This window comes from Leucopleurus acutus (assembly GCF_964270905.1).
Source record: "Leucopleurus acutus genome assembly, chromosome: 8".
Classification (NCBI taxonomy): domain Eukaryota; kingdom Metazoa; phylum Chordata; class Mammalia; order Artiodactyla; family Delphinidae; genus Leucopleurus; species Leucopleurus acutus.
In genome coordinates, this window is record NC_139151.1 from 45,160,648 (window position 1) to 45,304,826 (window position 144,179).

A 144,179-nucleotide genomic window follows, 5' to 3' on the forward strand; every position below is an offset into this window, starting at 1 on the left:
GGTTTACGGGAAATATAGGCACATGGGAACAAAGTAAAAAGCACCTAATAGGAGTGTGCGACTTTCTCTAAGAGAGCTAGCCTGGCTCATAAAAAAAAAAAAAAAAAAAAATCAATGTCCTGGAAGGAAAGAAAAGACAAAAGGGCTGAGTTAGATTAAAATAGGCCAAAGAGACAACATGTATCTTGAATGAATCCTGGTTTGAAACATAGCATTTTGAGGACAACTGGGTACATTCAAGTATGGCGTGGATATGGAGAGGATATTAGTAAATCTGGAGTGTAAACGATCATCTCAGGTGTGATAATGACACCATGATTCTGTAGGTGAAAATCCTTATCTTAGGAAATGGCTGCTGAAGTGTTAGTGAGGAAAGTGTAGAAAGTATGAACAGAAATTCAAGAGTCAGCATAAAATACAGCCAGATGAGGCAAACACGGCAGATGCTGAGTTGCTGTACAGGGGATCTGGACGTCATTCATTAGGCTATTATTTCAACTTTTCTGTAGTCTGAAACAGGGTGGAGGGGGTAGAGGAATCTCTCTAGCTGCCCTGGGGAGCACCGTCGGTGGAAGGCAGGAGAGGCCACTGGGAGCCCAGTGAGCAGGCCGCTGCATCATCTAGGCAAGGACCTGTCACCAGCGTGGCCTCTGACTGGCCTCCATCCCCACCCCGACTCCCTACCTCTCCCCAGGCTCAGGAGCAGCCTACTGCGTCAGGCCTATGTGGGGCAGGGCAGAGAGGACAGCCAAGAGAGCAGAATGGCCTCTCTCTTGCTGGATTTCTGGCTCACACCTCCCCTTGGGTAAAGGTCAGAAATCTGGAGTTTGGTCTCAGATCAGACCCAGGGGCAGATTTCTCTCCAGTGGCAGAGGAGTTGCCCTACCCACCCCCCCCACAACCAAGTCTTAGGAAAGGGATTCTTCTCCACACTGAAGGGCATGGTATCTTACTATAATGGAAACCAGAGCAGGTCTCGTCCCTATTAAGAAGCTTTGCCGGCTCCCCACTGCTCCTTTTCCGGGCTTGCAAGCTGTGTGCCAGGTACTGCTGAATCAAGGATTTCCTGTTGATTACCTCCCTGAACCTTTTAGCAATCCTGTGACGAACCCCAGTTGATTCATGGTTTGCCAAGCCCCGTGGAGATCTCCATCTAGAATCCAGGCCCTGGCTGAGCTCTCCACTTTCAAGGCTTCCACTTCCCCTCTTCCAAGATTCCTGGCCCTTTCATTCATTGGTGATGCAGAACCCTCTGTGGTCCTGGGAAGATGAGCTCTCTCAATTCTTGGGCTTTGAATATGCTGGTCCCTTTTCCCGAAGTCACTTTCTCTTTCCTATCTCTGTGGTCAACTCCTACCTACTCTTCAAAACTCAGCCCAACACCCAGGTCCTATGCACTTACAGGTCTCAGTTTGCTTTCACTGGCAGTCCATGTTTTGGCCCCCAGTTTTCAGCTGAGTAACACCTAGCTAGCTTGAGATGGTAATTCTGTTTCCCTTGGTGGGGCAAGTATATTTTCAACCTTAGGAAGGTAGGTAACCATAATTACAGTATAGATTGTGGCAACACATTTTGTGATATTGTTTTGTATATGGTCTAGAAATGTATTGTTCAAGAGGGCAGCCACTAGCCTTATGTGGCTGTTTAAATGTAAATTAATTAAATAAAATAAAAATTCCATTTCTCAGTCATACTAGCCACATTTCAAATGTTCCACAAGCACATGTGACTAGTGGCTACCCTTTTAGACACCATGGATATTAAACATTACTATAATGGTAGAAAGTTCTCTTGGATGGCACTGTTTTAGGGTTCTCCAGCAGGTCAGATGAATCCTCATCTCACAGACAAGCTAAAGGAGTGTTTCTCAAAGTCAGGTCCAAAGGGACAAAGTGGGGAAAAAATATTCACCACTCATTACAAAGGATTAAGCTCCCTAATATATAAAGAGCTTTCAAAAATAAATAAGAAAAAGACCAACTACCCAATAGAAAAATAGACAAAGGATATGAACAGACAGTATAGAAACTGATATGGCCTTTGAACATATGAAAAGACACTCAAACTCACCCACAGAAAGAAAAGCCAAAACTACCCTGAGGTGCCATTTCCCACTGATCAGATTGGTAAAAAAATCCAACATTTGAAAACAAGGCTGTGAGAACGCTCTTAGACATGGCCTAATAGAGCCATTGCTCAAAATTACAAATGCATATTCCCTGTGACCCAGAAATCCTACATCTAAGAATTCATCTTACAGATTTACTTGCACATATGTCAAATGAAATAAGCACAAGGTATTGGGTTGGGCAAAAAGCTCATTTGGTTTTTCCATATGATGGCTCTAGTAGTGCTTAGTTGTCTTTAATGTCATTTGAAACAATTTTGTTAGAGTGTATTGTGACAGCTGTCACATCAGCATGGATTTTTAAAAATACTTATCAAAATTGGTGAATTTTTGTGTGGCCATTTTAATATTGAAGATGGAAGGAAAAAAGCAACATTTTTGGCATATCATGCTTTATTATTTCAAGAAAGGTAAAAACTCAACTGAAACACAAAAAAAGATTTTTGCAGCATATGGAGAACGTGCTGTGACTGACAGAACATGTCAAAAGTGGTTTGCAAAGTTTCATGCTGGAGATTTCTTGCTGGACGACCCTCCACGCAAGGTCGGGTAGACAAGTTGAAGTTGATAGCAATCAAATCGAGACATTAATTGAAAACAATCAAAGTTATACCAGGCGGGAGATAGCCGACAAACTCAAAATATCCAAATCAAGAGTTGAAAATCATTTGCACCAGCTTGGTTATGTTAATCACTTTGATGTTTGGGTTCCACATAAGTTAAGCGAAAAAAAACCTTCTCGACTGTATTTCCACACGCTATTCTCTACTGAAATGTAATGAAAACATTCTGTTTTTAGAACAAGCTGTGAGAACGGAAGAGATCATGGGGCAAGCGAAATGAACCACCACCAACCACACCAAAGGCCAGTCTTCATCCAAAGAAGGTGGTTATGTATATGGTGGGATTGGAAGGGAGTCCTCTATTATGAGCTCCTTCTGGAAAACCAAACGATTAATTCCAACAAGTACTGCTCCCAATTAGACCAACTGAAAGCAGCACTTGAAGAAAAGCATCTGGAACGAGTCAACAGAAAACGCATAATCTTTCATCAGGATACCGCAAGACCACATGTTTCTTTGATGATCAGGCAAAAACTGTTACAGCTTGGCTGGGAAGTTCTGATTCATCCGCCATATTCACCAGACATAACAACACCTTCGGATTTCTATTTATTTCGGTCTTTATAAAATTCTCTTAATGTAAAAAATTTCAATTCCTTGGAAGACTGTAAAAGGCACCTGGAATAGTTCTTTGCTCAAAAAGATAAATTTTGGGAAGATGGAATTATGAAGTTGCCTGAAAAATGGCAGAAGGTAGTGGAACAAAATAGTGAATATGTTGTTCAGTAAAATAATTGGTGAAAATGAAAAATGTGTCTTTAAGTTTTACTTAAAAACCAAAGGTACTTTTTGGCCAACCCAATACTTCACTGTGGCATTGTTTGGAAACAACCCCAGTCATCATTAATAAAGAACTGCTAAACAAACTTAGGGGCATACATGTGCAGCTATTAAAAAAAAAATGTAGCAGCAATTCTCTATATATGGAAGCAGAAAGATTCCTCTAGATAACTTAAGTGAAAAAAGCAAGCTCAGAACAGTTTGCATACAATGGCACCTTTTGTGTAAAAAGATAAAAACAAGGAGAGTAGAACCCAAAAGGATCTGAATGGATCTGTCCATGTGTGAAGAAGCTCTTCCCAGACACAGAAGAACAGCAGTTAACTCGGGGGTGAGAGCGTATGAGGCAGAAATGAGAGCAAAGCTTTCCCCAGACACTGCCTCTTACAATTTGTTTTGACCTAAGTGATTCTACATCATCTCTTCTAATTATTAAATAATCTTTTAAAAACTGATTCTCTGGGCAACCTGTCTCAAAATCAATGAAGATGCTCATTAAAAATGCAGCCCCCTGACCCTCCGCAGATCTCCAGACAGGCAGAGGCCCAGCCCCTGTACTGTCAACAAGCTCCGCCCAGGATTCCCACGAACCCGCCTGTCTGAGGACGCAGAACCGGGTCAGTGGACTGAGAAGCCCTGCTCTTCCCAGCTCGCGGAAGGGCTGAGACGGTAAACTCCTCATCTGTCCATCTGCGCCCCTTCTCACCCTGGGCTTGGAAGCTCTCAAAGGGCGGCCTCGAGGAGGCCCAGACTCACCTCCCTCTGGCGAGTCCACGTGGATGGTCCTCTTGATGACTGTGGTCCACTGCAGGCAGCGTATGACAAAAGGGTTGGGCACCGTCTCCTGGTCTTCATCAGGGACTTTCTGCGACAAAGACGTTGTTGAGAGGGGGCAGGGCCTGGTCGGGGGCTCCGGCGCTCCTTCCATCCAGCGAGGAGCCATCACGCCAGGTCTTTATGGATTCACTGCGCTCGTGGAAACAACCTTCTTTCACGACTGACACCTAGTCCACGGTGGCAGTGGGACATGTTGTCACCTAGCTTGGGGCAGCTCAGGGCCGCCGGACCTGCAGAAGGCTTGGTGGAGAGAGCACAGTCTGTCGCCCGAGGCTGCCCAGAATACCCGGCTGGGATCTACTCCCGCCGGCACCGCTGCCGCCACCCTGCGCTCGCTCCAGCTCTTCGTGTTTCCAGACGCACTGCCCCCTCCTGTCCAGGCCCCGGGCTCCAGCACCTTCTTAACACCATAACGTAGAAATAAATAGACTGTCCTATTCTCATTGTGGATGAAGAAAGAGAATTTTCTCAGGAAAATTACAGAGACTTGCCCAAGATCACAGGCTAATTTAAAGCAGAATTTTGCTTGAGAATTTAAGGCAGGATTCTTCTGAGAAGCAGAATCCAAGATTGCTAGTTTCTGACGCTGTGAGGCTTTCCCGTGCACTAAGCAACCTGCAGTCTTCCCGTACTTCAGTTAGGGCGGGGCTGCAGACTCCGCTGGAGCAGCCAACCCAGATGTATCCACAGCGAAGAACAGGACAGAGGGTTTGCGCATGCGCCACCCCAGGCTCCAGAGTAGGTTTCTGGTTGGCGGGATTTCAAACATCTTACCTACCGTTGATGTATACCCTTTCATTTATTCATCCGTTCATCCATTCATCATCATCATCCTCGCTACTAATATTGAACATCTATGTTGTGCTGGGATATGAAGTTATAAAGTCAACCAAGAGTTTCTGCTTTTAAGGATCTCAGAGTACAAAGGAAGAGATATATAAACAAATATTTGTATTATAAAATGGGGGATCTACTGGGATTCTGAAAGTACTGGGCCTTAAAGATGGACACCGTGCAGAGTTTGTATTGCCCCCCACCCCAACCCTCCCTGCCCCCAGCCAGCGATGCCAGACACGGAGACAACAGTCTTTTGCAGGGAGAAAAAGTCTTCATTGCAGGGCGGCCACGCAAGGAGACAGGAAGCAGAACTCTGAAATCTGTCTCCCAGATGGCAAGGTGAGGTGGATATTTAAAGATTGGGCTCTGGGGCCGTGAAGAAAAAGGGAGGGTGCTGTGCTTACAAAGGCCAAGGAAGTGCCAAGTTCCTATGCACAGGCCCAAGCAGGCTTCCTGCCTCTGCATGTGCAGATGCCAGGGCGTTGGTATGAAGCAAGAGGTGGCAGTTTGGGCTGTGATATTGTTACTGATCAGGGTTCTTGGCCTCCTTAATCGATAGAAATTGATCAGACGCCAGACAAGAAATTCAGGCAAGACTTTATTGGGGCCCCTGAGGCAGCAGGGGGGAGGGAGAGCAAACAACAGGTTCCCGCACTTGCTTGCCTGCTTGTGGTGGGGGGAGGGGAGGGCCGAGAGCTGGTTCCTCATATGGGGTTAGGGTAGGGGTGTGTTCAGGGGTCGGGCTGGAGGGGTGGCGTAGGTGTTTTGCCCACCTCTTAGGTGGTGTTTTGTGCTTCGGGCACTCTCAGTACCCTGCTTTTGCTCCCTGCTCTTCAGAAGTGGCTGTTGGTGTTTTTTGGTCTTTTTGTATCTTGTTGTCCATAATTTGGCCCAGCTGCACATGCTCAAAGGCTATAATTATTATTGTCTCACATGCTTGGTGAGACAAAGCTTAGTAATACTAGGAACTAAAACATTCTCATAATTAGAACTTGCTCATCAAGTTTAGTCCCTTATAGTTTCTTCGTATTTTGTTGCTTGAGGAGACGCTTGTCCAGGTGCAAGCACAGCTGCAAAGTGTCCCACGTCCCAGGCCCTAGGTCCCAGCCTGTCTCAATATCAAAGGGTCACCAATCGGACAAGCAGGTTTATTCTGCCCAAAGTTTGATCAGCCATCTTGGCTTCAGCTGGTTTCAGCCAGTCTTGTGTTAGACGCAGAGGGGATTTCAACGAGTTGTTTCTTTATCTGCTGTTCTGTAAGACAAGCTCAAGAATTTGTGTTCGTTACCAATTTTTTTCTTTTAACCCTATGGGGCAGGCTCTCACTTGTGGGGAGGGTGAGTGTGATGTAGGGAAGGCTTTAAGGGGGAGAGGTCACCTGAAGAATATGTAATTTGGGATGAGGAAGAAGAAAGGATTTTTCAGAGGGGAGGCATGTAGGAAGGCACAGAGTTACTGAACATGCTGGTGTATTTGGAAAAATGTATGTGCATCCAAATGACTGGAATATAAAGTGTGAGGAAAGAAGTGTAGATGTCGAATTATATCTAGGATAAACAACAAGGTCCTACTGTATAGCACAGGGAACAATATTCAATATATTGTGATAAACCATAATGGAAAAGAATATGAAAAAGTGTCTGTATGTGTATAACTGAGTCATTTTGCTGTACAGAGGTTGACACAGCATTGTAAATCAAATATAATTCAATTAAAAAAAAAAAAAGAAGTGTAGAAGTCGAGGTGGAGAAGGGTAGGGGAGAGATAGTTCACTGCCAGAACAGATCTCATAGCAAGAGGGAACCCAGGAGGAGGAGAGCTGATTTTAGAAAGTAGGAAATATGGCAATATTTCTGTGTGTGTGTGTGTGTGTGTGTGTGTGTGTGTGTGTGTGTGTGTGTGTGTGATGTTAGAGCACTAGATTCTGAGAACGGAAATAGAGGGAAGAAAAAAGGGTCTCAGACTTATCTGGAGTAGAAAGATAAGTTGCTGGGTTTTTCAAGATTCTTAGATCCTTTTACACTAACTGCTCTCCTGTCTCTTTAATGCTCTTCCTTTAAAGAAAGTTTTAAAGCAATGTCACACCATAGGGAAAACAAAACAAGGGAAAGAAGTATACATGTCACTGCCACTGATCAGTACACGTCACTGATGATCTTGTTCTATGATTACTTTTCAGGTAACAAGTTTGTGTATTTTTTTTCCTGTCTTGTTTTTATATCTGTTGCTAGAAAATTCAAAGCGAGAGAAAAGAATCCTCAATAATCTACCACTATGAGAGCAACTAATCACTTGCTTCCAAAAAAAAAAAAAGGGGGGGGGAAGAGGTAGGGTACAGAGGACCTAGAAGAAATCAGTGGGATCAACCGCTCACCCTTCTGTTTGTCCACTCTCTGTCTCATTGTGGGTCTTCTCAAGGTCCTTTAGAGTGGATATAACTCATAATGGGTGTGATATTACTATTAATTTTTAGGCAATGATTTTACCATATGGAACTCCCTTTTTTACTTGACGTTCTTAAAGGAGAAGCTAACTGGTCAGATTTCAGTGAATCCTTTAAATAAGCAGGGGGTGCACTGCAGCAGTGCTGCCTCTCCAGGGTTCACCTTCCACCTTGTCATCACAGGTAGGGGGGCCTGCTCTTCACCGGCTTAGGTCCCCATGTAGGGACATCAGAAACCCAGGCTTTATTCTTATAAGCTTCATTACTTCTAAAACCTACTTATCAAAACAAGGCTATAATTATTATTGTCTCACATGCTTGGTGAGACAAAGCTTAGTAATACTAGGAACTAAAACATTCTTATAATTAGAACTTGCTGGTCAGAATGAGTTTATTATGTTTACCTTCTTATTCTAGTATATGCCATGCATCAAAAACTTGACATTAGGGCTTCCCTGGTGGCGCAGTGGTTGAGAGTCCGCCTGCCGATGCAGGGGACACGGGTTCGTGCCCCAGTTCCGAGAAGATCCCACATGCCGCGGAGCGGCTGGGCCCGTGAGCCATGGCCGCTGAGCCTGCGCGTCCGGAGCCTGTTCTCCGCAACGGGAGAGGCCACAACAGTGAGAGGCCCGCGTACCGCAAAAAAAAAAACCCCAAAAAACAAAAAAGAAACTTGACTTCGTTCTCTTTTCTTTATCTCTGAAATGGAAATATATACAGGAAATTTTCAAAAGGAATTAGTATAGATTTATATCATACTTTAAAGAAGTTATTATACAATAAGCATTTTTCATGCTTTTATCTATAAAGATATAGGGGATATATATATATATATTTATTTATATATATATCCCTTCATAATTTACTCTATTTACTATTGTTTTCCACTATATGTACTTTATTTGGCTTTTAACTTTTCACTATTATAAATAAACCTTTATATGCAAGTAGCTTTTTCCATAGTTAATTTTCTTAGCTTTGAGTCCAAGGAAACAAATAATGAACCTAAGTATGTAGTAGTTAGGAGCACAGGTTTTGGAGCCAAACAGACCAAATGCCAAATTCCAACTCTGACATTTACCTGTGACACAATTTATTTTTATTGTTGTCTTGGCATTTTCTTCTGAAATATTGGGGTAATGCTACTTAACTCACAAATTTGGTTGTGATAAGCAAAATAATGCTTCTCTATAGCAGTTGAAACAGTGCCTGGAATAAGTGCTTTGTTATTGTCTGCATTTTAATTAGTGTCTACTAGATTACAAAAATGTTTCTCAAATGTTTTTAGTAATATGGAATGACACTAACAAAGTGTGAGAGCACCAACCTGCTTTGCATATTTTTCTCTCTGTAAATGTTATAGGAAGTTTCTAATTTACTTTTTACTTTCAATTTACAAATCTAAGAAGTGAAGATACCAGAGCCTAATTAATCCTTACATTTGGAGGTATGAAGCATCTCTAATTAGAGTAACCATTACACATTATGTGTAAATATTTAACTGACACAAAAGCTCTCTGTCGGAAGACCTGGTCTCTTCCGTTATAGAGATAAAAAGATATTCTCACTTTCGTTTTTCTTTAATTGTAAACATATCAGAGAGGAATGAAGCAGCATAGAAATAGCAACCTTTTTTTTTAACGCTGCTGTATATATGCCAGAATTTTTGCTAGACATTTGAATCATATTTTTCCTAATGCCATAATGATCCCTATTGTATTATTTACATTTCTCAGATCACTGTATGTAATTGTGATTTATTTGCCACGTTCCCTTCTAGGACAAAGGCATGATAGAATGAGAACAACTGTGGAAAAAGGGATAGGACTGAAGGGGCAGAGAAGCTACCAGTGATAACCTGTGATGATCAGTTCTGTCCTGTAATCATCTTATCCCAAAGCCCCATAACTTCTTGTTCTGATTGTGCCCATTAAGCAAAGCAGCCATTTTCCCCCATGGAAACAGTGGGCAGGAAACTTGCCTCTGAGACCACACAGTCTGTCATTGGAAAAGCTACAGGCCGTCCTTTCCACTCACTCTGCCCAAACCCCTTCCCAGAGTTGAGGCAGAACAGTGACATAAGGTCCCTTAGATTATCCAGTAGGAAGAAGCCTAGATACCTTTGTTCTAATGCACACTGTTGCAGGCACTGACTATGAAGCTCACTTCCTTTGGCTAAAAGTATGTGACTCCGGAGCACAAGCTAATTAGTGTTATGCCAATATTGCTTTTCTTTGCCACTGAGGAGATTGATTAGGTATGTATCCTGTTTTTATTTAAGCTGTACAGCTTTTCCATTCATAACTCTAGGGGAAAACCATTGCTGTAGCAAATGCAAAGACCCAGGGCAATGCAGACTCTGGGTGCTGATTTGGGGTTTCTACTGCTGTTACCAGCCAGAGCCAGAACCGAGCTCAAGGTCAGCTGCTCATCGCTCAAAAGTCAATGTTTGAGAGACAAGGGTTGGTGGAAAAAGAAAGATGCTTTCTTCAGGAAGCCGACAACCTGGGATGATGGCAGACTGTTGTCGCCCAAAGCATCTCCCTCTTGTTGGTTAGAGGGAAAGGGTTGTATAGGGAAAAGCCAGGAAGTTTCAGGGGTGTGCAGGCAGGGGCCATGTGCAGAACAGCACAGTCAGCTCCGACAGTCATTTTGAAGCTGGTTATGTGGTGGTCTGGTCAGCGTCATCTTGATTGTTTAAAGCACAGTTAGTCTTCAACTCCAGGGTCTCCTTGTTCCCATTTCCTTGAGGCCAGTTCCTGGAATTGTGCAAGCCATAGATTCAGTACTGCTCAAGATGCAGCAGCTTACATTATGGCTATAGTCTGGTCATCTGGCCAGCTTTTTCCCTCTGGTGGTGGTTATAGTATCTGCAAAACAACTCAGGAATGTGTATTGGACACTGTTATCTATGTCCTTCAGGGAGGAACTACAGATTCTGTGACTCTACTGTCCTAACCATTAATTGCTTGAGCCTTTTGTGACTCGGGATGCCTGGGAGGCTGCAGCTTTTCTACAAACAAGAGGCAGGGAACACAGAAGGGCTTTCGTAACTGGGCGGACCTCACAGGGTTCTGCTCGCTTTCACTAATGTGAATGTGTGACCTAGGTTGGTTCTTTCCCTGATTGGCTCCCAGATTCCTCCTCTGTGAAAATGAAGGGGTTGGTTCCTTGCTTTCCTTGGTCCATTCCAGTATAAGCATCCTATGGACTAAAGTGTTTAGTAATGGGCAGGAGATGACCATAGATTTTATGGGGCTCCACCTAGTGGCTTTGCCCCATATTGCAGCTCTAAGTTCTACCCGGTTTTCTTAGGCTTTCAGTGAAGTGCCTCAGATAGTTCTGCTTTGCCCATCACACAGTATGTTCGTAATTAGTAGAACAGGGGAGAATGGAGCAGAGTGGTAAGAAGGGGAGAAGGAAAAATACTTATTTTGACTCTCACATTTAGTAAAACCTCAAATTTAGATCAAATTTAGACTTTGCTATTATCTGTAATTGAGATAATATAGACAGCTATTGAGTCTGTGAATGCATATGTTTAAGCATTAATTAATTAAATGTAAACATTAAAATGTGATTCAATTTTTGAAGCCATGTATCAGTATCATCATTTAAAATAATTAGAACTGCAGCCTCAAATAATGGAAGAAGTTTAAACTCTTCTTACTTCCGAGAAATTTCATATGTGGAGAACACAGTCACTGCATGCCAAGCAAAGTTCTGCTGTGGTAGATTCCTTGAGAGAAAAGTTCTTAGGGGAGGTAAGAAATGCATGTAAAAATAATTAGTCCTATAAAATAATGAAGATGTTTTCACTGAGCACCTCCTCTGTCATTATGTTGAACACGGGGCCTAGAAAGATGCAGGAGACATGGTTCCTAATATCCTCAAGAGATTGATAGTTCATTAGGAGAGGCGGATGTTTATAAACATATTCACAATATTATGTATACGTATATAAGCTATAATAGAGAGTTTTTTTGTTTTTTTTTAGTAACTACAGTGGTAATACAACAGAGACATCTATTTTGTTGGGAGAGTTAAGGAATGCTTCATGGAATCCAAGGCGCAGAATATTGTAGAAGAATAGAATAGAAAAAATCCTTCACAGAATAGAAGCTGCTGCTTAAAGGATAATTCAGTATTTTCAAATAGGATGGGAGGAGCTCTTCAGAGAAATTGAAGAGCATATAATGGTGCATGTTAAGTGGAAAATGATTCACAGCACTGATGTCAAATGTGTAAGTGTTTAGAGACTGAGGAAAGTAAATTTATCTTTTTCCTGTTCTATTTGCTTGGACAGAAGCCCTGCCCCTACATGCATTTTTTTTTTTTTTTTTCTGAAAGGACTGAAATCAGCATAGTCATGACTACAATGTATGTTTGAAATGAGTGTTGACATGTTTGTAAAGAACATAGGCTTCTGAGGCTACAGACCTTGCTTTGAGTCCTAGCTCTGTGCCTTCTAGCTAATTAAACACGGGCAGCTGTTTAGCTCTTTGAGATTTCTTTACTCCTTCGAAAACGTGAGAAATAATAATAATCACTACATAGAATTGTTATGAAGATTAAATGTGAACACAAATAATATCAGGAACGAAAGTGAGGCATTATTATCAGAGATGAGAGAAATTAAAATGACAGAATAATGAAAGACATTTGCTAACAAATAGTGAAATTTTGATAAAATGAGTAAGTTATTTTATTTATTTTTTAAAAAGTTTTATTTATTTATTTATTATTTATTTGGTTGCCCCAGGTCTTAGTTTGTGGCAGGCTGGCTCCTTAGTCACAGCTTGCCAGCTCCTTAGCTGTGGCACACGAACTCTTAGTTGCAGCATGCACATGGGATCTAGTTCCCTGACCAGGGCTGAAACCCGGGCCCCCTGCACTGGAAGCTTGGATTCTTAACTGCTGTGCCACCAGGGAAGTCCCAAGAGTAAGTTACTTTAAAATGCAATTTATTGTAACATACACAGATGTATTATAAAAATTGAATAGTCCTATATCTAGTAAAGAAATGTGTCTCAAAATAAAAACCATCCCACAAAGGAAACTCCAGGCACAGATAAGTTTAGTGGTAAATTATTCCAAACATTTAAGCAAAAAAATAACACCAACCTCTGCTAAATTTTATTAGAGAATAGAAAAAAAGGGAACACTTCCAATTTTACTAGGCCAGTATAATCTTGATAACAAAACCTGATACGGACATTATAAGAAAGAAATATTACAAGTTAATATCTCTCATAAACATAGATGCAAAAATCCTAAATTGTATTAGCTGATAACTGAATCAAGTGAGATTAAGGTGGGTTTATTTCAGATTGTTTCAATATTCAAAAATCAATATAATTCACTATATTTAGAAAATAAAGGAGAAAATTATATGATAATCTCAATAGTTGCAGACAAAAGCATGGATACCTCTCAACATCCATTCATGTTATAAACTTGTAGCATACTAGAAATAGAAAGAAACTTCTTTAATATGTTAAAGAACATCTACCAAACCTTCACTGTATACTTCACAATTAATGGTAAAATCTTTGAAGTTTGCACCATGAGATCAGGAACAAGATTAAGATGCCTACTATCACCTTTTTTAACAATATACTGGAGATCCAGTTAGAACAAATGGTGTGACTATTGGAAAGGAAGAAATAACTGTCATTATTTGTGGATAGCACGATTATAGATGTGGAAAATCCGAAAGGATCTCCAGATAATCTATAAGAATTAGCAAGTGAATTTAGTAAATTCAGCATACAAATATCAATTTGCATTTTATATACCAGCAAAAGTGATTAGAAAAAAAATTTTTAACTACATAGCTAATGAATGATGTACGAAGTCTCCCTCTACACAGAACACTATGAAACATTATTGAGAGATTTTAAACATACTCGGCTGGATCCAGATGAAAACAAAAACATTCAAAATTGCCCATAAAATGTTAACACTAATTGCACACAAGCCACCATTAGGAGACAACCTATTAATTGCTCATCATAGGATGGTTTTAAAAAAAGTTCTGTGAAAACTGTCATTGATTTCAAAGCTTTGTTCATGTCTGGCAGGAAAGGTTGTGGTATGTCTTATGAGTGTCTGGAACATCAGAGGAGCTAAAGAAGGTAATGTTACTAGTGATCTTCAAACTGCAGCTGAGTGAGGGTGAAGAAAATGGAGTGGGCTGGTGGAATAAATTAATTTTTATGCATGTAAAGCTACCATGAGGATCCAGAGGCAAGCAGCAAGTCACCTGACTTAGTTTTTCAGCTGCAACCAAGGCATTGTAAATATTAACAATAATTTCTGTCTTTTGATTCAAGATTAATGTGTACCCCAATCTAGCTTTTTTTGTAAAAGTCATTTATAGTCTGTCCTCTAACTGGTGACACTAAGGCCACATGGTGAGAAATATTAGGACAATGGTATTCAAAGCATGGATAAATTTTTTGTACCTACCGTTAGGCTTGTAGATTTATTGAGCACATACTATGTTCAAGTGCTTTAGAAGAGTTTTACACATATAATAGCTGTTACATATTTTGGTACCTTTCTTAAAGATAAGGGAATGAGACTAAGGGAATGAGACTCAAAGAGGATATGCAACTTGTTCAAGGCACCCAGATAGTTAAGAGTCAAAAGTCAGTTTTGAACTCAAACTTACCTGACCCTAAAAACATGAGCTCTTTTCTTTATACCATGATGCCTACAAACTTGATGTGTGATAAATTGTTTAGCCCAGTATCTGATACATCATTAGTATTCAATAAGTTCTATTATTATTATTATTGTTATTAAAATATGACTAAGTCTCATAAGGAGCCCCTCTTTTTTTTTTTTTTAATGAGTTAGAACCTGAATCTCTATCCAATCAATGATTGCTTCTTCTTGGCGGCACACATTATGAAAAACTATAGGAATGATAATGCAAAACATGGTAGAGATAGATCTCTCTAAGCTTTTCTCTCAAGAAGTGACAGTTATGATAGTAAGTGAAGGAAGCTAGGATTTAACAAAATCTGTACGGTGGGCTATTTTCCCTCTACTATATTCCCTTGGTAACAAACCCTTAAAAGTCTGTGACACTCTTCAAAGAGTAAAAAGGTTTGGTCCAGAGCTCTGAGGACTGGTCTATCCCTGTGGTGTATTAGTCAGCGGATAAAACCTTAATTTATTTCATAGATAGCAATCCTGAAAGCACCATAAATAAACTGCTAGTACATAAATTAGTTCTTCAATCTAATGGGTTAGATTCTTGTGGCCAATGGCTTTGCAATAAAGGAATCTCTTTCTGCCTTTTGAGTAGGTGACAGATTAGAAAAATCCAAGATAAAATTCCCCGTACATATACTAGTGTGAACTTCAGAATTACGTCTGAGTAGGTATATTTCAAACAGTAGGATGATTATGGGAAGTTACAACTACTTGTCTTAAAATTTTTATATAAGCTAGACTGCTTAATATGGTTAAATAAAAAATCAAAAGGAAGAGGGACCATCTACGTTCTTTGATATTTAGTTAATGCAACATATCAAAATTATACATTAGCTTTGTGCAAACAAGAACAATAAAATCTTGAAATTTAACTCTTTATAATTACTCAAATTTTCAGACAATGTTTCCTCCTCCTCACTTCTCAGTTCTACCTGTACGGACCTTAAATATCTGCATGGCTCAGTGCTGCACCCTTAGCCCACTTGAAGATTTTTTTCCCATAAGGCCTGTTATGTGGTCACTTGTACGCATAGTTTCTGTATAAATATCTTTCTTCCTCACTGAGATACACAGGCTTTAAAGACAGTGATTGTTTTTAAATTTAGTTTTGTAATCCCGAGAGCCTACCAGAGGGCCTTCCATCTAGTAGGTGCTTGACAAATGTTTGGTTGTTGAATAAATAGCAGAAAGATTACTTTGAAAAAAATGCAATAGAAATTAGAAACTGAAAAGAGAAGGTAGGCTTAAACTCTCCATGGGAAAGGACTATTTTTCTTTTTGCTATTCTGAAAAAAAAAAAAGTCCAATAGAAACGCAAGAAGCTGTTTAAAGTGTTTGCATGATAACAAGTAGGAAAGAATAACAACATTTTTAATTCACTAGTTATTTTCAAGGAGAGAGAAAGGTAACTTTTTATTTAAAAATACAATTAAAAAATATTACCCACATGTGAACCCACATTGTGGATTGCCTGTGACAAATACTTCATCTTCAGCAATCTTTTTATTCATGACACTAGGTATTCCAGGTAAGAGACAATTCCTACCAGAGCCCATTTCTCTCTAGGAAGTGCAAACTCTTTTTTTATTTGAAGGTAACAGTTACTATTTCTCTGATCATTCCTTCCTGGATTCATTTCATGCCCCACAACATAACAGCCACTAGTGTTGCCACTTTACATCTCTTCATCCACTGTTACGAACTCAATTAGCACATTATATAGGTGCCTGTTGTTTCAATGCTCACCTTTATCCCAAGCTCCAGTCATACATCTGTAAATTCATCAGGCAGTGCCATTTGAATGCCCCATGACAATCCCAAAATCGGATTCAGATTAAATAGGCTCTATTTTTTATTTTTTAAATTTTATTGAAGTATAGTTCATTTACAGGGTTGTGTTAATTTCTGCTGTACAGCAAAGTGACTCAGTTATACATGTATATAATATATTCTTTTCCATTATGGTTAGTCACAGGCTATTGAATATAGTTCCCTGTGCTATGCAGTAGGACCTTGTTGTTTATTAAACTGACTTTAAATACCAAGTATTTGCTAGGCACTGTCTAGACATGCTTATCTCTGTCATCTAACTGCAAAATAAAAAAGATCTTAAATTTAAATACATAGTCTTCTTTCACCCCATACAATGTTGCACTATTATAAGAGCTACTGTATATTGAGCCACCTAGTGTGCTCTATGTACTGTACACGTTACCCTTTATACCAGAGATCTTTTGAATTAAAAAATAAATAAAGGTAGGTGGTATTATTTTCATTAAAAAATATTTAGACTCAGAAAGTTTCATATGCCCAAGACTTCATATAGCAGAGAAAGGATTCAAGCAACAATTATTATGATTTCAAAGGTAAAACTCTTTCCACTACCTCACCACCTCCAACATTCACTGTCTTATTCTTAAAGCATAGTATAGTGGTTAAGAGCATTTACTAGGGTCACCTACTTGAGTCTGAATTCTGGATGTTAAACTTGCTATGCTTATGACTTGAAGTCAAGTTACTTTACTTTCCTCCGCCTCAATTTTCTCATCTATAAAATGGAACTAATAAAAGTCCATACCTCACTGAATTATAAGAATTAAATGAAATATAAACAACCTAGTACAGTAACTGGCACATGGTAAGCTCTCAATATATTTTCCCTGGGAATCATCTAAAAGTCAGTTATGCTATCTTATTAATCCTTTATTCAAAATTCTCCTGTATCCCTTTTCATCTTTTTTCCCCTTAATGTCCATGGTCCAAATATAGGAAGCTATCATGTTGAATGACTCGTCCATTTTCTATCCTAGCAACACACTCATCCTGTATCTGCAACCATTCTGGGGCTGCACTTCCCTCCAGAATACCCGCTCTGTTCTTCTTTGTCTAATCAGATCCTACGCACCTCTCCAGGCCAAGCTCAAATTGGTGCTTAACCAAATTCTTCTCTGGTTAATCCAACCAGAAGTCTTAATTTCTTCTTCCCACTGAGAAACCAGGAGTTAACCTTGTTTTAGGATTGAGGCAGGGGATAGATGGGCCCCTGGGGCAAATGAGTTCCTTCCTTGTGGACCGATACTCCGAGATGGGAATAACAGGATAATTGAGAGAGGAGGCTGGGCCCTGCCCAGATAGAAGATAAGACACCACATATTTCTCACTCTCGAAGTCAGGAGGCCTCCCCGACTACACATGTGCACAAAGGCTCCTTGGATGTCAAAAGGGGAGTGATGCTAACTGATGCCAACTGATGCTCACTACCCATAGGCCTCTTTGGTAGAATCCATCTTGGCTAAGAGATGCGCACGCACACATGGGAAAATCCCGAGATATACCAAATATGGACTTTGAACCAGGCAAATTAAAATGATTGGCCAAAGGAAACCAGGAAATGCCCCGTATAAGTGATTTAAACTGTCACGAGGGCGTGACTCTCTGAGCCACCCCGTGTGTCTATCCACACATAATGTACTCTTTTTTCCCTAATAAATACTTTACTTGTTTCACTACTTTCCGTCTTTGTGGGAATTCTCTTTCTGCAAAGCCATAGGGCCAGGGCCTTGTCACTGACCACTGGTCTAGTGGCTAGGATTCAGTGTGCTCACCGTCGCGACACGACCTCAATCACTGGCCAGAAACTGAAACCCTGCTTCAAGCCGCTACAGGCCAAGGCCACCAGAGATCAGGATTGGATAGGGTTTAGAATTCTCAGGTGGTCTTAACCATTCCCGTGGACCTCAGATTGATAAGTACTACTCCTCTCTCCACACAACAGCCTTATGACATAGTTAAAACCCCATCCACTAAAGGACCGATTTCTGTGAGTCGCATCTGGCTTTAGGGAGAGAGCCTCTTGGATACTTGGTTCTCTACAGAAATCATTCTCTACTTACTGTTACCATTCACTTATTAATCACAATCAGTTGTGAATACGATGCATATAATTGCTGATATTATCAAAATTTTGTGGCAAGAGAATTAGGCTGTGTATTCATCAGGGTAATTCATTCTAGCTGCTGAGGAAAACAAACTCAAATCAGTGGATTAAAAAAAAAAATAAAGTTTATTTTTTGCTCATATTACAGTCTGCCTAGGGTCAGGTGATTTGCTGGAGACCTTGGGGTAGTGCTGGCTTCCAAGCAGTGACTCAGGGACATTGATTTCCCATCACACAGCATGATTTCCCTCATGTATAGTCTCCCTCATTTCTAGGCATAGGTCAGGAGAAAATTAGACTGGGAATCACTGGAGTGGTTTATAGCTAGGGTTACATAATAGTATACCTCCATTCACATTTTACTGGCGAGATCCCAGTCCCATGACCCCAACCCAACTACAACAGAAGCTGAGACTTACTTTTCTTGTGTTCCCTGGAAGAGGAAATGGAATCGATCAACATCCGGCTTGTCTGTGACAAGTCAACAGTCTCCCCTTGACTGATAGCAATTCGTACAACTCCTCTGAAGCTGTTTCTTACCTGCTCCACCTGAAAACCAGATCATGTCTTAAGACTATTCCAGTCACTCCCAGATAATCAAGTATCACTTTAGTTCCCAGAACAATCTCAGTCTAGTAATTGAAATGTCCAGTCTGAAAAAATAAAACTATGAAATGCATTTGAAACGAAAGTTTTCCTCTTTCCATCCTGCATCTCCATCATGGTGAGAAGCCAGTTATGGGATAGGAAGCATGATGGGCTTCTTTTCACTAGCTGCGATTCTCGAGACTAGGATAGGCATAGGGAAAGAACAAAGAGATCACATTCAGAAAATATCAGGCTTTAATTGTAAGGTTGTAATCTGGAGCTAGTGCTCTCTGGGCATAGTAGATATTCAGTGATTTTTTCCCCCCTCATGAAGCACATTTGTGAGTTCTTTGGAGATTTCCCAATCAGGGACATTTGATTTCCACACCCTGGATGTCTGCAATGTCTTCACCTTGGTTGTCTACTAATGATCCCTACCCTTTTCTTTATGAATCTAATAAACACTTTCATAATGAAGCTGACTCTTGGACCGTTTATGCTTCAGACTGGCTCCCTACTATGCAATCTTTGTTGGATCCTTGACAAATATACATCTCTCCCTGACATCAGTGGAAACTAAGCTGTTTCCCAATGTAGATACTGCTTTTCATTCTGGCACTAGGACAATAGTCACAGCCTATTCATTTTAGATTTCTCAAATGGTGACTTCTTGAAACCTTTCTCAGTGTGTCTGAAGTAAGGAGAAGCACACCTTTTCCTTTATCAAAGAGCAAGTGGTGAGGAAAAAAATATTATAACATTCTCAACTACTTTCCTTCAGTATTTCTCTCAATATTGAACCTCAACTCAGGAGGTGGCTTTCTAGTCACATTGTTTGAGAAAATCTGCATAGGTAGTTTGAATCCCTTTGAAATTTTGGGGGAGTGAGTATTGTCATATATTGCTTTGTTTCTCTGTCCTCAACCAATAGTGAGAAAATTACCAATTTAACATACTATTAGCTTAATAATAAGTAAAATTTACAAGGAATCATTTGCTTTTAAAAAATAAATCAGAATGGATTGACGAAATGACATGTCTCATTCATTTACATTCTGATTGAGAAAGAAAGAGGAACAATTATTAGAACAGTGCACTGGGCATCATATTAAGATTTTTTCCCCCAGCACTATTTATTAATAAACCTTATGTTTCCCTTAGTTTTTTTTAATTGATTTATAATTAACATACAATATTATATTAGTTCCCAGTGTATAGCATAGTGGTTCAACATTTTTATATGTTATGAAATGATCACCGCAATAAGACCAGTTACCATCTGTCACCATACAAAATTCTTCCAATATTATTGACTGTATTCCCTATGTGTACATTACATCCCCATGACTACTTATTTTATAGCTATAAGTTTGTACCTCTTAATCCCCTTCACCTATTTCTTCCAACTCCCCAACTCCCTCCCCTATGGCAATCACCAGTTTGTTCTCTAGGAGTCTGTTCCTATTTTGTTTTATGTGTTTGTATTTTTTTAATTCCACATATAAGTGAAATCATACTCTATTAGTTTTTCTCTGTCTGATTTAGTTCACTTAGGTACAATACCCTCCAGGTCCATCCATGTTATTGCAAATGGCAATATTTCATTCTTTTTAATGTCTGAGTAATATTCTGTTGTGTGTGTGTGCGTGTATATATATATATATATATATATATATATATATATATATATATATATATACCACATCTTCATTGCCCATTCCTCTATGGATAAACAATTTAGGTTGCTTCCATATCTTGGCTATTGTAAATAGTGCTGCAATGAATAGGGGTATATACATCTTTTTAGAATAGTGTTTCGTTTTCTTCAGATAAATACCCAGAAGTAGAATTGCTGGATCATATGGTAGTTCTATTTTTAGTTTATTTGAGGAAACTCCATACTGTTTTCCATAGTGGCTGCACCTATTTACATTCCTACCAACAGTGTATGAGGGTTCTCTTTTCTCCAAATCATCATCAACACTTGTTATTTCTTGTCTTTTTGATAATAGCCATTCTGATAGGTATGAGATGATATCTCATTGTGATTTTGATTTACGTGTCCCTGATGATTAGTGACGGTAAGCGCTTTTTCATGTGCCTATTGGCTATCTGTACGTCTTCTTTGGAAAATGTCTTTTCAGGTCCTCTAACCGTTTTTAGTTGGGTTGTTTGTTTGTTTGATGTTAAGGTGGTCAGGGGACTGAACGCTTAACCTGTGGAATCTGATGCTATCTCCTGGTAGATAGAGTCAGAATTGAGTTGAATTGTAGGACACCCAGCTGGTGTCAGAGAACTGTTGATGATGTGGGAAACCCTCCCCAAACCCTGGGAATTGGGAGCAGGATCACTGCAGCCTTTGAGGTCCCTCAAGTTTCCAATTTGTTTTACACCAGCCCTGCGTGATTGCTGAAAGCTTTGTGATTTCTCTTTCCCCAGAAAAGGCCATAGGCTTGGGCCAAACCCAGTCCTCAGCCTGCTGTTCGAATGGGCAAATGTCCTTAGTGGGGAAAATGGCTGGAGATCATCAGCTCACTTACCCAGGGCAATCCCTTCTCTGAAATTTTAACCTGGTTCCTGTTGTTCCCACAGAATCTTGCTACCATTCTGAAGTTAAACTTCCTGTCTTCTGAATAATTTCCTGAGATATATATATATATATATATATAGATAGATAGATAGATATATCTATATATATATATATATATACACACACACACGTATATGGCACATATATGTATATATACATATTTTACAATTTTTGTCATACTGTTTTACAATTTATTTATGTCTATTTCTCTTAGTGATTATTCATGGGGATATATTATATCATTTCATTTTCACAACACCTAGCATAGTGACTGCTCTCAATACATAATTAATAAATTTTGTTGAATTGAAATATGTTTGGTTTATGGACTAATCTGCCACTTCCTTCATCCTGACTAATTTTGGAATGTATTTTCTTAAGTTAACACATATTTTTAAAATAAGATAGAATACAAGACAGTGATGAATCAGATATGAAAACTTCCTTAAGACACTTAAAGTCTAGGGTAGAACAAAAGGCATAATGACACCTCTGAAGTGTCTCCATTCACAGAAGGTTTTTTATTAATTGTCTGAGGGGTGAGGAGTTTCTGGGTGGTACATTTCCATTTCATAACTCTCTTCTACCTCTTTCTCCTGGATTCCATTTCTTCTGGAAGGTAGAGTAGGAAGATTGGAAGAATGGAATCCTTGATATCCTTGAGCTACTCAATCAAGTGTCACTGTATCACCAGAGTTTTCAGTGATGTTAGCTAACGTTCTTTTTATTGCTGAAGAGTTTTAGTTGTATTTTCTACTACTTGCCGTGCCAAATATTGTAAATAATACAGACGCCAGTTGAATTTTCCATTAACATCATCTAACAAACACCCCCTGATGACTTCCTGTTATCTATTTGTGTAAAGCACAGTCAGAATGTTTAATGCTTGGGTTTCCAATAAAGTATCTGATGTATCAGGCTTGCATCCTGGGAGATTCAGTTTGGTCCAAGGGATGCGGCTTCAAAATACATAAGACAGGAGTTTGGGGGCAGGCTAATTCCAGGTTTGAGAATTAATCTTGTAGTAGAAATGTGGTATAGGATGTTCCACTAGGGTCTCAGAATCTATAACCACATCTTTGAACTTCCCTAGAGCAGAAGAAAATCTACAGATTAGTCTCTGGTGCAAACTTGACTTCAGTTTTTTGTCTGTTTGCTTTTTCCAGCTGAGAGATCAGCTGAGTCCTAATCACACTTCTTGGTGATACCCAATCTGAACTCATGTCTTAAACTAATTTCAAACAACCTTACTTTCCAAGGCCAAAATAGAGCTAAGCATAGTTTCACTTTCTGGTGTCTGCCTCCCTTTGTTTCCTTTATAAGAAGAGAAGCTCATTTTCCCATTTCCTTTTTCTGCTTTTGGGAATCATTCATTCATTCGACAAATGTTTGCTGAATGTCTACTGTGTATCAGACTCAGCAACGTAGAGAAAAGCCAGATTGAGCAACTTCCATAAATCAGGAAGCAGAAAAGCTCATAGAGCATTCGGGCAATATCTAGAATGGTACAGTGATATTAAGGGAAAAACAATATAGGCTTTGAAGTCAGATACTATTGAGTTTAATCTCCAATTTAATTACTTACAAACTGTGTTAATTATGAAATTAAGCTATCCTTTTCTGTGCTTCAATTTCTTCATTGTAAAAATGTGGATAATACCGTTATTTCAAGGTTAGATTAACAGCTAAATGGTACAGATTTAGTGAAAATGCTTGGCACAGAGTAGGAGTACAATGAACCCTCTCTTTTTTCCTCTTTTTTTTCTTTCTTCTCTCTCACCTTCCCTCTATTTTCTTTTACCTTCTCTTCCTAATTTTCTGTTTTCCTTCCTTCTTTTCCAACACCCTAATTTCCTAACTACCTTTTGCAGGAAAACATGCTAGTGGCAAAATTTCCACTCTTCAAGATTAAACTGAAATCCCAACAGATACCCCTCAGCACAAATACTCTGGATTATATGCCCTTTAAATATCTAATCAAGACTATAAATAAAAATATCCCTTATGAAATCTGTACTTCCTTTCCTTCCTAGACTACTGCATGGATAGTTTTTTCTTCTGACTCTAAAAGTAACACATCACTGGCCAAATGGGATGATGTCTATTGCTACTTCCCAGACATATCATGGGAGGGTTACTGTAGAGAGCAAACAGACATCCAAAATAATAATCACAAAGGGCTAAAAACTAAAAAAAATGGCAATGCAAAACATTTTATTGGAAGACAGAAAAGCATGAGGATTTAGCAAAGTTTCTAAAGCTGTTTATTTATCTAACTGACCATACTTGATAAAAAAATTACTATTTGGATCTATTTCATTTTAACAAATAATTATAGTAGGTGAATAATGAAAATAAATAGGTTTGATTCTATTTGCTGTATCTTCATCTTGAAATACAGTATTCATTTTAGTGCTCTAGAAATTGAGTATATCATATATTATCATTATTACATGCAGCATTTTATAAAGGATATCTTTGTGTAATTTATTTGTTGAATATCACCCCAAATTCAATCTTTAACTAAAAAAAACTTTTAGTCTTTATTAAAATGTGTGAAATGCTTTGATGCATTCAAGATAAAGAGTGCTAAGTACTAAGTATAATTAGATGTAGAAAATTTGCATGTGCTAAAAATTATGTTCAAACACCACATTGATTTTTTGTAAAATTCACATTTTGGATGAACTCCGAAAATATATGAAAGATAATTTATATAGCTCAAGAAGACTATTTTTATTACTCCCTATTTAATTTTGAAAAAAAAAGCAGAGGTTTTATTATCTTTTGAAAACAAAATGATATTTCCTTAACATGTCATTTCCTGTGATACATCACTTCCTACGTAATATGTTAAAAATAAGAAAAAACCTCATTAAGACTGTAGTGATGTTATATTTAACAAGCTCTATTTTGGTTGAAAAGTGATAATTTGCTAAGCTTCATCTTAGATACACTTTTAAGGGACAGTGATCTGATTGTTTGGAAAAAATGTATTTCATAAAGTTTGAAATGAAGGAAATCACCATTATGTAAACAAGTAGAATTAAGAAATCAAGGTATATATATAGTATTGTTATAACTGTATTTATATATCTACATATTACATATACATTCCAAAAATAGAAATTAATAATAAAATAACATGCAATATAATGTTGGCAGTGATTGTGTTAGATGATGAAATTATGGCTGATTTATTTTTTCTACTTTCTATATTTGCCAAACTTCCTAAAAAATGCACCAATATGAATGTATAATAGAAAAAGAAAAATAGCTACTATTTGTCTCAGAGAGTGGTGAATGAAAATTCAACATTTAATATATGTATTAGCAGAAGCATTTATGATTTGCTAGTTACTCTCCAAAAATAAATTTTCTTTTTGGTAATTATATTTTGTTCCTTCAAAAAGTGGACAGTAGTATGTTACAGATTTGTGAAGAGAAGTTCAGAAAATTATTACTATTAAGCAATAATAGTTCATATTTTTTGAGCACCTACTACTTTAATGCATTAAAGTAGTACTCAGAACAACCATATAAACTAGCACTATTTTTATCTCCATTTTACAGGGTAAGAAACTGAGGCACAGAGAAGTTAAGTGTCTTGCCTATGGTCACACAGCTAATAAATGACAGCAGCAGAATGAACCCAGGTGGTTTGGCTCCCGGGTCAAACTGAACCAGTATCCTCTGCCTGCACGTACCAAATGTCTGCTCTGTGCTCTGAAGTTTTGATTTTGCATCATTGCTTAATGGAAAGGATGAATACTTCAGATCTAGACGGTTCTGGGTTTAAATCCCAGTTCAAGTATTTACACATACTATATTTTTGGAAAAGGGATCTAGCCTCTCAAGCTGGGTTTCTTCATAAATAAATGGCAATAATGGTACTAGTCAGCCATAAAAAAGAATGGGCTTGAATTACATACTGGATACAGACATGAAAAAATCTCCAAGACACATTGTTAAGTGACTTCCCCACGATTATACAGGTAGCGAGTGGTAGAGCCACAGTTCAAACTTAGGTCTGCTTGAGGCAAAAGCAGCATGTGTTTTAGACTTACAGAGGGGCTGGGAATCAATTCTAGCTGGCAGAGCTCAGTGATGCTTTCTTAGAGGAAGTTGAATTCTTTTTGTCCTTTAGGTTTACAGTATGAGCTATAGAGTTCTCTTAGCCCTATAGCGTAACCCTTATATTTAGTTTTACAGTAGAGTATTGGTATGCAGTCTTATAGCAGAGTTCTTTTCCTCTTATAGTATGGGCAATAGGAGTACCAAGAAGTTATAACTTACTTTTGTATAGGGATCTCTTCAATTTCCTAAACGGTTGCTTAGTCATTTATCTGATTTGATTTTTACAGCCAGGGAGGGTGATAATATTCATCACATTGTACTGCTAAAGAATCTGAGGCTCAGAGAGATCCAATGATAGCTCAAGGTCACACTTCAAGTGAGTTATAGAGCTGAGACTAGACCCAGTAATTTGTCTTTTTCAGTGGAATTTGAAGAAACATGAATGCAAAGTTGAGTTACCACTGGCCTCCCAACTTAGTATGCCCCAGGGATCTGTTATGTATGTTTCTTCTTTCAGCCAAAATGACCGTTACTTTCCTTGCTGGGACCCATAAATATAACCTTTTTAATAATGCTTGTCAGCCCAGTGTTCCAAATCTTGTTTTTCCTAGTTCTGCTCACTTGTCTGTATAATAAATGCCAGGCAGCACTAGCTAATTAGCAAACAGCAGACAATGCACATTGATACATAACTCTTATTCTTCCCAGGCCCCTATTTACTGCCAGTGACTTGTGACCTCACTGTGAACCCAGATGCCATAAAGCTACCACTGTGATTGGGGTTAGAATACATGTAATCTTCTTAGCCTTAGTTGAAACTGTGAAAATCCCTCTCATCTTCAATTATTATTTATTTGGCCAGTTACTCTAGAGGGCAAGGGGCTGTCTAATCCCCCAGGCTGAGCCTTAGGAGTCGGTTTTAGTAGGAAAGAATGCCAGCCTTGCATACCAGGAGCTTGGAAGACTGGGCCGTGGAGCAGAGAGGCCACGACTCCCATGGGGCAGGAGATGGGGAAGCTTCAGGGCCTTGCTTGTCTGATGGATATTTTCCAAGGGAGCTTCTTTAAAAATGACTCAAGAAGGGCTCCTAGCAATATAAAATTTTCCTAAATGGAAGAGAATTAACAAAATGTAAAACCTTTTATTAAAATAACAAATAATAAACTGAGGTGCTAAGAGTGACCAAGGAGGCACTGGTTCAGGGGATTCAGCTGATTGAAATACTGCCTTCCCAAAAGATCTCAAGCCGGCAAAGCCAAGGTGTGCTCGTTGAAGATGCACAGACTCTATCCCAGAACAGCTGAGAATGTTGGAAGATGTGTTTAGCAAGACCATATGCCCAGATTGAATTACCTCAGAGGAACTCAGCTTTAATGAGTCAGTGGTAAAGGCTTGGCTGAAGTACTGTTTCATCAAATGGAGGAAGCCGCAGCTTCCTCGCAGCTCGACCTCACAGCCGCAGGGGCCTGGAGTTTTAGATGTATATGGCCCTGATCTTCCTGAGACTTCTGGAGGTCCTCGTGCCATTTTATTTTTGGAGCTTATCATGGAATTATCAGCTTCAAGAAATCTAACAGGCAAGTCTGGGGGGGCCTCTGATCTTCCTTGTGTCTCTGTTCCCTATAGCATAAGCCAATTTGTGCAACAGTATGCCTTACCTGGAGAAGATAATCCCAGCTGTCTAGATAAGCATCTCGTCTCCGAGGCTCACTGGCTGAAGGAGCCTGCCACCAGTCCATATGACTTCTGACTCAGGAAAACTGCTGCTGACAAAGATCTGGAATTCAGACGCTGATCAACAGAAGGATATTTCCAAACAACTCTACTGGTTAGACTTAATCTAAACAGACCAAAGCTAAGAGTTTTTTGTTGTTGTTGTTGTTTTTGGTAAGAACAACAAAAACAAACTCCCACCTTTCCTCATTGTCGCATTTTCTATATTTCCTTTGAGTTCTTCCTAACCCAACTTTCTGAAATAAAGATGGTCATTTGATGTGGAGTGGGGGGCGCAAGGGATTACTGGGGAGCAGCAGAAACAAGTCACTTTTTCCTGCCTCCCAGCTTTCCCCAAGTTAAGTTTACCTCAACGAAAGGGTCTTCCAACAATAATACAATTTAAGAATTCCTGCTCCCCACAGGCCATCTATTACCTGTTTCACAAAACACCTAGGTTATTGCTGAGGCCTGGGCATGTTAGGGCTTGCACGTCTATATGCAACCTACAATTCTAGTGCTGTTTAAACACTTCCAATGTGGTGCACTGATGGGTGGGAAGTGCTGGGTAGTAAATTTTCCAATAATTCTCAGGAAGCTGCCATGAGATTGTTACGAGAAATCAACTTAATTGATCAAGCTGTATATTTATGTTTTAGGAAGCTGTCACATTTCTTAAACAAGTAGATAAATAGATCTAAACATCTCCTGGAAATCGACTAATAAAATACTCTCAATGGAGACTTGGAAAAGCAAGCTGAGGAAATCTTCCAGAAAGCAGAATAATGAGCCAAAAAGAACAAAACAGTAATTGTAAAAAGTCTTAATAATAGTAACAATGCTTCTGGAAAATCACGTGCATGAGTATCTAGGTGTCAGAAATTACTTAGTGACTTAAACAAAGTATATTATGTAAAATTTCAAAATGCCAGAAGTAAATAAAAATAAATAGTAAATCCTAAAATATTTCCAAAATAATTATACATTAAGTTTCACCAATTTTTAAGTCAGTATATGTATATTGTAGAGAATTTAGAAAAGCATAAAGAACAAAAATCACCAATAAGTCTATCATTCATATTTCGTTAAGTTTCCTTCCAGCTATATGTATACTCATGCACATATGTTAGCAAAATAGGGATGAATATATATATATGTATATATGTATATATACATATTTGTTTCATATGTAATTTTACACTTTATTTTTTCCAAAATAATGTTATATTCTAAACATTACATGGCTCTAAATATTCTTTATAAACATGACGTTTAATGGCTGTAAATATTAAATTTTATGGATATGACATTGTCTTTTAACCAATTTTCTATTCATGGGTACTCAGATTGCTGCTAAAAATAGTGCCGCTTTAAATAGCTAGTGCATAAACCTTTGAAAGACTGTCTGATTATTTCTTTAGGATGGATTCTTACAAGCAGAGTAACTGTTTAAATGGCATTAACTATGCGTTGGATAATTATGCCTATATTTAGGACTCAATGCATATGGCCAGGTTATCTTGGAGAAGGTCTAAACAATTTAGAGAAGATATTCAAAGAGGGTTGCAGGGTTGTGAGGTGAAGTGACCAGGTTGACTTGGGAGTTAGTAGCAGAATCACAAATGGAACACAGTCCTTAAAACTTCCAGTCCAGCAGACTTTGGACGCCCCCCACCCCCTTCCCATTGCTTTCTGTAGAAGCTGGTAGCAATGCTCAAGCTCCTTGTAGAAAAAGACAGGCAGCATATAGCACCCAGGACTCAGACTGTTTGGCAGTAATATAAGACATGGTTTCACATCGTTCGTATTTTCCATTCTCATTAAAACATTTACTGACAGTCTGTGCCAGTCAGGTTGTAAATGAAAGTGGGGTCCGGCTGCTCGCCGCTCAAAAGCCAATGAAGAGGACAGGTTGGTTGACTCCTGAGGAGGACCTTCAAGATGGTGGAGGAGTAAGACATGGAGATCACCTTCCTCCCCACAAATACATTAGAAATACATCTACATGTGGAAAAACTCCTACAGACACCTACTGAATGCTGGCAGAAGACCTCAGACCTCCCAAAAGGCAAGAAACTCCCCCACGTACATGGGTAGGGCAAAAGAAAAATGAAGAAACAGAGACAAAAGAATAATGATGGGAACTGCACCTCTGGGAGGGAGCTGTGAAGGAGGAAAAGTTTCCACACACTAAGAAGCCCCTTCACTGGCGGAGACGGGGTGTGTGTGTGTAGGGAAGCTTCAAGCCACGGAGGAGAGTGCAGCAACAGGGGTGCAGAGGGCAAAGCAGAGAGGTGCCCACACAGAGGATCAGTGCCGACCAGCACTCACCAGCCCGAGAGGCTTGTCTGCTCACCCGCCGGGGCACGTGGGGCTGGGAGCTGAGGCTGGGGCTTTGGAGGTCAGATCCCAGGGAAAGGACTGGGGTTGGCTGTGTGAACACAGCCTGAAGGGGGTTAGTGCGCCACAGCTAGCTGGGAGGGAGTCCAGGAAAAACTCTGGAACTGCCTAAGAGGCAAGAGACAAGTGTTTCGCAGTGCATGAGGAGAGGAGATTCAGAACACCGCCTAAATGAGCTTCAGAGATGGGGCGCGAGTCATGGCTATCAGTGCGGACACCAGAAACGGGCATGAAATGCTAAGGATGGTCCTGCAGCCACCAAGAGTCCTGTGTGCAAGCACTGGTCACTATCCACACCTGCTGTCTCAGGAGCCTGTGCAGTCCGCCACTGCCAGAGTCCCGTGATCCAGGGACGACTTCCCCAGGAGAACACACGGTGCGCCTCAGGCTGTTGCAATGTCACGCCAGCCTCTGCTGCCACAGGCTTACCCTGCATTCCATACCCCTCCCTCCCCCCAGCCTGAGTGAGCCAGAGCCCCTTAATCAGCTGCTCTTTTAACCCCCTTCTGTCCGGGCTAAGAACAGACACCATAGGGCGACCTACATGCAGAGGTGGGGCCAAATCCAAAGCTGAACCCCGGGAGCTGTGCGAACAAAGAAGAGAGAAAGGGAAATTTCTCCGTGCAGCCTAAGGAGCAACTGATTAAATCTCCACAATCACCTAGAGGTACCCTGCATCAGTGGAATATGTGAATACACAACGGATCATCCCCAAATTGAGGCTGTGGACTTTCAGAGCAACTGTAGACTTGGGGTTTGCTGAATGCGACAGACTGGTTTCTGATTTTTATGTTTATCTTAGTATAGTTTTTAGCACTTGTTATCATAGGTGGATTTGTTTATTGGTTTGGTTGCTCTCTTCTTTTTTTTTAAATTACTTTAGTTTTTATTTTAATAACTTTTATTTTATTCTTTTTTTTTCCTCCCTTTTCTTCTGAGCCGTGTGGCTGACAGGCTCTTGCTGCTCTGTCCGGGTGTCGGGCCTGAGCTTCTGAGGTGGGAGGGCTGAGTTAAGGACATTGCACCACCAGAGACCTCCCGGCTACACGTAATATCAATTGATGAGAGCTCTTCCAGAGATCTCCATCTCAATGGTAAGACTGAGCTCCACTTAACGACCAGCAAGCTCCAGTGCTGGACAGCCTATGCCAAACAACTAGCAGGACAGGAACACAACCCCACCCATTAGCAGAGAGGCTGCCTAAAATCATAATACGTTCACAGACATGCCAAAACACACCACCAGACGCGGTCCTGCCCACCAAAATGACAAGATCCAGCCTCATCCACCAGAACACAGGCACTAGTCCACTCCTCCAGGAGGCCTACACAACCCACTGAACCAACCTTACCCACTTGGGGCAGACACCAAACACAAAGGGAACTATGAACCTGCAGCCCAAGGAAAGGAGACTGCAAACAGAAAGTTAAGCAAAATGAGAAGATAGAGAAATACACAGCAGATGAAGGAGCAAAGTAAAAAACCCACCAGATGAAACAAATGAAGTGGAAATAAGCAGTTTACCTGATAAATAATTCAGAGTAATGATAGTAAAGATCATCCAAAATCTTGGAAATAGAATAAATACAAGAAATGTTTAACAAAGACCTAGAAGAACTAAAGAGCAAATAAACAGTGATGAACGACACAATAAATGAAATTTAAAATTCTCTAGAAGGAATCAATAGCAGAATAACTGAGGCAGAAGAAAAGATAAGTGACCTCAAAGATAAAATAGTGGAAATAACTACTGCAGAGCAGGATAAAGAGAAAAGAATGAAAACAATTGAGAACAGTCTCAGAGACCTCTGGGACAACATTAAATGCACCAATATTTGACTTATAGGGGTCCCAGAAGAAGAAGAGAGAAAGAAAGGGACTGAGAAAATATTTAAAGACATTACAGTTGAAAACTTCCCTTATATGGGAAAGGAAATAGTTAATCAAGTCCAAGAAGTGCAGAGAGTCCCATACAGGATAAATCCAAGGAGAAATACACCAAGACACATATTAATCAAACTATCAAAAAGTAAATACAAAGAAAAAATATTAAAAGCAGCAAGGGAAAAGCAACAAATAGCATACAAGGGAATCCCCATAAGGTTAAGAGCTGATCTTTCAGCAGAAACTCTACAAGCCAGAAGGGAGTGGCAGGACATATTTAAAGTGATGAAAGGGAAAAACCTACAACCAAGATTACTCTACCCAGCAAGGATCTCATTCAGATTTGATGGAGAAATTAAAACCTTTACAGATAAGCAAAAGCTAAGAGAATTCAGCAGAACCAAACCAGCTTTACAACAAATGCTAAAGGAACTTACTAAGACAGGAAACACAAAAGAAGGAAAAGACCTACAATAACAAACCCAAAACAATTAAGAAAATGGTAATAGGAACATACATATCGATAATTACCTTAACTGTAAATGGATTAAATGCTCCAACCAAAAGACATAGACTGGTTGAATGGATACAAAAATAGCACCCATACATATGCTGTCTACAAGAGACCCACTTCAGACCTAGAGACACATGCAGAGTGAAAGTGAGGGGATGGAGAAAGATATTCCATGCAAATGGAAATCAAAAGAAAGCTGGAGTAGCAATTCTCATATCAGACCAAATGGACTTTAAAAGAAAGACCATTACAAGAGACAAAGAGGGACACTACATAATGATCAAGGGATCAATCCAAGAACAAGATATAACAATTGTAAATATTTATGCGCCCAACATAGGAGCACCCCAATACATAAGGCAAATACTAACAGCCATAAAAGGGGAAATTGACAGTAACACAATAATAGTAGGGTGCTACTATTAACACCCCAATTTCACCAATGGACAGGTCATCCAAAATGAAAATAAATAAGGAAACACAAGCTTTAAATGACACATTAGACCAGATGGACTTAATTGACATTTATAGGACACTCCATCCAAAGACAACAGAATACACTTTCTTCTCAAGTGGTCATGGAACATTCTCCAGGATAGATCATATCGTGGATCACAAATCAACCCTTGGTAAATTTAAGAAAATTGAAATCATATCAAGTATCTTTTCCGAGCACAATGCTATGAGACTAGATATCAATTACAGGAAAAATCTGTTAAAAATTAAAAACACATGGAGGCTAAACAATACACTACTAAATAACCAAGAGATCACTGAAGAAATCAGAGGTAATCAAAAAAATACCTAGAAACAAATGAAAACACGATAACCCAAAACCTATGGGATGCAGCAAAAGCAGTTCTAAGAGGGAAGATTACAGCAATACAATCCTACCTCAAGAAACAAGAAACATCTCAAATAAACAACCTAACCTTACACCTAAAGCAATTAGAGAAAGAAGAACAAAAGAACCCCAAGGTAGCAGAAATCATAAAAATCAGTTCATAAATAAATGAAAAAGAAATGAAGGACACAATATCAAAGATTAATAAAACTGAAAGTGGTTCTTTGAGAAGATAAACAAAATTGATAAACCATTTGCTAGAATAATCATGAGAAAAATGGAAAGGATTCAAATCAACAGAATTAGAAATGAAAAAGGAGAAGTAACAACTGACACTGCAGAAATACAAAGGCTCATGAGAGATTACTACAAGCAACTCTATGCCAATAGAATGGACAACCTGGAGGAAATGGACACATTTCTTAGAAAAGCACAACCTTCTGAGACTGAACCAGGAAGAAATAGAAAATATAAACAGACCAATCACAAGCACTGAATTTGAGACTGTGATTAAAAATCTTCCAACAAACAAAAGCCCAGGACCAGATGGCTTCACAGATGAATTCTATTAAACATTTAGAGAAGAGCTAACACCTATCCTCCTCAAACTCTTCCAAAATATAGCAGAGGGAGGAACACTCCCCAACTCATTCTATGAGGCCACCATCACCCTGATACCAAAACCAGACAAAGATGTCACAAAGAAAGAAAACTACAGGCCAATATCACTGATGAACATAGATGCAAAAATCCTCAACCAAATACTAGCAAACAGAATCCAACAGCACATTAAAAGGATCATACACCATGATCAAGTGGGGTTTATACCAGGAATGCAAGGATTCTTCAATACACGCAAATCAATCAATGTGATACACCATATTAACAAATTGAAGGAGAAAAACCATATGATCATCTCAATAGATGCAGAGAACGCTTTTGACAAAATTCAACACCCATTTATGATAAAAACCCTCCAGAAAGTAGGCATAGAGGGAACTTACCTCAACATAATAAAGGCCATATATGACAAACACACAGCCAACATTGTTCTCAATGGTGAAAAACTGAAACCATTTCCTCTAAGATCAGGAACAAGACAAGGTTGCCCACTCTCACCACTCTTATTCAACATAGTTTTGGAAGTTTTAGCTACAGCATTCAGAGAAGAAAAAGAAATAAAAGGAATCCAAATCGGAAAAGAAGAAGTAAAACAGTCACTGTTTGCAGATGACATGATACTATACATGGAGAATCCTAAAGATGCTACCAGAAAACTACTAGCACTAATCAATGAATTTGGTAAAGTAGCAGGATACAAAATTAAAGCATAGAAATCTCTTGCATTCCTGTACACTAATGATGAAAAATCTGAAAGAGAAATTAAGGAAACATTCCCATTTACCATTTCAACAAAAAGAATAAAATACCTAGTAATAAACCTACCTAATGAGAAAAAAGACCTCTATGCACAAAACTATAAGACACTGATGAATGAAATTAAAGATGATACGAACAGATGGAGAGATATACCATGTTCTTGGATTGGAAGAACCAACATTTTGAAAATGACTCTACTACCCAAAGCAATCTACAGATTCAATGCAATCCCTATCAAACTACCAATGGCATCTTTCACAGAACTAGAACAAAAAATTTGACAATTTGTATGGAAACACAAACTACCCTGAATTGCCAAAGCAATCAGGGAAAGAAAAATGGAGCTGGAGGAATCAGGCTCCCTGACTTCACACTATACTACAAAGCTACAGTAATCAAGACAGTATGGTACTGGCACAAAAAGAGAAATATAGATCAATGGAACAGGATAGAAAGCCCAACAATAAACCTATGCACATATGGTCACCTTATTTTTGATAAAGGAGGCAAGAATGTTCAATGGCAAAAAGACAGTCTCTTCAATAAGTGGTGCTGGGAAAACTGGACAGCTACGTGTAAAAGAATGAAATTAGAACACTCCCTAACACCATACACAAAAATAAACTCAAAATGGATTAGAGACCTAAATATAAGGCCAGACACTATAAAACTCTTAGAGGAAAACATAGGCAGAACACTCTATGACATAAGTCACAGCAAGATCCTTTTTGACCCACCTCCTAGAGAAATGGATATATAAAAAAGTAAAGAAAGAAAGCAATGGGACCTAATGAAACTTAAAGCTTTTGCACAGCAAAGGAAACCATAATGGGATGAAAATGCAACCCTCAGAATGGGAGAAAATATTTGCAAATGAAGCAACTGACACAGGATTAATCTCCAAAATTTATAAGCAGGTCATGCAGCTCAATATCAAAAAACAAACAGCCCAATCCAAAAACGGTCAGAAGACCTAAGTAAACATTTCTCCAAAGAAGATATATACAGATTGCCAACAAACACATGAATGGATGCTTAATATCACTAACCATTTGAACAATGCAAATTAAAACTACAGTGAGGTATCACCTGACATTGGTCATCATTAAAAAATATACAAACAATAAATGCTGGAGAGGGTGTGGAGAAAAGGAAACCGTCTTGCACTGTTGGTGGGAATGTAAATTGATACAGCCACTATGGAGAACACTGTGGAGTTTCCTTAAAAAACTAAAAATAGAACTACCATACAACCCAGCAATCCCACTACTGGGCATATACCCTGAGAAAACCATAATTCAAAAAGAGTTATGTACCACAATGTTCATTGCAGCACTATTTACAATAGTCAGGACATGGAAGCAACCTAAGTGTCCATTGACAGATGAATGGATAAAGATGTGGCACATACATACAACGGATTATTACTCAGCCATTAAAAGAAACGAAACTGAGTTTTTTGTAGTGAGGTCTATGGACCTAGAGTCTGTCATACGGAGTGAAGTAAGTCAGAAAGAGAAAAACAGATACCGTATGCTAACACATATATATGGACCCCCCCCCCCCAAAAAAATGGTACTGAAGAACCTAGGGGCAGGACAGGAGTAAAGACACAGATGTCGAGAATGGACTTGAGGACATGGGGAGGGGGAAGGGTAAGCTGGGACGAAGTGAGAGAGTGGCATGGACATATATACACTACCAAACGTAAAATAGACAGCTAGTGGGAAGCAGCCGCACAGCACAGGGAGATCAGCTCGGTGCTTTGTGACCACCTAGTTTGCTTTATTTTGGATGCCAGCAACGGTCGGAGAGGATGGACGCCTGTCCAAAGGCCAATTCCACCCCACCCCCTTGACAATCAGGGGGCAAGAGCTTTTATAGACAGAGGGAGGAGGCTACATGCAGAAACAACACAGTCAGCTCAGACGGTCTTCTTGAAACTGGTCGTCAGTGGTCTGACCAGCGTCATCTTGATTGTTTTAGGTACAGTTAATATTCAGTTCCAGGGTCGGTATGTTTCCATTTTTCTGAGGGCAGTTCTCGGAATTGTGGCAGCTTATGTCATGGCTACAGCCTGGTCATCATGTAATTAACTTCTTCCACTTGGTGGGGGTTTCCGTGTCTGTAAGACAGCTCACAGGATATGGCTCAGAATATTACCTATAGCACTTAAGGAGGAACTAAAGGTCCTTGACTTTGCTTAATGACTGAACTATTTTTATTTGGTCTCCTTTGGCTGTTTTCCTTCGTTTCTGCATTTTCTCACTTCTCTAATTAAACTTATTCTTTGGTTAAAGTTTTTCCACAAAAGCAGGCTGAGGACTTGGGGTGGGGTGGGGAAGGACCATAGGGTCCTGCTCTGTTTCAAGGACATTTAATGCAGCCTAGCCTGAATGACAGAATGTGTCTTGAGCCCACAGGTGGGGCATGGCAGGGGCTGTGCCTGGTGCTGGTAAGGAATCGCATTGGAAGGATATAGACTGGGAAGAAATCTACAAAAAGAGTGCATACAGGACATAGACAGTGAGAGGGCATATATATAAACTGCTATTACATAGGTGTACTTGGGAGGGAGATGACCTCTTCCTGTCTGACTCAAGGAGATTTATCATTTAGGATTTGCTTTGGCTGCATAGAACAGAAAATGTGACTCACCAAAGGGTTATACCTCATTGTAGTTTTGATTTGCATTTCTCTAATAATTAGTGATGTAGAGCATTTTTTCATGTGCTTTTTGTCCATCTGTCTGTCTTCTTTGGAGAAACGTTTCTTTGGAGAAACGTTCATGAAGTTAAAGTTTTATAAATCTCTCTCTCTGTAATGATTGATTAGATAGAATTTTTAGGTCAAGGGGCACATACATTTTTAAGGTTTTTGATACATATAACCAAATTTCTCTCTAACAGCTTTTTCTTAAATTATAATCCCACCAGGATCATGATAGTGTCCATTTCTTCGCACCCTCATCGATATTGGATATTTTTAGTATTAAAACATATTTGTCAGTTTGAAAAGTGAAAAATGTCTCATTATTGTTTAACTCTTCTACTTCTGTTACTGTGAAAAATATTGTTTAAATAATAAAATATTATTATTGGCTTTTTGTGTGGTCATTTATTTGTATCCCTGTTCCTTTATCTATTTGGATATTTTAAAATATTTTACAAGAGCTTTTTTTTATATATATAGTGTATTCTATTTCTGCCTGTCTTAAATGTCAGACATTTAAGCAGACAAAAATCTTCCCCATTTTGCATTTGCTATTTGTCTTGCTTCTGGTGATTTTATATATATATGAGTGTGTGTGTGTGTGTGTGTGTGTGTGTGTGTGTGTGTGTATCTAAAATTCTTTTCCTTTTTATGATTTCTTCCTTTTGCATAATGCTTAAAAATCCTTTGCCCACAATAGTATTGAATGGATATTCACCTCTATCTTCTAATAGTACTTTTAGGGAGTAGAAGAAATGCACTAAGGGATCTGAGATAGAATCAGAAGACTCAGGCTGCTGGGATGTGTGGCAATAAGGAGGCAGGAGTCAAGTATGACTGAGTTTCCAGGCTTGGTAGACTTTGGGGAGGGTGGGACCAATGACTAAAACCAGGAATACAGGAAAAGGAACAAGTCTGTTAGGGTAGATAATGACTTCAGCTATGCACATGTTACATTTGAGATGTCCTCCAGAAAGCCTGGTAGAAATGCCCAAAAGGCAGCTGGAACAAGGGTGTGAAATGCATGAGCGAGGCTGGGGTCTTAAGTACAAATAAAGAAATCATCAGCAGACACTTGATAGTAGAACAGCATTTTCTTTTCAGTGCATATCCTGGGCCAAACGCTATGCCGAGCACTTCACTGCATTACTTCCTTTAGGCTTCTGACAACTTTAGGAGGTAGAAATTACTATCCTCATTTTATACACAAGGGGACAGGCTTACAGAAGTTAGATTACTTTACTAAGGTATTACGCCTGGTTAGTGGTGGGCCTCAAATGTGAAATCAAATAAGATGGTCTGATTGCTGAGTTTAATCTCTAGCCCGGTTTTCTCTCCTGTCACGGGAGTGGATGAACTCAAGCAGGCAAAGTCGGAGTCCCAAGGGTGGACAATTGCCCTCTGGAGTGGTGGGCAGCAAGGAAGGGGAGAAGCCAGTGAAGGAATCTGAGAGGGAGATGGAGAGATGGAGGGCCAGGTGTGCACATGCTGACTGACAGTCTAAGCAGAATGCCCACAGTTGGATGACAGGGGCTTATATTTTATGTATTCCTGTAGATAAATGAGACCCCACTCCTGACCCTGACCCTCAGAAAAATCTGTCACAGTGCTTTATGCCGAAAATATTTCTTGATTGGACCCTGATGGTGTGTCAGTAACTTTCCTGAGTTATCCTCCGAGCGAGAGACCGTACCAGTCGCTGTGTCCCCACTTGTTATGAATGAGGGGCTCATTCACAGGAGAATCTCAGTATTATTAAGCGATTGACTTCTCTGAGAGTAACAGCGGTAGACTCCTAGGTTTATACCCTCTACACAGGCTGGGTAAGATCACTCCCACGAACGAATAGCATGCCACTTTTTACCTGTGCTGCCCTTTTGCCTGAGTTGTTGAATGACTGTGAGATATATCCTTGTAACTTTGAATCATACATTTTTCTTTTCCTCCTTTATTAGATATTTCCCTACATACTTAGGACTTTGTAAAATATACAGTCAACCCCTTTTCCTTACAGCCTGAATATTTTTAGCAGTTTAGCAGAAACAAAGCTGGAGTAGAAGTCTGGGCCTGGAATTTATCACATGCAAAAGGAATGTGTTAGAGTAGGAAAAGCATAGATTTAGGAATTAGGAGTTATAATTTTCATTCTGTCACTTTTGGGCAAATTATTTAAACTCGTTGAGCCCCATTTCCTTTATTATAAAGCGGGGATTTATACTAACAGAGTGATTGTGAGGTTTAAATAAATTAGCCAAGATAAGTGGCTTGGCACCCAATACAAGGAAACTGAAATTCTGAGTTCATACAGAATCATTTTGCTCCATGTTCTTCTCAAATGCTTGCCTTTTGCCCATTCCATAGCCCATTTCCACTCATTCGTGTTAGGTGGGTTAGAAGGCAAATGAGTCTTAACTCACCATGTCTGTCCAATGCAAATCTAATGTGTGCAGCTACGGTACATAATTTTAGTTGTTGATAAATCTATTGCTGGCAATGATTTAGGGCATAGTCTGGTTTTCTTGGTTCAGACTAATGGAGGGTTCAGAAACTCCCTTGCAACCATTTTCTGATGATAATCAATAAATATCCTATTACAGCTTTTCTTTCTGGTGAAAAAGTCCAACATGAAAATTCTTGTAGACTGAAATGTACTCATTTCAAGCACTTCCCGTACAGAATCCATCTTGGCCTCTTTCCAAATAATCTAAAAAGTGTTGTGTACTTCCAGACAACAGCTGCCCCTCTGAATCAATACTGGATGTAACTCCCATGGCAAGTTAGCACGGGTTTTAGACAAGCCTACTTGATGAAAGGGGAACTCTTTGAAGATAAGAGAGAAATGAACCTCAGCCTTAACTTGGCAGAACTATTTATTAAAATAGTGATTTAGGAGATTTTTCAAATGCCACTCTTAGTTGTAGATCTCACTTGAGAACTCTAACCCTCTGCTTCAGGTATGAACATTCTTTAGGACAGCCCTGGCTTGTTCCTGTGGTTTGGTGTAATTATTAATAGTGCCCCCATTCACTTTAAAGAATCTTGGTTTTGATGATAAAAATTTACGGTCTCCTCTCACAGGCCTTTTCAGAGTAAAGTCCATCTTTCTGAAGACTGCATTAATCTAAAAAAAATTACCTTACCTGTCCTACAACAGAGTATTTGGCACTCTGTCTTACAGTCATTTAAGTATTTCTTCAGAACAATAATTAAGAACTACAAAAGCTAATGAATAACTCCTTATGGCTCTCATTGCTGAAAGCAAATAAGGTAACTTCCTAGGGGCTCACCTTACACAGCTGGTCTGGGAGGGAAACATGAGGATTTCAAGTTTATGTTTGCAAAGCCATTTCCAATTATTTAAATTCGTTTTTCCACTTCATATGTGTGAGTATATGTCCCCACACTGGACAAAAAGGAAACGGAGTCAGAGAAATCCGACTCTGTGCTGTCTGGAATACCATTCATCCTTGAATTCTGAGCCTTTGTGGTCTCATTCCCCCTTTAGAGACTCGGATCACCTGCCTTCCTGTTCTTCAGGAGAGGGTGTGCTGTGGTTTAGCAATTTGAGGGTAGTAAGATTGTCAGAACATCCCCGGAGATGCTTTTAGAGTTACTGCGGAAAGCAGGTTTCCACGGTGCAGGGCGGCTGCTGGGAGGAGTAGCCACATGGCACAAGCCCAGGTCCTTTCTCTCTGGAGTGAAGGAGGGCCGGCTTGTCAGGATAAAGCCGGGCATCCTTGCGGACAGTCTGAGGCAGATGGAGTCGCAGGCTGAGACAAATGGGTTCTTAGGAAGCCTCATAATCTGGGAGTACACGGAGGACAGGAAGACAAGGATGGTCTACCTGTTAGCTAATGCCCTTTTCATCTAAAGCAGCTCTAGCCTGAATCTAGTTTATATTCTATTCCCACCTACCTGCCTTCCTGTTTGCAACCTAGTTCTGAGTAAAGGAAATAAGTTCAAAGCAAAGCAAGGGAGCACAGAAAGGTTTGCCCTCCAAAAACATGAGCTTGGAGAGCCCTTATCTTGGGGGGAAAATATACAGCAGCTGAGGAGAGAAGAGAGCCATGAAACCAGAAAGGAACTATGGCATAATGTTTGCTTTGCAATGGCCCTTCCACAGCCTTTCTCCCCAATCTCCTTAAGTGGGGCTGGTGGGGGGATGGAGTGCAGGATAGAAAACTCCACCTCTCGGGTAATGGTGCCATGGTGGAGGTAGTTAGAAGGCTGGGGTATCACTCTTGCCGGAAGATGTCTAGAAGACCCAGAATTCTGAATTTTTTTTTTTTTTTGCTGTACGCGGGCCTCTCACTGCTGTGGCCCCTCCCGTTGCGGAGCACAGGCTCCGGACGCGCAGGCTCAGCGGCCATGGCTCACGGGCCCACTCGCTCCGCGGCATGTGGGATCTTCCCGAACCGGTGCACGAACCCGTGTCCGCGGACTCTCAACCACTGCGCCACCAGGGAAGCCCCTAGAGAAATCAAGTTAGTTTGTTTGTTTTTTTGCGGTACGCGGGCCTCTCACTGCTGTGGCCTCTCCCGTTGCGGAGCACCGGCTCCGGACGCGCAGGCTCAGCGGCCATGGCTCACGGGCGCAGCCGCTCCGCGGCATGTGGGATCTTCCCGGACCGGGGCACGAACCTGCGTCCCCTGCATCAGCAGGCGGACTCTCAACCACTGCGCCACCAGGGAAACCCTGAAATTTTGAAGTCAGAAGTACTCCCCAGAGATCTTGCAACCCAACTCCCTCATTTTACTTAGGGTCTTTCAGGATTTTACTGAACTGCTAGCCTGGGGTACTCACCAAGCTGCTTCAGTCTACAACATTTAAGAATTATAAACTGAGAGTCATTTCTTCCCACTGTGAAGCATGGTCATGAGACCTAAATGAATGACTCTGGAAACGAACTGCAGTACTTCCTGCCTAGCCAGGGAGCTCACTCACCATGCTTGGCGACAGTCCCCTGAGAGGCAGTGAAGGAAAGCTGAAACTTTAGGACCCGGTCCTTAATTTTGCATTCTTTTGCTTAAAGAGTCCCCTCCCCTCAAGTGTATAAGCTTCAGGTCCCAGAAAATCTGAATTTTGGTCTGCCTGCCCCACACAGTAAATCTAAACATCTGATGCTCCAACAGGCTCCTGATCAGAAGAGGAGACCAGGTGAGCGAGGATGACTCAGCTGGATTGGCTGGGAAAACATGCTGGGGCCTGTGAAGAAGTTGGATCAGGCGTAGCGTTGAGAGCTGGCTCACATGATGTCTCAACCTTCCACCCCCTCCTTGCTTCGACCACCATTAGCTTCTTTGCTTTCCTTTCTTTGTTTCTTTTTTTTTGTTAACTTGTGAAAGCTTTACTGTTTTAAATTAATTTTTAAAAACAGACCCAATCTCTAATCAACGTACAATGAATGATCTAGTTTTTCCATTTTTGGGGGTCAATTTTGTTAGTTGTGTTTTTCAAGGAATTTGCCCATGGTGCTTAAATTTCCAAATTTATTCACAGAAAGCTGTTCATAATATATTTTCATTATTATTTTTATGTCTATAAGAACTGACACTGACAATTTGTGTTTTCTCAAATTCTTGATCAGTAGTACTAGGTGTTTGTCAATTTATTTTTTTACAAGGAACCACCTTTTGGCTTTGATGATTTTCTTTTTTATATTTGCTTTTAATGCCATTGTTTTGTACTCGCATCTTTATTTTTTTATTTTATTCTACTGTTAAAAATATTAGCTTCTTGTCCAGACCAAACTTGTCTTTCAGATCTACAGAACCAGAATTTTGGATCTGGTGGGGTCTTATTTTGCCATCACCCCTAATTTTTTGCAGGCTGTCAAAATGGCTTAAGCACCTCAGGTTCCTGATCCACCCACCTGCTCCCATTCATGAAGCCTCAGTGTTGGCCAAAGCTCTAAGTAGACAGACTACGTGGTCCACTAATTAGATATAACCTGCCTGGTGTGTCCCTGTGTGGGTAGAAATCAACTAATATATTACAAATTGTGTTTATTTTTCAGTTGTCTTGTCTGTCTCTACTCACAAGAAGGTAAAGCTTTTGAGACTAGGAATCTCTGTCTGTGTTATTCCTTATCATCCCAAGCACGAATATATATCTGTTAAAAGAATAAATGGGAAAAAAAACAAAACAAAACTCTTTCATACTGAAAGATTTAAGTCTGAATCTGGCTTGCTCCTCACTGGCTGTTTACTTAAAATGTCTAGGCCTTGGTTTCCTCATCTGTAAAATGGGAAGAATAATGGTATCTATTTTTTTTTTTTTTTTTTTTTTGCTGTACGCGCACCTCTCACTGTTGTGGTTTCTCCCGTTGCGCAGTACAGGCTCCGGACGCGCAGGCTCAGCGGCCATGGCGCGCAGGCCCAGCCGCTCCGCGGCACGTGGGAGCCTCCCGGACCGGGGCACGAACCCGCGTCCCCCGCATCAGCAGGCAGACTCTCAACCACTGCGCCACCAGGGAAGCCCACATTGGTATCTATTTTTAAGACTGCTGGGTCGATTAGGTGACATATGTATAAAACCTGGCACATAGCAAGTGCTGGATAGATGCTTGCTAGTATTATTACCACGTAAAATAATCTGACTAGTTGTTTAAATTGTCTTTCAATGCTGCTCAGAGCTTTAAGGATGGGAGAGGTGGAGGCTAAAAGCATGGATGCCCTCAGCATTTACAGCCCAATTATCCTCCTGGTTAGACGATTACTAGTTGAATAGGTGTGAAGGTTCTCAGTGTTCACACCCGCAGGCTGCTGACAGGTCAGGATTACCATTACCGGATCGCCAAGGAAGAAAGGAGGCAGGGGCAGGTGAAATGACTTGCACAAGGTCACTCACCTCGAAAACCAGGGCGTGCCGGACCCAAATCCAGCTCTTATGCCTCTTGAAATTGTATTACCTGCTGCCTTGCCTCCACACTCTCTCTGCCATATGGGATGGTGGCGGGGCCCGTGACCTCAAGAGCCCTGTGTTCAGCCTGGCTTTTTACTACCGTCTCGGCAATTCACTTAATTTTTTTTGACGCTCTCGCTTGCAAAACTTGGAAAATAAAAACCACACCTCCAAGCTTTGTGGCCAAGATCACAGGCGAGAAAAGCACTTCGGAAAGATCACAGGCGAGAAAAGCACTTCGTAAACTGTAAAGTGCTGTACGAATAACCTCTGCAAAAGGCATTTGCCTTGAGGCCCCCTAACTTATCGGGCCCGGGAGTCGCTCGGGTCTCCACCCCTCTCCAAGGCCGCGCGGCGCGGGGTAGGAAGGAGGATTAACCCCTGGGCTCCTGTCTGGGCGTTTCTCCAGGCGGCCGCGGAGGAGTTCCGCCCCTCGCCCCGTCCAGTCCCGCCCCGCCGCCTCCGCTCTCTCTCGCCCGCACTCGCGCTCCGCTAGTCTCTCCCGCCCAAGGCCCGGCTGCGCTTCCCCGGCCCGCACTGCAAAGCAAGGTGCGGCTGGCGGGCCGCCAGGATGCAGGTCCCGCACAAGGAGCACCTGTACAAGCTGTTGGTGATCGGCGACCTGGGCGTGGGCAAGACCAGCATCATCAAGCGCTACGTGCACCAGAACTTCTCCTCGCACTACCGGGCCACCATCGGCGTGGACTTCGCGCTCAAGGTGCTCCACTGGGACCCGGAGACCGTGGTTCGCCTGCAGCTCTGGGACATCGCAGGTGAGCAGCGGGGGAGGGGATCGGGGGCGGGAGCGCTTCGCAGCGGGTCTCCAGTCGCTGGGCAGCGGCTTGCGGCCAAGTGGGAGACCCAGATCTCCTGGGCGCTGCGCCGCAAGAGACTTTTCCCGGTGGGCTGGAAACTTGGTGTCAAAGAAAACAGTTTCTCTCTCGCGCGCAGAAATTTCAAGTGCATTCACTGGAGCTTTGGGGCTGTTGCTTTATCTCCCTCCCACAGCCTCCCCTGGGATCTCTCGCCCCAGCGCGGGCCTCCCGGGGGACCCAGAGGGAGAATACCCGGAGTTGCATTCAATTCTTGGTCTCCAGCTCATTTTCCGGGCACGGGCAGTCCCGCCGGTGGCGCGGCCCTGAGTGTCCTGCCCGCCCTTCTGTGCTTGGGCCATCGACGGGAAGCCCCTAGACCGGTTCACAGCGGGAACCAGGAGAGTTCCAGGCTAGAGGAGTTTCCCAATTCCAGTTTCCAATCTCTCACTGCATTCCAACTTTTGCTACCCCCCTTTTCTACCCTTCAATCAAGCAAGTTGGACGTTCTCTGCTTTGAGAAAGCCGAGGAACTTTCTGTGTATGTATTGGGGGTAAAGTGTTGTTTCTCTCTCTCTTTCTTTCTGTCTCTCTCTGTCTCTTTGTCTGTCTGTCTGTCCCTCTCTCTCTCTGGCTCTCTGTCATCTATGAAAAGGAGACTGAGTATTATTTTAGGGCCATTTTTGTCTAAGGGTCTATGACATTAGCCACAGATTTCTCGATTTGTCCCTAAAGTTTTCACTGAGAGGTCTGCAAAATGAGAAGCATCTTTACAATGTTTGAAATCAGAATTCGATTCCTAGGGTTTGTACCAGAAGTTAGGCCTTCAGTCTAAGCTTGGGGTATAAAGAGTGAGTCCTTGGACGGAGGCTGTTGGCAACCTGGGCATGTCTAACCCCTCATTACAGTCACTGGCCCTGCCACTCACTTAACCTGCTCAGTGGCTCCAGAGAAGTCCCTTCAGCTCAGCTGCACCCCTGTTAAGTTGGAGAGTGGTTGGACAATGACATCTTAGGACCCTTCCTGCTCAGAAGTTTTAAGGTCCTCTGGGACTCCCTGTGCACCCCTTCAAATAGTCCGCTTCACTTCTGCCTATTTCATAGTCTGTGGCACTAGGAACCTTTATAAGTGCTGGACCCAAACTGGCCGCTTCTCTTGCAGAAAACAGGTTCATTTTAGCTGGTGCGTTTGACTGGAAACTCTTTATCATGGCCTGAAGCGAGAACAAGTGTGGAAAATTTTCAAAAAGGCGTTTCTGGTTCTGGGGACTCCAGTGCCTCTTTAATCATGAGCTTCCAGGTCTTATGATAAAACTCTTGGCATCTGGACAGATTCATGCCTTTGGTGTCATTTTTAGCAGCTCTAGTAGCACAGGGGTTATCAGAGACCAGAAGGTGTCATTGGCCACTATCTGATTGGGCTTTATACCTAGAAAATCCTCTATGAGTCTGTGCACTTCGTTGCTGCTTGTTTCAGTGTCTGACAACTCTTCCGGCTGCATCAAAGTCTCTAGGACCGAAGTTTAGAATTAGCTTACTGTTTGAAGGGGATGTAGCTGTAATTTAGATTTTTATGTAATTTAGATTTTTATGCAAATAATGATGTGACCTCAGACATGTTACATAATGTCTGTGGGTCTCAGTGTCATCACCTAACAGGGACAATAGTAGGGTATAAAGATGAAGAGCATAAATTCCAGAGTCGAACTGCTTCTGTCTGGATCCCTGTTTTACCCCATATGTCCTGGGTGATTTTAGGCAAGTTCGCTAACTTCCTGGTCTCAGTTTCCTTGTCTGTAAATAGATAGAATGCTTTCTCTCAACAAAGGAGCAAACAAGAGATGAACATGTATAAACGCTAGGCAAGAAGGACATGATGTAAATGTGCTAATTAAACCTTGTTAAATGATAATTCCTGGTAAACAATGGGCACATATAATGTTTTCCAAACATCCAGCACTATTTTCCAGCTTTGTCCATATTACCACATGCTGTCTTGAGCAATTTCATTCCCAAGCTTCGAAATACCTCCTGAGCCATGAATCAGTTCTGAAGTTGCCATGGAGGCTATAGTCGCAGAAGTCTGTATAAGTAAGAAATCTGAGGAGCCTTGAGTCCTATAGATACAGTGGTGTGCACCATCTCTGTAGGGAAGCTTCATTTTCCCGGAGCTCTGATGTTTAGTGCTAACCTGTCTTTGGCAGCCTCCAGCCCAAAGGCCCTGTGGGCTGAGTTAGAAGTTGGGCAGCAGGCAAAGCTGGTTGGGGGGAAGTTGGGCCATTGTGGGAAAGGGTGACTGGAGCGCAGTACTGACATGTTTCAAGCTGCATAGCTGGTCCTGTGAGGAGTGAGTTCATATGGAATCCAACCTCAACTTCCCAGCCAGACTTCAGTCAGCTCAGTGTATCTTATAGCATCTTCAGGTCAGCCTGTCTGTCCACCCTTGAGGAATGCTTCTCTGTCTCCTTTGTGCTCACTTCTGGTGTGTGTCTGAAAAGAACAGGTCATGAAAGCTGGGGGACTTGCGTTGAGATTGCCGGGGGTGTGGACGAGGTAGAGGGACATGCCCTGTCTGGATAGGGTATCACATCCATCTGCTAGAGAGGGAATTTTTGCTCAATTAGACTTTTAATATCCATTTGGTTAAATGCCAAGTAGGGTCCTATTTGTTCAGCTAATTCCCATGATGTGTGTCTTGTGGCCACTTAGACGGGCCAGTCTGCTCCTGAAAAAAACTCCAAGAAGTACCTTGCAGGGCTTGTAAATTAGACCTTTTTTTTTTTTTTTAACATCTTTATTGGAGTATAATTGCTTTACAATGGTGTTTAGTTTCTGCTGTATAACAAAGTGAATCAGCTATACCTATACATATATCCCCATATCTCTTCCCTCTTGCGTCTCCCTCCCACCCTCCCTATCCCACCCCTCTACTTGGACATCAAGTACCAAGCTGATCTCCCTGTGCTATGCGGCTGCTTCCCACTAGCTATCTATTTTACATTTGGTAGTATATATAAGCCCATGCCACTCTCTCACTTCATCCAGGCTTACCCTTCCCCCTCCCCAAGCGCTTGTGAAGTAGACCTTTAAACCAGCGTGATGAATCCCAGAAACCCCATAGGGGACAGCAGCTGCCCTGTATCCCAGTGATTCTACCATAGAGGAGCAGCTGAGTTAGCTCTGGGTTCAGAAACTCTTGATAGAGTCAGAGAAGTTAAGTCACTTTGCCCAAGGCCACCCAGCTAATAAGTGGAAGAGCTGGCTTTGAAGCAGGTCTGTCTGATTTGGAATCAAGCCATGCTCTTTATAACCAAAGGCCTGTGAGCGCCTGGTGCAGAGGTGGCCCACTGGGGTGAGTCTTCCTTCCTTTTTAATGGCACTGTTTCTTTAGTAGATAGATTATTCTTGCCTTCTCTCTCCTATTTCTAACATGTTTTTGGATGTTAATCAGTACTGCTGTGCAGAGAGTAGAAGGAACTGGAATGAAAACCTATTTCTGAAAATTTGATTCTTGGTTATAGGGTTTTTTCACTTTATAGAATTATCAAAAAAAAGAAAGAAAGAAAGAAAGAAAAGTTCACCCTTGAGACTCTCCTTTCCTACTCCTCTCCAAATCCTGATGCTGTGATTACTCCATTAGCACTTTCAAAGAGAACTATACAATTTTGTCTAGAACTCTTGATGTGATTTGGGAACTGGCAACAGGAATTAGGACAGTGATAGTAATAGTAGCTAACATCTTTTAGGCATTTATTCTTACAACTGTCTGTGCATATTTAATTTTCCAGTAAAATAGTTGGTTAAATGGTAGTGCTGGAATTTAAAACGTGGCCATTGAATCCAGCATCCAGGTTCCTAACAGCTTTGCTCTACTTCCCACAATTTAAAAATAGAATATTTTAGAATACTAATTAGAATACTAATAAACATACTATTACTTATTCTATCCATAAATTGTGGATATTCTAAAACTGTAATACTTGACATTGGGCAAATCATGAAACCCTGCTGGATCTGAGTTGCTCCATCTTTAAAATGGCAACTGTTTCATTTTCCTGTGATATCACATATTCATGCTGTGTTATCTCTTGCAGTCTCTGTCAGCTTTAATATAGTCTTACTGTGCCCAGTTAGTACGTGGCAGCTTATTCCAACTTCTTTACTTACTAGCTTTGTGACTTGTGCAAGTTACTTAACTTCTATTCCTTGGTTTCCTGTCAAAAAACTGGGGACGACAGCAGAATCTGTATCTTAGCGTTACAAGAATGAAATGAGTTAATTCATATAAAGCTGTGTCCGACACATTCGGAACGTTAGCTATTACTCTTGTTGTTTTAATCGCTATTACAAACTACTTTCACATACATTTTCCTGCTTGATCTTCCCAACGTTGCTGAGGATATTGACAGAGCGGGTAGTGTTAGGCCTATTTTATATGAGATCAAGAATCAGAGACCCAAGGTCACAAGAGCTCGCACATGGCGGAGGAGAATAGGAACAGCAGGTCTGTTTAACTTCATCTTTTATGCATATATATGAGAGAAATGCCCAGGTCTGTTGGTCATCAGAAAACCTGATGCTAGACTTAACAAATACAGTAGAAAATAAATTAAGTTGGCAGGTAATTTAGAGAATGCTTCTTCCCCATGTGAAAGTTTCACTGCAAGACTCTCCTAAATGATAAATTCCCCTATATAGCTAAAACAAGATCCAGAAAAATATTTCCCTGCAGGGCACATCTATACTAACTTTCCCCACCTAAGCTGTGTGACAGAGAAGCATTGGAGAACATTAATTATCCAACAGGCAGAGTGACAGCGGCGGGTAGCCCCGGTCTAGAGTCAGGAGCCTGGAAACGCTGACTGCCCACACCAGTGGCCGTGAGATTCATCTGGGTCACACTGGTGTGTTGTTTTAGTGTCTGTAAAGTGCTTCCACATTGTGAAATTCAACTGAGGGAAGGGATTGGACTTGAGCATCTCTTCAATATCTGTTTCTAAAAGACTAATTCTCCAGGAAGTTTTAGAAGAAACGTTTTAAATATCCACGTAATTAGATCTAAAAATGTAGAAAGAGCTAAATTTGGCAACCACTGTGTCAAACCAAAAAGTAAAAATGCATGGCAAGTCTGGGCCACTTTCTGGTGGGCACTTTATTGCCTTGTTTCTAGCCTGGCTAATTATAGATTTTCTAAATACCGTGTGGATTAACATGCTATGTGCTTACAAGTAAATAGTATGTACACTGAACAAAACAGTGAACTTTCAGAGTGAGGTGAATGATGGGTGGGCCACACACCTCAGGGCTTCTTGCAGGGAGGTCATTAGAATCTCCATGTGTCACAGACACATGGGCATTAGGCCTGTGGGACAAGTCCCCTCATCTAGGCTTTAGAGGACTAGTTCCTCTAGACGAGAGGGCACATAGCAGCCTGACCGAGGAAAGCTAAGTCATTTGAGAGAAGGAGGGAATGCAGGGAACACCTCCCATGTGTGTGGTTGGTTTCTTGAGCAGATGTGTATATTAAATGCCTGGTATGTATTAGGCACTGTGCTAGGTGAGGGGAAAACAGAGAAGGCTAAAGAACTGAACAAGACTTGATTCCTGACCTCAAAAAGTTCACGGTTTAGTGGGCACGACAGCACAGACGCAAATCATTGTAACGGTGAGTAAAGTGTACTGATATAGGTAACTCCAAAATACGCTGGTGATGCAGACGGGGTCCTGTCCACACCACATCCATCCATTCTCTGAGCAGGCTGGACAAAGCCTCTAGCTAGTGTGATATTTCCTGTGTTCTTACCTAGCACCAGTTACTCCCTGTGAGGGACTTCAGGGCCACACGACGTGAGACAGAAGTTCATCCTCTGGCCCTTTTTAATTCCGTCTCCTTCTCCTGGAGAGCTCATGCATTCCCGAGGCTTTAAACTCTATGCTTCTAACTACAAAACTGTGCCTATAACCTTGCCTTCTCACAAGCTTCAGGCCTACAATTTCGTCTTCCTGCTGGACATTGTCTTTATCATATCTCATATATATATTGCAAGATCAATATGTCATAGCCAAGTTGCATAAAAAAAACAAGATGGTTGGTTTTTTCTCTTAATAAAGTAATATATGCTCAATGTAGCAAAAATGGAAAGTGCAAAAGAAAACAACAATACAACAACAAAGGAACACAGCAGAGAATATCTACCATCACACCATCACCCCCTTTTTGTTTTATTTTTGCGGTACGCGGGCCTCTCACTGTTGTGGCCTCTCCTGTTGTGGAGCACAGGCTCCGGACGCGCAGGCTCAGTGGCCATGGCTCACAGGCCCAGCCACTCCGTGGCACGTGGGATCCTCCCGGACCGGGGCATGAACCCGTGTCCCCTGCATCGGCAGGCGGACTCTCAACCACTGCGCCACCAGGGAAGCCCCCATCACCCCTTTTAATGAAAGTAGTAAATGATGCTATTTGTAAACCTCAACTAGACATATCTCTCCACATACTGGTCTTCCTAGTTTATGTGAACTATACTACTTTTTACCCAGTCACTAAGACTTGAAACCTCTGCCATCTTTTCTCCTTCTCTTTTGAGCCACACATGCTATCAATCTCCATGTCAGTTAGTGATTATGCCTCTCCTGTCACGACCTTAGACCAGGGACAGCACTATTATTATGTACCTGTCTTGCTGTCATAGCCACCTGGCTAGTTCTAGTCTCTTCCTCCAACAGTTCTTATATGTGCTAAGGTCAAGTTTATCTTCCCAGAACATCACTTTGGTGGTTCCCCATTGCCAATAGATTATAAACATCATGGTGGAAAGAATTAAAGTGGTTGGGATGAGGTGATTGGAGGCATGGTGACTAGAAGGAAGACAGATTCTAAGTTGTAGAGCTATAGAGGGAGGAGTTCATGGGCTCCTAGAAAGAAGGAGTCAGTGGAGCCCTTGAGGCCCACCCAGGTCAAAAGGAAACCCAGGATCTGTTTCATTCTGGCTTTGTCAGAACACAGGTACTCTCACTGAGGGTCAAAATGGTACTTAAATATTTTGTTCTATTTTACTGCATTTCATTTAAAAGTCTTTTTATTTTTAATTTATTTTAATATTTTAATTTTTATAACATCTTTATTGGAGTATAATTGCTTTACAATGGTATGCTAGTTTCTGCTGTATAACAAAGTGAATCAGCTATATGTATACATATATCCCCATATCCCCTCCCTCTTGTGTCTCCCTCCCACCCCTCTAGGTGGCCACAAAGCACCGAACTGACCTCCCTGTGAGATGCAGCTGCTTCCCACTAGCTATCTATTTTACATTTGGTAGTGTGTATATGTCCATGCCACTCTCTCACTTTGTCCCAGCTTCCCCTTCCCCCTCCCCGTGTCCTCAAGTCCATTCTCTATGTCTTGCATCTTTATTCCTGTCCTGGCCCTAGGTTCTTCAGAACCTTTTTTTTTAGATTCCATATATATGTGTTAGCATATGGTATTTGTTTTTCTCTTTCTGACTTACTTCACTCTGTATGACAGACTCTAAGTCCATCCACCTCACTATAAATAACTCAGTTTCATTTATTTTATGGCTGAGTAATATTCCATTGTATATATGTGCCACATCTTCTTTATCCATTCATCTGTTGATGGACACTTAGGTTGCTTCCATGTCCTGGCTCTTGTAAATAGTGCTGCAATGAACACTGTGGTACATGACTCTTTTGAATTATGCTTTTCTCAGGGTATATGCCCAGTAGTGGGATTGCTGGGTCATATGGTAATTCTATTTTTAGTTTTTTAAGGAACCTCCATACTGTTTTCCAAAGTGGCTGTATCAATTTGCATTCCCACCAACAGTGCAAGAGTGTTCCCTTTTCTCCACACCCTCTCCAGCATTTATTGTTTCTAGATTTTTTGATGATGGCCATTCTGACTGGTGTGAGGTGATACTTCATTGTAGTTTTGATTTGCATTTCTCTAATGATTAGTGATGTTGAGCATTCTTTCATGTGTTTGTTGGCAATCTGTAATATCTTCTTTGGAGAAATGTTTATTTAGGTCTTCTGCCCATTTTTGGATTGGGTTGTTTGTTTTTTTGATATTGAGCTGCATGAGCTGCTTGTGTAGTTTGGAGATTAATCCTTTGTCAGTTGGTTTGTTTGCAAATATTTTCTCCCCTTCTTAGGGTTGTCTGAAAGTCATTTTAAAACCTCAGGATTTGAGAGTTGTAAGATCTTGACTGGGAAAATTTATTCATTCACTTGATAAGCATAGGGTTTTAGGGGGGAATGAAATGGACATTGGTATGGAATCTGATATTCTGGTGGAGCATAAAGATATTTAAAGATAATCATGGAGATAATTACTGACTGTTTTGATAAGTGCCCTGAAGGAGAAATGTCGGGTGCTAAAGAAGGTCAAAACGTGACATCTGCCATAGCCATGGTGTGGAGGTGAGGGGACGTGGTGAGGGCTGTGGGTCGTCCGGCATTGCCGGCGATTACAATGTAAGGAGAGAGGTGGTGAGAGGGAACCGCAGTCAAATTAGGAGAGGATGTATTTGCTAAGCCAATGGTTAAGAGTGATAGTTCCTTACATTAATCAATTTATCAAAGTAAACTTTGCAGTTTAAAACAGCACAATGATCCTGCTAAATGGGTCATATTATTTCCAGTTTTATAGGTGAGGAAACTGGGCCAAGGGTAAGTAGAACATGGTGCCTGGTACATTATAGTTGCTCAGTGAAAGTGGTTTGGTGTTCAATAGCCAGTGGGGTTGGTCCTTAGAGTCACTGCTCACCTGAAAGCATTTTGAAGAGAGTTGTCTTGTGGTAGGTTTAGGGCCCGATTGCTCCCTCTTCTGAGAATTCACTTTGGGAAGCCCTGCTTTCAAACCATTGAGAACCCTTTTTATTATTTTACTCTCTTTGATTCTGGGAGGGATATTCCCAGATGGATATGGTGGCTCCTGGGGTGGAATTCGGGTTTATTTTATCAAGGAAAGATCCTCACCTTCTAGGTGGGTGTACTAGAGTAGTCTCCATCAACTTGGCAAAGTCAAGTCTGAGACTCTAGCCTGGGGTTCCAAATTATTGAGTTCCACTATTTTTTTTCAGCTGTTCAAGAGCTTCGTTGAGAAGTTATGTTATCTTAAACTATTCATTGAAAATAACTCAGTTTTTTTTTTTTTTTTTTTTGGTACGCGGGCGTCTCACAGTTGTGGCCTCTCCCGTTGCAGAGCACAGGCTCCGGACGTGCAGGCTCAGCGGCCATGGCTCACGGGCCCAGCCGCTCCGCGGCATGTGGGATCTTCCCGGACCGGGGCATGAACCCGTGTCCCCTGCATCGGCAGGCGAACTCTCAACCACTGCGCCACCAGGGAAGCCCTAACTCAGGTTTTAAATTTCACCATTCCCCACTCCCTTTAGTTTTCCATTCTCACATATTAATCAAATCCTGTCTTTTCTACCTTGACAAATAACTCTATCTTATCCCTCCTTTCAGTAGCCATGTCTTCTTCACAACTTATCTGAACTACTGTAGCATCATCCTGATGCCCATCCCTTCCTCAGGCTTTCCCACCCATCAGCTTGTCATCTACAGAGGTGAGGCTTCTTAGCATGGCATCATTCTCTAGTTAGGTGTTCTCCAGTTTGGCATCCTTCAGTGGATCCTCATCACTTTCGGAATGAAAGACTAAACATTTCAGCATGAAATTCACGGCCTTTCATGATCCTGCCTCTGTCACCCATTCCAGTCTCATCTCTCGTATGTATGATTCTTGACCATTCTGGATATCGTATAATGCCTTCAGTTCAACCACCTTTCCCTTATACTGTGGCTCATACAATTTCCTCTGGCTAACTACACTTTCCCTCTTCTTTACTTAGATAGCTTCTATGGGTCCTCTGTCACTTACCCATCTCATCTCCTTCAGGAAGTCTCTTTTGAGTCCCTGTGACTGAGGGAGATACTGTTTATCTCCTCTCATAATATACCATGCTTACTTCAGATTAGAAGTCCTCTACTACTGCATTGGAATGCTTTTTCCTTCCAGCTGTAACCCTAGTACTTGGTACTAGTGGGTGCTTAATGAGTATTTGTTCACTAAAAATTTTCAGTCAACTATTTCATCATTGCTCTAAAAATTTCTTTAATAAACAAAAGAAACTTTTTGTTTATGAACAAAATACAAGTTTTTTCATGCTTGAAAGACTTTGTAATTTTATGAACATTGACATATGAAAAATGCATACATTTTAGAATCGATAAATATGGTGATCACTTTTCTTAAGTTGGCATTCATTTTATTTTTCACCATAAAAACTGGAGAGTGACCTTAAAGACCATTCTTAAAAACTGTGCTTCTTCATTTAACAAAATCTTCATAATTCGGAGGAAAATGTCATTCATTTGGAGGTCAAATGACAAAACTGTTTTTATTTATGTTTTTGGATAGATTAGATGGAGCAATATAGGTAATTTTCACAGAGTTAAAACCTTGAGGGTTCATCAAACCAAATCCTTCATTTTACAGATGAGGAAGTTATGCTCTGAAAGGGGGTTCGTATTAGTTTCTCAGGCTCAGAGAGCTAGTTAGTGGTAGAACTAGAACCAGAATACAGGCTTCTCTGGTTTATTAATGATGGGATTTGACGAATTAAAAACTTCTTTTTAACACCAGATGTCTTGCTGTTGTCTCAAGTACTGGGGCACAAAAAAAATGAACTTAGCATTCATCCAGCTATGGGAGTTCATGCCATAAAGAAGAGAGGATGGGGTTTCCCTGGTGGTGCAGTGGTTGAGAGTCCGCCTGCCAATGCAGGGGACACAGGTTCGTGCCCCGGTCCGGGAAGATCCCGCATGCTGCGGAGCGGCTGAGCCCGTGAGCCATGGCCGCTGAGCCTGCACATCCGGAGCCTGTGCTCCGCAACGGGAGAGGCCACAACAGTGAGAGGCCCACATACCGCAAAAAAAAAAAAAAAAAAAAAGAAGAGAGGATGGTGGTATGGAATTGGGGTGAACCAAAGTCACCCACAGTTTGGCTTCAAATGACATGCCTAATATAATTTCCCCCAGTGCTCCCTTATGAGGCTTCCAGTGTGGCCATTTGGACTCCTTGCTCTTCCTTACTCACACCCCGTGTTTGTTGCTTCTGTGCCTTTGCTCCTGCCCTTCTTGCTAGTTCACATGCCCTTCCATTTATTTCAACGTATCCAAAACCTACGTGATGTTTAAGACCCACCTGAAAGGGCAACTCCTCTACAAAGATTTCCTGAATTCTCTCCTTCCAGTGGTAACCTCTTCCTCCCTTGAATCCGACACGACTCTACTCCCTTCTGGCACGTCTCCCTTTAGCAATTCATTAGAGTTATGTTGTACTTCTCCAGATATCCTTTCCGATTTTTAGCAGAGCTTGACACAATTACTTGTTACATAATTTAATGAAACGACTGTGGAGTTAGCAAAGAAGTAGAAAAGGAGAAAGTACTATGGAGGAGGAGAACGAAGCCAAAGCAGGTTTTGGATGCAAAGGGAAGAGAGTTCAGGAAGAGGATAGTCAATCATTTCAAATGTCTGGGAGAAATCAGAATTATTACTCTTTGCCCCAAGTCACTATTTTTTGTAGCCTGTGTTATCCTGATACATGATTTAACCTTTCTTCCTCATCAGCCTTACATGCATCTGCTCTCTCAGGAAGAACAATGGAAAACTTAGCTTCTTGTGAACTCCTCAGCCTATTGGAGACCAAGAAATTATCTACAGTGTGAGGGATTCAAACACATTTCAATCTAATTTGTAGGGTGAAGTTGAAAACAAATTGATTTAAATTACTTGTTGGGAGGACTGTTTTCCGCCTGCAATATAACGTGTTATTAATAGCCACCATTTATTGGGTGTTAGGCATGGTGCCGTGCATTTTTATGTATCATTTTATTTACTGCTCACAGGGAACTGATCTGTAGGTACTGTTACTAACCCTATCATAAAGAGGAGAGAGCTATGCTTATACAGGCTAGAAAACAGATAAACGCTCAAAATTTTTCAAAAGTCACACAGAAGGTAAGAGATGATGCTAGGATATGAACTGAGATTTGTCTAGTTACAAATTCTATTTTGTAACCGCTCCACTCTACTATTTCCTATTGTGTAATATAACAATGCAATTGTTTTCACATATCATGGATTAAGTTGCATTTTGAAGATGTACATTATTTATTTTAAAGGAATATTATTATTTTTAGCCTTTCTACTTTGGACAGGGCTAAGAGTTGGATGAGCTGAGTTCTTTGCACACGTCATTGCTTAGACTATGTCGTTGGTTTGGGTTAATAAGAACCATACTAATATACTACTTGAGACAGGAAAACCACAGTGCCTAAGGGACACAGTCTCTTGTTTGAGAATTAAAGATAAGAATGGCTATGATGCTTGATGTTATTGGAATAAAAATTAAGTCTTGTACGGTGGTAGAGATGTGTGTGTGTGTGTGTGTGTGTGTGTGTGTGTGTGTTTTAAACTTAAACAAAACAATCCTCCAGGCTAGGCTTGGGAGAGGTTCTCAAACTTCCACAGTTCACAGAACCTTTGGCATCAAAGTAATTTTTTCATGGTACCTCTAAGACAATAGAAATACCTAAAAGCTCTGTTTGTTAAATAGTTAGCACCGAACAATTTAATAAGTATTATAGTTTAATAATTAATAGGCCTTTGGAAAAAATGGAAGACATAAATTAAAAGAAAATGATTTTTATTTCACTTTTAATAACTATATTTATTATTGGCATATGCATTGCTTTGGGCCATAGAATAGTATCTCAAAACTTTGAGTCAGAGTGGACACCACCACCCTCATTTCCTGTTTCTCATTGATTTTCACATGACTCTTGCTTTTTATCCCACAAACTGCAAAAACCCCAGCTTCAAAAAGATATGATCACATCAAAGGGAATATAGTACAACCTAATGTTAAAATTGTGAACTGCCTCTAGCTAGTAGTTCCTGAGGTGTCTAATTGATCTTGAGCACCACTGTGCTTGCCTTAAAATTTAAAATTATCTTGTTGCAACCCTGTGAGTTCACTGAGGCACCCCCAAAGCACCTGGGCACACATTTGGGGAGTTTTACCTCTGAAGGAATCAGGAAATTCTTTAAGAGTGAAACCCTTAGAGTCCAGGGTCCCTTTTGAGTTATTTATAAAAGTATCTTTAAAGGTTACTTAGAGGTGATGTCTCAAATGGTAAGTAATTCAAAGATAGCTTTTTATTTAATACATTTGAGCTTGTAATTCAGTGGACGTATGTTTAGGTTGTTTGCTAGCTGTTTGTTTAGGTTGTAATTGGTTTAATTAAAAACATGAGATGCTGATCCTTCTATCTTGATTCTTGCCAACCTCTCTTCTGTGACATGGTTTCATTCCCTTCCTCCATCCAATATTGCAAACTGCATTACTATATGATCTTGTTTCTTCTCTATCCAAGTGAGTTATTTCATTTAAACTGAGTAGTGTCAGACCCCAGTCAAAAATAATTCTGAAAAAAAATCTCCTGAGGTACTGGGATACTCATTTTCACACACACACGCACACATGCACACACACACACACGCACACACACACAGCTTTAAATATAAATTTAGAATTTAATGAGAATATTTTCAAAGTTTAATTTAAAAATAGATCACTATAACCCAGCCACCCTTGCTGTCTATAATGCTATTGCTTATGGACCCTAAGAAACCAATCATTACGTTTTATGCCATCCTATTCTCTTGCACAATCTAGCTAAATTCAATACACTGCATCTGGCTTTACCTTCTTGTTAAGTAGAGACAAGACTTGCCTATAAGACGTGACAACCAGTAGTAAGATGAAATGAGAGCCACTGTTTATAGGGGAACTAAAGGAATTGTGGAGAGGTGCTTCTGAACTGGGGACAGATATTTTTCAGAGTGGATTTTAAGAATGAGCAGGAGTTTAGTAGGCATGGAAAGTAAATGAGTTGGATTAGAGATCTTGCTTTATTCATTCCACTCCTCTCTCTGCTGGGGCTCCCTTTCACAAAGACGAAATCAATATTAATTGCTACTTTATTATGTAAAGAGTACTTGTATTACCAGTTCCATTTTATTTCGCAAGACCATTGTGAGCACCGACAGAGAGGCTCTCAGAGTGCATGTGCTAGGGAGAGATAGGGGACAGTTTTGGAGGAATTCAACAGTGGGCTCAAGGAGTCTACAGCGTAACCGGGGACATGGTCTGCGGAGGTTTGCAGCACATAAAAAGCAGTATGAGGCAGGGCCTGACTGAATGGGCGAGCAAGTGATACATTCAGTCAGCGCTGTGTGAGTATAGGGGAGGAAAGAATTGAGCCCGGGGCCAAGTAGTCAGAAAATGCTACAAGAAGGTGGGGGTTGGTACAACCTTGAAGAATAGGTAGGATTTAGTTAGGCAGAGAATCAGAGGTAGGGTGTGTTCCAGTGAGGATAGGAGTGCCGTGGAAGGAGTGTGAATGAAAGCAAGAGGCAGAATTTAGCAGAGCCTAGCAAGGCATAGTTTGGGGCAGGACGCTGACCTCGGTCTGAGGATTAGCCTTTAACTTGTAGATCGAGGTGTGCAACCTTAAAAATCCCATAGGAGCCCAGAGGGTAAAATAAATGAACTCTTTTCTCTACCGGGCCAACATTTGTTTATCTTTCGAGATCCTCTCTGAAAAACTCTGTTCTCACTCTGGACCACACAAGCTACTGCTCCCTGTTTCCCTAGGAAATGGGCACAAAACTTCCCCTCAATCCTGGCTCCCATTTTGTTTTTCCACAAAACGTCACATCCAGCTAGAGGGATGTATTAAGAGTGAGGCCAAGTGTGTTAAAGAGTATTTTGATGCAAAGAAACAATCCTGGGATCCTATGTAACCATCTATAAGAGACTTAGTGTAAGAAAAATGGATCAATAGCAATGATTTATTTTAAAATAAAACTATATACATTTCATTGAATTCTAAATATTTTGTTAGAATTATTTTAATAAAATGGATATAGATACATACATTTAAATTTAGAGCAGTTTTTTGTGGTATCTAGCAATGTCAAAGGAATAGTATCTCAGCCAGCTTTTTTTCTTTAACACTGAGTATTTGGTACTGATCAGCGCAAATGAACCTGACAACATTATTCATATAATGCAGACCCTGGATTTCTGAATATTCTGAGTTTTTAAGACGTTCCAATATTTGTATTTATTTTCCAATTTATAACTGTTGGGAAATAGCTCAAATTGCTTTAAATCTTGTGTGGGTCCCATAACATGTTCGCCGCCTAACCTCCCAATTTTGGCATCTGTTTTAGGCAGTAGTGAGTTTAAGTAGGCAAATGATAGGGTGAAAAGAGGGCTTTGGGTGGTGAATCTGGCAGAGGTGTACAGAAATTAAAATACAAAGTAAATCTCCAGTCCTGACCCCCCGCCCTGGAACTTCAGACTCCTCTATCCAACTGCCTATTCGACGTATCTATGTAACAGACATCTCAAACCTAACATAACAGTCAAAGTCCCAGTCTACTTCCACAAAACCTGTGTCTCCAAAAGCCTACTCCATCTCAGCTAATGGCAACTCCATACTTTCAAAAATTCAGGTCAAAAGCTTGTGGGTCATGCTTGAATCATCTCATAATTTATAGCCCACCTATCTTCTCTATCTCCAAATATATCTGGAAAACAACCAATCTGGACCATCTTCACCACTACCACTTTGGTCCACATCATTATCTCTTGCCTGGATTATGGTTTCCCTACTTCCGACCTTGACTAAGTCATTCCTCAGTGCAGCAGCCACAGTTATCCACTTGCTTCTGTCAGTTCATGTTTCTCATCTGCTCACAATCGTTCAGTGCTTTCTTCTTTCATCCAGAATAAAAGGCAGCATCAGTATAATAGCCTGAAACCGTCTACAGTCTGGATCCTGTGATCTGCCTGCCTCATCACAGGCTACTCCTCCCCTTGCTCCGCCCTCTCCAGCCAACAGTCTCCTTGCTGTTCTCCACATGCTGGCCAGACACGTCTGTGCCTCTGCATCTCTGTACCTGCCATTCCCTCTATCTAAAGCCCTCTTCTCCTAAACATCCATATGACTTGTTCCTTTACCTCTTTTTAGTCTTTACTCAAATGATACCTTCTTAGTGAGCCATCCATCCATCCTGCTTAACTGTACCCTTGCCTCCAGCATACCTGTTTCTCCTTTGCTGCTTTATTTTTCTCCGTAGTACTTTTTACCAGATAATGTAGTGTTATACGTATCTTACTTTTTTGTTTACTGTTGATCTCTTTTTACTAGAATGTAAGCTTCATGAGGGCAACGATTTTTGTTTTTTCTTAGTTGCTGATTTTTTCTAGTTGCATGTTTCTAGTGTCTGGAAATTAATTGGAGTTCAAAATATTTTGTTAGATGAATGAAAGAAATGAGGTGAGATGAGACAAACTTAAAGTGATTTCACTGGGAGTGGAAAGAAAGTGATGATTGCTAGTGACATGGCAGAGGATGACTCTTAAAGACTTGTTAAGCCTGCCAGTAATCATTGGGAGGGAGTAAAGAATTAGGGGTTATTTCTTCACTCAGCAAAGACGTCTTACTGAACACTTAGTGGGCACACAGGGCAGTGTTTGTCAGGGGGCTGCAGAAACTTGGTCTGGCTAGGGAGAGAGGTTGGCAGTTTTGTAGGGGAAGATTACACAAGGTTAATTCTAGAATAGAAGCCTAGATGACTTGGAAAAATGGTGATCGATTGACACTTTTCTGTCGCTGGTTTGGTGGAGCAAAGAAGTGAGGAGAGAAGATGAAAAAGTTTCAGAACTACTGCCAGAGGGTCAGATGGGCTCTTAAAAAATGCAGAAAACTTTTCTTACCAGGTTGTCGGCCTGACTCTGATCCTAGTCTGGTGGGTTTCCCTGAGCCTTCAAAACCAGCTTACGCCACTATAAGTTCAGTGGCCATTTGATCATCATAGCAATTGGATAGTTTTTTTTTCCTTCAGATCCTTGTTCAAAACTCATATTTACTTTTGGTTTTATTTTCCTGCTTTTCAGACCATTACTGTCTAGAAATAAAGAGCATGCCTTGGTGGTACTTTTAGCTCTACTGATTGTGCCATGACCCCAAAAATATATGTTTAGAATAGAGTAAACTGATTCCAAGAGATTATTTCTTAAGAGGATGAGAATGATTACAAAAACATAACATTCCAATCTGAAACTCGTTGCAACAGATATGCACATAACCTTGTTAGAATAATGTTAATTTTCTCCATCAGTGAACATCTATTGATTATTTGCTGAAAACAAGAGCAGAATATAAAGTGCATCAGTATGCGGCATTGGCTCATGAATACAAGACAACGCTGTATTTTAGAGGAAGGAGGAATCTTAATTTCAGTTTATTTCTACTGTAGTGTCGTGAGCTATACCATATCCAAAACGTGGAGAAATAGGCCGCGGATATACAACCTTAAAATGTGACCAACCTGTTTTCCAGGTTTTTCCAATGCCAAGTTGGAGAGAGAAGCATGAAGACACAGCATGATAAGAGTGAATGGAATAGGATAAAGGAAATGCTATGGGGTCGTGAAAAAGGGAGCCATGGTTCCAGCTGGCAGGATGTGTGAGGTTTCAGGGCACAATGATAGGCTGCATAGGATTTGATTGAAGGTGAGAGGGGAGATGGGGAGGCAATTCAGGCTTTGGGAACAGAGCTGCAAAAAGGCAAGAAAAGCCAGGGAGTAATGCAGGATGTGTTTCAGGAAGGACAAGTAGTCCAGTGCGGCTTGCCTGTGGAACACTCTGAAGGAAGGGACAGGAGAGGAGTTTGAAAGGGTGGTTGGGCCAAAGGCTCCAAATGTGTAGTCTTCATAGAAGTGTAATGTAAGAGTCATTGGAGGGCTGAAAGGGCAGAGCATCATGGTAATATTTATATATTATATTATATTATATTATATATATATTATATATAATATATATATTTTATTTATATATATAATATTTATATTTTGAAAGTGGATTCTGATAAGACTTCACCTAGGGAGGGCTTTAAAAAACAGTTTCCTGCGTCCCACACAAAACCAGTACAATAAGAATCTCTGAGGAGGATGCCCTGGGAATGGGTGGTCTGTAAATAGCTCAGATGATTTCTTTTCCCCCCTAGCTCTATTGAGATATAATTGACATATAACTTTGTGTAAGTTTAAGGTGTACAACATGATGACTTGCTATATGTCTATATTGTGAAACCATTACCACAGTGAGGTTAGTTAACATCTTTATCACGTCACCTAATTACCTTTTTGTATGTGTGTTTGGTAAGAACATATAAGACTTAGTCTTTCAACAACTTTCTATTATGTAATACAGTATTGTTGACTATAGTCACCGTGCTGTACATCAGATCCCCAGAATTTATTCATCTTACAGCTGGAAGTTTATACCCTTTGACCAACATCTCCCCATTTCTCCCATCCCCTAGCCTCTGGCAACCACTGTTCTACTCTCTGTTTTAATGAATTTTGACTGTTTATGGCGTTCTTAGATTCCTCACATAAGTGAGATTGTACAGTATTTTTCTTCCTCTGACTTATTTCCTCAACATAATGCTCTCATAACATTTGCCCGTGTTGTTGCAAAAGGCAGGATTTCCTTCTTTTTTTATGACTGAATAACATTCTGTTGTACATGTATATAGTTGGTCCTCTGTATCTGCAGATTCCACATCTGCAGATACAGAGGGTGGGTGTACTAGGTCATTTTATCAGGGACTTGAGCACCCTAAGAGTTTTGTAACTTTAGTGGGTCCTGGAACCAATCCCCTGTGGATACTGAGAGACGACCACAGCACATTTTCTTTACGCATTCATCTGTCGACGGACATTTACGTTGTTTCTATGTCTTGGCTATTGTCACGAATGCTGCAAAGAACATAGGTGTGCAGATATCTCTTCAAGGCAGTGATTTCATTTCCTTTATATATACCCAGCAGGTGATTTTTTATGCTGCCTGAATGGCAACTGTCTAAAAACCTGTGTTATATTTACATTTATTTTAAGGGAAAGAGGGAGTGACAAAAATTGAGATGCTGAGAGCCCCAATTAGGAGCTTTCAGTGGTCCAAATGAGGAGCATTGATGGCCTGAAGTGGATCAGTGGCAGTGCTGCTGGAGAGGAGGGGGCAAAGTCAAGAGCCCCCTTTGAAATGGAAGTGTTGATAGGATATTGGAGACCCTTTGGATATGGGGATGAGGAAGGAGTTGGAAGATGACTTGAAGGTACCACTCTGGGTGGCATTGTGGATGGTGATGCTGTGAACCAGTGTGGGGAACACAGGAGGAATGGGAGGTAGAGAGCTGGATGCCTGCATACTGGGGAGGTTGATCAAAAGGGGTTGTCAGAGGTAATAATGAATTTAGTTTACGTATCCATTCCAGTTCCTTATTTTTACCAATGAGCCAACGGAGGCTCAGAATGGTGAAGTGGCTGATCTGAGGTCACAGAGTTAGCTGGTTAATAGAAAACCCTCTTGTTGTTTTTATGTCATCTAGCAGGTACACTGCTTGGTTATGCCCGCTGAGAGCATCCGGATAGTACTAATTATCAAGTGAAAAATATTAAATACACGCTATGGCTATGTTGCTGGTGTATGTTTTTAGCTGAGTCCATGACACCAAATGGGCCCCTTCATGCAGTTGGAACAGAGGACCAGATGTTGATTTAATGGTGGTATCATAGGGGTAGAAGGCATGAAAACAGAAAGGGGCTGTAGGGATCGGCCAGAATAACTTCATTTTACAGATGAGAAAACTGAGTCTCAGGGAGAGAAATACAGTTGTCTAAGACTGCACTGGTAACGAGGGATTAAAATGAAGATGCCCTGTCTTCTGACCCATCAATTTAGTGCCTCCTGTGGGAGGTTATCCAAATTATTACCACAAGCTTTGTACTAACGTTTGTGAGGCAGTTGATTGCTCTGTCGTTTAATATCCCTTGAGGCTGAGAACTGAATCATGAGCCGCATCTACATGGCTATGGAGTGTGTGCTTAGAGACTACAAGAAATGGGGACTTACATGGTGACCTGGATCATTTTTGGTCCATGCATCCAGTATAACACTTCCTAGTTTAGAAGTTCCTCAAGGACAAAAATTCTGTATCTGCAGCGCAAAGCACAGAACCTGGATCGTATTATTCAGTAAATGTGTGTCGAATCAGTGATTTAACTCCAATGGCATTTTTTTGAACTACAGTCTTTTTTTTTTTTAACGTAAACCACCTATGATAGTTTCATCAGGTCTGTACTTTGTCCATATGTAGGCACTCACGAAGAGTCACATGGTTGTCATTCTTTTCTTAAGAAACAGCAGACAGGACTGTCAGCTGACAAAGGCAGGATAAAATGAGTGCTGGAAAGGCCCTGGGCTGAATGTGACCTCTTGCTGGAATGCCAAAAATACAAACTTTCCAAGTCTCCTGGCCCAGTGACCTCAATATACAAAGGTCTTTTCTTTCTAGAAACAAACTTTTTTCTTCCTGTTTCTGATCTGACACACATACCCTCACAAACTCAAACACACGCACACAATCCCTATGAAGGTATAAGCCTAGAGTGTGCTTTTCTGCATAGTCTTAAAAATGACCTTTTGCCGTATATTTGAAATGTAAAATCTTTCTTCTTGAGGGCTGCCTTACTCTACTATGAAAACCCCTGGACAAGCAGATTATTGAATAACCCATGACTTTGCCCTTCATCTGATTAGTTCCCTGAAAGGGATCATAAGACATCCTTAAAAAGCCTAGAGGCCTTCAGAGTTCTGAATGATAACAGAGGGCCTTTTTCCCCTATCTTCCTGAAATGTCATGGCCACCCTGATCAGTATCAAAGGAAATCACTGTATGCATAAGGAACTAAAAAAAAAAAAAAGGAAAACAATGAAATTAAGAACTCATTGGAAAAAATGAAAGTTCATCTGTGGGTTTTGTGTCATATGAGGAGTATTATACCACTTTCTTTCATTGACTAGATGACTGGGGGAAATTTTTTTAAATGCTAGTATAACCCATGTAAGAAATATTTTCGGATGGACATGAGCTGGCCCTGACAAAGTGTTCTTCTTTCAAGTGATACATGCTTGAGCACACAGGCTCACACACTAGGATAGGAAGCCTTGACCTTCATGCATTTTCATTAAGTGCTTACGGATCAGTTTCTCTTACAATCCACAATGCTAATGCCAGTGTGAACATGACCTACAAAAGAATTTGATAACTTGAATTAAAACTCACCGTCACAAAACCTTGAACACAAACTTAAGTGTAAAGTGTTCTTAAAGGTTTGTTGACCTATGTTCTTAGATACATGCCAGTTTCAGCATTTTATTTTTGAAGATAAGTTGACTTATTCAATACATACTTAACTTTGTTTTAATTTCTAAAACTTCATAAGACTCTGAACACAAAGAAATTCCCAAATCAGAATTAAAAAACTTTGGTCATGCACTTCGGGAGTTTTGGGTTCAGAAAATATAAACCCAGTCTTCGACAGCTCCTGTCTTCAGCAACTATTAGTGGATAGACTTATAAGCAATAGGATTTTGTTCATTTTGGTTGACCAGCTCAAATTCCTGTAATTTTCTTTCATAAACTCTGGTCTAGAACTCTGATTTCACTACCTTTGTCATATTGTCTTTCATAATTTTTAACATGCTGAAGAAAGGGAGGGAAAACTCAAGTACCAACGAGTTGTAAGGGACTGTGCTGGATGTTTCACATGTGTTAATTTAGTTCATCCACGTAACAACCCTGTGAGGTGCATATTATTACTGCCATTTTGCAGATGGGAAAGCTAAACTTAGTGTGTTTAAAATTTGCCAATATTCATTTAGAAAGTTAAGAATCAGAGCAAAACTGATTCTAGCTGATTGGCCTAAGACTAATCCATTTATTTATTTCTTTGTTTGTTTATTTCTATGTCAGAGTGCTTTCCTTATCCCATAGACTGTAGACTAGTTAAGGGTATAGGCCCTCAAGTTCACTGTTGTAATCCTAGCATGTAGCTCAGAGACTGGCATTGATGCGTAAATATCTGTTATCTGTTCAGTTGAGTTGAATGGGACACTCCTGCTATATAAACTTGGGGGAGAGATAGTATTATAAGACTATGGCTCAGTGGTTAAGAGTATTCAATGTTGGTAAATGACTATGGACTCTGGATTCAAAAAGCTCAGATTTGAATTGTAACTTCTTAAGCTTACCATCTGTATAAATTGAACAAGTTACTTAGCCATATTGGTCTCAATTTTGTCACTTTAAAATGGGCCTAATAATTGTACCTTAATGGTTATTTATGGGAATCACATCACTGATGGTTAGTGAACATACAATAAATGCTAGCTATTACTGTTATCCTTGATTAACGTTGACTGTGGATGCCTTTGTAACATACTAATCTATCGTCCCACTAAAATGTAAGCTCCCTCATGGTAGGGATTTTCATGTTTTAATCATTGTATCCCAAGTATTTAGAACAATGTTGTCCAATAGAACATTCTATGATAATGGAAACGTTCTCTCTTGGGGTGTCTAATACTGTAGCCACTAACCATGTGTGGTTATTGAACACTTGAAATGTAGCTAGCTAGTGTGACTGAGGAACTGAATTTTAAATTTTATTTAGTTTTAATTAATTGAAACTGAAGTAGCCACATGTGGCTAGTGGGATACTGTATTAGCAGAGTTCTGGACTGTTACATGGTACACAGACATTTCAATAAATACTTATTAAGTGAATGAATCCCCTCAGGACTCAAAGATCGACAACGGAGCTGCCTGACTTCATATTGAGTGCATTCTTTAGAGATAAGCAATGAAGCACTCTACTGAGTGGTCTGCTCATACGAGGTCTTATTAGGTTCCCATGTATGATTCAGTTTACAACTGTAACGTGTTTTTGATTTCTATTTCTTTTTGGTGATAGGTCAAGAAAGATTTGGAAACATGACGAGGGTCTATTACCGAGAAGCTATGGGTGCATTTATTGTCTTCGATGTCACCAGACCAGCTACATTTGAAGCAGTGACCAAGTGGAAAAATGATTTGGACTCAAAGTTAAGCCTCCCTAATGGCAAACCAGTGTCCGTGGTTTTGTTGGCCAACAAATGTGACCAGGGGAAAGATGTGCTCATGAACAATGGCCTCAAGATGGACCAGTTCTGCAAGGAGCATGGTTTCGTAGGATGGTTTGAAACATCAGCAAAGGTAATGTGACCTTAAAGGATAAACTTACTGTAGGCAAGATTCACAAAGAAAATGGCATATAATCATCGTCATGATCATCATGTTAATAGTGTGTGTTCGTTTAGCGATTTATAGTTCCCAAGCTGCTTTCAGCTCTTTCTCATTTCAAGGGGATGTGTGGAACTATGATCCGCCATTTAAGATGACTGTGGCTAAGGCAGCAAAGCAACGTGGGCGTGATCGCACTGATAATGTTTAATAACCGCGTTCCTTTACTGAGGGCTTATTTTGTGTCAGGCATGCTTTTTGCGCATTTTCTCATTTAGTCCTCACGGCAACCCTGTTAGGTGAGTGTGGTTCTAGAGTCAGTGAAAGAAATGGGCCTCACATTCAGTGTCACTGCTTCATTCAAGTACGAATTAGTTTACCCCAGCAGCACTTACGTTCTTCTGTCTGCTGGGGATTGGGCTTGGCCCTAGAAGTGAAAAGATGGCGAGAACACAGAACTAGCACGCTGGCAATACTGGAAGAGTGGGGTGAGAGGGTAAATGGCAAATACCAACGTGAAGAGCGTAGTGTGGCTTGGTACTGTTCACTCTCCCGGGTGGCAGAGGAGTAGCAGGAAGTGGGGCAGCGTCAGGGCTGGAAGATGCAGCATCCAGTGCGGCATGGTGAGGGGTTTTACGCTTCCCATTAGGCCCCATGCTGTTATCTGACGTGTCGGGGGCACAATTTTTGCTCTACTCCCTTTTGTCTCTGTTTATATTTTTGTATCTCAGTATCAGAGAGAAAAATAGTATCATCCTACATTTTGAAAACTCTTTTAAAAAGCATGAATTAAAAGTAAATGGTTTACTACATTTTTCTGAGATTTTCTTGCGCATATAAATATATATGCACATTTTACATTATTAAGATTGCATTCTGCATAGCTTTATATCACGATTTTTCCATTTTTTTTTATTTGTGGAACACACATACTGAATACTTGTGGAGCACAGGCACTGCGCTAGTTGTCTGGGATTCAGCGGTGAATAAGATAGGCATTGTCTCTGCACTTACGGAAATTCACACTTAGGACTTGTGAATATTTGTGCGCATCACCAGAGAATGGTTGGAAAATATAGCTTGAATGGACATCATTCAGATAGGCTGGGGAGGAGCCTCTGACTGGTTTTACAGAGGGTAGAATGGTCAGATTTGCCCTGGGGACTATGGAAAGGTAGATTGGAGGCAATTAAACCTGGAGACAGAGCCACATGGTAGTTATTGTATTCTTACGGGAAAATGACAAAGCCTTGAATTAAGGTAATGGCTTTAGAGATTACAAAGAAAAACCTGATATGAGGATATCACTAAAGTGTAAACACCAGCAGGAGTAAGCAGCCACTTGGGGTGGGAGGTGATGGAGAAGGAGGAAAAGGTGGTGGTGCCTCTTTATTTTGTCATAGTTGGGATGTTCCTTTGTTTCAGCTGTTTCATGGAGAGTCTCAGTGCCTGCCTTCTCTCAGTGCTGTCTCTAAATTGGCCTTATGTTCAGAAATTTTTACTTCTCCGTTCCTTGTTTTCCTTCTTGAGGCCCCAGTGTGCTTGTATGTTTTTCCCCTTTTTTCCTTTTAAAATCCTTTGTTTCCCCTGTTTTTTTAGGATTTTTTCCCCTTTGATTCAGGACACAGTATCTGTCATTTTCTACTTCTTGGCTCTCGTTGAACCTTTCTGGTTTGTTTGTTTGAAGAATTTATTGTTGTAAAGAGAGACTGGTCAAGCAACATTCGCAGATATGATTAAGTTATAGAAATTTAAGAAATATTATATTTTTAATAGACTGATTCTTGGATGTTAGTCCGGCTTTTTAAAATATTCCAAAATGTGGGTGAATTCATCCATTCACCTATTCCTTAGCCCCATACTTTGAAGCCTCCAGGCACAGGGGTAACAGAGTAGAATTTTGGAGAACTCCTTTTCTTAATTGGTTATCTTACATCTGGAGGGCGGTCGATATTGAATGACTCATTTATTTTTTAATTTTTCTTGGAGTTTAGTTGATTTACAATGTTGTATTAGTTTCTGCTGTACCACAAAGTGAATCAGTTATACATATACATATATCCACTCTTTGTTAGGTTCTATTCCTATATAGGTCATTACTGAGTACTGAGTAGAATTCTCTGTGCTATATAGTAGGTTCTTATTAGTTATCTATTTTATATATAGTATATAAATAGTATATATAGTGTGTATATCTCAATCCCAATCTCCCAATTTATCCCCTCCCTTCCCCCCTTGGTAACCATAAGTTTATTTTCTACATCTGTGATTCTATTTCTGCTTTGTAAATAGGTTCATTTGTACCATTTTTTTTAGATTCCGCATATAACCAATATTGTATGACATTTGTCTTTCTCTGTCTGACTTACTTCACTCGGTATGACAATCTCTAGGTCCATCCATTGAATGACTCATATTTATATGAGGAGGGGAGTCTTCCATCATTCATTCATTCGACAAACATTATGGAACACCTGTTATGTACCAGGCACTGGGAATAGAGAAACTTACAAAACAGACAGAATCCTGACTTCATGTATAACAGTAACAACAAAACATAAGTAAAATCTGGGGTGTGGGGGGGCGGATGGATAGCCAGTAAGTGCTAACAGGAAAATAAAAGGAAGGAAGACACCTATAAATTTGTGGGGAGGGTTGAAATTGCTTGTGGGACAAAGGACGTTCTGGACATTTTCTTTCACCTCACTCTGACATTCCTTGCACAACAATTACAGTGTCAAACTCTGCTTAAGGGCATGATGTTCATTAACTTAAGGCCTGGCTGACCCGCCATGTACTTAAATACTGGATTTCTAATCCTCTAAATCCCTGCAAGTGTAAACTTTGAAGAGAAGCTTTGTATGGAGAGAGGGTGGAGGGAATTTCACAAGGCACTGAACTGCTAATATGACCAAGAGGGTACAAGGCCTCATTGTGAAAGGTAGAACCCACATTTCTCTTTCCTCCAAACATACTGCTGTTGAAATTGTCCTTCTGAATGTCTTAATAGTGAAAATGGCTTCCCAGTGCCAAGTTAGTATTCAAAGTTGACACCTAGACACGCAGGAACAATACTGCAGCGTTGACAAGCTGGTGTGTCAAATGGTTCAAAAAGTCTTTTTTGAAAAAAGATCTCTGATAAAGCTCTACTTACTTTCCAAGGATAGTATTTCAGCATGTACAAAACAGAGGCCCAGATCAAACCGTCTGCCTGAAGCTAAGATGGCAGCATTTGGAGACAGCTACCAATTCATTTGTTGGTTACCTTTGGGATCAGGGAACATTTCCCATAAGATCTTTCTCTTAGAAAGTGAATCTCCTAACAACGAAAGTCCTCTTGAGTGACATCATAGTCAGTCTGGTGATAAACATCTGATTTCCTTTTTTTTACGTTTCCAAAACTTCTAATGAGCCAAAGTCCACAACGTCTGGCTTTGTCCTCATGGCCACATCCTGGAGAAATCCTGTGGATATATCAGCTCAGCCATACCTGAAGCTGAAACTAGCAGGGTGTTGAAGGAGTTTGTCACTGAGACTAGCCTCCTTCTTGCTGCTGACCCCACTGCCAAGGGAAATTCACCCTCTTGCTCTTCAATCTTCTAAAGAAACTTTCCACAAGAATTTTCCTGCCTGTGCTGTTGCTGGAATAATCGTGGTAGCCTCTGGCTGTGAATTAAGAGAGAAAAAATAAAAAATAAATGTATGCTAGCATCTCTGATTTTTCACATCATCTCTTCAAATATTAAAAACCAAAGGAAAGAAAAGAAAAAGAGTCTCTCTTAAGTCAGATTTTCTTTAGTTTTCAACCTTTGCATTCTTTCCTTTTCTTAGCCGTGTTTAGTTGAATTCTGCCTGGGGATTCACTAGGGCCAGGAAATATATAACTGGGGTGATCATATGTCCCATTTTATGGAACATTCCTTGTTTATGCCTGTGGTCCTAGCATACTTATTAATAACCCCCCCATTTCTGGTCTGTAATTTAATTTACATGGTCAGCCTATAGATCAGGAGCTCTGATACGTCTATCTCACTGTCCTCATCATATTTAACTCTAATAATGGCTCTTTTATGCATTCCTGTGCCCAAGCTCAGTCTTTATAATATGTTTTGGCAGATTTGTCTATTTAGAATGAGGGCCCTGGTCTGCTCTTGTTGCTGCGTTCCCAAGATTGAGAATCCTGTCTTTCGGGTCCATCTCAATGGCTGATGGGGCCCTGAGACATTCTGACCCATTTACCTGGTGCTCTCCTGGTGCCCATTGCCTGAATCTCCACCAGCTACTTCCTTTGGATTCACTCTATGGCCACATCCAACTACCTTTTAGAGTTGTTGTGAGATTAAGTGACAGAATGTACGTGGGGTCCCTGATGTGTTACGTCTGATCCCGCCACACACACATACCACATTATCTCTGTCACCTGTCCCCACAGCCCATCTGCCGGTCCGGGTGTCCCCATCTGTACCTGGCTCTGGTGCACACAAGACATGCACTCAGAGGAAGGGTCTGTTTCTATATCTCAGCCCTTCCCAGGCTGCTCCATCCTGTTCTTATGCTGTAGGGTTCCCATGTGGTTGTGTTCAGAAACAGGACACCAGGAAAACGCCAGTGTAGAGGGGAAGTAATGGGGCAAATAGGATCTACCCAAGCGGTGATGAGAACAGCAATCACAGAGAGAACTGCAGTGCCCTCTAGTCATGCAGCCTCCACCTCATGCCCTACTCCAGGCAGATTTCCTTGTCTGTTTCTACCCTAGTTATAGTGACTTTTAGGCCCACCCTCTATCTCAGAATGTTCTAAGATCAATGGGTGCCCTAGAAGACACTTTCTAACATTAAACTCTATTGAAGTTTAGTCTCTTCCCTGGAGCTAAAAAGAAAGATGTTGATGTGTGTCCTGCTAAGGGAAGGAATATACCCACTAGTGTTCTCTGTAAGAAGTTATAGTTTTTAGACGGAGGAGTAGGTGTTTCACAGTGTAGTGGACATTTGTCATGTGTTTTGGGTTTCCAGTAACTGTTAAACACATTTGCTACCTTTGGGGAACTTCTAGTCACGGGAGGCTCCCCTCCCCGGGAAGAGTCCATAAAACTTTCTTCCTCTGCTTTATTTGCAGCTAGGGCACAGGCATATGACCTAGATTCCACAGATCATACTGATTCAGAAGTGAGCAACTAGAGGAAGAGGGTGCAATGCAGAACCCATTTTTTTCTGGGGAGGTCGGTGGCAGAAAAGACCTCCATCCTTGGGAGATAGTGGAGTTTGCTGAGTCCTATGCTTGACACAGAAACAGGATCACTGCTGGCCCCAGGAACAGTTGCATTCAAGTTGAATTCCTTGGAGTTTTGCAGATTACAGGACCTAGTGCTCAGTGGTAGCTGGCAGCAGTGTCCTTATCACGCCTGTTCTATGTAGGATCTGAGTTTCTGGAAGCTTAGGCTCGATCCGGTTTCTCTAGACTACTGTTTCTGTAGCCTGCTGAGTAATTCTGCAAGCTACCCAACATCCCTTGAATAAATGATTTCATGTTTAGCCAGCATCGGCTTCTGAATCTTGCGACTGAGAATCTGGATTAATATACATGGTCAAATGTATTTAAGAAATCCAGCTTCGGGCTTCCCTGGTGGCGCAGTGGTTGGGAGTCCGCCTGCCGATGCAGGGGACACGGGTTCGTGCCCCGGTCCGGGAAGATCCCACATGCCGCAGAGAGGCTGGGCCCGTGAGCCGTGGCCGCTGAGCCTGCGCGTCCGGAGCCTGTGCTCCGCAACGGGAGAGGCCACAACAGTGAGAGTCCCACGTACCGCAAAAAAAACAAAAAAACAAACAAAAAAAAGAAATCCAGCTTCACTGTCCCCCTTGCTGTAGGACTTCTCAGGCCTTTGATATCCTATGTACATTCTGAACCTCCAGTAATAAAAATGAATATGTTTCTTGCTGTTTGCTGTACGTTAACTTTGTGTACAGATTTTTACGTGTATGAACTCATTCAGTCCTTAGCATGATCCTATAGAATAGGTTATTATTATTGTTACCATTTAAAAAAAAGTTGAGACTTAGGTGATTTCCCTAAAACCATAGAGTTACTACCTTATTTCTTTGATTCTAACTTATGCTTTTTGTTCCTTCCTACATTAACATTTCAGAATCAAGATATGTCCTCTAGTCAGTGTGTATCTCTAAAATGATGGTGTGTCATACATATAATAGTTTTTTTCACCATCTCCTCCAAAAGGGGACTATACCATGCAGCAGTTTGTAAATGTTTCTGGCCACATAGAACACTTAACAAACTAATAGAACATGCTTAGGAAATACTGGCCTAGAATTATCTTTTAAAGGGAAAGTTTTCTGTCTTCCATTGTTTAGTGAGCTTTTTCCATTATTATTTTTAAATTGCTATGAAAGCTAAAATATGCAGCAGTTAATTAGCTAGTTTTCTAGAAGCTGCTTGAAGGGTAGGATCACACATCATATCTGCTTATAGGCTTTTAGAAGACATACATAATGCATTTATACAAACTGGAAATGCATAGATAATTGCACTTGAGTATGGGTAGACAGTTATTCTAAGTCCTTTTTAAATCATTTTTTAAAAATCTTTTTATTTTTAAGTTGGGTAGTAGGCCATTTCTGGTTACTCCCAATTTTTAAATGTCAATCCATGAAAAAATTCTTGATATCACTGGTGCATTCATTGATTCAACACAATTTGTATTGAATGACTATTCAGGTCTGTGCTGTGAACAATGTGTATTAAGCCTTTTCTGGATTCAGAGCATACTGTTAGGAGCCTGTTCCTCTTAAAATGCCAGAATTCCCTAAGGGAAGTAGATAGGCCACGTTTTAGGCATCCATCTCCAAAGACTTTAGATGGGGTTGTAGGATGTGCCTCCCCTGACTTAACTGGGACACAGCACATTTAACCTTATTTTTTTAGCCGATCTGCTTAGAGCTAGTTGTACTTAGGAACATAAAAGGAAGGGCCCAACCTAAAAATGCAAAACCAGAGCAAAGTTAGAAGGTATCATTAAAGGAAATGATGGCAATGGTTAATAGTCATGATCATTTCATATAATGACCACTAGTGTGTAGTACAACTGTTTGAATCATCGTTTTTGACAGATTCTTAATGCCCTGCATGAAAAATGGAATCATTTCTTGAAATTGAGAGTAGCTTAAGTACAAGAGTCTCGAATTCAAGCAACTCACCTGCTTAGGAATCAGTATAAATTAAGAATAACATTTTAATTTTTATCTTTAGCTAATTGGTTCTCCAGAGGTTTTCTAGGGCTGTGCTAATAATTTGCTAAATAATATGAGATCCAATTATAACTAAGACATTGTAGGAAAATAGAAACAGACCCTCAGAGGCTATAACCACAGCTTGGTGTGCAGGAGGCAGGAGTTGCATTTGTCATCCTCGCCTGCGTGGTTCACATTTTCATTACCTACAGCGCAGGTCCTTCCTGTTTCGTGCTTAGACAACTTTAAATAGTCTCCAGACCTCGCTCGTGGTAGTCTGTACAGCATGGTGCTAAAAACTCAACCTACCCAAGGAATCACTTTGATTTCATTACAGTCTAGTTCAAGAATCTTCTGTAAGCTCTACTTCTTGATTCAGATTTAGACACATAAGAATGTAAATTGATACAGTCACTATGGAGAACAGTATGGAGGTTCCTTAAAAAACTACAAATAGAACTACCATATGACCCAGCAATCCCACTACTGGGCATATACCCAGAGAAAACCATAATTCAAAAGGAGACATGTACCACAATGTTCATCGCAGCACTATTTACAGTAGCCAGGACATGGAAGCTACCTAAGTGTCCATCGACAGATGAATGGATAAAGAAAATGTGGCACATATATACAATGGAATATTACTCAGCCATAGAAAGAAACGAAATTGAACTATTTGTAGTGAGGTAGATGGACCTAGAATCTGTCATACAGAATGAAGCAAGTCAGAAAGAGAAAAACAAATACCATATGGAGACACATATGGAATCTAAAAAAAAAAATGGTACTGATGAACCTAGGGGTAGGACAGGAATAAAGGCGCAGATGTAGAGAATGGACTTGAGGACACAGGGAGGGGGAAGGGTAAGCTGGGACAAAGTGAGAGAGTAGCATTGACATATATACACTATGAATTGTAAAATAGATACCTAGTGGGAAGCAGCCGCATAGCACGGGGAGATCAGCTTGGTGCTTTGTGACCACCTAGAGGGGTGGGATAGGGAGGGTGGGAGGGAGACGCAAGAGGGAGGAGATATGGTGACATATGTATATGTATAACTGATTCACTTTGTTATACAGCAGAAACTAACACACCATTGTAAAGCAATTATACTGCAATAGAGATGTTAAAACAAAACAAAACAAAACAAATTTAGGCACCTGAAAAAAGGAGTTAGCAAGCTATTACCTGTGGACCAAATGTGGCCTGCCCTTATTTCATAAAGCGTTATTAGAACACAGCCATGCTCATTGGTGCACATGTTATCAATGGGTGCTTTTCCATTACATCTGCAGAGTTGAGTAGTTGCAACATAGGCCCAATGGCTTTCAAAGCCTGAACTCTTTACCATCTGATCTGGCCATCTACTCATTAAAGTTTGCCACTCATGTCTTACAATAGCATTAGCTTCTCTTTTGTGCTTGTGGCTTTACATGCAATAGCTCGTCCTTGAAACAGTCTTGTAAGTACTTTTATTAGTCCTGTTTTACAGATGAGGGGATTAAAGTTTAAATTGGAGAACATAAATGACTAGCTAAAGATCTTATAGTTGGTAGGTAGTAAAGTTGGGATTTCAAGGCAGATGTGCTCAGAGTACACCCAATCACCACACTGCACTATCGTATAGCCTTTTCCAATCTGGCCTAATTATACAATAACTATTTATGATAAACGGTTGACCAGGGATTGAGATAGACAGATAGATAGATAAGGTAAAATGTAGCCCGGTCTCAAAGTTTAAAGTCTAATGACACGTACAGAGACATGTAAATAGGTCTTCCAGGAAATGTAACAAAGTAGAGCAATTCACCTGGAATTATTGAAGGGACTGAATAATGAAGAGGCCTTTTCTCGCATGTACATTGCCAGCCACTTGCCTTTCCCTCGTCTCTGTGCTTTTGTCCTGATATTCCCTTTGTGTGGACTGTACAAGGCAGAGGCAGTTGCCATTCTTTGTTCATATTGTTTTGTCCAAACACATCCAGCTCTGGGTGTGAGACAGGAAAGGGAGAAACACCCCTGGATTTAGCAGTAGGGAGTCTTTAGTAATTAATCATCGGTGGGCTCAAAGATAAGACACCTTACTTTCCAAATATCTTCTACCTCACAGAGATTCACGAGAACAAGCCTACAAGGAATCTTTGTTTTCAGACAGGATCAAGACAGAGCTCACCACTCCTCCAGAAAAGACCAGGCCCAATAAGGCACAGGCATATTTTTGTTAAATGATTGTTTTTAGTATTATTGAATTGTGCTTCTTAACAGGGGTGATCTTGTCAATGTCTAGAACTATTTTTGGTTGTCATAACTGATCGGGGAGAGGAGGGTGCTACTCACATCAAGTGGGTAGAGGCCCTGGATGCTGCTAAACATCCTACAGTGCACAGCACACAGCCTCCCAACTCCCACCCCTCCAAAGAATGGTTTGGCCCAAGATGTCAATAGTACTGAGGCTGCGAAACCTCAGATGTCATGCTTTATGTTAGAATTTTCTAAATCCTCTAAAAGTTCCTGTTAGTTAGTTGGCAGTTTTAAGAAAAATCATGTAGGGTGGTCTTTTGAGTTTTGTATGTTTACCAAATATGCAATTGTATGAAAAAAGTTAGGAGTTAATTCTTGCCAAATGATGACTGTTGTTAGATTGTGGGATGATTTTATTTTCATGTTTCTGGTTTCATGTAGGTGATTTTATTTTCATGTTTCTGGTTTCCATTTTTTAAAAAAATGTGATTATATTGCTTTTACAGTGACAGAGATAAAATTATAAATAAAGATATAAACAAATAATAAAAAAGAAACTGTTGAGTCTTTGGGTTCAGGCTTCTCTAGTCTATTAAGGATTCTCTGCCCGAGGGTTTGATGCTAAGGGACATGGTTTGACACAAGGCAGAGTTTTGCCTTCTCTGTTCCCCACCCACCTAATACTTTAGTCTCTGAATTTTAGCATTTCCAGTGCTCATCTCCGTGCCTTTTCACATGCAGTTCCTTCTGCCTCCATCCTTCTGTGGTCTTCGCCTTAGGAAATTCCAGATTTGCCACATCTTTGTTCTCTTCCTACCCACACCATATAGCCCCTACAGATTTCCTTAAGGGACTTCCTCTCTCCCACCTACATGTCTGGGGCACCAGTTAGATAGCTAACTGTTGGGCTGGCTTACATGATATGGCTCAGCCCTCTCTTCTAATGGATGGGCATTGCTTAGAGAGATGAGGCAGGGTGTGAGTCGCTCTGAGTGATTGTGTCTTTCTGGTCCCAGAGAAACAACCCTGTCCTCAGCTGGACCCAGGCTCTAGGATCACCATGGATTTCTGAACCTGAGAAAGGACGCTGAGAAGCACGGAGGGGCACTTTGGCAGAGTATGGCGAGTGTGGGCTTGGATGCCATGTAGATAGGGGTCAGGCTCTTGCCTCAGACCCAAAGCTATGTGGCTTTGGGCCAAACCCTTAATCATGCTGAGCTTCCATTTCTCATATGAAAAATGGAGATAATACTTTATGGGGTAGTTATAAGAATCAGTGCTAATAAGCGTGAAATGCCTGGAAGATTAGTATGCAATAAATGACTGGTCTTTCTAAAGAAAATATACATGCATGCAAAAATTGCTCTCAGTTTCAGGGGCTTCCCAGACAATCCTGCCCACTGAAGCATGGACCCTGTTCTAAAGCCAGCCCATGTGCCTTCAATTGCTTAATTCCTCTCTAATGGTATCTTTAGAAAAATGTGTTAGAATTAGGGGATTCCTGGAGAAAAAGTTCTATTCAGCTAGAGCAGGAATCCTTTGTTGGGGTAGAGTGTCAGAACCAGGATGAAGGGACCAGGGAGCCTTTTCTCCTCAGATTTTTGCAAAATGCCTCAGTCGATGGTACACTGCTGTCCACCGATCCCCTTTGAGGATCACTGTGTGTGATGAGAGATGTTGCCCCTGGGAGTGTGTTGCTCTTCTGCATGGTCTGGAAACAGGAACCAAAAGCAGGAAAAATGATGAGCTTTAGTTAGAGGAAATTGGAGACTGAAGGGAGGGCGGTATAAGCTCTATTCTAAAGGACAGAAGAAGAGTTCAGAAGGACTTGATGAGTTTCCTGGTGCGTCTAAGAAAGGGAGCCAATATTAGAGGTAGGGAGAGTCTGAAATCTTTGTAAGATTTCCGTGTTTGCACTTTTTTTTAAATTTTATTTTATTTTTGGCTGTGTTGGGTCTTCATTTCTGTGTGAGGGCTTTCTCTAGTTGCGGCGAGCAGGGGCCACTCTTCATCGCGGTGCACGGGCCTCTCACTGTCGTGGCCTCTCTTGTTGCAGAGCACAGGCCCCAGACGTGCAGGCTCAGTACTTGTGGCTCACGGGCCTAGTTGCTCCGCGGCATGTGGGATCTTCCCAGACCAGGGCTCGAACCCGTGTCCCCTGCATTGGCAGGCAGACTCTCAACCACTGCGCCATCAGGGAAGCCCCCATGTTTGCACTTTTAAAAAATCCTGTTCTAGCTCCCCATCATAATTATTTCTGTAAAAACCTTTTAAGGAAAAAAGGCCTATCTTTCAGAATTTCAAAGACGAGAGGTAGCTTCTGAGGTTCTATCCTATCTTGAGCTTAATCTGCAGCAGAGGTGAGCTGTATGGAAAAGTGTAGGTGAAGGAGGATGGAAAAAGCAAGTAGAATCCTGGTGCCTTTGGGAATGAAAATATTGCCTGGGTGCAGTGGAGTTCAGATCATGACGGAATATGGTCTCTGGTCTTCACTAGTAGACCACAGTTCCCATTCCCAGACTCAGGGAATGATTAAATACAATCAGACTCTGCTTCTGGAGTCAGATTTCTTCCTGGATCTCTACCTGCAGCCGTGTCTTCTTTCCCAAACTTCAGACTTCCATGTCCCTCTGGATCTCTCCCTGGATCTCACCTAGATAACTCTTCAAATCCAATATGTTGGAAACTGAATTTATTAGCTCTTCTGCAAATCAGATCATCTGGTTAGGAGAACTTACATCCACCCAGACATCCAAGCCATATACCCACAGAAACAGGTTACTCATCCTTCAGAAACCCCAAGTTCCTGAGCAGAGAAACCCCCATAGTGAGGCTCTTCTCTGCCTCTCCAGGTCTATCCCTGGCTACTTCGTCCCTCCGTTCATCCCCTAGTGATACCAAACTGCATCAAGTTCACATCTCGGAATTCCCCCTTCCTGGAACATGCTTCCCACACTTATTCACCTGTCTGTCTTTCACTCTTCCTTTAGAACTAGGCTCAAGCATCATCTGTTACTGGCTCTCAGGTAGTCTCTCCTATCTCTCGCCACATATGTTAAACTTCTTTCTTTATGGACCTGGTCCCTGCGCTGCACTGTGAAATCCTCCTGGTTACCCACCAGCACGTTGGCTTGTACATGGTGGGTGATCACATGGTCAGTGTTTATTGGATGGAACAGAATGGTTTGCAGCACTGCTTTTCAAGCACTTATTCAGAGGATTCCTTTACCATATTATACTTTTCCCTGCCCCTTGTGGAGTATTTCTGTCCTTAGAGAACTGTGAAGAAGCAGAAAACTTAATTTACTGCTGTATTTCCCAGCAGGACTCCACATTATGTAACTCCTTTTATCCAGAAAGCTCTCTAGACACTTTGCACAGCAGGGAGATTACAGTGCCCCACGGTGTGAAGCAGGAAGTAGAGAAGAAAAATGAAGATGAGGGAAGCAGTCCCCCTTAGTGCTTTGGGCCCAAACTGGGAACTGCAGGATTCTTTGTGTGGTGATTCCACATAGCATGCTGTAAGAAATCTGCCATCAGCCTGTAGATTTCATTAGCCAGCATATTCCTCCTTCACACCCGAGAACCAGCATTTAGCGGTTTCCTCCTCACTGAAATTCTCATAATCTTGTTTTATATGCACCTCTTGTTTCAGCTACTGTCATTTGAGCTGCACACAATATCATATTTGTCCTTTTTTTAAACTAATAAACAGAGTCCCAGAGAGGCTTTTCAATGATTTTCATTGCAGAAATGAGGCCTAGACTTCAGATCTAGTCTAGAACTCTATGCAATGACGTGATTCTTGAACAGAGCTGTACATCAGGAACACCTGAGGAGCTTGTCAAAATGCACTGCAGATGCCTCGGCCCTACTCTCGGAGATGTCTGGAGGGGCATAGATCGTATGTTTTTGCAAAACAGTCCTTTGGTGATTTTGATGTGCACACTGGTTAAGATGCATTGTGTTAGACTTTGTTCACTCACTCACTCATTCATTCATTTATTCATTCCTGGTGTATTCCTTGAATACCTACTGTGTATTCAGGTAGGCACTTTGCTAAGCACTGAGGCACTGGCGATAAAGGGCACAGTTTCTTCTCATTAAGAAGTTCTCAGTCTCCTGGAAGAAAAGCCATAAAAATGAATAATTACAATACAGTAGGAAGTTCCATTAAAACTGGTGGATTCGCCATATGACCCAGCAATCCCACTACTGGGCATATACCCTGAGAAAACCATAATTCAAAAAGAGTCATGTACCACAGTGTTCATTGCAGCACTATTTACAATAGCCAGGACATGGAAGCAACCTAAGTGTCCGTCGACAGATGAATGGATAAAGAAGATGTGGCACGTATATACAATGGAATATTACTCAGCCATAAAAAGAAACAAAATTGAGTTATTTGTAGTGAGGTGGATGGACTTAGAGTCTGTCATACAGAGTGAAGTAAGTCAGAAAGAGAAAAACAAATACCGTATGCTAACACATGTATATGGAATCTAAAAAAAAAAAATGGTACTGAAGAACCTAGGGGCAGGACAGAAATAAATTTGCAGACGTAGAGAATGGACTTAAGGACACAGGGAGGGGGAAGGGTAAGCTCGGATGAAGTGAGAGAGTGGCACGGACATATATACACTACCAAATGTAAAATAGCTAGCTAGTGGGAAGCAGCCTCATAGCACAGGGAGATCAGCTCGGTGCTTTGTGACCACCTAGAGGGGTGCGATAGGGAGGGTGGGAGGGAGACGCAAGAGGGAGGGGATATGGGGATATATGTATATGTACAGCTGATTCACTTTGTTATACAACAGCAACTAACACAGCAATGTAAAGCAATTATACTCCAATAGAGATGTTAAAAAAAAAAAAACTGGTGGATTCTATAAGAGCTGTGAGAGCACTTGAAGGAGAAGGTGTTACCTCTACCTGAGAATGAGGCAACTTCCTTGATATTTGATCTGAGTCACCCAGGCTAAGAGAGTCCCCAAAGGAAGATCCAAGGGGACCACTGGGAGGAGCTCCTTTTTAACAGGTTTGTGCAGAGGTGCATATGGAAGCCACCTTCAGGAATCTGTGGGTGTCTTAAAAAGCAAGGACAAGGCTTTTCATCTTTTTAAAACTTTTTCTTTTTAAGGTAGAGTTTATTAATTAATTTATTTATTTTTGCTGTGTTGGGTCTTCGTTTCTGTGCGAGGGCTTTCTCTAGTTGCGGCGAGTGGGGGCCACTCTTCATCACGGTGCGCGGGCCGCTCACTATTGCGGCCTCTCGTTGCAGAGCAGAGGCTCCAGACGCGCAGGCTCAGTAGTTGTGGCTCACGGGCCCAGTTGCTCCAAGGCATGTGGGATCCTCCCAGACCAGGGCTTGAACACGTGTCCCCTGCATTAGCAGGCAGATTCTCAACCACTGCGCCACCAGGGAAGCCCGATGAGCTGAGTAGTTGCAACTACTCAGAGTTGAGTAGTTGCAACAGAGGCCCGATGGCTTTCAAAGCCTGAACTCTTTACTTTTACTTTTTTTATTGAAATATAGTTGATTTACAGTGTTGTACTATTTACAATAGCCAACGCATGGAAGCAACCTAAGTGTCCATCAACGGATGAATGGATAAAGAATATGTGGCACATATATACAATGGAATATCACTCAGCCATAAAAAGAATGAAATAATGCCATTTGCAGCAACATGGATGGACCTAAAGATGATCATACTAAGTGAAGTGAGCCAGAGAAAAACAAATATCTTTATCCTAAGATATCTAAGTAAGAACATGTCACTATTGCAGTTACCTAGCTTTATTAGTCATCAGAAAATTGTCAATACAAGACCACAGAGACTTGCTATTAAGAATAATAGTAAAAATGTATATTTATGAAATACATTCTTACTCTTCTTACCAGGCCTTGTTTTAAGTGCTTTATTGAAGCATTTCACTTACTTCCCCCAAACCATTGTGAACTAGGTGCTGTTATTATGTCCATTTTACGAATTAAGGAGCTGAAGCTTAGAGAAGTTAAATGATTTATGCAAGACCGTATGGTTAGCAAATGGCAGAGCCAGAATTAGAACCCAGATCCCTCTGTTCCTGTTATTTTTTCACTTCCATATGTCTACATAATAGTCTAATATTGCTATTCCCTGATGTGATACATTTAGACATACCCACTGATAACCCACTATACTAAATGAGGATTTACCTTTCTTACTTGACTGCTAACTCCCATCCCATTTCACCAGTAGATTTCTATCACTGCCTGTAGTTGAATTATAACAAAAATCATAGTACGTATCATGAGATAGGAAAACATTATTCACTCACATAATTTGCCATCTTTCTTCCTTAGGGTTTTTGGAAAAATGTCCACCATATTATTTATTCTATCAAGACTACTTTTGTCCTGGTGGCCTCCATTCCAGAGTCCTCTATTTTCTTCATCCAATTTGACTGCCCTGGAGCCCCAACCCAGCTGTAATCCTGGGGCTTTTCTTTGTCATTCTCCTGAGTAGGATAGCTTGCTGCCTGGGTCCCAGTTTTATATTCTTGTTTTACTGGAACATAACTTCCTGCAGCTGCTTAGGAAGAGCTGAATGGGCATTTCTGAGTCCTTGATATCTTCAAGAATGTGTATTTAACCCTCACACAATTTTAACTGTTTATATGGGTATAGAATTCTAGGTTGAAAATGATTTCCCCTATGCCTTGAAGGCATTGCTCCATTGTAGTATAGCATTTAGCATTGTGCTTTAGACATTTCAGACCATTCTGGTTCTTAAAGCTTTGTATGTATGCTGTTTTATTTTTTAAGGCAGTTTTGGGGATTATCTCTTTACTCCTGGTTATTTCTTTGGTAGTTTTCTCCCCTTCCTATTTGTTGTTGTTGTTGTTGTTTCTTTATGGAACTCCTAGTTTGATGTAACTTTTTGAATTGAGTCTGTGAACCTACTACACTTTTTTTCTCATATTTTCGGCAGTTTTTAATTTTTATTTTATTCTTTATATATTTTGACTTAATTCCTATTCTTTCATTATAATTTTTTATTTCAGCAATCATAGTTTTAATTTGGAAGAGATTTCCTATTTGCTGATTGTTCTTTTTTGTAGCATCCTATTCTTAGTTAAGAATGTAATAGCTTCCTGTATTTGTGAAGATACCAATTAGTTTCTTAACCTTTTTTTGGTTTGTTTCTCACATTACCTATTTCAGTAGTTATTTTTCAGCCCATTTTGTTCTTTTCTTTTATGTTGATTGTTCCCCTTAAACATCTGATGATTTTTGGAAGAACATTCACGTTTAGAAACAAGACCATCAAAAGCAGATACCAAGCTCTGTGTGTATAAGTAGGCTTGTTGATTAGAGGCTACGTTGATTACTGACTAGTGGGTTTCACTTTAGGTTAGTAGTCACTGGGGACTCCTAGATGTCAGCTCTCAGAGGTCTTTTCTCAAAAGAACTCTTTTCTCTGCTAAGGGTGAAGATGCAAGAGTTCTGTGAGGGGAAAAGTAATAGCCCAGCTGCCATATTGACAGACTTTTAATTAATTCCTTTTTCAATCCCATACCACCCACATGGGGAAATTAGTTGGTATGTCTTTAGTCTCAAGTCTTTTCTCTTTGGCTTATTCAGAAGTTAAACCAGTATTTGAATTGGGGTGTCGATGACTAGCTGCTGGTATTCTACATGGAAGTATGGGGAAGGGATGTGGTTGACATTTCCCATTCTGACTTTCAACTAGTCCTCCTGATTTCAACCACTCCCAATATTTGAGTCTTGGGACTCTTTTGGATTCTGTGGGAATTATTGAGCTCTCCGATTGTTCATATCTCCCTCTACAAACCCTATAGACCATGCTATGTACATCCTAGTAAATCTACTACTCTCCGTTACTTTCAGATTTCTAAAAATGTGTTGAAATCTCTTGAATGCTTGTGCACATTTCCTCATTCTTTTAATTCCTGAGATTCTATTTGAAATATTTTGCTTCTTTGAAATCATTTTTTCAGAATTTCAGAATTTTTCATTTCAGAAAATAAATAAATATATTCCCTCAGTCTGCTGTCTTTAACTGGAAGGTGCCCATGGTCTTTGACCTTTTGCTAATTGTTTATCTCTGACTCAATCTTAGTCATTATATAATTTAATTCATGACAGTTTCTTTTAAAATTGAGGTTATTTTATCTTCATTTTAAATGTGGAAACTGAAGAAACTGAAGCAGGATTTAAGTCACTTACCCAAAGGAGTACCAGAGCTAGGATTTAAACTCAGGTCTGAGTGATTCTGGATCTAGCTGGTGCTTTCTATCCCAGCTTTCTCCTTCTAAAAGAAAACTCATGGCAAAGCCTCTGTCTCCTCTCTCAAAACCATTGTCAGAACCTTCTGGAAGGGATTGCTTCCTTGTTTCAGGAGGGGTTTTGTTAATGAGACATGTTTGCTTTCCCCCTTCTTGTGCTTCTTCATTTTCTTCAGTGTTGATTTTGCTTGTCCCTGTTCAGTGGTCCTTCACCTTCTTTGATGTCTCTTGTGTGCCATCTCTGAAGCACCCTTAGATTTGTGGGCAGCAGCCCTGCCTTTCCAAGCCCTTGTTTCACCTCTGTCTGCTTCACTGACTAGTGAGATATTGATTTCTCGGGAGAACTTGCTGGGATTGGCGGGTGGGAATCAATAGCCCATTAGACATAAGTGGAAAGTAGCAGCAGCCACTCCTCAGCACTCTGCTCACTGACCTAACGTGCTGGGGTGCTGGTCAAAGATGAGGTTAGCCTGACGTGTCCAGGGGTATTCTGAAGTGATTAGATTGTTCTAGGAACAATGTAGCAAAGCCACTGACAGAAAAATCAAGAGCTTTAAATCCATGTCCTTGAACTAAATGAAGTGGAATCATTTTTGAGAATAAATTTGCCTGTCACAGGTTGCTACAGGGGAAGGAAGTTCTGTTGAGAACTTTTCTAATTCTTGGGTCACTTTGAATTTCCTAGTGTAGGCACAATCTTGTGAATCATAAGGCAAGTCATTTAGCTTTCATGTTCTTCAGGGTTTCCAAAATGAAAGAGAAGGTGGGTGTCAGCAGTGGGTGCCTAGCATTACCTATACAGTGTGTTTCTGAAACATTGTGTGTAAATTCCATTTTTAAATGCAACCTCAAGGGGCTCATCATGGCAGCTCTCCCTGGGTGAGTCCCTTTGAAGAGGAAGAGTTCCTTTGGAAAGAGAATTACCACTGTCTGTTTTATCTGGTTATAAGTGTAGTTCTTATGTTTCAGATTTTTGTAAAGAAGGACATACACAAGCAGTAAATTCAAATTAGCAAAATCTGAAGAGGTCTTGTGTTACCACTGTCATAGAAACCCATACTCAATTCCCCAATTATCATGTCATTATGTCTTCTACATTGCATGGAAACACAGGAAAATTAGATTTGGAGAGTACTTCCAAATCATCTTGTCTAACTCCGTATTTTATTGTTTCATTTATTCATTCTTTAAAGAATCACTGAGTGACTCTCCTCCATGTGACAGACACTGTGTTAGGCAGAAGAGCTCTACCTGGACAAAAAAGATAAAATCCCTGCCTTCTTGGAGCCTGCATTGTAGTGGTGGACACAAGTAATAGAAAGATAAGTAAGTGCGATGTATAGTTTGTCTGGTGGAGCTAAGTGCTAGGGAGATCATTAATGCAGGGAAGGAGTCTAGAGCTTAAGTGGCATAAATGCATCGGATCGTAGGGAGGAATTCACAGAGAGGAGAGCAATTTTAGACAGGTGACCAGGGAAGGTTTCACTCAGGTATTTTTAAAATTAAAGATTAGAAAGAGGGACAGTATCGAGTCATATAGATTCCTGGGAGGGGAATGGTCCAGGAAGAGGGTAGAGCACAGGTAGAGGCACTGTGGCTGTGCTCTACTAGGATGACAGAGATGAGGTAAGAGGTGATGGGGTCCTGTTCAATCTTTAGAACATTGTAACAACTTTGGGTTTTGCTCTGAATGAGAAGGGAAGACGTTGGGTGTGATCAGAGATATGATTTGATTTAAACAGTCATTCTGGTGGCTATATTGAGCTTGGATTATAGTGGGAAAGGTTGGAAGCAGGAGATTAGCTAGGACTCTATTGCATATCTAGAGAAGAAAAATCATGGGAAGTAGTCAAACCCTACATGTATTTTTGAACATACAGCAGACAGGGTTAACTGACAATTTGGATGAAGGTTATGAAAGAAAGAGAAGATTTCGGGATGGCTCCACAGTTTTTGTCCTGAGCAACTGGAAAAGTTGAGTTGCCACTTTCTGAGCTAGGGGTCCTGAGATGTGGTTGGGTCCATGGGGAGAATGATCAAGACTCAGTTTTGTGTATGTTAAAATCTGGAAGACATCTAAAAGCAGATGTCGAGTAGGTGGTTGTATATGATTCTGGAGTATAATAGAAAAGTCCAGGCTGCAGGTAAGAGGACCAAGGACTGATCTCTGGGCACTCCCAACATTTAGACAAGAAAATAAGGCCACAGAGAGAGGAAGGTGTAGAAGGAATACATACTTCAAAAAAGAGAGTGGACTCTTCTCAGTGTAGTGTAATCCTAATAAGATTACATTGAACTAGCCTGAGTTTTCATCTTCTTTTCCTGTGCTACTCTTCTGAGTTAGTACAGTGGGAAGATGTTGGACAAGGAAAAAAAAAAACAAAAACCAAAAAACAGATTGCACAGCATTGGTGCTCTCTCTATACATATATCATCAAAAATTAGATTTATTCACTGTGTTTCTGCTAGTTAGTGGGTCTGAAAATCAAAGTAGGCAAGTAAGATGACTAAGCGATTGTCTCCCTCTATGCTGTCAACCGTGCACTTCCTTTTAGGTATCTAAGGTATGATAGGAGCATGGCTTTCACTAGGTTTTAGACTGGCTGGAGTTATTCAAATCTAACTAAATCTAAATTCAAGTTTCAGGTCTATGAAAGGGCCATAATATTTAGAAACCTCGTAAATGAAATTCATCATGTAGATTGAAAGTCTGCTGTTATTTGCCAAGAATGTTCAAAATGATAATATTTAACATTTGTAGAGCACTTTCAAATTTAGAATGTTTCCAGCATCTACTTACTTGGCTTTCGCAAATGCCCAGCACAGAATGCTTTTTCACTCTTTTGTAAGCCTTCTCTTTGTTAAGAGCTCCTGCCTGTTCATGTGAAATGGCTTTAAGAACACTTACCATCTGGTTCTCCTACCTGGATAGTCTGTAATCTGTCCATATGCATTTTTTGAATGTAGTGTCCAGATCTGTTGACAACATACCAGACGTAGAAGCATGGTATAATAAGGCTTTAACTTACCTTGCCTAAGTCACATTTCTATTTTAGATAGTATTGTACTGTACTAATTTCTTTGAACAGCTGGATCAGACTGTTGACACATGATGCACTCATGGACATCTAAAAGTCCCCCCTTTTTTTGCAAATAATAGACTGTCAGGTAAGGTCTTATGCATTTAAGCTATTGATAATTTGAACCCAAGTGTAGGATTTTATATGAATGTCTATTAAATTTTATTCTGAGGCTTCAATCTATGATTCCAGTTTCGCTTTTAATCTATTAGTTTGCTTACCAAAGTAAAGTATGAATTTCAGGAAGGGTTATGTCCATCTAAATTTGAAAGAGACTCTAAGAACAATGACAGCTGGCTGTTGGCTGGGGGTTGCTTTTAGGTTCTAGAGGCTGACCTCAGTTCCTAGCCACGTGGCCTTTTCACAACATGGCAGGAGAATCTCTTTACAGTTGGCTACGGTGGAGTCTTATATAAGGTAACGTAATCAAGGGAGTGACGATTCCATCATGTTTACAGGTCCCATCTACACTCAGTGGTCATGTACCCCAGGAGGTAGAAATCTCGGGGATAGCTTAGACTTCTGCCTGCAGTAATGGTTTCTAGGCAGTAATAAGTTTTCTGGAAAGACTGAGAGCAAAAGGCACGTAACAACTGTGTCTGCACTCCTCCTCTTTTTTGAAGTTCAGAAAATAAATTTGACTAGAAGCCCCACCCAGTTGACTTCCGCTTATATTTCATTAGCCACAACTACCCTTAGCACAAGGAAGACAGGAAAATCAAATTTTGGTTACCTACAATCAGGATTCCGTCAGAAAGGAAGAGGAAATGTTGCATATTATGTAAATAGAATAGCCAGGGCAGGAACGGAAATGCCAAATGGAGAAAACAAATCTTGTCTAGCTTAGGAGAAATGGAAGTTAATGAAAAAAATCACAAAAAAGCTCCCACACAGGATTAATCACTGTTAACATTATCATATTTCTTAACTGCATCATATTATATGCAACTTTTAAATTTATCATGAGAACTTTTTCATGGTAAGCTCTTTGTAAATATAATTTAATAACTGAATAATGTTCCATCTTAAGAATACACCATAATAACTCTTATAATTAATCCCCAGTAATTAACCCTATCTTTGGGTAGCTTTAAACTTTCACTATTATAAATAATGTCATGATGCATACTTTTTACATAAAATAGTTTATACATTTAAGATTATTTTATTAGGTTTATTCTTAGTAGAATTACTGGATCAAAGGGAATGGACATTTTTATGGTTCTTATTACATAACTTCATATCTTCTTTCCAAAACGATGAGCTAACTTATACTTGCCAACAATGAATAGAAGTGTTTGTATGAAAACACTCTAAAATCCCAATTTCATCACCGTGTCAGTCTGTTTCTTATCTTTAAATCAAAGAAAAATTTGCTAAGTATGCCTTTTTTGACTTCCTCCAAACTTCTGATAAAAAAATGAGGTTAATTCTTCATGAGGTCAGAGGTTTGAGCTATGTGCCACTACCTTAGAAACTATTCTTGTTTAATGTAATTAAATAATTAGTAGTCCTCAGGCACCATTTGAGACAATTAAATTTACCCGTTTTACTTTGGAGCCAACATATAACCACCTTGTCCACAGGACATTATGGGGGCATTATACTAAACCTAAGATGCGAAAGGCAGTGTTCTGATCATTCAATCTGAAATCTTTCTTACAGGAGAAAACGAAGTTAGTTTGCTGTGTTAGCTCTGCCTTCTCTAGGTCATCTGTTTGCCTCACACCACATCCTTCAAGCATTAGTCTTTCCCTTTGTGATAATACTTTGCTCTGAATAAACCCCAATACCGTCTTCTTCTGCCTTTAGCACCTTCTGCAGGCATGTCCTTAGACTTGGTTTGAGCTTCCTGACCCAATTTGGGTGAGTTCAGACCACCCTTGAATCTGTTCTGAGTTCACTTCCCTTCTCCTTCTAGCTTTTAGACATGTTATTTTTAAACCTGATCTTACCTGAGATATTCCTGTAGTCAAACTGTTTTCTTAAGATCTCTTTCCTGTTTCTTTTTCATTGGGTTACTCATGATTGTATAGTTAGAATTTCTGTTTTTGAGCTTCCTGTCGTTTTTTTCTAGATTCAATCTTATGGATAGTTTTTCATCTGTGAGGAAAACCTACATAATTTTCCATTCCTTTTTATATATTTCTATTTTACAGTTCATGAAATATTTATAGATGTTCTCTTTCCTTCCTGTTGTATGGGTAAAATAAAGATATTAGGACTTCCTACACTATTCGTGGTTCAAAATTAATCACTCTCATTTTCTTTGTTCTGCACCTTTGAATGTGAATATTAAAAAATACATACTCCTTATGAAGAACTTTAACCAGAATTATAAAATAGAAGATTAAAATGATCTGTAATCAAACCACCAACTGATTTCACTTTTTAGCATTTTGTCTGTTTCCTTTCTAACCAGAAATGTGTATATATTAAACAGAATTCCATCCTATCCCTTTTAAGCCATATTTATCCTTAAAGTGTCAACCCATAGAATTGGCTTATTAGCTACAGACCTATAGCTACGTATACATAATGCCAGCGGGAGGAGGAAAAAAAAAAAGTAAAAGGTACCCAGGTCAGCAAAAAGAGCTAAATTGTCTTCAGAATAATATTTTATGATGCAAGAACGCATGTAATACATCTTAAGTAGTTCTCAGGAACAAAGTCAATATTTTTAAAGTTTATATTTGAACCAGAAACATCCTTTATCTGGAAAAGTTATTGTCCTTTTGAATCTATTTAATTCAGTAGAATTCTATGAAAAAAATAGAAAATCAGAACCGAGGTTAAGTTTTAAGCTCCGAGAAGCCTCTTTTGTTCCCTTTTTTTTCCAGAAAAAAATTATTAAGCAACTACTTTATGCCTTTCTGAAGAGGTACTTCTTGTCAGGTCATATATGGTTCAACTTTGCATTTCTCTTTTTGTATGTCCAATATAAGAGCCTCAATTGTCCACTTATTCTGCATATGGTGAAGTTATCAGATGCCACTAGATATATATCTGTTTGATAATGCACAACTTTGTGGAAAAATATTTTTCTATTCCTTTTATAAATCATTGCTTGTATCTGTCTAAAATGTTAATGCATATATCTGCATTGTTGTAGTTGGTTGCAAATGTCCATAAAACGATAATAATAAATACCACTGAGGGTTTCCTGATTTTTGCAATGATTCCTCCCTGGCCAGTTTTCTTCTCTTACTCCCACCATTCCCCTTCAGCTCTTCCTAAAGTTTGTCCGAATGTAAGTTTCCATCTCCTATGTATTCTGTCTCTGAAATCACAGAAATTGGCCAATAGTGTCTACATGACCTAAATGGGGTCCCTTCTAGTACCGCTTCTCTCCGGGACTCAGAGTTGCTTTAGTCTCAAGCATGAACACGTGACTGAAGCCAAACTTATTAGCGTTCTTCCCCAGGATTCCTCCAACTGAGTTTGAGGGTAGGAGGCCTTTTCTCTTGGGTGGCAAAGGTGTGAGGATGTAAGCCCAGAGGCTGCTGGCAGCTATCTCCCTTTTTATATGCAAAAACTGCTGGGCAGATAGAGAAAATGAAGCTGACCTGATGGTGTTTCAGAGTCTAATTTCATTTCCTAGGTTCTTGGTGTGGCCTTAATCTTTTAGCAATTCTGTTACTTCTGGGAGCTACCCTTCAGGGGACCTAGGCAATGCAATGGGTTTCTGATTTTTGCAACCAAAAACTTATGGCTAATCATGTAGATGGAGCATACTCGTTCTAGTAAATAACTGGTTAAATAAATGCCTCATACTTAAACTTTCAATGTGAGAAACGTTTCTCATTAAAAGAGTATTATTCTCAGGACTCTCACGAGTTTAACTATATTAGTCAAGAGCTGGAGGTAGTCTCAAGAGCCACCTTCAGTCCTGTTTGGAAAAAGGCAGAGTATAAATTCTATCCTTCTGCTCCTGATGAAACTGAGTCAGAGAGAAGACTTGATCTGTTTATAATGACTGAGCTAATTTGTAGCAACATCAAGGCTAGGACTCAGGTCCCTTAATTCTCTGTCTAAAGCTGTCCTGAGTTTAAGGGAACTTCCCTATAATAGATTTCCCTATAATAGAGCAGCTTACAATGTGTGTTTTGTGATTTTTAATTGGTATTAGTCCATTTTTCTTTCCCTTTTACCAGCCAGTTCATTCATAAGTTACTTGTTGAGCACGTTCATGCCAACAGGCCCTGTATCGACTGCTGGTAATATTCCAAGTGCATAAAAGTGCCACTTCTGATTTCAAGAATTTTACTGTCTGGTGAGAAGGTAAATTTCTAGAAATCATTGCAATCATGTGTGATTAAAGTTACTATAGGAAACGGCTATGGAAGTACCTAAGAGAGCTATCCAACCCTACCCAGCTCAGGTTGGGGTGGGGCATTGGTCAGAGAGGACTCACCAGAGGGGATAATCTCAGGACCTTGTCATTACCAACTAGGCTCTTTGGTTACAACTTGGTTATGAGCATGATCTCACTCTGCTCTGTTAAAGTCATGTTAAAAAACAAAAGAAAAGAAAATAAAAAAACACATGTACTTCATTTCAGGCGAGGCTCAGAAAAATGGAAAAAGGCAAAAACGGAGCTAGCAGTACCTAGGTAAGGAGTAAAGAAATCCACAAGTATGATACTAAATCAGTTAATAAGTGTCTCTCTCCACCCACCTCCACAACTGCCATCCACACCACTCCCATTTATCCTATCATTGCTCCTGATCAAAAGTTGCCTAACTGTACGAAGAGGAACACCAGCCCTGTGAGACAGAGCGTGAGATCAGTGTTCTGTGATCAGATAAGTTTATGAAACACTGCACACTCATTCTCTGCTTGGGGATGGGAGGGGGAAAGGGGAACAGCTTGCTTCTCGCCAAGCCTCCCCACCCAACCTGAACCTGCCTTTTCTTGACTCACGTGTTACTGTTGCAGGTCTTTCTCTTCTGCTCCCAGTTCTGCCCTGTTGCTTTGGTTTCCCTCACATCCAACCCCCATGATACTAAAGTTCCTCTCCATTTAATGCAAGAAGTTCCGTCACGTACCGCATTCTGTGACTGTCTAGGATTCTGAGATGAAGAAACATTTTGATAAAGAAACATCTTGAATTATTTTTAATTCAAGAAACATTTTGAATTATTTTTAATTGTGATAAAGAAACATTTTGAATTATTTTTAACTGAACATTTCTAAAATTATTTAACCAGAGATGCTTTTCTTTTTTTCCTATACCACCTTATGAAACTTCGGAACCTGCTTTGAGATACCGTACTCTAACAAAGAAGGATGTTTGTCCCTCCAAACATTCCCATATAAAACTCTAATAATATGCAATGTTGTTTTATTTCCTGAGTGTTGTATTTTCTCTTCAGGGCCTATTGTATGCCTACACTATTGCTGAGTGCTTTTAAATATCTCATCTCGTTTTATACACATTCACAACAACCTTGTGAAGTTGGCATTATTTTTATCACAGATTATAGGTAAAGAAACTGAGGCTCAGGGAGAGGTTATGGTGACTTCCCTGAGGTTACCCAGTTAGGACTGGCAGAGGTAGGATAGTTCTGAGTCTTTCTATTGCACCTTTCTTCTTCCATAAAGAAATATACAAACAGTAAAATTTCAAATTGACTAACAGATTCTAAAACTTGGGAATGTACCTGAGTTTCATCCAAAAATTCAAAGCAGGATTCAAATAAAATCCCAGTGAATCAGGTAGATGTCAACAGCTGAATACCTCCAAGTGAGATGTGTTTGCTCTGGATGGGCAGAAGACCTGAGATAGAGATGGAGTAAGAATAACCCAAGCAACGCACATTGAGGGGATGGCCTGAGGCTTAGTTCGGCTGGAACCTAGCCAAGTAAGGACAGCCAATGGAGATGAGGGAAGAGAGTTAAGTTGTGGCCGTGCTTGTTGGCCCTCAGTGTAGTGGTCTGCATTGATTCTGAGTAGGCAAGGTGAGGCAGCAAAGTTTTCTGAGCTGGGAGTGGGGATGAGGTATGGCCATCACTACACTTTAATGAGAGTAGTCAGGAGACAGTTTGGCAGGAATATGGAGGACAATTGCCATGGGAAGAAAATGGTGGCATGCGATCAGAGAAGAGATTACACAGGGCCTGACTGAGGGTGAAATGTCAGAGTGATTGTGAGAAAGGAGGATATCACCATCATCATCTTGAAGCAGAGGTGGAAAAGGCCTGGGCTAATAAGATAATCACAGCATGGCTGACTCCACAGTGTATGAAAACTCAGAGTGTAAAGACTTTGATGAATAGTGCCTGGTCCAGGGAAAGTGCTCAATGATTATTTGCTGAACAATGAATTATTTCATTTAATTACATATTTCAATATTACACGATAGGAACTTCAGATTGATGTATCTCCTCTTTTTTTTCCTATTACAAGTTTGTAGAATGAAGAAAAGTTATTGCATCAGGAAGAAGTGTTATTCCACATCAGGAAGAAGAAAATTATTTAGCACATGCTAACTACTGCTTCAGGGAGGTTGCTCAGGCTAAGAATGACTTGATATGTGACTGAGGAATTTAGGAGTTAGACAACAGGGGTTAGTAGGGAGGAGTAGACATAGATTCTAGGGTTGGGGCCAGAGTTCTGGTAGTTAGCTAGCATCATGACATTCTAAATACAAAAAGGTGATTAAAAGATGAATTTGTTTAGTTTTATCAACACATTGACTTTTACTCATAGTTCTTGTTTCTTTATGTTTTCACCCAAGATAACATTATTCTAACAACGGTGGCAGAATGTTGCCTACCACATCAGTAAACAAAGAATGTTGCAGCCCTCAAACCATCACATTACAGCTGCCCGGACAGTGAGCCCTGAGGGACTTCAGGATAGAAAAAGGACACCCCCCATCTAGCAGTCAGACACTGCAGCCGCCCCAGACTGTCCACCCTGAGGAGTCTCAGGATGAGAAAGCACAGGATACTGGCCCCAGACAGCTGAGGTGCATATCAAAGGAATGATTTCAGTGAGTCCAGACCCTTGCATCTTCCCACACATAGAAAAACGCTAAATTCCTTAACTTGAGATGTCTGGTTTTCTTTAACTAACAGTAATCTTTTGATGTTCTGACTACTTGATCTTTGTTGCAAAAATTCCTATGTATCCAGGCTGCACCTTTACCTCTTCAGAACAGTCCCTCGGAGCTATCCAAGAGGCTGTGTCCCAGGCTTAAGTTTTGTCCACAAATACAACATAATTCTCAACTTTTAGGTCAACAGTACTATCTGGAAAAGCAATGATTTCAAACTCTCTACTAAAAAGTTAGTTGAGGGCTGGGCAAAAGGATCATATATAAAGAAAAAACTAATGAAGTCGTTAAGCTAGAATTGACCTTTCATTCAGTTTCATAAAGTTCTTAAGAGGAAAGGATGATATTAAAATAATTATGTATAATATAGTCATAAAAATACATAATGTTACTCAGCTTCTACTTTGCCCAAAATAAGATATTTCTAATCTTGGTAATTCTGTCAAGTGGGTGTTATTCTCTCTAAATTGTAGGTGAGGTGCAGAAAAATTAAGCATTTGTCTAAGTTCATCTAGTTATTAAAAAGCACAGGTCACATGAAATCTTTTTTTTTCTTCATTTTTTACAACTTTATTGGAGTATAATTGCTTTACAATGGTATCTTAGTTTCTGCTGTATAACGAAGTGAATCAGTTATACATATGTTCCCATATCTCCTCCCTCTTGCTTCTTCCTCCCTCCCACCCTCCCTATCCCACCCCTCTAGGTGGTCACAAAGCACCGAGCTGATCTCCCTGTGCTATGCGGCTGCTTCCCACTAGCTATCTATTTTACGTTTGGTAGTGTATATATGTCCATGCCACTCTCTCACTTTGTCACAGCTTACCCTTCCCCCGCCCCATAACCTCAAGTCCATTCTCTAGTAGGTATGTGTCTTTATTCCTGTCTTACACCTAGGTTCTTCTTGACATTGTTTTTTTCTTAGATTCCATATATATGTGTTAGCATACGGTATTTGTCTTTCTCTTTCTGACTTACTTCACTCTGTATGACAGACACTAGGTCCATCCACCTCACTACAAATAATTCAATTTCGTTTCTTTTTATGGCTGAGTAATATTCCATTGTATATATGTGCCACATTTTCTTTATCCATTCATCCAATGATGGACACTTAGGTTGTTTCCATCTCCTGGCTATTGTAAATAGTGCTGCAATGAACATTGTGGTACAAGACTCTTTTTGAATTATGGTTTTCTCAGGGTATATGCCCAGTAGTGGGATTGCTGGGTCATGTGGTAGTTATAATTGTAGTTTTTTAAGGAACCTCCATACTGTTCTCCATAGTGGCTGTACCAATTCACATTCTGACCAACAGTGCAAGAGTGTTCCTTTTCTCCACACCCTCTCCAGCGTTTATTGTTTCTAGATTTTTTGATGATGACCATTCTGACTGGTGTGAGATGATATCTCATTCTAGTTTTGATTTGCATTTCTCTAACGATTAATGATGTTGAGCATTCTTTCATGTGTTTGTTGGCAATCTGTATATCTTCTTTGGAGAAATGTGTATTTAGGTCTTCTGCCCATTTTTGGATTGGGTTGTCTGTTTTTTTGTTATTGAGCTGCATGAGCTGCTTGTAAATTTTAGGGATTAATCCTCTGTCAGTTGCTTCATTTGCAAATATTTTCTCCCATTCTGAGGGTTGTCTTTTGGTCTTGTTCATGGTTTCCTTTGCTGTGCAAAAGCTTTGAAGTTTCATTAGGTCCCATTTGGTTATTTTTGTTTTTATTTCCATTTCTCTAGGAGGTGGGTTAAAAAGGATCTTGCTGTGACTTATGTCATAGAGTGTTCTGCCTATGTTTTCCTCTAAGAGTTTGATAGTTTCTGGCCTTACATTTAGGTCTTTAATCCATTTTGAGCTTATTTTTGTGTATGGTGTTAGGGAGTGATCTAATCTCATACTTTTACATGTAGCTGTCCAGTTTTCCCAGCACCGCTTATTGAAGAGGCTGTCCCTTCTCCACTGTACATTCCTGCCTCCTTTATCAAAGATAAGCTGACCATATATGCATGGGTTTATCTCTGGGTTTTCTTTCCTGTTCCACTGATCAATATTTCTGTTTTTGTGCCAGTACCATACTGTCTTGATTACTGTAGCTTTGTAGTATAGTCTGAAGTCAGGGAGCCTGATTCCTCCAACTCCGTTTTTCATTCTCAAGATTCCTCTGGCTATTCGGGGTCTTTTGTGTTTCCATACAAATTGTGAAATTTTTTGTTGTAGTTCTGTGAAAAATGCCAGTGGTAGTTTGACAGGGATTGCATTGAATCTGTAGATTGCTTTTGGTAGTAGAGTCATTTTCACAATGTTGACTCTTCCAATCCAAGAACATGGTATATCTCTCCATCTATTTGTATCATCTTTAATTTCTTTCATCAGTGTCTTATAATTTTCTGCACACAGGTCTTTTGTCTCCTTGGGTAGGTTTATTCCTAGATATTTTATTCTTTTTGTTGAAATGGTAAATGGGACTGTTTTCTTGATTTCACTTTCAGATTTTTCAACATTAGTGTACAGGAATGCCAGAGATTTCTGTGCATTAATTTTGTATCCTGATACTTTACCAAATTCATTGATTAGCTCTAATAGTTTTCTGGTAGCATCTTTAGGATTCTCTATGTATAGTATCATGTCATCTTCAAACAGTGACAGCTTTACTTCTTCTTTTCCGATTTGGATTCCTTTTATTTCCTTTTCTTCTCTGATTGCTGTGGCTAAAACTTCCAAAACTATGTTGAATAAGAGTGGTGAGAGTGGGCAACCTTGTGTTGTTCCTGATCTTTGTGGAAATGCTTTCAGTTTTTCACCATTGAGGACGATGTTAGCTGTGGGTTTGTCATATATGGCCATTATTATGTTGAGGAAAGTTCCCTCTATGACTACTTTCTGCAGAGTTTTTATCATAAATGGGTGTTGAATTTTGTCGAAAGCTTTCTCTGCATCTATTGAGATGATCATATGGTTTTTATCCTTCAATTTGTTAATATGGTGTATCACGTTGATTGATTTGCGTATATTGAAGAATCCTTGCATTCCTGGTATAAACCCCATTTGATCATGGTGTATGATCCTTTTAATGTGCTGTTGGATTCTGTTTGCTAGTATTTTGTTGAGGATTTTTGCATCTATGTTCATCAGTGATATTGGCCTGTAGTTTTCTTTCTTTGTGACATCCTTGTCTGGATTTGGTATCAGGGTGATGGTGGCCTCGTAGAATGAGTTTGGGAGTGTTCCTCCCTCTGCTATATTTTGGAAGAGTTTGAGAAGGATAGGTGTTAGCTCTTCTCTAAATGTTTGATAGAATTCACCTAGGAAGCCATGTGGTCCTGGGCTTTTGTTTGATGGAAGATTTTAAATCACAGTTTCAATTTCAGTGCTTGTGATTGGTCTGTTCATATTTTTTATTTCTTCCTGGTTCAGTCTTGGCAGATTGTGCTTTTCTAAGAATTTGTCCATTTCTTCCAGGTTGTCCATTTTATTGGCATAGAGCTGTTTTAGTAATCTCTCATGATATTTTGTATTTCTGCAGTGTCAGTTGTTACTTCTCCTTTTTCATTTCTAATTCTATTGATTTGAGTCTTCTCCCTTTTTTTCTTGATGAGTCTCACTAATGGTTTATCAATTTTGTTTATCTTCTCAAAGAACCAGCTTTTGGTTTTATTGATCATTGCTATCGTTTCCTTCATTTCTTTTTCATTTATTTCTGATCTGATCTTTATGATTTCTTTCCTTCTGCTAACTTTGGGGGTTTTTTGGTCTTCTTTCTCTAATTGCTTGAGGTGCAAGGTTAGGTTGTTTATTCGAGATGTTTCCTGTTTCTTAAGGTAGGATTGTATTGCTATAAACTTCCCTCTTAGAACTGCTTTTGCTGCATCCCATAGGTTTTGGGTCATCATGTCTCCATTGTCATTTGTTTCTAGGTATTTTTTAATTTCCTCTTTGATTTCTTCAGTGATCACTTCGTTATTAAGTAGTGTATTGTTTAACCTCCATGTGTTTGTAGTTTTTACAGATATTTTCCTGTAATTGATATCTAGTCTCATAGCATTGTGGTTGGAAAAGATTCGTGATACAATTTCAATTTTCTTAAATTTACCAAGGCTTGATTTGTGACCCAAGATATGATCTGTCCTGGAGAATGTTCCATGAGCACTTGAGAAAAATGTGTATTCTCTTGTTTTTCGATGGTATGTCCTATAAATATCAATTAAGTCCATCTTCTTTAATGTATCATTTAAAGCTTGTGTTTCCTTATTTATTTTCATTTTGGATGATCTGTCCATTGGTGAAAGTGGAGTGTTAAAGTCCCCTACTATGGATGTGTTACTGTCGATTTCCCCTTTTATGGCTGTTAGTATTTGCCTTATGTATTGAGGTGCTCCTATGTTGGGTGCATAAATATTTACAATTTTTATATCTTCTTCTTGGATCAATCCCTTGATCATTATGTAGTGTCCTTCTTTGTCTCTTCTAATTGTCTTTATTTTAAAGTCTATTTTGTCTGATATGAGAATTGCTGCTCCAGCTTTCTTTCGGTTTCCATTTGCATAGAATATCTTTTTCCATCCCCTTACTTTCAGTCTGTATGTGTCTCTAGGTCTGCAGTGGGTCTCTTGTAGACAGCATATATATGGGTCTTGTTTTTGTATCCATTCAGCCAGTCTGTGTCTTTTGGTGGGAGCATTTAATCCATTTACATTTAAGGTAATTATCGATATGTATGTTCCTATTCCCATTTTCTTAATTGTTTTGGGTTTGTTATTGTAGGTCTTTTCCTTCTCTTGTGTTTCTTGCCTAGAGAAGTTCCTTTAGCATTTGTTGTAAAGCTGGTTTGTTGGTGCTGAACTCTCTCAGCATTTGCTTGTCTGTAAAGGTTTTAATTTCTCCGTCAAATCTGAATGAGATCCATGCTGGGTAGAGTAATCTTGGTTGTAGGTTTTTCTCCTTCATCACTTTAAATATGTCCTGCCAGTCCCTTCTGGCTTGCAGAGTTTCTGCTGCAAGATCAGCTGTTAACCTTATGGGGATTCTCTTGTGTGTTATTTGTTGTTTTTCCCTTGCTGCTTTTAATATGTTTTCTTTGTATTTAATTTTTCAGTTTGATTAATATGTGTCTTGGCGTGTTTCTCCTAGGATTTATCCTGTATGGGACTCTCTGTGCTTCCTGGACTTGAGTAACTATTTCCTTTCCGATATTAGGGAAATTTTCAACTATAATCTCTTCAAATATTTCTCAGTCCCTTTCTTTTTCTCTTCTTCTTCTGGAACCCCTATAATTCGAATGTTGGTGCATTTAATGTTGTCCCAGAGGTCTCTGAGACTGTCCCCAGTTCTTTTCATTCTTTATTCTGCTCTGCAGTAGTTATTTCCACTATTTTATCTTCCAGGTCACTTATCCGTTTTTCTGCCTCAGTTATTCTGCTATTGATCCCTTCTAGAGTATTTTTAATTTCATTATTGTGTTGTTCATCATTGCTTGTTTCCTCTTTAGTTCTTCTAGGTCCTTGTTAAATGTTTCTTGCATTTTGTCTATTCTATTTCCAAGATTTTGGATCATCTTTACTATCATTATTCTGAATTCTTTTTCAGGTAGACTGCCTATTTCCTCTTCATTTGTTATGTCTGGTGGGTTTTTATCTTGCTCCTTCATCTGCTCTGTGTTTCTCTGTCTTCTCATTTTGCTTATCTTACTGTGTTTAGGGTCTCCTTTTTGCAGGCTGCAGGTTCGTAGTTCCCATTGTTTTTGGTGTCTGTCCCCAGTGGCTAAAGTTGGTTCAGTGGGTTATGTAGGCTTCGTGGTGGAGGGGACTAGTGCCTGTGTTCTGATGGATGAGGCTGGATCTTGTCTTTCTGGTTGGCAGGTCCACGTCTGGTGGTATGTTTTGGGGTGTTTGTGGCCTTATTATGATTTTAGGCAGCCTTTCTGCTAATGGGTGGGGTTGTGTTCCTGTCTTGCTAGGTGTTTGGCATAGGGTGTCCAGCACTGTAGCTTGCTGGTTGTTGAGTGAAGCTGGGTGCTGGTGTTGAGATGGAGATCTCTGGGAGATTTTCGCCATTTGATATTTTGTGGAGCTGGGAGGTCTCTTGTGAACCAGTGTCCTGAAGTTGGCTCTCCCACCTCAGAGGCGCAGCACTGACTCCTGGCTGGAGCACCAAGAGCCTTTCATCCACACAGCTCAGAATAAAAGGGAGAAAAAGTAGAAAGACAGAAAAAAAGAAAGAGGGTAAAATAAAATAAAGTAAGATAAAATGAAGTTATTAAAATAAAAAATAAGAAAGAAATTTTTTTAAAAAGTAAAAACAAAACAAAAAAATGGACAGATAGAACCCTAAGACAAATGGTGAAAGCAAAGCTATACAGACAATATCTCACACAGAAGCATACCCATACACACTCACTCACAAAAAGAGTAAAAGGGGAAAAAATAATAAATCTTGGTCTCAAAGTCCACCTCCTCAATTTGGGATGATTCGTTGTCTATTCAGGTATTCCACAGATGCAGGGTACATCAAGTTGATTGTGGAGATTTAATCCGCCGCTCCTGAGGCTGCTGGGACAGATTTCCCTTTCTCTTCTTTGTTCACACAGCTCCCAAGGGCTCAGCTTTGGATTTGGCCCCGCCTTTGCGTGTAGGTCGCTGGAGGGCGTCTGTTTTACACTCAGACAGGACGGGGTTAAAGGAGCCGCTGACTCGGGAGCTCTGGCTCACTCAGGCCGGGGGGTGGGGGCAGGGGCACGATGCGGGGCGAGCCTGCGGCAGCAGAGGCCGTCGGGACGTTGCACCAGTCTGAGGCGCGCTGTGCGTTCTCCCGGGGTAGTTGTTGCTGGATCCTGGGACCCTGGCAGTGGCTGGCTGCACAGGCTCCCCAGAAGAGGGGTGTGGATAGTGACCTGTGCTCGCACACAGGCTTCTTGGTGGCGGCAGCAGCAGCCTTAGCGTCTCATGCCCGTCTCTGGGGTCCGCGCTGTTAGCCGCGGCTCGCACCTGTCTCTGGAGCTCCTTTAAGCAGCGCTCTTAATCCCCTCTCCATTTGGGAGGTCTGAGGTCTTCTACCAGCGTTCAGTAGGTGTTCTGTAGGAGTTGTTCCACGTGTAGATGTATTTCTGGTGTATCTGTGGGGAGGAAGGTGATCTCCACATCTTACTCTTCCGCCATATTCCCAGGACCTGAAATCATTTTTGAAGCAACAAGATATGAAGAATTATTTTTAAAAGAGTGAAATCAGTACTCCAGCGTAGGTCCAGTCAATTGCAAAGCCTTTAGCAGTTCAGCTCAATTTTTATAAACTGGTTCAGTCAGTCTTCCTTCGTTTTACCTAAAAAGAATGGTGTCAGGGCTTCCCTGGTGGCGCAGTGGTTGGGAGTCCGCCTGCCGATGCAGGGGACACGGGTTCGTGCCCCGGTCCGGGAAGATCCCACATGCCGTGGAGCAGCTGGGCCTGTGAGCCATGGCCGCTGAGCCTGCGCGTCCGGAGTCTGTGCTCTGCAACGGGAGAGACCACAGCAGTGAGAGGCCCGCGTACCGCAAAAAAATAAAAAATAAAAAAAAGAATGGTGTCAAATCATAGCTGGAAAACAAGATAAGAACAGGCAGTTTGACTTGTTAAGTAAATTCTGTTGTGAATATGTTTTCCTTTTCACTCCCTACAGAAATCACCCACATCTGAAATTATTTTTAGGTTGAAACCTGAACTTGTTACACTTCTGAGGACCTCATTGATTGGTTCATCCATCCATCCATTCATTTATTCATTTGTTCATTCATTTACCCAGTATATTCCAGGTGCCTACTTCCTGCAGGCACTGCCCTAGACACTAGGCCACAGCAATAAGGCCCCCAGTAGCCCCCTGTGCTGTGAAGATACAGACAAACGAGCTGTTACATATTGACCAGTGATAGATTCCCGAATAGAGTGGTTCTTGTCGCAGTCTGGGAGAGTTAGAGGCAACTTCTTATGAGAGGTGATCACTGAAGAATGACTTAAAGGGAGAAGGTGAAGAGAAGCAGACACAAGAAGGGAGCATGTATTCATCTGAGGATGTATATGTAATGTCTAGGTGCTTCATCTATGTGTAACATTTAATTCCAACACGTACCCTGTGAAGTGTAGTTGTCATTAACCTCATTTTACAGGTTAAGCAGGGAAGTCTCAGGATTTGGTCTTGCCCTTGGTCCTGCAGTAAGTGGCAACCAAGTTTCAAAGCTTGACTCCAAAGCTTATTCTCTTCCCGTCACTTCCTGGGACAGCAATGTTCTAGTCTCAGTTCTGGGATTTGGCACATAGAGGTGTCAGAATGAAAACATTTAATCACAGTAAAAATGAATTGTAAAGCGTACTTTCTTCTCGTAGTTAGCATTCCATAAATATGACTTTGGATTAAGTCCAGCCATTACTGTGGCTAAGTAGCTTATCCTATATGTGTTTCAGTTTTCTAATCTGTAAAACAGGTTAATAGTATGCCCACCTCCCATGGTGTACTAAGGTTAATGAGATTATTTATATATGAAGTGTACATGCATAGGACCTGAGTGAAGGTTCCATGGTAAGTGTACAATAAATGTCAGCAATTATTACTATTAACATTTTGTGTCTAGTGGGCCATTTATCTTCTCAAACTGATGAATGAGAAAGTATTTTGACTGAAGGCTTTTGTCTTTATTAATAGGGTTTATTAAATCAGGCTAAATGATAGTTTTTACACTTATGTTTATTCTTTACTCTCTTTTTGAGATGAGACTTCAGTCTTCATTCCTTCAGCAAACATTTATAGAGAGGAGTATGACACAGTAGGATAAGACCAGGGGCTCTGGGCTTGAGTCTTGCTTTGTCATTTAAGAGCTCTGGAACTTTCTGGGGTCATAGTAGTGGCTGAGCATGGGCTAGAGAATCAGGTGCCAAAAGTTTGACTTGCTGGCTGTGTAGCCCTGGGAAAAAATTTTAACCTCTCTATACCTCAGTTTCTTCACCTGAGTTTTCATGAGGATTGACTTAGTTAATACAGTTAAAGCACTTAAAAGGTACCTGGCCTATAAAAAGTTATCAACAGGTATCAGCTAATTTTGGTAACGTTGTTTAGAGTTCTCTTATTACACTAGGCTCTGTACTGGGAACTGGGAACACAAACAGAATGACAACAGGCAGTTATGAGTCAATGGTAAGTGCCAGGTGGGTAGAAAGTGCCAGGGAGCATTTCAGATACATTTCAGATACATTTCAGAGTGCTGATAGATGGCTACTCAGAAGAGATAATGTTTCTAGAAGCAAAGCGTTGTGCAAGCGGCAAGAACTAAGAGGTAGCCTATGTGATGCTAGGCAAGTCACTTTCCTTCTCTGTTGCCTTAATTTCCTGATGCATCAAATATAGCAGGTTAGGGCTTCCCTGGTGGCACAGTGGTTGGGAGTCCGCCTGCCGATGCAGGGGACACGGGTTCGTGCCCCGGTCCGGGAAGATCCCACATGCCGCGGAGCGGCTGGGCCCGTGAGCCATGGCCGCTGAGCCTGCGCATCCGGAGCCTGTGCTCCGCAACGGGAGAGGCCGCAACAGTGAGAGGCCCGCATACCTCAAAAAAAAAAAAAAAAATAGCAGGTTGAATTAGTGATGTCTAATTTCCCTCCCTCTTTAATATTGGGTGGTTCTCTCTAAGTTTGGAGATGCTCTACGGCTGAAGTGGGGTTCCAGATGCTGCTAGAGTGGTGAGAAGGAGATAAGGGAACAGAGTTTTAATGTAGGTGGCCCTGGGACTGTAGAGAAGAGGGGGAAAAGGGGGTGTGAGATGGACTTTGACATCTAGTGTGTAAAGGACAGGGACTGAGCTAGGGCGATGGTGGGGATGGGGGAGGCATTGTCAGAGGGACACAGTCTTTGGAGTTGATTTTGTGAACTTTCCTCTTCCTTCCCATATCTCCATGCTGACAATGGGACTCTATCCTGCGTTGAAATCAGAGACAACATGGCTCCATCTGTCCTTCCCAGTGCCCATTAGATAGACTGAAGTCTGGTAGCTTTCAGATAATAGGACATGATTAGGACCTGGTTTGTCTGAATCACACTCTCCATGTCTGTCTTCCTTTCATGAAGAAGTGTGACAAAGTGCAAAACCACGGGCTCTGGATTTAGGTAGACCTTCGCTTGGGCACTTACCAACTGTTGGCCAGAGACTTTAAGACATCAGCAAGGAGAAGAAGAAGAGAAAATATAGAACCTTTGAGGATTGGATTGGGAGCCCGATTTCGCCCCTTACTCTCGCTGAGACCTTGAGTCTGTCATTAGCTTCTCTGAACCTCCCTTTCCTGTTCTGTCAAATAAGGGCAGTACCTCCCACCTTGGCTTTATTTTGAAGAGTAAATGAAGTGCCAACTTCTGAGAACAATGTCTGAGATATAGGACTCAGTGTGGAGGAGGCCCAGTAGAAGCTCATGATTGCCAATGGGAGGAAGCAGTTACCCAAAGGAAAGGAGGAGTGATATGGGGGATGAGGGAGGAAAAGAGTGCCGTGCAGACAAAACTAAAGGTGTCCACTGTGCTTGCCCCACATTAGACTTGAACTACGATAAATGAGAGCTAGCAAAAGGCTTGGCACTTACGTGCTCCATAAACGAGTGCTGAATCTTCTTAGAGAAAGTATTTTCAGAACACCTGTTCTGTGTGAGACTTCTTACACTGGTGTTATTATCTAGTGGGCCACCTTCTCTAATTAAAATTTCACAGGGCTGAGGAATTTAGTGCCCTAACCTCAGAGCTTCTGGTACACTTGGTGTTATGTTGGAGGTTGATGTATTTGGAAAGATTACGGGAGGGTGAATTCTCTGCCAGCTTCTAACTAGGCAGATGTGAAGGTTTTCTGCTGGGATGTTTTTGCTGTCTGGCACCGGGGGTCAGAGATTAAATAATTTGCCACCAGACAGATGTTCTGAAGAGCTAATTAAAAAACTGACACGTACACAAGACCTCAGATAGTTTTATATGCCTTCTTCTCTGGGAAGATCCGAATCACCACAGCTTAAAATCACTGTATTAAATGTTATTTCCGGAGAGTTCACAATTGAAATAAAAAGGAGCATCTTTCAAGGCGTTCTTAATTATATGAGTGTGTCTCAAATCTGGATGCACATTTTAAAACATTTTTATTGGAGTATAGTTGATTTAAAATGTTGTGTTAGTTTCTGCTGTACAGCACGGTGAATCAGTTATACATATACCTATAGTCACTCTTTTTCAGACATTTTCCATATAGGTCATAGTCTTGAGTAGAGTTCCCTGTGCTATACAGTAGGTCCTTAATAGTTATCTATGTTATATATAGTAGTGTGTATATGTCAATCCCAATCTCCTAATTTATCCCTCCCCACCCCTTTCCCCCCTGGTAACCGTAAGATTGTTTTCTACATCTGTGACTCTATTCCTGTTTTGTAAATAAGTTCATTTGTACCATGTTTTTAGATTCCACATATAGGTGATATCATATGATATTTGTCTTTCTCTGTCTGACTTGCTTCACTCAGTATGACAATCTCTAGGTCCATGCATGTTGCTGCAAATGGCATTATTTCGTTCTTTTTATTGGATGCACATTTTAAAGAAGTGGAAGATCTTTAAAAAAATGCTTATGCTGGGCCTCATCCCAGACCAATGTCTGGGAGGAGGGTCCTCGTAATAGATTTTTTTGAACTCTCCAAGTGACTTGAACATGCAGCCAGGACTGAGAACTACTGATTTAGAAATAAAACTATTTTAATATCTGTTTTAATCCTTGGAGGTATGGCCATGTAATGTATGGGAGCAGAATAGAAAGTGCAGTTAGGGCGCTCTTGGTTGGAATGACAGAGTGACTGAGATCTTGTTCCACTCTGGTTAAGTTACTCAACGTTGTTAAAGGTTAAAGTTTCCTTACCTTTAAAATATGACTGGGCTTCCCTGGTGGCGCAGTGGTTGAGAGTCCGCCTGCCGATGCAGGGGACACGGGTTCGTGCCCCGGTCCGGGAAGATCCCACATGCCGCGGAGCGGCTGGGCCCGTGAGCCATGGCCGCTGAGCCTGCGCGTCCGGAGCCTGTGCTCCGCAACGGGAGAGGCCACAACAGTGAGAGGCCCGCGTACTGCAAAAAAATAAAAAATATAAAATAAAATAAAATATGACTATTAGTTCTTAACTAGATTTTCGTGAGGATTGGATGAGAACAATGTCTCGTAAGTAAAGCACCTGCTATATGCCCAGCTGGGAGTAGACACAATACTACTCTGGTAGTTACTACCATTTGTTTTTACTAAAAGGCTTTGTTAGGCATTTTAAGCTTATTTCTCAGGCATGCTTATTGATATAAATTAAAAGATTCTGAGCAGAGACATAAACATGAGCACACATCAACCTAAAGTAGTCAGCACAATAGACCATCTTGTCATATTGCAAATATGTGAATAAATCACAGTCAGATTCAGTCTAAGTGTGCGTGTCTTGAAAGCCAGAGGATGTATCATTTACCTTTACAGCAAAAGACGCTCCTGGAGGTGTTATTACAGCTCTCTAGAATAAACATCAATAAAAATTCCCAGGTAGTATTTTGCACTTGTACCAGCAGCTCTGCTTCTTAACAGTCACCTAGAAAATGTGGGCTTGGCTGTGTCTGCCTGGCTGCCACGTAGCACAATCAATTATATTGGAATCTAATTGCCCCAAAGGTCCAAACCTATGGTTTTTTCAGACAGGGTTTGATTATTCATGCTCGCTTTGCACAGAAGGGGAGCGGGAAGTTAGTTCTGTATCGCTATTCCTTCTCCTAGCCGAAGTCTTGGCTGTGACTTCAGCAGTGGTGTACAGAAAGACAGAAGGACCAGCAATGCAAAGTAGCCTTGCCTGAGGCCCTGACTGCAACTTCTTACCCTTTTTTTTTTTTGCGGTACGCGGGCCTCTCACTGTTGTGGCCTCTCCCGTTGCGGAGCACAGGCTCCGGACGCGCAGGCTCAGCGGCCGTGGCTCACGGGCCCAGCCGCTCCGCGGCATGTGGGATCTTCCCGGACCGGGGCACGAACCCGCGTCCCCTGCATCGGCAGGCGGACTCTCAACCACTGCGCCACCAGGGAAGCCCTTTCTTACCCTTTTAATGCTGGAAACACACACCCTGCCCATGCTGTGTTCCTTTATTTATTTGGGGGAAATATTTAGGGGGACTTGAGATAAGGGGCTCCAAGCATGTGCCCTAAACACTATACATCTTGCCTTTTTGTAGTGAGTACATAGTAAAGATCACGGCAAATATTAGTGTTTACTGTTCTCCCTGGACTCACACCTGGCCCTACCACTTACCAGTGTGTGTCTTGGGACCAGCCACTTATGCCTACTCAATCTCAGTTTCTTCAGCCGCAAAGTGAAGGAATAGAATACACACATTATCATGTTCTCCTGACAATTAAGTGAGGAGAATATGTAGATAACATTTACTGAATGTATGCCCTATCCCCTTCACTGTTCTAAGTGTCTCACATGTTCTAAGTATTAACATGTATTAACTTTAAATTGCCTTTAAAGTAGATCTCTTGATTCCCTTTTTCCAGAGGAGGAAACTAAGGTGTGGAGTGGAGTGGTTGAAACAGTTTTCCCAAGGTCACACAAGCAGAAAGTGGGAGCTGAGATTAGAGTTTGGCTTCAGACCTGTCCTCTAGACACTATACATTGTACCCTTTTGTAGAAAGCATGTGATCAATATAAGTACTTGCTCCTCTTCCTGGCTTCCTCTTGAAGGTTCCAATCTGAAATAGGCATGCCATGGCAACCAGCACCGCGGTACACATGATAGGTATTTCCTAAGTGCTCACTGAAAGATTAAGTAGTTAAAAAGAGTGCTAAGGGTCCATATAGTTTTGTCTAGTATCGGATTGTGTTTATTGACACTTCAGTTGCAAAAAAGCCTCAGTGACTCTATCTGGCCAACTTAGCATTCAAGGCTCTACAGTAACCCGGCTCCAGATGCCCTTTCCAACCATATACCTCTGCTGTTTACCTTGCTCGTATAAGCTCAGTCAAGCACAGAGCTTATTTTAACCTCTTTATCTTTGTATGCCTCATACTTAGTGGGGCTGTAAATAATATTAATTGAATGACTGTGACTCAGTCATCATGGACGGCTACCCTGTTCCTATATAAAATCTAAAAGCAGGTACAGCCGCTCCTTGGTTCTGATGGTTTCCTTGGTCCAGAACACCATCCTGCATCATCTCCTGCCTTAGTCCTAACACCAGCCAGCCTTTACTCAGTGGGTTAAAGGTCACAATTTCACCAGCATCATCTTATCTTTTACTAAAATGATCCTGCTAGGCTGCCACTAATTGGGCTTAGGTTTTAGTTGTCCTTCTCATAATGATGATGGATTTTCATTCATTTGTCCGCACTTCACCCTCTTCGTTAGTAGATTTTGCCAATTTGTACATTAATGAAAGAAAACCCTATTTAACTATGATGTTAATATTTGAGTGGAGGTATTAAATACACTACTGTCAAATCTAACTTGTATGTGAAGGAAGGCCCTTTTCGATGCTTAAAACTTGCTTTATGAAAGAGAAGGGGACTAAGATTTATTTTGCATCCACTGGGCCTAACCCTGTAGTAAGAACTTTTATTTGTTATTGCACTTGATTTTCAAAAGTCTTGAAAAGGAATATAGCTTGGTAAGAGCCAGGCTTTGATGTCAGAAACACCTGGGTGTGAGTTTTGGCCCTCAAACCCGTCTGCTGCATGCTTTTGTGGGGGAGGTCTCTTAATCTCTCTAAACTTAAGTTTTCTTACCTGTAAACAGATATGATGATATCCTGTGTTTGGTATTTGGGGCTCGTTTCCCAACACACAAGCAATAGGCAAAAGAGAATCAAAGTATATGTTTATTAAACGCTAGGAAAGCACCTTCAGACCACCCAAATTTAGAGCTTCTTTAGTGAGATGTGCTGGCACTAGAGGCCAAGGCCTGGGAGGCTAAGTGAGGCTACACTTCCCCACTTTCCTTGAATAAGAGGCAGTGGAAGACCATGGGCCAGGCTTCTAACTGATCACGTAAACAAGTGGCTGGACCCGAGAGCAAAGCATTGACCTGGGTCTGTCCCAAAGATCCAGACTCTGCCTACGTCAGATTACTTCCTGGGAGCAGGTAGTTTCAACGTGATCCCTGGGCCTGATACTAGGAAGAAGAGTGACAGAAGGCATGGTGAGCATGGGCGATGGGAAGAGGGCAGAAGTATGGCTACTCTCTATGGACTGGTTTCCATGGCATAAGGCAGATACTTCAGCTGAAGGGAGAAAGGTCACTCTCACCTCTACCCCAACAGTAACAACGGAATAAATAAGAACAAAAAACTAATCCTTGTCTTATAGGGATTTAAAAGGGTTTAAATAGCATTATGTATATGAAGTGCCCAGCACTGTGAAAGCACCAATAACCCCTGCATCCCATAAAGAAAAGCAATTTTTTTATTAGATAAGTATTTTCATCGAGAACGTCATACAGATGAGGAAAGGGAAGCTCAGAGACGTGAATTCTGGTCTGGTATAAAAACGAGTAACAGCAACATCACAAACAAACAAAAAAGCAACCAGAGCTTCACCTTGTTTTAGATTTAGAAACCCTCAGAGGAATTTTTATTAAGGCTCTGTAAATGGGAGAGGTTTGTTATTTCTGGAACTTGAAAAGTTACCTTAAGCTTTCATAGCAAGTGAGCTCAGGGTTGGGCTTGAATGATCAGAAATGTGCTAATGAATATTTACACCTAATTGCATTAGCCATAGATACCATTTGGAAAACATCACTACCTCTTACATTTTCCATGTAATATGATTTCATGCAATACATCTTCCATGTAATATGATTTCACGCAATGATCTCAAAATATATCAGCAACGCTGACATACATACAAAAATTAGGTATAAGTAGTTATACTTCAGATTGGGCCACAAGGCCTTGGGGCAAAACAATTTGACAAAAATGTCCTTCTCAAAAAAAAAAAAAATGTCCTTCTCTCTTTCCATTGAATATAAGGAGACACATCAGAGAAGTTCTACAAATTGTGATAAAGACAGTCAAATCTGACTTTACAAGAGATCAAGGTTTTTTGTTTAGTATATTAGTAGCAAATATTCTGTATTTCTCAGTTTTCTGACTAGCAGAGAAAAGGCAACTTAATCTATAGTTACTGAATAAACTATATATATATATATATATATATATATATATATATATATATATATTTGACCCAGTAATCTCATTCTTTTCCTATAACTCTATTGAGATGTAATTCATATGCTGTACAATTCACCCCTTTAAGGTGTACAATCCAATGGTTTTTAGTATATCCAGAGTTGTGCAGGCATCACCACAACCAATTTTAGAACATTTTCGTCACTCCAAAAGGAAACGCCACCCACCCTGCATCCACTAGCAATCACTCCAATTCCCTACAACCCCTCTCCCCACCCGGCCCTAGCCAGCCACCAACAATCTGTTTTCTGTCTCCTTGGATTTGCCTGTTTTGGACATTTCATGTAAATGAATCGTACAATATGTGGGCCTTCGTGACTGGCTTCTTTCACTTAGCATGATGTTTTCAAGGTTCATCCATGTTCTGCGATTGCATAATATTCCACGTTGTGTGTATCCCATTCCTGTTCATGAGCGTCCTCAGCTCTTCCAGCTTTTCTGTTTTCTTTCTTTATTGGTTATGAAAATTTCTACAATAAACATTCTTGTACATCTTTCCCAAGGCACAAATGCTTTTATTGCCATGGAATGGATTCCCAAGAATGAAACAATATATTTTAGATTCAAAGGTTTGCTCCATATTTTCTCCAAGTTGAAGCTTAGTTCATTCTTGAAACTAGATTCATATTTCTGATTTCATATTTTTCTTTGAAGAGTTATGTCCACCTGGATTGTCTAAGTAATGTCACAGTAATAAACAACCCCAAATCTCAGTGGCTTAAAGTCATAATTCTCATTCATCCTACATGAATCATCATAGGATACTTGGTTCTTTCTGAACCTCATTCATAGACTTAGGCCAAGAGAATTTCCATCTCTGTGCTTTCCATGTTTGCAGAAGCAGGGAGAAAAGAGCATTGTCTCTTATTGCTTCTACACGAAAGTGAAAGTGAGACGCATCATTTATCCTCCCATTTCATTGTCCCATGAAAGTCACGTGTCCATGCCTAACTTCAAAAAGGTCAGAGCAGGGCACTCCTACCATTTGACTGGAAGGCAGAGAGCCAGAAGTACTTGTGAAACCACTAATGACGGCTGCAAGAGATGTCTTATTATTCCTATTTCATATCAAGGTCAGAAAAGTAGTATGTGGCAGAGTGCAATTATGAACCTAATTTACATTGAAGACTTACTGTGTCTTCTACAATATTATTCTATAAAGTAAGAGTATGTCAAAATAAGAAAATTGCCCTCTAACTTAAATTCAGTCTACTAAGTGAGCCCACCAAACACTATTCCTCCTAAGTGACAAAACAAATACATACTTCACTTTTGTGAAGGACTAAAGAGTAAAGTTCTCAGAGGTAATAAATGAGAGTGAAGGGAATAGAAAGAGGATGCATGGATAGGGTTTAGGAAGAGATATTTAAATACTGCCCTTTTGTCTCATATAAATCTCTGCCGTAGCATCGTTGTAGAATATTGAATAATAAGAGCTGTTTTCTCCCCTTAGGAAAATATCAACATTGATGAAGCTTCCAGATGCCTGGTGAAACATATACTTGCGAACGAGTGTGACCTGATGGAATCCATTCAGCCTGACATCGTGAAGCCCCATCTCACATCTCCCAGGGTTGTCAGCTGCTCCAGCTGTGCTAAATCCTAGTAGGCTCCTATGCTGGCATATGATGGAAGTGATCCAATCATCTCATGAATCGTGTCTCAGTTCCTACCGTTTTGGGCAAATATCAGGATAGGGATACATCTGGGGCAAAGCCAAAGATCTGTGCCTGTATCTTTCCTCTAAGAGAAATAGCAAATGTTCTTTTTATGTTTTTCTTAGCATCAGCACAGTGTTTACAAGCTTTTAAAATATTTAGTCTGTTACAAAATTCTGTCTTGTAGCTGACCATAATTGTGCAGGGCCAGAGTCGGCCCGGTGATTTGCTTCTTTGAGTCAGCCAAGGCCTCAGGTCTGAAAGAGAAGGGGGAGAAGAACAGGCTAGCTGTCAAGTTAAGCATCGGCTTTCACTTTGCCCCTGGTGTCTTTGTTCAGATTTCAGTACATCCTCTGCTGGTCTGACAGGCCTACTAAGTAGAAACAGTATTTTCTCCAGAGATGACCTCAATTCTCAACAGACCTAAAGTTGTCTCTGATTTAGCTCTTCAGAGTCATGTACACAGGCTTCCTGTGCTTTTGTTGCTTTTACTGTCCCTTGCCATGCCCTGAATGTTGGTTTAACTGAAAACTTTATGAAAAGACTGCCCCTGGTATGTGCCTTTCTTTTAGCTTTCTCTTTTAGTCCCACTCAAGCTGTGGGACTCTTCTGTGCGTGTCATACATATTATATATATTTTCACAAGTGAAAATAAAACATTAAAAGATGCTGTTTCCTTATTTCTGCAAGTGCTGTAAGTTTCTTAGTAGTCTAAACTTTTTTGTTGACTGTGTGTCCATAGTTCTCAAGACCCATTTCTAAAATTTAATTTCAAAAAAAAGATGCGAAATGTGCACTTAAAGGAATGGTACTATTAAAACGGAGATGAATTCAAAGCATCTGTATCTACAGTTCACATTGGCATTTAGGTCAGGAAAGCAAGCAGTACATATACACATTTTTGGTTAAGCAGAGGAATATATCCTCATATATTCTGGTCAGGAAAGGTGCCGAGCTAATCAACATACAGAGAAACAACTAAACTATGCATGGTGATATCTTGCTTTACCCAATGGCTGTGGTGCAGGTATGCTGCAGGTAGCTACTACTGTTTAAAGGCACTATTTTTCATTAATATTCATAATGCACTCACAGGAGCTTTGTAACAGATGTTTTGGGGTATCCTCTCCTTATTATCTTGGCAGTCATTGTTTCCATAAGTACCAACCACACAGCTTCCTATTATTTGTCTTTGTGGCCCTTTCCCTAAGGGCATTCTCTGGCTCTGGAGCTCTTGACACGTGAGGCAGGCAGGCCAGTGAGTTAATGTCTCCAGAGCAGCCCCAAACCAATGATAGCAGGGACTGGGGGGTGAATACCTTAGGTTCTTTTTCTCTTGGGAAGACCAGTTCTGAGGCATGCTCTATGCAGCCTCTTAGACAACCCCAGTGGTACTAATGGTCCTTGGTTCCCACAGGGGAAACCTTCCCACCTGCTGCAACCTTTACTGGCTTCATTTCCTTCTTTCCTCACTTCCGCACTCCTCTACTGGTGCTTCCTAGGTCACTTTCCAAATAAACTACTTTCACTCAAATCCTGTTTCAGGGTCATATATGGGAACCCAAACCTCGCCTAAGTTAGTTGGGACAGAGGTGGTTTAGGAAGCAAATCCTCAATACCAGCGTTTGAACTGAGTGATTCACTACCAGGTGGTAGCAGGGACCCCCTTGCTGGTGGATAATGTAGGGGAGCTAATCCCTGGCAGGCTATAGCACCATAATTACTAAGACTCTCATGAGGTGGATTGGGATGGAATACAGACAGATGTAAAATCCTATTGCTCTTGTATTTGAAAGACATGAGATTGCAGAGCTAACTTCCATAATACTCCATAGGGAAAAAAATTACAGACTTGGGTCAGCCAACACTCAACTCAAGATCTGGTGTAAAAATTTAAAGACCTCCAAGCAACAATCAAAATGACCTTCACTTCCTTCAGCTACAGGATAGACCATGCTGAAAATCAGGCCTAAGATTTAATTTTAGGAAAAGTGGAATTATAAAGGAGGCCGAATTCACAGAGCTAGCAAGTCTTCTCCACTATAATCAGGATCTTTATAGGGAAAGAGTCAGACACTGAAACACTGGAGGAGATATTTGGGTAGATGCTCTTAAGAGTCTTGAACCCAGAGAATCTTCTGAAACTCTGCTCCAGAAAAAGAGGCCCTTACCCTTTCCAGTTGGAGAACAGTCAATTACCATGTTAAAGCCTCAGCTCAGTAGGATGTTTTATATAGTGATGTTTCCCTTCTCAAGCTCTGCTCCCATCTCCCCTCATTGCTTCTAGACCAATAATTAGGATCAAGTCTCAGTATGACCTGAGTGGAAAAGTAGGATCTATGTTGTAGGATGAAATGGATGATTAATCAAGTGAACTACAGAACCTGGCTAATAAATGCTAGTAGTATCTGGAAAACATTCAGAGGAATTGGTCTTGAGATGCTAGATCAGGGAGGACAGAATGTAAGACCAGATCATTATTTCTGTGAGAGCACTCTTTCATGAGTTAATTTTTAACATTCTGGCAAGTATACCTGGAGCTGATCCCAATGTGCTACTGGAATAGCTCCTTGAAGCTTGGAAAGGATGTTGGCCTAAAATAAATGATGTGAAGTTGCCAGAACTACCTTGGCAAAGCACTGGAGAAGAGTAACAAGGTCTCAGAGAGGTGGGCATGTTATAATGTATTTATTCTGTAACGTCAGAGATACGACAGGTTGATTATGTTTCCCAGGAGAGTCCAGAAGACACTCCCTTCACTAAAGCAATAAGGAATGTCCCCAGAGAGGTATGGCAGCTTCAGTGAGAAGCTCAGTGGTGACTGTTCTCTGTAAACCAGGTCTGAGATTGTAAATATGTTGTTGTGTTTTGCTGGGAATGACACCCTACATGGTTAAGGTTCAAGACGTGGTTGTACTATTAAATGATGTTAGCATATGTAGTGCTGAGTCCTGAATAGCTGTCATCGAAAGGTGGAAGTAGGAATGAAGCCTTCCACTAGCTCTTTAAATAATCCACTTAAGCAAATGGGCTTCCTGTCCTACTGTAGAGCCCAGGGAACTATATTCAATATCCTATGATAAACCATAATGGAAAAGAATACGAAAAAGAATGTGTATGTATTATATATGTATAATGGAATCACTTTGCTACACAGCAGAAATCAACACAACATTATAAATCAACTATACTTCAATAAAATAAATTTAAAAGAACAAGAAAGTGGCCTTCCCCTTTTTACAACTTCCAGTTCTGCAGAGTTAGAAGTCTTGATATGTCTACCAGGGCACACAGTAAATCTACAGATTCAGCCGCTGCCTGATTCTTCTTGGCTCTTATGCCCACAGGCCAGCAGTCAGAGAAGGCAGTTACTACACAGACAGGGGTAATTCATCCTGATTATGAGGAGGACATAGGGTTGCTGCTAAATAATGGAGCAGGGAGGAATATGTCTGGAAATCATGCAACTCACTGGCCTGTCTGTTGATGCGTCCCTGGTGAGAAACAAAAGGGCAATGGCAGCAACAATATCTTAATGAGGACAAGTAACCAGGGACTCATTCTCTCAGGGATAAAAGGCTGAGTTATTGCACCACACGATGAACCTAGACGAGAAGCAGTTTGGTTGAGGGCATGGAGGTAATAAAGGAGGGAAATGACAAATATCGATTATGGTTTCAAGATTAACTACAACAGTTGAGACTATAGGCCTTCTCTTGTGGAATTGTGACAAGTGACCTCCTAAAATATCAGTGAAAGGACAGAATGAACTTAACCTGCAGCATGAGTGAATCTGGGTAGTGCAGAGTATGGGCTATGGTAGGCCATAGCAAAGGAAGTGTCCGTACGCCTTCAGCGTATGGCCTCCATTGCAATCCCCTGAAATCCCTGCAGCTCTGCCTTAAAATGTTCTCTGGGTGCATGAAGCATATTTGCCTTGCATGCTGGACAGACGGGAGTGCTACAGAGTTAACACCTCCAGGAGCAGCCTCATCTGAGATAGACATAAACTGGTAGATAAATACTCCAGGTTCCTCACCCCTCAGGTAAGGTGAATCTGAGCCTTGCTCTATTCACTTAGAGATCCCCAGCAGGCGGGATTGGGGCAAAATTCCACACAGTGGTAACCTGCATTATCACACCCCTTCTGGTTTCCTTTCCTTCCCCGTCTCACTTCTCTACTCCTCTACCAGTGCTTCCAAAGATTAGGTAGGAGACTCAAACATGTAAACAATTGACCATGTGTCAGGAGAGAAGTCAAATGTTCAAACCAAGATATCTCTTCTGAAAACATGATTTGTTTCTAAATGTGGGGACTGCAGCTCCAATTGTATTTAAGGAAATAGAATATATGTTCCTACCATCTTCTTCTTGGAACACTGGGATCTAGCCACTTTGGACTACTTTGTTCAGCTACCTCTTCCTATTATTTGTGATATTCTTTTCTTTTCTTTGCCTGGAAACCCACCCATTCTTTAAGGATCAGCATCATGACACAACCTTACAGCCTTGTTGATCTTTGTAGGTAATACCAATTTTTTCCAATTTGCACAGCTCTTGATTGACTTAATCATCAAACACATGCTGCATTATAGTGATATATCAACTGTTACTTATTGAACACATACTGTGGGACAATCACTGATCTATAACTTTACCTTTATTATGTCATTCAATTCCTTCAATGACCCTCCACGAAAATACTCATCTCCTCAATTTATATATGAAGAAACTGAAGTACAGAGATATTGAGCAACTTGGCAAAACTCGTGCAGAAACCAACCGGCAAAGCAAGGATTCCAACCCAGCAGCCTAATTCTTTAATTAGGGTGACATGTCTAGTGTGCAAATAAATAGGAATAAAGCTATGACAAGGAAAAAGTAAGGCCATAGGAGAAAGCAGTATGAGGTTCTTGTTTCCCCCATTGCAATATGTTAACCCCACTATGGAGTACAGTCCTGGTTTTATTCCAGAGGAGGAATCCTAGGAGGTACCTTTATACCACTATTTTCATCTACCTATTAAGTCATCACTTCTCCATTCATGACTTGCACTCAGATGTTGGAACTAGCATTATACATATGTTTAGATTCAGCTGCATCTCAGCTTTCCCTGTCTGAAAATATTCTTGTCTTTCTGGGATCTCCAAGCACCACAAACCCCCCAATATTATAAGAGAAAAAAGCATGAGAAATCCCAATAAACAGGTCAGAAGTGCTGATGGACTAAGCCAAAGCAACTCTCAAAGATGAGGGCAAATAACTCTGAGAAGCATACGTACATTATTTCACTGCATTGATGAGTCTGAAATTTCCCATTTCAACAAATCAACTTATCTTGTTCGATTTGATTGCTTTTTCAGAATAATAATCCCCGGGCAGAAGCCTTAGTATAGTCCTAAATGCAGTGTCCTCAGTGAAACTGTAATGGTAGACATAAGACTCTGGAATTCAAATTTCCAGCTGGCCCAGATTACGCTTTCTATTAGGACAAAATTTGCTTTCAAAAGAATTTACAGAAACCTGATGAAAGTTCTTTTTTTAATGTGAAATGTCAAAGAGTTGCTACTACTTGTAATACAATACAATGTGTTCTGCTTCGTCTTGAACTTTTAAGAAGTTACCTTATGCCAGATGTATAACATCAATCAATTTACATTTATTGAACAAATAGCTATCAAATGACTGCTCTGAGCAAGTTGCTGTGTTTGGTGCATTTAAGTAGATCACATGTCAAGGTCTCTACTAAAATGCATAGTGCTTAATATATGTTAGTTTCTTTCCTTTCTCTGTGTTAGTTGTCATGGAAACATGAGGAATAAAAGTCATGGGTCTCTGCTCTTTAAATTTGCTCTTTCCTTGGGGAGAGGGAGGTGGGTTAACAAGACAAGCAAAAGATATCTGTCTAGATCAGGAAAAGAAGGTTGTTTCTGTTTCTACTACACAGCAGTCTTCATTTTTATTTTACTGTTATAACTGTTAATAGTTATCATTTATTGCTCAGTTCTACAGTATATCTTTTCCAAACATAATGTCATTTCATCATCACTACCACCCTATTGAGGGGAGAGTGATTTCCCATTTTATGGATAAGAAAACAGAGTGATAAAAAAACAATATCCACACGTATTATGTGTTTCTGGCAGGGTTCCTAGTCCATGTATCTGCCTTTTTGGTCTCCTAATCAAAGGACCTCATTCCTCCCAGCTAAAGTGACAGATCTAGAGATGAGCTTGTGATCCAACTGAACCATGCAGAGTCCTCTCCTGTGCCTTCCCCCATCCCCCACCAACACTTTAGGAAAGGGGTCATAGGAAATGGCCATTATTTTCTTACCCCATGTGACATGCAACAGTTAGATGGGCACACACCAATACACAGAGAGATGAAGAGGCAAGCTTGAGAGAGAGAAGGGCAGGGAGAAGTGAAAAATAAACAACCCATGTGACTTAAATGGAACTTGGTCCAGCTCTATGTGATTCCTGATTTAACTTTAACTTGCTAGTTTACATGAAGCAATAAATTCCTCTTTGGTTTCTTTGTTCATCGGTTTAAGACATATTGAGTTGCTTTTCTGCCACTTGAAATTCAGACTCTACTGACTAATACAGCCACACAATTAAAAGTGGAGTTAGATTTGTACCCATGTATCTCTGTACATGGTCCTCAAGGTCCATGTTTTTTTTAACCATTTTTTAATTGGGTTATAACATATAAGTTTTATGTATACAGTATTATATTTTTATTTCTGTATACACTACAGTGTGCTCATCACCAAAAGTTTAGTTTCCATTTATTATCATACAGTTGACCCTCATTACCCATGCCCTCCCCCCACCCCCTTCTTCTCTGATAACTACTATTCTGTTCTCTGTATATATGTGTTTGTTTTGTTTGTTTTGTCCATTTATTTTTAATTATTTTTAGATTTCACATATGAGTGAAATCATGCTGTATTTGTACTTCCCCATCTCCTGATTTATTTCACGTAGCATAATGCCCTCAAGGTCCATCCATGCTGTTGCAAATGGCAAGATTTCATCTTTTTTAAATGGCTGATTAGTATTACATTGTGTACATAGTATTATATTGTGTCTGACACATCTTTATTGATTCATCCATTGATGGGCACTTAGGTTGTTTCTATATCTTGGCTGTAGTAAATACTGCTATGATGAACATAGGGGTACAGATATCTTTTCAAATTAGTGTTTTCATATTCTTTGCATAAATACCCAGCAGTGGAATAGCTGAATCATATGGTAGTCTTATTCTTAATTTTTTAAAAAAATATTTATTTATTTGGCTGCATCAGGTCTTAATTGCGGCATGCGGGATCTTTCATTGCAGCACGTGGGCTTTTTGTTGTGGCATGAGGGCTTCTCTAGTTGTGGCATGTGGGCTCTAGAGCGTGCAGGCTCAGTAGTTGCAGTGTGCGGACCTAGTTGACCTGCAGCATATGGGATCTTAATTCCCCGACCAGTGTTTGAACCTGCATTCCCTGCATTGGAAGGTGGATTCTTAACCACTGGACCACCAAGGAAGTCCCTATTCTTAATTTTTTGAGGCAAAACCATAGTGTTTTCATAGTAACTGCACCAATTTACATTCCCACCGAGAGTATATGAGAGCTCCTCCAGGTCTGTAAAGTGTATTTACAATAATAACTCCCACTTAAATAGGAGATTTTTATAAGCATTGGAGGCTTTACTTCAAATATTCTCAAATATTCTATTAGTAGGGAAATATGTAAAGACATGACTGATAGAAGAACGATGTTTTATGCTAATAGTAACTAAACAGTCAGTAACTCCAAAATAAATAGGTAAATAGTGACAAGAGGTTTAGAGAATAAAAATAAAGCTTACAAATGCTTTTTGGTAATCGATGACATTGTGAAGTTACTGTAGAGGAAGTCCTAATAGGCATATCATACCACATGTAGTATTTAAATTAATGTTTAAAAATTAATACTAAAATGCTCTTTTTTAAAAGTTTCTAATTTAAATTAGGAATTTGGAATTAACAGATACACACTACTATATGTAAAATAGATAAACAACAAGGACCTACTGTATAGCACAGGGAACTCTATTCAATACCTTATAATAACCTATAATGGAAAAGAATCTAAAAAAGAATATATATACATATATATACATATATATATATACACACATGCATATATATAACTGAATCACTTTCCTGTACACCTGAAACATTGTAAATCAACTATACTTCAATAAAAAATTAAGTTTTAGGGCTTCCCTGGTGGTGCAGTGGTTGAGAGTCCGCCTGCCGATGCAGGGGACACGGGTTCGTGCCCCGGTCCGGGAAGATCCCACATGCTGCGGAGCGGCTGGGCCCGTGAGCCATGGCCGCTGAGCCTGCGCGTCTGGAGCCTGTGCTCCGCAACGGGAGAGGCCACAGCAGTGAGAGGCCCGCATACCGCAGAAAAAGAAAAAAAAATTAAATTAAATTTTAAAAAGTGCTTTAACCAGATGGTGTTTTCAATCAAGAATCAGGAGATAGTTATTCCTAAAATTCCATAAAGTTGTGGTAATCTCTACTTTAGTGAGAGAGAGAGAGAGAATACTGAGAGGGATCCAAAAAAGATGGAAAATAAAAATTTTGGAAAGAGGAAATAAAAATAAAAAGAAGATGGAAAATAAAAATTTTCCTCCAGCTCCGTTTTTCTTTCTTAAGATTATTTTGGCTCTTCAGGGTCTTTCATGTTTCCATACAAGTTGTAAAATATTTTGTTCTAATTCTGTGAAAAAATGCCATTGGTAATTTGATAGGGATTGCATGGAATCTGTAGATTGCTTTGGGTAGTATAGTCATTGTCACAATATTAATTCTTCTAAGCCAAGAACATGGTCCATCTCTCCATCTGATTCTTTCATCTTTGATTTCTTTCATCAATGTCTTATAGTTTTCTGAGTACAGGTCTTTTGCCACCTTAGGTAGGTTTATTCCTAAGTGTTTTATTCTTTTTGTTGTGATGGTAAATGGGAGTGTTTCCTTAATTTCTCTTTCTGATTTTTCATTGTTAGTGTATAAGAATGCAAGAGATTTCTGTGTATTAATTGTGTATCCTGCAACTTTACCAAATTCACTCTAGGAGTTTTCTGGTAGCATCCTTAGGATTTTCTAGGTATAGTATCATGTCATCTGCAAACACTGACAATTTTACCTCTTCTTTTCCCATCTGTATTCCTTTTATTTCTTTTTCTTCTCTGAGTGCCATGGCTAGGACTTCCAAAACTATGTTGAATAACAGTGGTGAGAGTGGACATCCTTGTCTTGTTCCTGCTCTTAGAGGAAATGCTTTCAGTTTTTCACCATTGAGAATGATGTTTGCTGTGGGTTTGTCATATATGACCTTTATTATGTTGAGGGAGGTAGGTTCCTTCTATTCCTGCTTTCTGGAGAGTTCTTATCATAAATTGGTTTTGAATTTTGTCAGAAGCTTTTTCTGCCTCTAGTGAGATGATCATATGGTTTTTATTCTTCATTTTGTTAACATGATGTATACAGTCAACCCAATTTTAGAGGTCAGAGACATTTAGAGACTCTTCCCAGGACCCACAGCTGGCAAGTGACAGAGCCAGCCCTCAAACTCAAGACTGGCTGACTTAAAGGACTTTGTTTCACCATGATTCTGTGTGACCATAGTTTAGATGGCATCAGTTTTTAAGATTGTATATTTATTCTGTGTATGTATCAGTTAAGGTTCAGTAGAGAGATAGTCATCATACAGTAAGCAAGTAACATTTAATACAGAGAATTATTAGCTAGCAAAAAGGGATTAATTAAAGTTAAAAATAACCTTAAAGAATACAGGACTAGCAGGTGCAGGGTAAAGCCACCACTTCTGTGGCAGAGGAAGAGCATCCGAAGAAGGAAAACATTTGTCAGAGCCTCCCTACTTCCCGCCCTTGCCCTTTCTGCCTTGTGAGGTTGCAGTGAGAAGTGGACCATCGATGAGGAAGTGGGCTCTCACCAGATGCCGTTTTGGGTGACACCATGACCTTGGACTTCCTAATCTCCAAAACTGGGAGAAATAAATGTTTCTTGTTTACAAGCTACCCATTTTACGATATTTTTGTCATAGCAGTGCAAATGCCTAATAACTTTCTCTCCTTCTTCCATGAGAGTATATATTTTTGCTGGGCATTTGGACACTCAGATAAATACATTTTCCAGCCATCCTTGTAGGTGGGCACGGCCACGTGATAAAAATTTGGCCCATATAAAATCAACAGAAATTACGTAGGTAACTTCTGAGTGTTGTCTTTCAAAGAAAAGAATGTGTTTTCCCCTTCATCTCTGGAATGTAGACATGAAGTGGGGAGCTGGAGCAGTCACCTTGAGCTCCAAAATGGAAGCCTCATATGGAGAAGAGAAGAGTAAAATGATAGAAGGATTCTGGGTCCCAGGTAATGTTGACTTGCCCTAAGAATCGTGAACCACCTACCTGAGTATTGTTAGAACAGGGAAATATTCTATTCTGTTGAGACTATTCAAGGTGTCTGGTAAACGCTACCATGTGTTCTTATAATCCTCTACTTTTTCTAATCTTTAAAATTGAGATGATGATAATAGTACCGTACTTGAATGTTCTTTCTTGTAAAGATTCAACGACAGCAACAATAGCTGTGTCAGATGTTTGCATGACACTTACTCTGTGCCAGGTACAGTTCTGAGTGCTCTACTTGTAGAAAAACGTCTGGCACATAGTAAGTGCCGATGTTTGCTATTGTTATTTTCTTACTTTCTCCATGATCCCCAGGTTAACTACTGCAATTTATATTTCATTCTATTTTCTCTGAATCTCATGGGGAATTATAATTGTCAGTGTCCAATTATTTCTATATGGGCAGAAATAGAAATAGTTATATAAATAAATAACATAATTAAAATATGACTATAAATCATATAATTTAAAGAACAGAATTATATATATTCTTAAATTTCTTTATTGGTCACCTGATAACCAGCTGTTGAAAACATTAGCAAGCTTGTGTCCATGAGAGTCAAAACATTTTTTGCTGTATGAAAGATAGCAATCTCTTTATAACATATTGTCTCTCATAAAGAAATTAAACATATCTATTATAGAAAATAAGTAAAACTAATATAAAAGTCATGAATGATTCCACTACCCACTACATGGGATTGTTTTGAATATGATGTTTTGTGTCCTAAATTTCTTTTCTTAACAATTGGTAGTAAATACTTTTAAGTTCATTAAATATTTTATACAGCATACATTTTGAGGATGAATAAATATTCTGTTGTATTACTATATATCATGTGTTTTTTTAACCAAACCATTAATGATGGACATTTAAGTTATTTCAGTAGCTTTGCCTTTAAATAGTGCTACAAAGATAAATTTTTATGCACACCCATGATCAGTTCCTTAGAATAAATTCCTAGGAGTGAAATTGCTGAATCAAAAGTTAAGCAAAATTTTAAAGCAATCTTAAAATTACTTTTGGAAAGCGTGTACCAATTTCTTCTCTCATCAGTGATGTTTTGAAATATCCAAAGGGCACAATAAGATATGATCATATCTCCTATTTAAACTCACAAGCATAGCAGATCCCCTGCAGAAGGTCTTCCAACATATTTGAGGGAAGGGTGGTAAATATATGAAAAGAAGAGAAAGCTTTGCAGACACGAAACACATGATGTCAGATTACAGCAATGTCACTTTCAGTTGGAGGAGATCAGATTAAATTCAAATGTGAGTCTCTTCTCTTCCCCTCTTCTGCAATACCCTTGAGAAAAATCAGTTTGCTCTATAATAGTTGAAGAAAAGTGTTAAGGCAGCAAATAAAAATAAATTTAAGAGAAAACAGGGTTTCCTAAGAACTGTTTTGTCTACTTGAAAGATAAAACCTGGGGGCTCTTGCAAAACCTGCTTGCCCATAATATCAGTATTACTAAAACGAATAAGTAATCTTTGTGATTTATAGTTAGTGTCATAGTACATCTATGCTACCAAAAGTGCCATTACAATTTTGACTACTGAATTATCTTAGTTTGTTTTAAATCCATGGCCATAAAAGGTACTTCCCAAAACTACTGAGGTTGTTCATACCTTAACTTTGCAAAAACTAGAATTCTAATAACAGAATAAATACAGACATGACAGTTTCCTCCTCCGAAATGCTCAGTCTTCTATTTTAATTAAAAAGGGAACCAAGGGGCTTGCCTGGTGGCGCAGTGGTTGAAAGTCCGCCTGCCGATGCAGGGGACACGGGTTCGTGCCCCCGTCTGGGAAGATCCCACATGCCGCGGAGCGGCTGGGCCCGTGAGCCATGGCCGCTGAGCCTGCGCATCCGGAGCCTGTGCTCCGCGACGGGAGAGGCCACAAGAGTGAGAGGCCCGTGTACCGCAAAAAAAAAAAAAAAAAAAAAAAAAAGGGAACCAGGTTCTTTGATATATTGCATTCGTGGAACATAAAATATGAAATATCAAGGACTATTGTGCTATGGATTATAATTTTAACATGCCATTTTAAAGTACTTTCTTATACTATTTTCTTATTTTTTTAAGGTTACATGCCATCTCATTCCCTTCTTTCATTTCTTTTGTTCCCTCTGAAGAACGCTGGACTCCCATAAAACAGGCATTCTATAACTGCTTTTTAATTTACTTTGACCTTAAATCAGAATTTAGGACATTTGTCAATACTGTGCTATCCTCATTCTTGGGGATTTGGGTTAGAGGATGGGGTGGGTTTTTTACCTTAAATACTTTCTAATAAAACAGTAAGAATAAAATTCTTAATCATGGAGTTGCTGAATGTATTGAATGAGAGAATCTATTTGAAGTAGAGTCCCTGAAATCTTGAACTAAGGGAATGTTAACTATTATTATTCTGATATGAATTAAAATTCAAATGATCACAAGGCAAAAGTAATACCTTGACCCTATGTGTCAAGGGTCTGTTCTGTGGCAACCACATATTTAGATTTAGAGAGATCAGACCCCATCATTCTCGTTCTAAGAGAATGTCAAGCACTACAAGTGTTGGAGGAGGCTCATCTGGCATATCTTAATGTATGCCTCCATTCATTAAGCTCCCTAGATGGGAGCTCTGTGTTTGTGAGGTGTATGTGTGTGTATGGGTATGTGTACCTGCACGTGTGCCGCTGTATTGTGTTTTAATTCAGCTATGCTTATACTTTGGATTAGTTTGCTCGCCTTAGGAGATTCTAACTGACAGCAATGGAATGTTAATGTGATTTAAACAGAATTTCCACCTGTGTCCATTTGAAGGTCTCTTTCTCCCTCCCTTCATGTGATTTCTGGGATGTCACACACACACAAAACTTGAGAGACTCAAGAGGAGGTAATGAATTCTGTGAAAATTGAAAAACAAAATAATATAACAAGGAACAGGATTTCCTTGAACTCTAGAGCATAAAAGTCACTGAATATTTAATAATAAACCAGCCTTCATTTTAATCCCAGATTCTATTTTTCATCATGTTATTGCACTTTTATATATTACACATTATCAGTTTGCATAAGAGAAAATTACATAGACAAATTTCTTATTCTATTGATATTGCATTTGATTTTTTTAGATCTATTTGGTTTTTAATAATCATTAAAACAAATAGAAATTATTAAAGAGCTTTATTTGAAACAAAACAAACACTTAGGGAAGCACTTTCATTTCTATTGTTCCACTCTATGCTCAATTAAAAACAACCACCACAAAAAGATGTAGGAGAGAGTTAACTTCTCTACAAAGAATCTATTTTCTTACAAAGAAAATTTTTTTAGTATCATGCCTGTTAAGAAGACACAAATTGAAGATGGACTATTTTTAAACAATGTAGGGGTCTGTTCTGTTCTCTAGGACAAGATGGAGATGCTAGGAATAAATACAATGCATAGGATGCCCTGAGTCATTAACTGCTAAGTCAGAATTCTAATAGGAACAGCCTACTGAGGTCAGCTAAAAAGTACACCAACGGCCCTGGCCTTGGGTTTGATTCTCTTGTTGCATCCCAGAGGTGCTTTTGTAAGACATTAGTAAAAATAGAAAATCCAACCGTCTTTACACATCGTCCCCCCAAACGAGGCTGCTTTAAAAACTTTGAGTGAAAATGTCTTTAGGTTTTTATCCAAGCCACTCATTTTACAGATGAAATTGAAGTTCAAGGAGGTTCAGTGACATATGTGAGGTCACGCAACTAGCTAAGATATAGAATGATGGCTAAAAGCTACATCTCCACTGTTCCACTAATAATATCTCCTGCCATTGAGAGTCTGTTGGGTACCAGCCATTCTACTAACATTAGTTTACTTAATTGGCATTGCAAACTTGCAATATAGATTTAAATTCACGTTTGACAAGTATAGGAACATAGGCTTAGAGAGGTTACTCACTTGCGTGAGGTCACACAAAAGTAAAAATGGGTTCAAATCCAGTTCTGACCCTTAGCATAGAGTCTTTCTGATACTCTGCCCTATCTCCTTCATAACAGCCCCTTGATTCCATCCTGCTCTCTCTAGTATTGAAATAATCTTTCATTGTGCTCCTGGCTGGTTTGCTGTGTACCAAATTTCTGATAAGAAGTCAGGCAGGCACTATCAAATATGAATGTATATATGATACCTATATATAAAAAACATACATACATATAAAACATATGTATTATACAGTAATGTGTATTATATATAATATCCATATCTGCATCTCTAACATAGCTGGTCTATACAGGCTCAGAAGTGGCTCAAGGTAAATTCCAAATGCGCTTAGCCATTCTCCTTGATAAGTCAAATCGAAAGGAAAGTTGATGGCTGCGTAGAGGGCCTGACTTCGCAAAAGAGGGTCCTGAGAAATAGGGTACTGAAAGTGACAATATTTTGTTAAATGCTTTTGTATCTTTATTCAATTTTCACAAGCAATTATTTCTTTTTCTTATATAAACAAATAACTTATTATTCATCTCTAGTAACAATAGAATCAATTTCAACATAACAGTATTCCAAATATCTACATCTTGACATCTTAAAGTTAACAATTCTATGTATCATCATTTAGAAGACTTAATATGCGCTAACATATTTAAAATATTTTTGCTTGTTTCTTTTTTTTTCAGGTTTATTGAGAAATAATTGACATACATCACTGTATGGGTTAAGGGGTACAGCAAAATTGTTTGATTTACATATGTTGTGAAATGATTACACAACTGTTTTAGTTAGCATTCATCATCTCATATAGATACAATAACAGGGAAAAAAATTTTCCTTGTAATGAGAACTGATAGGATCTATTCTCTTAACAACTTTCCTATATATCACACAGCAGTGTTAAGTACAGTCATCTACGTTGTACATTACATTTCTAGTACTTATTTATCTTATAACTGGAAGTTTGTACTTTTGACCACCTTCCTCCAATTTCCCCTCCCCTCCCACCTCTGGTAGCCATAAATTTGATCTCTTTTTCTATGAGTTTGCTGGGAATTTTTTTGTTTTTTTAGATTCTACCTATAAGTGAGATCATATAGTATTTGTCTTTGTCTGATGTATTTCACCTAGCAAAATGCCTTCAAGGCCCATTCATGTTGTTGTAAATGGTAGGATTTCCTCATTTTTTTAATGGCTGAATAATATTCTGTTGTATATGTATATCAAAACTTCTTTATCCATTCATCCATTGACAGACACTTACGTTGTTTCCATGTCTTGGCTATTGTGAATAATGCCACTATGAAATGGATGTGCAGATATCATTTCAAGTTAGTGTTTTCATTTTCTCAGGTTATATTCTGGGAAGTGAAATTGTCGGATCACATGACAACCACTTATTTCACTGATAAGAAAATTGAGGCCCTGAGATTCAAATGCAATTAAGGTATCGGTTATTCAGAAGCATAATCAGAACTTCTCCTCCTCCTTCAGAAGCCCATCACTCCTTTCCTAATTATTCAGGCCTTCTATTAGTGTACGAATTTCTTTAAATTTGGACGTGGTATAGGTTGGCTATGAAAATATAGAGCCAACAGAGGAAATGAAAGGATGAAGGAATTCAAATCCTAAATGCCCATCAACAGACGAATGGATAAAGAAGTTGTGGTACATATTTACAATGGAATATTACTCAGCCATAAAAAGAAACGAAATTGAGTTATTTGTAGTGAGGTGGAGGGACCTAGAGTCTGTCATACAGAGTGAAGTAAGTCAGAGAAAAACAAATACCATATGCTAACACATATATATGGAATTAAAAAAAAAAAAAGAAAATGAATTTTTAAAATATGGGGATCCAGGTCTTATTCTTTTAAAAAAAAATTTCTGTTTAAAATTTTCACAGGTAAAATTCTGTTTTTTATTTTAAAAATACAAAATAACAGACAAAAAGAACAGACAGCCCCCACCAATAAAACCCACCTTCATCATATTCACACTACTGAAAGATATACTCTGTTGATATTTTGATACATATATATATATATATATATTTCTAGACTATTTTCTATGTATACACATTAGTATCAAATTATATATACACTGTCACCCTAAATAATAGGATAATTTCTTCTATGTACAGAACCTTTTTTAAAAAAACAGTGCTCACTCCCTTTCTTCCTTCCTTCCCCCCTTCCTTCCTTCTTCACTTTCTTCCTTTCTTTATTATTTTTGTTGTAATAGAACTCTTTCTTCAAAAGCAATTTATTTATTCAACAAGTTGTCAGCAGTATGGAGTTGCTGTGGATAAAGCAGTGAGTAAAGCAAAGTCCCTGTTCTCATGGCGGTTGCATTCTAACGGTTAATAATGAACAATATGCAAATAAATATATATGTTAGATGTTCATGAGTTTCAAGGAAAAAAAATAAAGACACATAAGAGGGAGACAGAATGTTCGTTGGGGTCCCATTTGTATAAATTAGTCAAAGAAGTCTTCTATGATGGGGCAACAATTGAGCAGAGATCTAAGCAGAGTTTCTAAGAGAAACTAAGCCATGAAAATGCCTGAGAGAAGAAAATTCCAGAAGGAAAGAATGAGAAATGCAAAGGCACTGAAGATTTGCACATACTTGGAGTGTCTAAAAAAACCTCAAAGAGGCCAGTGTGATTTGAAGACACTGAGCAAAGGGAGGACAGTAGCATATGAGGTAAGAAAGGAACTGCGGAGACAGAAGTTGTAGTACTTTTTACCTTGACTTTTAATTGGAATAAAATAGGGAGTGATTAGATGGTATTGAGAAGAAGAGTGACATGATCTAATTACATTTTAAGAAAACCCCTCTGGGTGCTGAATGGACAAGAGTTTATAGGGTCAGAGATAAGCAGAGAGACCAGGTAGGAGATCACTGTGATGATTCAAGGGAGTGACGATGTTGGCTTCAGAGCGCCAGTGGAGGAAGATTTGAGAAGAAATGAAAAGATGTGAAATAATCAAAGAAGGAAGGAAGATGACTTGATGAAAAAAATATAAATTGCCTGCCAGCACAAAGAACTCATTTGAAGTTGGTGGTTATGAATTTAAAATGAGATCAGCAAGTATAGTTGCTTCTTTTTCTCAGTCACATTCTGCTGTGCAGGTTCAGGTTCAAGTAGGAAGAGATTTAGATTCAACCTGAATTGGTGATTTAATGAGAAAGTACAACCAAGGAAAAGAGGCAAAATGGGAATGGGAGTGCATGTAAGAGAATTAATATAGTAACTGACAATGGAGTTTAAGTGGGTAAGGTGGAAAGTGAAGACGTGAGGAGATGAGGGACAGTAAGGAGGTGGTACTATAGGTATAGATGGGGTCAAAGGATTGTTTATGGAAAGTGAAACTCGTTACTAGTAACAGCGGGGCTAGGGGAGACCTCAGAGGTGAGTGGCTGAGGTAAGCAGAAGGACAAGATCATTAAAGAAGATGAGGTCCATGATATTAGAAAATTTATCCATGTGCCTACTGAAGTCACACACAAAAAAGGTAATAGCACAGGTGTAATTAGAAAATGGTGGCGAGCCGCAGGACAAAATCTTTAAATAAAGAGGAAGGGCATTGTTTTGGAAGTTTTGTGTCTCTCCAGGAAGGGGAGAGAATAGTGGTATGTTGGAAAAACACTCAAGCTGGCCTTATTCATTGACTTGTTCACTTGGTCTTTACTGAGTCCTCCAATGTGTCAGGGAGTGGTGATATCAAAAAGTATAAAAGAAAGATTCGGCTTCCCCGGGCTTCTGACTAGTGAAAGAGACAGGAAACAGATCATTAAAGCTGTGTTCTATGTGATCATGAACATGTAATCACTAGTCATGAAAACAATAACGAAAGAGTCGGGGGAGTTGGAGTTGGAAAAACCTTCTCAGGTGAGGTAGCAAGGAGCCCTTTGAAAGATAAGTGTATCTGTCAAGACAGATAAAGAGGTTAGGACATCTGGCAGAGACAGAAAGTGTATGAAAATGAAGTGAAATGTGAGGGGAGAGTTAATTGGCAGGTCACTTACTGTGTAAGTAGTATAGAAGCTGTCAAGCTGGGTCTGAAACACGAGTCCAAACCATGGTAAGGATGTCTTATGTTGTAAGCAGTTGGAGTCACCATCGGTTTTAAACAAAGGAGTGACCACCAGGTCTAGATTTTAGAAAGCCCTGCCTGTCGTATGGAAGATGGATTGAAAGCAGCACTGGGGGTGGAAGACAAATTAGGATGTTATTATAATAATCCAAGTAAGAATTGGTAAGGGCCTCAGTCAGCAGGGATAATGGCTGTGAGTGTATAAAGTTGCAGCAGATATTTTTTTAAAGTGCATCATTAAATGTTTTTCAGTATATCCACAAAGTTGTCTGATGATGACTACAATCAGCTTTAGAACTCTGTCATTACCCCTGAGAGAAACCCCATAACCATTAGCAGTCACCCCCAATTGCGAACCCCCTCCCCATTCCCTAGCAATCACTAATCTACTTTCTATCTCTGTGGATTTGTCTATTCTGCACATTTTTTATAAATTGAAACATACAATATGTGGTCTTTTGTGACTGCCTTCTTCACTTAGCACTCATGTGCAAGTTTTTTTGTGCACATATGTTTTCAGTTCTCTTGGATATATACCCTAGGAGTGGAATTTTTGGCTCATACAGTAACTTTATGTTTAACTTTTTGAGGTACTGCCAAATTCTTCTCCAACATGGCTGTACCATTTCACATTCCCACCAGCAATGTACGAGGCTTCCAATTTCTCAACATGCTCATCAACAATTCTTAGTCTCTCTTTTTGACTATAGCTCCCCTAGTGGATGTGAAGTGGTAACTCATTGTGGTTTTGGTTTGCATTTAACTGACTTCTAAGGATATTAAGTACCTTTTCATGTGTTTATTGGCCATTTGTATAACTTCCTTGAAGAAATATCTATTCAGATCATTTGGCCATTTTAAATTGGGCCCCTTGTCTCTTTATTATTTAATTGTAAAAGAGTTCTTTATATAATTCTGTATAAAAATCCCTTATTGGGTATATGATTTATAAACATTTTCTCCTATTCTGTGGGTTGTCCATTTACTTTCTTGATGGCATCCTCTGAAGCGTAAACATTTTTTATTTTGATGACATCTGATTTGTTTATTGTTTCTTTTCTCTCTTGTGTGGTTGATCTCATATCTAAGAAGGTCTTGCCTAACTCAGGGTCCTGAAGATTTATTCCTATTCTTTATTTCCTAAGAGTGTTTATACTTTTAGCTCTTGTGTCTAGATCTATCATATATTTTTAGTTAATTTTTGAGTATGATATGAGGAAGGCATCCAGCTTCATTCTTCTGCATGTGGATGTCCAGTTGTCCAAGCATCTATTGTTGAAAAGACTATGCCAGCACTTGATTTTTGTGTGAGAGACTAAGCCTCCATGGAGGGTGACCCCTAGAGCTGGGACTCATTGCATAACCAGCCTCCATGCCCTCAGAGGCCACCCGCCTCTGGTGGCTTAAGGGGATGCTGTTGCAAGGAAATGTTGGAAGAAAGAAGAAAGGGGTTAATGCAGGGGTCCCTGACCCCTGGGCCATGGACCGGTACCAGTCTGTGGCCTGTTAGGAACTGGGCCACACAGCAGGAGGTGAGTGGTGGGCGAGTGAGCGAAGCTTCATCTGTATTTACAGCCGCTCCCCATCGCTCACGTTACCACCTGAGCTCCGCCTTCTGTCAGCATTATGGTAAGTTGTATAATTATTTCATTACATATTACAAGGTAATAATAATAGAAATAAAGTGCACAATAAATGTAATGTGCTTGAATCGTCCCAAAACCATCCCCCCTTCCAGTCCGTGGAAAAATTGTCTTCCATGAAACTGGTCCCTTGTGCCAAAAAGGTTGGAGACCACTGGGTTAATGGAACAGAAAGGAAGCACTTCAGAAGTAACCCTCTCCCTATTTCCCTCCTCCCTCTGGGTTAGGGGGTTGCAGAGAGCACTGGCCCAGGAGATAGATGAATATGGGAGAAAATGGACACCAAGGTGACCATATAACACTTGGACACATCAGTGGAGCTAGTGGAGCAAACTCAAGCTCCAATGATCTTCTATCCCTTCTGAGATGGAGAAGTTTTCTCTAAGTAGGAGAGGATAGTCTTGGGCCAATGGGGTAAAAGAGACCTCCTGGACTGGGTCCTTGCTGTTACTGTTTCTTTTTCTTGTTTCTCTTTCTGGCCCTTATTTGGCCCAAGTTTTAATTGTTTGTATTCTGACTCCGGAGTTGTAAGAGTGCTTGAAATACTCTGAACACAAGTCCTTTATTAATTTTATGAATTGCAAATATTTTCTCCTAATATATGGCTTGCCTTTTCACATTATTTTTAGTGTTTTTGGAAGAGTAAAAGTTTCCAATTTACTTGAAGATCAATTTATATTTTTTTCTTTTATGTTTCATAAGTTTTATAACCAAAGAAATGTTTGCATAGCCCAATTTCATAAAAATTTGTTTTTCTATGTTTACTAAGAGTTTTAGCTTATATTTTTAGACCATGATCTTTTTCAAGATAATTTTTGCCAAGGGTGTGAGGCAAGAGTGGAGAGGAAGAAAAGCAAGTTTGTGACAAAAAAGTCTTTGCTACAATAGACAATCAAAAGAAAACATTCTATAAGATGTAGTGCTGTACATAGATGATAGAAACCCTGCTGTTTTTGCCTGAGGAGGTGGAAGGGGTTTCATCAGGCCAGGTCAGCTGGTGTCCCTTGGTGGAAAAGTGATGCAGTGGAGTTCCTCTACCAGTGCCCCTAATATACATGGATGTTCATAGCAGCCTTATATGTAATGGCAAAAATCTGGAATCAACCCGGATGTCCTTTAGGTGAGTGTTTAACCAATCTGTGGTTTAGCCATACCATGGAATACTATTCAGCAATAAAAAGGAAACAACTACTGAAACATAGAACAACTTGGATGAATCTTCAGGGAACATGCTGAGTGAAAAAGTCAATCACGAAAGGTTACATAGGGTATGATTCCAATTATATAACTTTTATATCTTTTATTTTATTTATTTTATTTTTGGCTTGTGGGATCTTTGTTCCCTGACCAGGGATTGAACCCGGGCCCTTGGCAGTTAAAGTGCAGAGTCCTAACCACTGGACTGCCAGGGAATTCCCCAATTATATAACTTTTAGAAAGTTATTTTAGAAATGAAGGACAGATTAGTGGTTGCCAAGGGTTAGGGTCAGACAGGGGAGATGTGGAGGTGGGAGAGGCAGGAGTGATTATAAAAGGGCAAAGGAATGATGGATACACGAACCTACACCAGTGATATAACTGTACAGAATTTCACACACACATGAACAGGGGAAATTTGAATAAGATTGGTGGATATATCAATGTCAATATGCTGGTTGTGATATTAACTATAACTTTGCAAGCTGCTGCTGTTATCAGAAACTGAGCAAATTTTACAAGAGATCACTATATATTATTTCTTACAACTGTATGTGAATCTATAATTATCTCAGTACAAATTTCAATTAAAAATGAGAAAATTGAGCTAGGGATTTTAACAACCATTATCTCACCAAAGATATACATATGACATATAAGTACATGAAAAGATAGTTAACATCACTAGTTATTAAGAACATGCTAATTAAAACCACATGAATGTGTTGGAGAGAACATGGAGCAACAGGAATTCTCATGTATTGCTGTTTGAGATGCAAAATGGTACAGCCACTTTGGAAGACAGTTTGCTAGGTTTTTCATAAAGTTAAACATACAGCTGTTATATGAACCAGATATCTCATATCAGGGTATTTACCCCAACTGAATAAAACACGTCTAGGCAAAAAATTGTATGTTAATGGTCATAGCAGCTTTATGCATGATAGCCCCATCAGGAATTGGGAACTCAATTATCCACCTACTGATGAATCGATAGACAAAGCATAGCTTATCTATAGGATGAAATACTACTCAGCAATATACAAAACGAATGAACTGTTGATAAATGCATCAACGTGAATAGATTTGAAAATCATTATGTTAAATGAAGAGAGCCAGATGCAAAAGACCTCATACTGTAATGATTCCATTTATACAGCATTTTAGAAAATGCAAAACCATATTGACATGAATCAGATCAGTGGTTACTAAAGGCTGAGATTGACTACAAAGAGACATGGGGACTTCTGGGGCTGTTGAAGATGTTCTATATGTTGATTGCAGTAGCAGTTACATAGCTATATGTATATTTGTCAAGACATATGAAACTGTACACTTAAAATGGATGAAATGTGTTTTATGTAAGTTATCCCTCAAGAAACCTGATTTTATAACATCTTTCGGAAAACCATGAGTAGATTCTCCTACAATTAAATTGGAGATTTCTGAATGTTGTCTTATTGGCTTAGTTTGCTTTAAATCTCAGAATTGGAAGGGATCTTAGACATAGATATTTGGGTCACTCTCTTGCTTTACATAAAATGAAATTGAAATCTAGAGAAAAAAGTCTTTCTTAAGGTCTCACAGCTAGTTAATAAGAAGCTTGGACTAGAAACCACTCTCCTGAATTTCTAATGTGTATTCTGAGGTTTTTCATTATATAGCGGTTTCCTCTGAGGGTACAAACTACACCTTATCAATCTTTTCTCTTGAACTCTATTTCCACCTGCAGTCACCCAGCCTGGGCCTTTTGTATATGGCACAGAGTGTTGTATTTACTTTTGAATTAATATCAAAGCTTGAGACACAGAGGCTGAGAGGAAGGACACTAAAAGGGGGGGAAGGTTAGTGCATCATCATTCATTATACGTCCAGTACCACAATTTCACTGCATACAAATGACAAGGAAGGTGTCTTATCAGTTCGATTTTTTTAAATTTTGATTTAATCCAAGCAATTTAATTTCAGATATTATATGGGTCAATTCTAGAATTTTCATTTGATTGCCTTTTATAAGATCAAATTTTAGCTAATTTTTAAAATCTTTTAGTCATTCCTTTTCTCTTCCTTATTCGTGTTAATCAGAGTGAAGTTCCCATTACCTCACTCCAGCAGCTGAATGACTTGTGGGTCTGGTTCTGCTCTCTGATTTAATTATTCTATTGTTTTTAGTCATGCAGACTGTACTTTGTTGGTCTTATTAATTTTTAAAGAATTCTGATTGCCTATTAAAAAATACAGAGACTCCAGATGGTGTTATCTTTCACCTTTTTCTTTCTAGGCAGTTGGCGGTGTGGCGGGGGGTGGTTTAATCCAATCACGGGCAGTTCTAAGGAAAGGCTAGGTTGCAGCGCTATTAGGGGTTAATAATTTATCCCAGTTCTCCCTATTCCCCTAGGATCTTCAGCTGGGCACCAGATATATTTTTTACTCCTCCTTCTTGTGAGTACAGAAATCTCATTTCTGTTTTTGAGACTACCAAAATCCCCTGCTCAGCTTTTCAGACACTTTCCACGTGGGTCTTAGCCCCTGCCCCATGTAGCCTGGTATTCAGCACAAGTCTCAGGGGGAAAGCTGGAAGTGAGTTTGAAGCCCTTCAAGTCTCCTCCAAATACTTTGCCAGTTTTTCTGCGCCCTCCACAGTTTCAAAGCCTGAATTGTGAGCCTCCTGTCTGTGCCCAGAATCAACAAATGTCCCCCAGGGTAAAGGAAGTAAAAGAGGGTGAGTCCATGTGAATGAGGCTTTTTCATTCTACAATTTCAGTCCCTTTAGTTCTAGTTGCATCAGAAGCTTTCTAACAGACCTTTGCTATATTTTATTGTGTGTTTTATTTTTTTTAGTTTCTCTTGTCAAGAGCCCTGCCCCACCATTAGCTAGTTCACTGCACCTCAAAATGCAAGTCTAACGCATTGAAGTAAAATCCAACAGGTAAAATGTCTATAATTAAAGCACTTTAAAGAAATTTGCAGAAAACTGACTCTGGGATTCAGGATTTAGAAGATTAACACATGATTTTTCATTTTTTTACAAATCAACATTTTGTTTACGTCTGTATTAGCAATAATATTTACCATTTTTGTTGACATTTATTGCACACCTGGAAGCACTGCAAGAACTTTATATACATAATCTCTAATCCTCTATCAATACCATGATGTGGGATAACTATTCCCATTTTACAAATACTGTTATTGAGACATGGAAAGGTCACGCAGCTATTGAGAGAAAAAGCAGAGATTTGAGACTGAATCTTCTCCCAACCACTAAGTCAAACTACCTCACATGTGAACCATTTTGACAATGAACTGCCTGTTGTGTACTTCACAATTACTTTCCTAATGACATCGTAAACTTCCCAAGACTCATTAATTTGTGGTTTGTCTGAGGTGCAGAGGGTTTCCTGCTACTCCTGCAGGGGTAGCAGAAATCTTTTTATTGGTGCAGGATCCTAAACCCTAGAGAATCCCCTGCCCCTTTCCCAAGGTTAGATGTTGTTTTCTTCTGCCTCTGTACCAGAAGCAGCAAGTCTTGCCGGGCCTTGTTCACCTGAGGGTTTTCCATCCCTCCACCACGGGCAGATGGATTTTGCTTCTATCCCTCTCTACGGAGTAGTATATCTCTGCTTGAGCCCAGGTGGGTTGTGTGTATTTGTATGTGCATATGTATGAAAAGTTTTTTTCTACCCCTCTCTCAATGATTTAAAGCTTTTGCCTTCTCTGGGGGACGTGTCCTGGAAGACAGGAAAGATTTTGTGCTTATCCTTCAGGGGCAGCGAGCGTGACTCCCACGCCTGCACCACCTAGCAGGGCTGTTTCCACTCTCCTGCCCTACTTCCTTCTTTCTTTTGAGCATCTAGTCAAGACCCATGAGAAAGAGCTTTTAAGTGTGTACTTGTGAATTCTTCTTGAGTCTTTTGGGCTCCGAGGTATTTTAAACTCTCATGCTAGCCCACGTTTGGCGTTGAAAAATTCATTTAAAATTTAGCTGAAGTTTTCTTACCCGTTTTATGGCAGCCACTTCTTCCTCCCGTATTCTATAAACAGTGACATAGTTCCTGTGTCCTGTCTCTCCCTGAAGGAGCTTCTCACTCTTCGAAATTCAATCCAGGTCTTACGGTCTAGGAACCTCAGCTATCTGATGGACTTGAGAGGAGTTACAATTTTGTATATTGCTTGTTTTTTTCTGGTTGTTTGGGGGGGGGGGTAACATTCTTTTTCAGCTTTCTCCACCCAGAGTGAAAGAGGAATTTTTGTCCATTGTACTCATCTTGATATCCTGATGTCTGGTAACCAGAGATGACTACTATGTCGTTTTTTATCTTAATCTTCAGTGTTTTTTTAAAATTCTCTCCCTCTTTCTATCTCTTTTTCTCAGGTGATATTAAAACTTAGGAAAACATTGCCTGTCATATAGAGGACATTCATACTTTTAATTTCTGGAGAAGTTTTTTAAATGGGTCAGGTCCATGTTGCTTCCTAGTACCCTACTCAAGAGATCCTTATATGAACTGAACTGAGTTGCCTCAATATATATATTTTCATCAAATTTAGAATGAATTTGTGCCAGAGTTAAAGGTATTTGATTTTAATTGGTCTCCCCAATTTATTGATTTTATAATTCCTTGATACAGACAGCAATATTTTGTTTAGCCAGCCTGATTAAAAATGTTGAGTTGCCATTTTAGGGGAAGCTTATAGTAATATAAAGGGCTGATTTGGGTCAATGTACTTCTGTAATAGCTTTACAAAATTTTTTGACCTTTAATATAAAAAGTGTCACTCTGTTTGGGTTTGTTCATATATTAGTTGAATGAAAAGGAAGAAACTTAAAACTTAAATATAATGACATCTCATAGGGTCTGGAAATCCCTAATTTTCTGTTTCAATCCTAGTTTGCATCCTAGCCTTAAAATTTACTGTTTTAAGATGAGGTTCCTTAACGTTATATAAGTTGTTAAGTTATTGATTGCTTTATTTCTGGGTCACAATATCAGACAATATCAGACAATGCCTTTATATATTAAAGAAATAACAGAATTTTTAAAACAGTTACAAAACACTCGTATATTATATTACACTCAGATGATCTATTATCCAAAGTAAATATGACTCAGTCAGCAACACCTAGATATTTTATGCAGACCCACGCATGGCTTAAAATGTGTATACAATAAGTAACGGTGTATCTGTCTAGATCTGGCATCATACCATAGTTGACATCATACCATATTTTTCAACTTTCGTCTTGGATCACATTCTTTAACCTCCAATCTAAATACTGAGATTTCAGTTGGCCCTTTGATTGAGTGTTTTGGGAGATTTGGGACCTGTTTTAGCCCAAGTCTTCTTTCTTTTGATACACAGTGGGAAGATACTGCCATTTGAAGTTAGACTAAAATTTTAACTCTGATTCCTCAAAAGTAAAGTTGGGAAGGGGGTGGAAATAACCTCTCTGAGGATTAGATGAGATAACGTGTGAAAAGCATGGAGGTTAATATGTGGCCATTTTAAGACTCAATGTTATTTTCTTTTCCACTTACCTGTCTTTAGTATAGGGACCACAGTGGTCTATGAGAACAAGTATAGCTCTAGAGTTGGACAGAGGCTCGAATTCTAGCCCTATTACTTAGTAGTGCTTTGTGTTATTAGGAAGCTACCTAACTTCCCTGAGCCTCTATTTCCCCATTTATTAAGGGGGTGTAAGGAGGAATACTGTCTATCTTAGAGTACTGTGAAGATTAAATGACAAAGTCTTGGCACAGTATATAGAAGGCATTCAATGAATGTTAAAGAATACCCTGCTTTTAGATATTTATTCCAAATTTTCTCCTTCCCTTTTCTTAATTTTTAGATACAATTCATCCCCTGTCAATTTGGACCTTTCTCTTCTAGCATCTTCTGTGATATCAGCCCAACCATAACTTTGTGTAGAAATATTAATAATAATAATTGGTTCAACTTTTTGAATACTTATTAGATACCCAAAAATATTTTAAGCACTTTATATACATTATTTTATTTCAAATTTAGCCCTCCTAAAGGAAAACTTAACTTATAATAAAAGAAATCAGTATGGTGTTTGCCTCTGGGATGAGGAAGGCAAGAATTAACTGAAAAGGAACTTTCTTCTTTTTTTTTAATGAACTTTCTGAGGTAATAAAAATGTGCTATATCTTGATGGAAGATTATATGCATTTGAAAAACTCATCAACTGTACACATTAAATATGGCTATTTCATAGAAGACGAATTACACTGCAATGAAAAATTGAGAGGAAAAATTAATCTTCTTAAAAACATCCTAAGGAATAGAAAATTTTATATCTACTTTTTCAGATGCAAAAACTGAGGACCTGAATGTTCAGGTAATTTCTTTAAGTTCACAGTTACCGGTGGCTGTACTGAGGTCAACTCCGGGTATGTTTAAGTGCACAGCTCAGAAACTTAACCAACAGGCTCCACTTCCTCCAGGGAGACTGGCACATCCTGCCATGTTTTGTAATTCAAACTGTATTATTTTATCCTTAGTAACCGTATCACACAGACTAAGACAGAGCAAGATTCTTAAAAATATCCTGACTTCTTATAGGGCTATGTGTTACACAACACTCTAGAAAGAAAACATACCTGTTCCAAAATGATTATGTAGGATGATGAGACCCAGGACACATATAGAGGAATCAGTTTCTCTCCCTCATCAGCATGCATTTCCAAGCATTTTGAGAGTACTAGTTTGGCTGCGATAACCTCAGGCAGCATATTCTGCCCAGGTCTGCTGTGCAGTGAGCCAGCAAGGAGTCAGGAGTATCTCAAAGACGGGGCTTTAGCAATCAAGTAAACCTGTTATCTCACTGTCTGTTAGAAAGCATATGTTTAAATTTCCAAGTCAGAGATGTCAGCAAAAGTCCCTGGCTGCTTCGGTGATTACAAAACAAAGCAGGCTCCATGACTGAGCAGGGCTTAGGTTACTTCAGGGTTATTTTCTTCCTTAAATGAGGCAGCAACTTCTAAATTTACAATCACCTTGCTTGATACTTCTCCTACCGACTTCCCATTAAAATGCCTATAAAGAGATACAGAAAACTGAACCTGAAATGTACATTTTCAAAAGGACAATTGATCAAATCCAAGGGACATGTGATTCAGTTATACATACATATATATTATTTTTCAGATTCTTTTCCTTTATTAAAAGATATTAAATATCGTTCCCTGTGTTATACAGTAGGACCATGTTGTTTATCTACTTTACATATAGTAGTTTGTATCTGCTAATCCCAAACTGCTAATTTATCCCCACCTCCCCATTCAGGCCTTTTTAGCTACTCATTTTCTCCCACTAGCAAATATTCTATCTTGTCCTCACTTAAATTAGAAAAACTTGTTTATCTATTGTCTATACCTGTTTCTGAGGCTGCATTGACCCAGGTCAACTAGTTTGCAAACTATCCAATAAGACTGAGAAAATAAATGTATTCAGATTCTCTAGGGGCATAAAGTATGTGATATTCAAGATTAACTAGATAAAAATACTAGATTGAAATATTCTTAGCTGCAAGTGTACATATTATAGTATAAAATTTTTCAGAATTTTTCAAAAACATTTTAGAACATCATTTAATATAAATTTTTAATTTTCTTCAATTTTATGAGACCTTTCTAAAGCTACAATTCACAAAACATGTGCACAAGTCACTTGTTCTACTAAAGATGATTTATGAAAACATGATTCTGTAGTTAAGTAAGATTAGAAGTCAGTGCACCCTATAGTTTTCCTATGAAAACTAACATTGTACGTCAGTAAATAATAGCTCTGGTAAGTACTACAGTAAAAGGATCTGTTTAATGCTTAACCACAATTTCTCTAACTTGCTTGAATACAAAATTTTCTTTTTCAGGCAACACCTGTCAAAATTCTATAGACACATAGAACATAGAATTCTATGTTCTAAATGTTTAAAATGCATAGTATTTTGAACATATTAGATTATCACCAAATGGATTTATCATTTCAGTGGGTCCTCCTTGAGCTCTATATTGCAGACCTTTTTTCTCTTCATGGCAAAACAATTATAATTCCATTATTTATTTTTGTTTTCTCTCTCCTCAATACTTGCAACATAGGTCAGAAACCACATCTCTCTGTTTTCATCATCATGTCTTAGGGCCTAGAACAGTGGTAAATATATAGTAGGTGTTTCATAAATGTATACTTAATTATTTTCTTGCTGGACCCAAATATCTGAAAGCAAAAAAAGTATTTGGAGTCCTCTTCATGAAAAGTTATCTGATACAAAGATGCTGCTGGAGTGCCAGTATTGGCACTTTTCCACACATTTGTCAGGAATAATATACATGGAAATGGTAATTCCTCCTTACTTTTGCACTGAAATCATCTTTCCTCATATGATCCCATAATTAGGGAGGAGGGAAAATGTTAAAAAGTGATAGAGGTCAAGGGTGGCACTTATATTAAAATCTTTTTAATAGCACTATCACTATTACCGATGCTACTAGCTGACATTTATTGAGCATGTTGTATGTGACAGTCTTTAAGTCACATGGCAACCCTATGAGTTAGGTACTATTATTCTTGGCATGTAACTGCTGAAGGAATTGGAGTTAAATAAGTTTAAATAAAGTCTAACAGCTAGGATTTGACCAACTTCTGTGACTCCATAGTCCTTCTGTTACTGTTGACTTAGGGGAAATTGATTATGTGTGGAATTGTAGAATTTTAACTTTAATTTGTCTAACACTCATTTAACATGTGAGGCAAATGCAATCCAGAGGAGCTCAGTGACTTGCTGAAGATCACCAAACTATTTAGTGTGAAACTTTGCCCTAGAAGCCAAAGTTTCTGAATTCTTAGTCCAGTTCTTTTTCTGCACAGCACTTTTTATCTTGCTCAGGTTAATTAAGAGCAATTAAATTAAACAGC

The 144,179-nt window shown here is 39.9% G+C and overlaps 1 protein-coding gene across 1 annotated transcript; it reads left to right on the top strand.

The window, feature by feature from the left end:
- Positions 1-44,433: 44,433 nt before the first annotated feature.
- Positions 44,434-114,507, top strand: RAB38 (RAB38, member RAS oncogene family). The gene is made up of 3 exons (XM_082844931.1): positions 44,434-44,690; positions 67,718-67,998; positions 113,644-114,507. The coding sequence occupies exons 1-3, from the start codon at positions 44,489-44,491 to the stop codon at positions 113,794-113,796; spliced, it is 636 nt and encodes a 211-aa protein (XP_082701057.1). The 5' UTR covers positions 44,434-44,488; the 3' UTR covers positions 113,797-114,507.
- Positions 114,508-144,179: the final 29,672 nt, after the last annotated feature.

What these genes read in the sequence shown, in the direction of transcription:
- RAB38 (XM_082844931.1), top strand. Translation starts at nt 44,489, where the DNA reads ATGCAGGTCCCGCACAAGGAGCACCTGTACAAGCTGTTGGTGATCGGC. An exon ending in GCAGCTCTGGGACATCGCAG is followed by an intron (nt 44,691 to 67,717) that starts GTGAGCAGCGGG and finishes TTTTGGTGATAG; the next exon opens with GTCAAGAAAGATTTGGAAAC. An exon ending in GGTTTGAAACATCAGCAAAG is followed by an intron (nt 67,999 to 113,643) that starts GTAATGTGACCT and finishes TTCTCCCCTTAG; the next exon opens with GAAAATATCAACATTGATGA.